This window comes from Carcharodon carcharias, chromosome 16 (assembly GCF_017639515.1).
Source record: "Carcharodon carcharias isolate sCarCar2 chromosome 16, sCarCar2.pri, whole genome shotgun sequence".
NCBI classification, from domain to species: domain Eukaryota; kingdom Metazoa; phylum Chordata; class Chondrichthyes; order Lamniformes; family Lamnidae; genus Carcharodon; species Carcharodon carcharias.
In genome coordinates this window covers 85,602,905-85,747,083 of record NC_054482.1, presented here as the reverse complement: position 1 = coordinate 85,747,083, position 144,179 = coordinate 85,602,905, and the positions used below count along the sequence as shown (strand labels likewise).

The 144,179-nt window shown below is 41.6% G+C and overlaps 1 protein-coding gene across 1 annotated transcript; it reads left to right on the top strand.

The window, feature by feature from the left end:
* Positions 1 to 25,335: 25,335 nt before the first annotated feature.
* On the top strand, positions 25,336 to 142,641 carry ptch2 (patched 2). The gene is made up of 24 exons (XM_041207825.1): positions 25,336 to 25,476; positions 27,547 to 27,739; positions 70,691 to 70,880; positions 71,975 to 72,044; positions 75,767 to 75,858; positions 81,631 to 81,826; positions 82,593 to 82,714; positions 87,814 to 87,961; positions 94,384 to 94,515; positions 95,995 to 96,150; positions 96,353 to 96,451; positions 97,458 to 97,583; positions 100,605 to 100,723; positions 101,554 to 101,956; positions 103,428 to 103,740; positions 113,496 to 113,638; positions 114,896 to 115,076; positions 117,059 to 117,339; positions 124,391 to 124,528; positions 125,642 to 125,784; positions 133,037 to 133,136; positions 137,139 to 137,414; positions 138,419 to 138,973; positions 142,504 to 142,641. The coding sequence occupies exons 1-23, from the start codon at positions 25,336 to 25,338 to the stop codon at positions 138,971 to 138,973; spliced, it is 4,317 nt and encodes a 1,438-aa protein (XP_041063759.1). The 3' UTR covers positions 142,504 to 142,641.
* Positions 142,642 to 144,179: the final 1,538 nt, after the last annotated feature.

The window sequence follows — 144,179 nt, the reverse complement described above, 5'->3', positions numbered from 1 at the left end:
GGAAGAAGGAGGACATGTCAGAGGAATTGTTTTTGAAAGTGACATCATCAGAACAGATGCGACAGAGGCGAAGGAACTGAGAGAATGAGATGGAGTCCTTACAGGAAGTGGGGTGTGAGGAGCTGTAGTCAAGATAGCTGTGGGAGTCGGTAGGCTTGTAATGAATATTGGTGGACAGTCTATCACCAGAAATTGAGACAGAGAGGTCAGGGAAGGGAAGTGTCAGAGATGGACCATGTGAAAATGATGGAGGGGTGGAAATTGGAAGCAAAATTAATAAATTTTCCAGGTCCAGACGAGAGCATGAAGCAGCACCAAAGCAATCATCGATGTACCGAAGAAAGAGTTGTGGGAGGGGGCCGGAGTAGGACTGGAACAAGGAATGTTGCACGTACCTCATAAAGAGACAGGCATGACTGGGACCCATGCGGGTACCCCTAGCCACAGCTTTTATTTGGAGGAAGTGAGAGGAGTTTAAGGAGAAATTGTTCAGTATGAGAACAAGTTCAGCCAGACGGAGGAGAGTAGTGGTGGATGGGGACTGTTCGGGCCTCTGTTCGAGGAAGAAGTGGAGATCCATCAGATCATCCTGGTGGGGGATAGAGGCAGAGAGGGATTGGATGTCCGTGGTGAAGAGGAGGCGGTTGGGGCCAAGGAACTGGAAATTGTTGACATGATGTAGGGTGTCAGAGGAATCGCGGATGTAGGTGGGAAGGGACTGGACAAGGGGAGAGAGAATGGAGTCAAGATAGCAAGAAATGAGTTCTATGAGGCAGGAATAGGCTGACACGATCGGTCTGCCGGGACAGTCCTGTTTGTGGATTTTGGGTAGGAGGTAGAAGCGGGCTGTCCGAGGTTGGGAGACTATGAGGTTGGAAGCTGTGGCAGGAAGATCTCCACAGGAGATGAGTTCAGTAACAGCCCTGGAAACAATGCCTTGATGTTCAGTGGTGGGGACATGGTCCAGGGGGAGGTAGGAGGAAGTATCTGCGAGTTGACGCTCAGCCTCTGCGAGCTGGAAGTCAGTGCACCAGACAACAACAGCACCACCCTTGTCAGCAGGTTTGTTGACAATGTCAGGGTTGGAACTGAGAGAATGGAGTGCAGCAAGTTCAGAGAGAGACAGGTTAGAGTGGGTGAGAGGAGCAGAGAAATTGAGATGACTGATGTCACGCCGACAGTTCTCAATGAAAAAATCAAGAGAAGTTAAGAGTCCAGAGGGAGGGGTCCAGGTGGAGCGAGAATATTGGAGACGGGTAAAAGGATCCATTGAACGGGGAGAGGACTCCTGCCTAAAGAAGTGAGCACGGAGACGAAGGCGGCGGAAGAAGAGCTCAGCATCGTGCCAAGCCCGAAATTCATTGGGACGAGGGTGCAAGGGTATGAAACTAAGTCCTTTGCTGAGCACTGAACATTCAGCATCGGAGACAGGAAAGTCAGGGGGTATGGTGAATACACAACTGGGGCTGGGATTGGAAGACGGGATGGGGATAGGCAGGGGTGGAGGGTCCTGGATGGGTGTTGGTGTCGATGAGTTGTTGGAGCTTGCGCTCCTTTGCACCTGAAAGAAAGAGACAAAGTTTCTTGTTGAGGCGTCGGATGAGACAAAGAATATAATGAAACTAGGGGTACGCGCAGCTTAGAAATAGGGTGCGGCGGTGCTGCTGGAGTGAGCGGTCAAGTATATTCATATGGTGGCTCATGGCACTGAGTGTGGATCTCAGAATGCAATGAGAACAGCAGTCTGAGGAGCGTTGTATGTCCCGGAGATACCTGTAATACTGGGTGGGTTCAAAACATGAGGGATGGAACTTCAGTTGAAATCCACATGGGGTAAGTCGGAGATGGAGACAGTCACTGAGGAAGGAAATATGGCTGTGAAAGCGGGTTTTAGTAAACACCTTGTCAAACACCAGGAGAGAAATGGAAAGCAATGAAGGTGAACAAGGCAAAAGAGAGAGACGGAAATCCTGTCGGAGAGAAGAGCAATACTTCTACAAGGTGGGCATTCCTTGAAGAGAAGTGGCAGTCAATTAAACACTAAGATAAAAGCAAAAAACTGTGGATGCTGGAAATCCAAAACAAAAATAAAAATACCTGGAAAAACTCAGCAGGTCTGGCAGCATCTGCGGAGAGGAACACAGTTAACGTTTTGAGTCTGTATGACTCTTCGACAGAACTAAGTAAAAATGGAAAAGAGGTGAAATATAAGCTGGTTTAAGGGGGGTTGGGACAGGTAGAGCTGAATAGAGGGCCAGTGATAGGTGGAGATAGCCAAAAGATGTCATAAACAAAAGGACAAAGAGATGTTGAAGGAGGTGATATTATCTAAGGAATGTGCCAATTAAGGGTAGAAAGCAGGACAAGCAAGGTACATACCCCTAGTGGGGGTGGGGTGGGGTGAAGGGAAGGGATCGAAATAGGCTAAAAGGTAGAGATAAAACAATGGATGGAAATACATTTAAAAATAATGGAAATAGGTGAAAAAAGAAAAATCTATATAAATTATTGGAAAAAAAGGGGGGAATCGGAAAGGGGGTGGGGATAGAGGAGAGAGTTCATGATCTGAAATTGTTGAACTCAGTATCAGTCCGGAAGGCTGTAAAGTGCCTAGCTGGAAGATGTGGTGCTGTTCCTCCAGTTTGCGTTGAGCTTCACTGGAACATTGCAGCAGGCCAAGGACGGACATGTGGGCATGAGAGCAGGGTGGTGTGTTGGAAGTGACAGGGAGGTCTGAGTCATACTTGCTGACGGACCGAAGGTGTTCTGCAAAGTGGTCACCCAGTCTGTGTTTGGTCTCTCCAATGTAGAGGAAACTGCATTGGGAGCAACGAATGCAGTAGACTAAATTGAGGGAAGTGCAAGTGAAATGCTGCTTCACTTGAAAGGAGTGTTTAGGACCTTGGACGGTGAGGAGAGGGGAAGTAAAGGGGCAGGTGTTGCCCCTTCTGCGGTTGCATGGGAAGGTGCCGTGGGAGGGAGTTGAGGTGTAGGGGGTGATAGAGGAGTGGACCAGGGTGTCACAGAGGGAACAATCCCTGTGGAATGCTGCCAGGGGGTGAAGGGAAGATGTGTTTGGTGGTGGCATCATGCTGGAGTTGGTAGAAATGGCGGAGGATGATTCTTTGAATGCGCAGGTTGACGGGGTGATAAGTGAGGACAAGGGGGACCCTATCATGGTTCTGGGAGGGATAGGACAGTGTGAGGGCGGATGCGCGGGAGATGGGCCGGACACGGTTGAGGGCCCTATCAACCACTGTGAGTGGAAAACCTCAGTTAAGGAAGAAGGAAGACATGTCTTCCTTCATAATATCTTCATGATAGCTGATTCCTGGTACAGCAAGATTGTTGTATGAGGAGAGATTGGGCTGACCTAGGCCCATATTCACTAGAGTTTAGAAGAATGAGAAGGGATCTCATTAAAACCTATAAAATTCTGACAGGGATGGATAGACTGGATGCAGGGATGATGTTTCCTCTGGCTGGGGATATAGAACAAGGGGTCACAGTCTCAGGATACAGGGTAGGTCATTTAGGACTGAGATGAGAAATTTCTTCACACAGAGGCTGGCAACCCTGTGGAATTCTCTACCACAGAAGGCTGTGGAGGCCAAGTCACTGAGTAGATTTAAGAAGGAAATAGATAGATTTCTAGACTCTAAATGCGTCAAGGGGTATGGGGAGAGAGCGGGAGTATGACATTGAGGTAGAGGATCTTCCATGATATTGAATGGCGGAGCAGGCTCAAAGGGCTGAATGACCCACTCCTGCTCCTATTTTCTATGTTCCTATGTTTGTGAATATTTAAAGGACGATAATAAAATAAGAATCACAACTTATTTCAAAATTACCTTTGATGCAAACACTAGAATTAAGGACAATTTGAAATGTTGTAACGTCAATGATCAATTTCACTGATTGATACTTGGCACTGCTACGACTGTATGAATATGTTAAGTTTATATTATTGGGGTTTTTACATAAGATATTTTCCTTGGAATCACCATCAAGGCCTACACCCATAAGTGAACCTCATGTCACCTATGAACCAGAGTGCAGGGTAGATTTTAATTTATCTGCTGCCAAGGTGTCCAAAGATATGGCATTAAATTCCTTTGACTATCTGAGAACAAAGAACATTAAAGTTGCATTTCTGATAACTACCCACTGACACAAAGACATTCACAGCATTTCCCGTCAAACACAGATGCCAGACAAATGTAAAACAGCTCCACAGAATGTTTGTAATTCAGTTGAATGCTGGATGTATGATCAATTCTAACCCCTTTAAATGATCAATGAAATGAGTACACCATCCAAGGGCAGTGACAGCAATGATCAATGCAGATCAGATCATGTGGTGGCATATCATACAGTAATGCAGATTCTCTGTAGCCTCTGGAAACAGATAAGGCGCTAACCATTTCTAACATTGTGTGTGCTATGACCAGCAAAAAAAATGTAAGAATCCATAAGGACCTTTAAAGTTTATTTTCATTGACAATGTTAAAAACCTGAATATTTTGGGGTGTTTTTTAAAAACTGAGAGAAAATTGGAGAAAAGTAAGAATGCAAAAAACCAAGATAATTTTTAAAAAATTTTCACCATCATTAAACCTCAAGAAAACAAGCAGGAGACTAACATGGTGAAGTTAAACTATATTATAACCCACAATAATTTTGCAATTCATGGATACCATTTTTATGGTCTCAGTGGCAGTTCCTAAAGTAATGCAAGCTTTTCATGGTTATAAATTACTGTTGAGCTAACTGAGCAGTTAAGTACATTTATCGATAAAAGCACAATACTGCAGCTGCTGGAAATCTGAAACAAAAAAAATAGCTGGAAAAACTCAGCAGGTCTGATAGCATCTGCGGAGAGAAACACAGTTAACTTTTTGAGTCCAAATGACTGATGAAGAAGAGTCATTCGGACTCTAAACATTAACTGTGTTCCTCTCCGCAGATGCTGTCAGACCTGCTGAAGTACATTTATAGTATTTGTGAATAGTCAATGCAATGCAAAAATGTAATTCTAAAATTAATATTTAAAGTAGTACATTACCACCATAGTATCATGATTCAGAAATAATTTTAAAGATGACTGAAATATTAAATGATTGACCCTGAAGTTTAATTCTGCATGGTGGACAGTGATCATAATGTGTTTTGACATTTTGGATGCGATGTGTCAACTATTGCTTGCTTTTGAATTTCAATGTCTTGGTTTCAAGCCCCACTCCAGAGACTTGAACAGACAATCCAAGCTAACAATTCAACGCAGTGCTGTCAGAGGACCTCTCTTTCAGATGAGATGTTAAATCAAGACCCTGTCTGCCCTCGCAGATGGACATAAAAGTTCCTACGGCACTTTTTGAAGATAGCTGTGGGTGTTCTTTCAGTGTCTTGGCCAATATTTATCAGCACCAGTAAAACAGGTTACTTGATCACAATCTCATTGCTGTTTTGTGGTATCTTTCTGTGCACAAATTGGCTGCCTTATTTCCCATATTACAGCAAGACTGCACTTCAAAATGTACTTATTTGGTTGTAAAGTGCTTTGGGGCAACCCAAGGCAATGCAAGTGCTGTATAAATACTAGCTCTAGTCTTCTTTCTTTGCCAATGCGTTCACATCTCAGTGCCTAGCCATTGTTAAGACACAAATGGGAAGTTTTGTTTATTTTCCCTCCCAATTCAAGGCACCATCAGTTTTTAATGATTTGCCATCCAAACAAACATATCTGGAAATTTATTAAACTGATTCTAAAGGCCCCTAATAATTCATCAAGGGCAAAAATGCTCCATATTTGTCACAGTGGAGAATAATTTATGTAGACTTATTTTATCCTTTTTCAGTCCAATCGCAGAGAGATAGTTATTGGGTCAAATGACTCCTAAATTGTCTAAGTGAAAACTGTGGCCCTAAAAGTTTGCCCAAGTTCTACTGGCTTCCTATCATAAATTCAGTGGGAGACTGGCAGAATCCCCTTGGAAATTGTATAAACTGATGAAAATGGTTATCTACACCACTCCTTGATGATCAAACTGGTCATCCACCAAAATTCTGATGAAAAATTGGCAGGACACACAGAATTTCAGGGCCCATTAGATAATCTAAATGTGATTACCGAGATATTATAGATATAGAACAAACATGTGCAAACAGTGGAAGGTGAAAATCATAGAGAGGTCCAAACAAATAAAAAAGTGAGTAAATAGGCAAGGGAAGAAAGAAAAAACTACAAACAGACTAGATCTAAAAGTAATAGAGAAAATGCAAATGTGGTGGATCCTCCAGTAATAAGAAAGAAAGTGGTGGATATAGCTAAGAACTGAAGTTAACAAAGTCATTATTTAGTTTTAGTCAATTGGAATTTTGAAATGAATGACAATTGATTTAGTCCATTGGATCTTTATCCAATGCAATCTGTATAGTGTAAATGAATGAGTAGTGACTTAGCCCATTTGAATTGAATATATTAAAGGTTTAGTGCTTTGAATTTCAGTTTAATAAGTGGAAAGCAGTTTAGTCTATTTGGATTTCTATATAATGAATGAAATGTGAGTGTTTTGATCTTCCTTGGAAGTTTCTGTTTAGATCAAATCAGCTTTTAGATGACATGCTTCTGACAGACTATTTATTCTCTGTTCACATCCAGTTACAATTTGGACAAATTCACATGTATAATTGATTCCTTTATTTGTTTGAAATGAACAGTAGTACCTAACTTTAACTGTGAAGAATAGTTGTTGTACAGCAACAAGAAGTTATATTTACATAGCGACTTTAATGTAATGAAGCATCCCAAGTTAGTTCACAGGAGCATTATAGAACAAAGTATAACACTAAGCTACATAAGGAAATATTAGGGTCAGATCACCAAAAACTTGGTCAAAGAGATTGGTCAGTTTTAAAGAGTATCTGAAAGGAGGAAAGCAAGGTAGAGAAGCATAGAGGTGTACCGAGAGTATTGTAGAGCTTGGAGCCCAGGCAACTGAAGGCACAGCCACCAAAGGTGGAACAATTATAATTAGGAATGCACAATGTGCCAGAATTAGAGGACCACAGATATCTTGGAGGGTTGTGGGGTTGGAGGAGATTACAGAGATAGGGAGCAGAATGCCATGGAGGGACTTGAAAACAATCAAGATGTTGCCTGATGAGGGGCTAATGATAGTCAGCAAGCACAGCTCAAGGTGATAGGGGAATGAAACTTGCTGCAAGTTCAGACACAGACAAGAGTTTTGGATGATGTCAAGTTTACAGAGAGTAGAATGTGGGAGACAAGCCAGGAGGGTATTGGAATAGTCATGGTCCGACATATCCCCTACTCTACCATTACCATCAAGCCACAAGATCAACCCTGGTTCAATGCAGAGTGGAGGAGGGCATATCAGGAGCAGCACCAGGCATACCTAAAAATGAGGTGTCAATCTGGTGAAGCTATAACACAGGACTACTTGCATGCCAAACAACATAACCAGCAAGTGATAGACAGAGCTAAGTGATCCCGCAACCAATAAATCAGATCTAAACTTTGCAGTCCTGTCACATCTAGTCGTGAAGGGTGGTGGACAATTAAACAACTCACTGGAGGAGGAGGCTCCACAAATATCCCCATTCTCAATGATGGGGGAGCCCAGCACATCAGTGCAAAAGATAAGGCTGAAGCATTTGCTACAATCTTCAGCCAAAAGTGCCGAGTGGATGATCCATCTCGGCCTCCTCTGGAGGTCCCCAGCATCACAGATGCCAGTCTTCAGCCAATTCAATTCACTCCACGTGATATCAGGAAACGGCTGTAGGCATTGGATAGTGCAAAGACCATGGGCCCTGGCAATATAACGGCAATAGTACTGAAGACTTGTGCTCCAGAACTTGTCGTGCCCCTAGCCATGCTATTCCAGTACAGCTACAACACTGGCATCTACCCAGCTATGTAGAAAATTGCCCAGGTATGCTTTGCATTCAAAAAGCAGGACAAATCCAACCTGGTCAAATACTGCCCCATCAGTTTACTCTCCAAAATCAGTAAAGTAATGGAAGTGGTCATCAACAGTGCTATCAAGCAGCACTTGCTGAGCAATAACATGCATACTGATGCCCAGTTTGGGTTCCGCTTGGGCCAATCAGCTCCTGACCGTATTACAGCTTTGGTTCTAACATGCACAAAAGAGCTGAATTCCCGAGGTGAGGAAAGAGTGACTGCCCTTGACATCAAGGCAGCATTTGACCGAGTTTGGCATCAAGGAGTCCTAGCAAAACTGGAATCAATGGCAATCAGAGGAAGAACTCTCCACTGGTTGGATTCATACCTAGCACAAAGGAAGATGGTTGTGGTTGTTGGAGGTCAGTCTTCTCAGTTCCGGGACATCACTGCAGGAATTCCTCAGGGTAGTGTCCTCAGTCCAACCATCTTCAGCTGCTTCATCAATGACTTTCCTTCCATCATAAGGTCAGAAGTGGGGATGTTCGCTGATGATTGCACAATGTTCAGCACCATTCATGACTCCTCAGATACTGAAGCAATCCATGTCCAAATGCAGCCAGACTTGGACAATATCCAGGCTTGGGCTGACAAATGGCAAGTAATATTCGCACTACACAAGTGCCAGGCAATGACCATCTCCAACAAGAGGGAATCTAACCATCGCCCCTTGACATTCAGTACCGTCACTGAATCCCGCACTATGAACAACCTAGGGATTACCATTGACCTGAAACTGAACTGGACTAGCCATATAAATACTGTGGCTACAAGGGTAGGTCAGAGGCTATGAATCCTGCAATGAATTACTCCCCTCCTGGCTCCCTAAAGCCTGTCCATTATCTACAATGCACAAGTCAGGAGTGTGATGGAATATTCCCCACTTGCCTGGATCAGTGCAGCTCCCACAACACTCAATAAACTTGATACCATCCGGGACAAAGCGGCCCACTTGATTGGCACCGCATCCACAAACATTCACTCCCTCCACCACCAACGCACAGTTGCAGCAGTGTGTACCATCTATAAGATGCACTGCAGGAATTCATCAAGGCTCCTTAGACAGCCCCTTCCAAACCCATGACCACTACCATCTAGAAGGACAAGGACAGCAGATAGATGGGAACACCACCACCAAGAAGTTCCCCTCCAAGTCACTCATCATCCTGACTTGGAAATATTTAGCTGTTTCTTCACTGTCGCTGGGTCAAAATCCTGGAATTCCCTTCCTAATAGCATTGTGGGTATACCTACACCACATGGACTGCAGCGGTTCAAGAAGACAGCTCACTATCACCTCCTCGAGGGCAACTAGGGATGGGCAATAAATGCTGGCCCTGCCAGCGAAGCCCACATCCCATGAATGAAAAAAAATATGTCCAGTGGTAACAAAGCCATAAATGACGGTTTTAGCAGCACATGAGCTGAGACTTGGACAAAGTTGAGTAATGTTACAGAAGTGGAAATAAGTGATGGCACAAATATGAGGTCAGAAGCTCATTTTGGTATCAAATGTGATACCAAGGTTGTGAACAGACTGGCTTCATCTTAATGTTGTCATGGAGAGGGATAGAGTCGGTAGCCAGGGAATGAGAGTTGGAGTGGGAACCAAAAACAATGGCTTCCCTATATATAATTGAAGGAGATATCTGCTCATCCAGTGCTGGATGTCAAATAGGCAAGCCTGATAATTTAGCAACAGTGGAGGAGTCAAGAGAGGTGGTACTGAGGTAGAGCTGGGTGCTGTCAGCTTTTATGTGAAAACTAATGTTCTGCTCGAATGATGTTGCCAAGGGACAGTATGTAGATGAGAAATAGGAGGAGGCCAAAGATAGACTCTTAGGGAATACCAGAGATAATGGTGCAGGAGCAGGAAGAGAAGCCATTGTAAGTGATTTTCTGAAAGAAATCAATGAATTGAATTATTTTATCCATAACCCAGGAGACGGCATGGCGAGTGAGCTTAAGATTAGAAGACTGCTGTTGCTATCCCATAACTTGTAATAAAAAAAATACAATGGCAGCTTAAGTGAGCTAAATAAATGAACAAGAGATACTTTGACCACACAACCATAGAGCAGAGAAAATCTATCAGTAACAATAAAGGGATCTTTTAATCGAGAGATTAACTGTAATAGATTTAATTTGCTTTTAGGAGCAGAACGATAACTTTTTTTGTACTTAGCAAGAGGTAGGATATCAATGCTGGGGAATAGAACATATTCATTCAGGGTCAGCATGTAACAGTCCCATGTCAATGGCCCAGATTTTGTGAAAGGAATGACAATGAAGCTGTCAGGGTTCACTGTCATTACTCCTTTGAAACTGACAGCTACTTCTGAAGCCTGCACATGTACAATTTAAATGTGGGAATCCAGAGATTTCTCCTTAGGGTGCAGTGTAGAAGCCCATGCAGACTGCGATTAATTTGAAATCACTGAACTGACTAGGACCTTCCTTTATACTATTAGCCTTTCTGTAAAAAACCTTGACAAAGCTATACCTTGTTGAATGATGAGTAACTGAGTCTTAAATGGCATACAAAGTTCATTATACAGCTGAAAAACCTCTTTAGCCCTGAAAAACTATCTTTATGTTTGTGGAATGTCATAGTTTTCCAAATGATAAAAAATTCCCTATGTTTTTAAAGCAATATATTTTTCAAGGATTGTTTATTATATTTTGGCTTCTACATTAATCCCATGTATATGACCCAATCATTTATTTCACTCTCTGTAAAATAACCTTAAAAAATGAAGGATTGATTATTAGTGCATTTTAGTTCCTGATTTGCTACCTGTGAGAATACTTCAATGGGAGTGGCTGCTTACCCTGCTTGGTAACATCCCTTTGACTTGGTGCCAGATTCAAACTAAATATCAGGAAGAGGACAATGTGAACCACAAAAATCACTAAATCTTTATGGGCAATTTTCTTTCTTTCAGGTTAGCAATGAGCACCATCACTTCGCTGCTGAGCAGAAAATCTGGCTATTGAATTGTTACACAGCCAGATATAAAAAAAAAACTCTTCAATTCCTTCCCAACTGTTTCATCCCAATCTCCTGCTCCAGCACTTGTACTTGAGCACCTCCTTCTCACCCACTGTAACATTGTAGTTTTTAAAGAAATTTTATACACTCTCAATACAACTTTGCTGCTCCTCCCCCACTCCCTTCCCTTTGCCTTCCAAACAAAACTTCTGAATAGGCTTCCCCATGCCATTTCTAGCTCATACTGTCCATGAGACCCCCAGTCTGTTCCCATTCTCACTAAACTCTGACTATCCAGTTTCCCTTCCAGGTTCCCCAGCCAGCTGACATTGCAAATTGTTGCCTCACCTCTGGCATTGTCGTCCTCCCTTTCAAAACCATCACCATTGCCCACTTCTTCAAAGAAAACATCTTCGACCACTATCTCCTTGCAAGCTACCACTCTATTGCCAATCACCCTTTACTTTCCATAGCCCTTGAACATATTGTCACTTTATAGCTACCCTTCCCACAACTCCATGTTGGAATGTCTCCAATTAGGTTTCCACCCCTGCTTTAATCAGAGTCACAAATTACATCCTCTGTGACTGGTGTGCACTCTCCCCCTGCATCCTCCCCAACATCTCTGCAGGCTTTGACACAGTTGATCACACCATTCTCTTCCAATGCCTCTCTTCCACTGTCCAGGACTGGTAAACTTTCTTGCTTGGCTCTAATGCTTTTAGTTAGGTATGGAGAAATGGAGCAATATTAGTTAAATTGAGCTGAGGTACAGATCAGCCATGATTGAATAGAACGGCAGAACAGGTTCAAGGAGCATCTCTGGCAATGGTTTCTCTTTCCACCTCCCGCACCATTATATCTGGAGTTCTCCAATCATCTATCGCCGGCCCCTTCCTGTTCTCCATCTACATGCTCCCCACGGTGATGTCATCTGAAGTCATTGAGGTGAATTTTGAATCTTTCCACCTGGCGGAATCAGGTTGGTAGCACCCTGAAAAATGCCAGCAAAGACACTGCTCACTTCACTTAGCAGCTGTTGGTACCATTTTAAGCTGGTCCTCAGTTTCAGTGGCTTAGGCACTGTTTTAACTCAGCAATAAACTAATAATCTCAAAAGAAATTTCCTTGACGTGCACCAGCATTCCTGGGGGAATTGGGCTGCCTGCCTATGAGTTATCGCAACTATGGAGAAGTTGCAATCCAGCAAGTACTGCATTCTGAGCAGTGGTTGTAATAATTTTTAGTACTTATAATTTATTTTCTTTCAATATTATGTTTCAAGATCCATGGTATAGACAATGCAACTTATTAGTAAAACTGAAGCCCGTGGGATTAAAGGGGCAGCTGAGGGACAGAAAGCAGACAATAGTGATGAACAATTGTTTTTCAGACTGGAAGGAACTGTGCAATGGTCCCATGGATTGGTGTTTAAACTGCTGCTCTTTTTGATGTATTTCAATGACCTTGACTTGAGCATACAGGATCTGATTTCCAAGTTTACAGATGACATGACACTCAGAAATATAATAAACATTTAGGACGATATTAACAGACTTCAGGACGACATACTGGTGAAATTGGCAGACACATGGCGAATGAAATTTAACACAGGGAAGTGCGCAGTGACCCATTTTGGTAGGAAGAATGAGGTGAGGCAATATAGACTAAATGGTACCATTTTAATGTGGTTGCAGGAACAGAAAGACTCTGGGGTGTATATATGCAAGTCTTTGAAGGTAACATGACAAGTTGTTAAAAAGACAGACAATCATTGAATGTATACATTGAGGTACAGTGTTCAAAAAGCAAGGAAGTTATGCTAAAAGTTTATAAGTCACTGGTTAAGCCCCAGCTATTGTGGCCAATTCTGGGCAACACTCTTTCGGAAGGATGTCAATGCCTTAGAGAAGAAGCAAAGGAAATTGACTAAAATGGTACCAGTGATGAAAGATGTCAGTTATGTGAAGAGACCAGAGAAACTTGTTCTAGATAGATCCAAAAAAGGAGACTTAATAAAGGTGTTCAAAATGTTGAACACTTTTGAAGAGTAAATAAAGATAGAGAGGGTTGTGCAACTTTGGAACTCTCTGCCTGAGAAGGCAGTGGAGGCGGGAGTCATTGAATATTTTTAAGGCAGAGGTAGATAGATTCTTGTTAGGCAAGGGAATCAAAGGTGGTAGATGGGAATGTGGCAGTCTGAAACACATGATCATTAGCCATGATCTTATTGAATGGTGAAGCAGGCTCAAGGGGCCAAATGGCCTACCCCTGTTCCCATTTCTCAAGTTCTTATAAACTGTATCCATTGGCAGAAGGGTTGGATTACCAGGAGGACATAGACCTAAGCTGGCAGGCAAAAACAAAGTTAATATGAGGAAATGTTTTGCTACACAACAAGCTGATATAATCTGAAATGCACTGCCTGAGACGGTAGTGAAAGCATGATCAGTAATAATTTTCAAAAGGAAATTGAATAAATGCTTGAAAAGGAAAAACTTGTTGGACTATGAGGAAAGGGCAGGGAAGTAGGACTAATTGAATAGCTCTTCAAAGAGGCAAGATGAACCGAGATAGCCTCTTCCTCTGATTCTACAAATTATTACAGCCTTGGTTCAAACATAGTCAAAAGAGCTGAACTCCCAAGGTGAGGTGAAAGTGTGTGCCCTTGAAATCAAGGCAGCATCTGACCGAGTTTGGCATCAAGGAGCCCTAGCAAAACTGGAGTCAATGGGAATTGAGGAAAACTCTCCACTGGTTGGAGTCATACCTAGCACAAAGGAAGATGACTGTGGTTGTTGGAGGTCAGTCATGTCAGCTACAGGACATCACTACAGGAGTTCCTCAGGGTAGTGTCCTAGACCCAACTATCTTCAGCTGCTTCATCAATGACCTTCCTTCCATCATAAGGTCAGAAGTGGGGATCTTCGCTGATGATTGCACAATGTTCAGCACCATTCGTGACTCCTCAGATACTGAAGTGGCCCATGTCCAAATGCAGCCAGACTTGGACAATATCCAGGTTTGGGCTGACAAGTGGCAAGTAACATTCATGCCGAACAAGTGTCAGGCAATGAACATCTCCAACAAGAGAGAATCTAACCATCGCCCCTTCATGTTCAATGGCATTACCATCACTAAATCCCCCACTATCAACAACCTGGGGGTTACCATTGACCAAAAACTGAACTGGACTAGCCATATAAATACTGTGGCTACAAGAGCATGACAGAGGGTAGGAATCCTGCAGCGAGTAACTCTCCTCCTGGCTCCCCAAAGCCTGTCCACCATGTACAAGGTGCAAGTCAGGAGTGTGATGGAATACTCCCCATTTGCCTGGATGAGTGCAGCTCCCACAACACTCAGGAAGCTTGGCACTGTCCAGGATAAAGCAGCCCGCTTGATTGGCACCACATCCACAAACACTCACTCCCTCTACCACTGACGCACAGTAGCAGCAGTGTGTGCCATCTACAAGATGCACTGCAGGAATTCACCAAGGCTCCTTTGACAGCAACTTCCAAACCCACAACCATCAAGGAGCACAAGGGCAGCAGATAGATGTAAACACCACCACCTGCAAGTTCCCCTCCAAGCCACTCACCACCCTGACTTGGAAATATATCGCCGTTCCTTCACTGTCTCTAGGTCAAAATTCTGGAACTTGCTTCCTAACAGCACTGTGGGTATACCTATGCCACATAGACTGCAGCGGTTCAAGAAGGCAGCTCACCACCGCCTTCTCAAGGACAACTAAGGATGGGCAATAAATGCTGGCCCAGCCAGCGAAGCCCATATCCCATGAATGAATTTTAAAAATTAGAAAGTCAGAGTCATTATGGCACAGAAGCAGGCCATTCAGTCTTTCAAATCAATGTCAGCTCTCTGTAGGCCAATCCAACTAGTCCCATTCCCCTATAGCTCTGCAGACTTATTTCCCTCAAGTGGCCATCCAATTTCCTTTTAACATCATTCATCATCTCTGCTTCCACCACCCTCATAGGCAACATGTTCCAGGTCATTATCACTCACTGCATAAAATTGTTCCTCCTCATATTCCCCCTGTATTTCTTGTTCAAAATCTTAAATCCTTGTCCCCTAGTCCTTATACCATCAGCTATAGGGAACAGCTTTTCTTTGTCCAAACGTCAAACAATCAGATAATATATACTTTGACAAAGATGGCTGTAGTTTCCTTGAACACCAGATGATTAGACCACATTGCTTGCTGAACCTGGCTAAAATACACAGAGGACCTGAAATTCTGCAGGATTCTGCAAAGTCAGGAAATGGTTATTCTCAGTAATGTACACTGTTCCCCTAAGGGTTCAGCTAATCTCTTACTAGAGTTATGGAGGCCATTGGAACCCCTGTCGAATTTCAGGAGCTATGTTTTTAACTAGTAATGAAGAGAATAATATTGTATATTCTATCAACTGTTTCAAAATCTGCTGAAAGATTTATCTTTTTAATTTAATACTTGCAGATTGTTTCATGATATTAGCCAGTTGCAAGCATAGTGTTGTTATGATTTGCTGTTAGGCTACCAGTTTGTCCACAACAATTCCTAAAATGCATTGTAATTCTTAAAATTTGTCAAGACAACCTTTTTTTAGCCAGTACACAGCAACCCCAACAAGAAAAGGCACAGTACTGCACTTGATTTTAGGGAATGAACCTGGGTAAGTGGAAAGGACATCTGTGGGAGAGCATTTTGATGGTAGTGATCATAATTAAGTTAGATTTAATGTTAGTTATGGAAAAGGATAAAGATAGATCAAGAGTAAAAGATTTAATTTGGGGAAAGGCCAAGTTACTAAGCTGAGGTGTGATTTGACAAAAGTGGACTAGAAACCGTTACTTGCATGTAAATCAGTGTCAAAGCAGTGGGAGGTGTTCAAGGAGGAACTAAAGAGGGTTCAGATCACATATGTCCCCAGAAAAAGGTGGGACTCACAAATCTTAACCCCATGCCCCTAATCCCCCAGATGTAGATGTACAGAGTAGAATAAGGCAAAGAAGAAAGCGTATATCAGATGCCAAGAGCTCAATACCGCAGAAAGGAGTGTAGAAGGTGCAGGGGTGAAATTAAAAAAGGAAATTAGGAAAGAAAAGGAAAGGCATGAAAAAAACATTGGCAAGTAAAATCAAGAAAAACACAAAGATGTTTTGTAAATATATAAAGCCAGAGGATAACTAGGGAAAGAGCGGAGCCCATTATAGCGCATAAAGTGTAACTTGTGTGTAAAGGCAGAAGAAGTGGGCTTGGTTCTTGATGAATAAGTTGCATGTTTTCACAAAAACATTGACATTGTACTAAAGGAGGAGGAGGGGGAGTGTGAAATATTGGATGGGATAAACATAGTGATGGATGAAACATTAAATTGTTTAGCATCTTGGCTGGAATTTTGTGCACCCCCCATCCCTTCAGGGCAGGTCGGCAGGTTTGGGGTCATAAAGTTAGGTGCCATGGCAGCCACACAGTGCCTGTTCCCTTCCTGCCTCTGCTGGAATTTTATCCACCGCAAAGGAGCCATCAAGTGGCCCACTCACTGCTGGGCTAATTGAGACCCTGAGGTGGCCAAGGAATGGCTACTTAAGGACGTCCTCCTGCTGCCGCTGGGATTTTAGTAAAACTTGGCTGACTTGGTAATGGGCTGGGAGGTGGGGTGGTGGAAGGGTCTTGCCTCCTGTTTGAATTGAGTCTGTGCATTTAACAGTAGATTAGTCTGCAGGCCCAGATAAACTGCATCTCAGGCTGTCGCGGGAAGAAATAAAGAATACTCTGACCATCATTTTCCAATCTGCACGTGGCTACGGATGTAGTGCTGGAGGACAGGTGGAATGCTAACATTGCACCTTTATTTAAACAGGGAGGAAAGGATTGACTAAATAATTACAGGCCAGTCAGCCTAACCTCAGAGGTGTGCAAATTATTGGAAAATATTGAGAGACAGTATAAATTGTCATTTAGAGAAGCATGCATTAATCAAGGTCAGGCAGTATGGATTTGTTAAGGGAAGATCATGTCCAACTAATGATTGAACTTTCTGACGAGGTTACAAGAAGGGTTAGAGCGCATGGTGCATCTGATGTAGTCTACATGGATTTTAGCAAGGCTTTTGACAATGTCCCACATGGCAGACTGGCCAAAAAATTAAAAGCTCATGGGACCCAAGGGAAAGTGACAAATTAGATCAAAATTGACTCTGTAGCAGGAAGCAAAGGGTTATGGTAGGTGGGTGTTTTTATGACTTTAAGGCTGTTTCCAATGGGATTCCATGGTGCTCAGTACTGGGTCTCTTGTTGTTAATGGTATATATCAATGTAGAGGGCGCAATTAAAATGTTCGCAGATGATATGAAAGTTGGTCATGTTGATAGTGAAGAAGAAAACTGGAGAGTGCAGGAAGATATTATTGGACTGGCAGAAAAGTAGAAAATGGAACTCAATGCAGATAAATGTGCGGTAAAGCATTTGGAGAGGACAACCTACTAAATGGTGGGATATTGAGACTTATAGAGGAAGAAGTATAAAGTAGGTGGTAGAATGATTAGAGGGGAGTTTGAAGAATAACGTTTTCACTTAGAGAAGGTGATGGGGTTCTGGAAATCACTGCCTGAAAGGGTAGCAGAGGCAGAAACCCTCTTTGCATTTTAAGAAAAGTATTTGGATATGCATTTGAGATACTATAAACTACTAGGCTAGGGACCATGAGCTGGAAGGTGGGATTAGACTGAACAGCTCTTTTTCAGCCACATGGACATGATGGGCCAAATGATGACCTCCTCTGCTGTAAATCTTTCTATGCTTCAATATTTTTACGTTTCTAACAATTACTGGTAGCTCTTAGATGATGAAAATCATCAATTTTGTAAATAGGCAACGGTGTCTGCTAATTAGGCAATACTAGTCTGTATTATGAAGAGCCAGGAGCAAAACATGGTTTCAAGATTAGTTACCAATAAAACTGAAGATCCTATGTCTAAAAAGTCAATAACTGGTGATGTAACACATTCACAGAAGTAGAGCTAGCATGATCAGTTTGTATGTATTTGCACTTCTTGCACTCTTCAGAACTCTCAAGAGATAAAAAAAATCATTCTGTTCTTCATTCATACTGACCTTCAGTAGCTCCCAGTTCACCAAAGCGTCCAAATTTTGTTCCCAATTTTTTGATTCCATCCTTTTGAATTGCCTTGATTATATTCATTTAGATTAAATGAACTACATCAAGGGCAGTATATAATTGTAGATTGTTATTACAGAATTCTACAAAAAATAGGGCCTTCCAACACATTGCTCCCCTCCTTTCCTGATGGCACTGATCTTGCTGAGTTATGATTCCATGGTTACTGACAACCTTCTAATACATTATTCAAGTGGCCATGTTTCATGTGTGATTCTTGATAATGATTATTAGTGGACTTTTGAACAATTGAAGGCATCACAGTTGGACTCACTAATTTGTTCTGCTTACTAGCCCAGTGGCTGAGAATAATTGTGTTACCCCAAATGCTGCTTTGCCTGAGCTGCTTTAATCCAAGGGAGAACAGGAGTTGAACTTGATACCCTCTGTTTATATGGCTTAGTACTACATAGATGGAGCTTTTACCCATTACACGCCAGAGGGTGAAGTGACCTTTTGTTTTACATCATGCAGATTAATTTCTACTGTTAGGAATTGATTGTGCAATTGTCTGGTTGGAGGCAAGTTTATAGAGAGCATTTCTGGCTTCATCTTTATAATGGATGACATATTCCAAGATTGAGTGGTGTTCTGAGATTAATTAGCAGTTTATGATTAAGAGTGAGTCAGCCTCAGATTTATGAGAATAAATAGTCTTAAGTAAATTGCTAAAAGACTTCTGCCCAAGCTTGCTGATGTGGAGAACTGATGTATTAATATCCCATTATACTCTAGAATGATGAGGTCCACGTCTTTGCAGGTTCCAATTTAGCCTAAAAACAAAAAACTGCGGATGCTGGAAATCCAAAACAAAAACAGAAACAGAAATACCTGGAAAAACTCAGCAGGTCTGGCAGCATCGGCAGAGAAGAGCACAGTTGACCTTTCGAGTCCTCATGACTGTTCTGTCGAAGGGTCATGAGGACTCAAAACGTCAACTGTGCTCTTCTCCGTGGATGCTACCAGACCTGCTGAGTTTTTCCAGGTATTTCTGTTTCTGTTTTTGTTCCAATTTAGCATGTCGCCAATCTTAATTGAGAGAAAGGGGCAGAGAGTGAAAGTACAACATTTCCTCACAGGCAAGGGTGGAGAAAAATCTGATATAGAGGCACCCTCGGCCAAGAATGACTCAACAGCAGCACTGACAAAAGTTGATCGATCCTTTTTTGATTGAAGGGACTATATCTAAACATAGATGAAAATAACTTTAAAATGATGAAAATTTTAACTTTCAAAAAAATAAGTTGCGCTTGTACTTGATTATTTTCTCAGAAAGAACAAGTAACAGTGTATTATTTATATAATTAATAAAGATGAGAGCTTAGACGAAGGTTTAAGCAGTGATGGATTTATGGTGTTTGTTTAAAACTTAATCTACCATTAAGTTTGGATGCCTCCAACTATCTAAAGTTACATTGCACTTTGCAAAGATTGCTATTCATTTTCTTAATTCTAAAAAAATGTATTTTTTAATCATTCACTTTTCGACTCCATGACTTATTTTGTAATCTATCCCAGATCAATGGGATGATAATCTCTCTTTGCAGCTTGTAAATGATTCTGAACTAAATGAGTCTGTGGCAGCCTCAATCCAAGTGGGCATAGGTCCATAGCACTAACTGCCCATAATTCAGCTCTATTTGGCATTAATTGCTAGTGTTACTCAGAGAAGCCACAAGGATGACTGATGTGGGAAATGGAACTGTCACACTGGCACAGTAGGAGATGCTTCTTTGAGGCTTTGGTTGTACATTATTGAGGGAATTGACCTCCCAGCACTAACCTCCTTCATCTTGATGAGCACAAGCATTTGGAGATTCTGTTTCCTTAAGCTTTCAGCCTTGTAATCACTCCCACATATGCATTATTCTATATTTATTTATCTCTTTTATGTCTCCACTCATGTTTCAAACTATTGCTGATGGAGACAAGATGAGCAGAAAACTTGCCACATGTGCTTGGTGTGGGCAGCTCGAACCGTTCTAAAGTATCCAGCATTAACTGCAAACAGGAAAAAAATGATACATTTGCAAAGTATAGTCAGCACCAGTAGGAAGAAGAATTATAATTAATCGTAATTTGGCATTGCTTTGGAGCTACCTTCACTGAAACAATCGCCAAATATTGCTGAGCTCAGATACCTGACACCTATTATTTACAATAGCCACAGGGCTCATTTGTACTTAGCTTAGCAGAGAAATACAACACTATTTAGACAGCAGTAGCTCAGTGTTAAGGCAAAATTCACATGTAAATTCAAGCCTATAGAACTTTAAGGAAATATAACCTTTCTGACTGAAAAATGGTTTTCATTTACAGCCACATAAACATTGCAAAATGGCCTAAACAAGAACAAAACTATAGCATAGAATATTCCTGTGTATACCAAGAGGACAATAAGTCAATAATCAGAGGTACAAACATGTTTTTGTATGGGGTATTGTGACCAACAATTGGGCACAGAACAGAGGTAAGGATCAAAGAGTTAGTACCATAAATTGTAATTTATGAGTTGTTGAGGTGGAACCCTTAATACTACCCAACTTAAAAAAAATATTGAATTGCAAATGTCAGTAAAGTTCTAATTTACACTACATAGACTTTGAGGGGAGTACATTTACATAGAGAAAGGGAAGATTAATAATTAAGCATATATGATGTAGTTCTGGTGAATATGGTAAAGCAAAGGAGAAACAGAAACTCAAAGTACAGTAAAATGATTTTCCGGTCAAATTAGAAGCATTATTCCTGCCTGGAATCAGTCTTCAGGATTGTGCACAATTCAAATCACTCAATAAAAGTTACGGACACCATCCAGGACAAAGCAGCATGCTTGATTGGCACTCCATCCACCAATTTAAACATTCACTCTCTGCTACTGAGCAGATGCACTGCAGCAACTCACCAAAGGCTCCTTCGACAGCACCTTCTAAACCTGCAATCTCTGCCACCTAGAATGATAAGGGCAGAAGACATGTGGGAACACCACCTGGAAGTTCCCCTCCAAGTCACACACCATCCTGACTTGGAAATATATTGCCTTTCCTTCACTGTCCATGGACCAAAATCCTTGCACACCCTTCCTAATAGCACTGAGAGTGTACCTACACCACATGGATTGCAGCAGTTCAAGAAGCTAGCTCACCACCATCTTCTCAAAGGCAATTAGGGATGGGGAACTGATACGCACATCCCCTGAAAGAATAAAGAAAACACAATCTTCCTTTTATTCAACACCACATACACAATATATTATGAATGTGAAGTATCTCAATGTGTTTAACCAAGTAAAATTATAACATGAGCAGTTTTAAAATCAAATATTAAATGCTTAATTATAAAGGTTTTCTTTAAATTATTATAAATACAATTTTAAGTAACTTCTTCCTCCTCATTTTTTAAATGTGATCATCAACTATCTAGTTCCAAATTTTTTCCTTCCATTTGCTGTTTACATTAGCTGCTCCAGTTGTTTGATGTCAGCCTTTAGCTGTAACTGTCAGGAAAGATTGGTAAGAGTGAACAGATTGCAAACATATTAAAACATATGGAACTGTTTATTTTGCAGAAAGGCATAATTCAAAATAGATTAGATTTTTAAACCAATTTGAGTGATTGTTAATGATAATAAATGAAACTTGACAAGGCTCCAAAACTTCTACTGAAGAGAGAGGGGCTATCTGTACCTTGCTCGTCCTGCTTTCTACCCTTAATGTCACCTATTAGCACATTCCTTAGATAATATCACCACCGTCAACACCTCTTTGTCCTTTTGTCTATGACATCTTTTGTCTATCTCCACCTATCACTGGCCCTCTATCCAGCTCTACTTGTGCCACCCACCCACCCTTAAACCAGCTTATATTTCACCCCTTTTCTATTTTTCCTTAGTTCTGCTGAAGAGTCATAAGGACTCAAAATGTTAACTGTGTTCCTCTCTGCAGATGCTGTCAGACCTGTTGAGTTTGTCCAAGTATTTTTGTTTTTGTTCTGGATTTCCAGCATCCGCAGTTTTTTGCTTTTATCAGAGAATACGCCGTACTGGGTCCCTTGTAAAGAACGTGGGGCACCATCCCATCTAAAAGTCCAACCATGTGCTCCTACCTTGAGAACTCCACCCATTTTCAGCTCGACCCAGTTTGGCCCCTACAGCCCCTTTCAACAGCTGTGCGATCTCACTTTGGCTAACAAAGCCCCCTCCCCACCTGCGCCCCTTTTCCTCACTCTGCTCTGACAATTTTCCACTTACTTTTCCCTGGTGACCCCCCCTCCCCTAACTCTGCCACTTTTATCCTGGCAGCATCTCCGACAATGCCCCGATAAACCCTCTAAACGATTACCGTGTGGTAGTTCTGATCACATTCGCGCCGCAAAGACTTCTCCCAAATGCCTTGTTCTGATAACTTTCCCTTACATGTTCTGTTCCAATAAACCCCAATTACATTCTGACCCCAATAATTTTTCGCACTCCCCTCGTTCCCCTCTTCCGCTCTGCTCCTGGGTTATAACAGCCTGATAGCTTGGCCCAGATAATTCCTCAACCTTATAATCACTCCCAGATAGCTCATTCTAAACTCCCACCACGGGTTTAAAGTTTGATTACCATGTTACCCCCGCAGTGTCGGGAAACGCTTTTTTGACACAAAATATAAATTGAAAAGCGTATGACTGTGAAAATCTTTCGGAACTGCTCCCCCTCCGTCAGTTCACCGGAAAATCCCAAATTCGCGCGCGTAACGCCGGCGGAAAGGGGACAGCTCTGAAAAATTTCCCCGACGATAAATGAATTGGCTAAATTATCTGAAATGTCCCGAAGAGGTCGCTGCGGTAGCTGATACAAGACCTTTTAGCTACATCAGAGGCTCCCTGCGATTGAACTCAATCTAGCTGGGTCTCCAGTAAGGTTAACTGGGGAGCATTTGGAGCGGGTCAACGCGTGTAGTTTGTATATAGTATATATATATGTTTAATTTGTAGCTGGATCATAACTTCGCTTCATGTTAAGCAGCGTGTGAAATCTAAAAGAGAACGACAATTACGAAAAAGAAAAGCAGTTGCTCCAATTTCAGGTTTTATTGAAATAATACAACCGGCTCGAATTTAACGCTTTTTAAAGCCGTGATTTTTGTTTTGCTCCCAAAAATGATAAAGGCTGTTCACGTAAATGAATGCAGGAGTGAAATATCTAGGAATATTGACAGCATTGTAACACATATGTTCCATTACAAAAGACTCCGCTGAATGGTGATGATGCAGGGGTGGGGGGTTGTAACATAATTTAACAGGGTCTGTGAAACAGCCCCACAGAGGACAAGATTTTACAATAATGCTCCTTCTGCTGTTACATTTTAACACGACCGTGGATTGTGCAGAAGCAAGTTAGGAGTAAACCCACGTCCGGCCGAATCTCCCGTCAAGCCCCCAGTGGAGACAAAGGCGGGTTTGGAATAACCACCTGCTATCTGCAATCCTACAATACATCCTTAAAAGACAAACAAAAGACCTTAAAAATCTTAAAGAAGACCATTCATTAGATCGACAAAGGGGAAAAGAAATAAATTATCATAATTAATCCTATCAGTGCTGGTGGGTGGCATGCTGTGTGTCCTTTAAGGTAATGTTGGACACTGGTGATGTTAACATACACACATGCTTTTGTGGAAACAGGCAGTCAGGGGTTCCACAGGATTTTAGCCGCTTGGTAAACAACCTTCAGGGAAGGAAAAACATAGTGCAGCTGCTGGCTGTAACGAAAATAACATTTTCTGAAGTCATAGACAACGCATACATTTATGTAAGATTATATAGCGTCTCCGCGTATAAAAAGTCTCATTATAATGTCTGAAATCAGAAGTCGCAAGTAATTCTGTCTGATTTGAGCTTTTTAACACACATCCTTATTTTAAACTCCCTATCCCAGATTTATATTGTGCACTGCAAAATCCGTCTTGGACAAGGATATTGATATTGCTCTTTTGAGTAATATTAAAGACTTAAAAGAATGTGCTCTACTTTTTTAATGTTTTTAATTGTTTTAATTAAATTGTTGCATTGCAAGATCACCACCACCCCCCAGACCCCCAGCTCCGTCTCTCATTTTCTCTTCATTATTATCCTTTTTATTCCTCGGCCACTAAAATATTCAGATCCCCAGCCTTCTAAATGCCTGGATGCAGTTTCACTACACGTTTCCCTCATTCATTTTCGCTCCACTTTATTAACAACATTAGCAATGGCAGATCTCTGGACAACATTTGTTCAAATCTAGTTGCCCTTGGTTTATTTATGCAGCCTGCAGAATTCGACTGGGACCTCCCCTGCGTTTGTTGGGTTTGGCGGGGGGGGGGGGGGTGGTGTGCTCGGGTACCTCACGAGGCGATTCACGGCGTTTTATATATACATACATACATACCTAATATAAATACACATACACAGACTTGTGTGTGGCTGTGTGTGTGAGAGAGAGCGAGAACGGCTGTTCCCACTACTTTCAGTTTTGTAAAAAATAAAGAAACTCTCTAACTATTGGCAAAGATAAAGACCTTTATGTGCCTCTATACCGAACGTATATATATGACCGTCTTCAGCTGGCAGCTTCAAGTATCAGATGCGAAGCTTGGCATTTATTTTTTTTTAAATGCAAGGGTTTTGGAAAGCTCCGTATGCAGAGGTTCTCGCTACCTCCCATTGATGCTCCTGCAGCCTGGGTGGTCCGTCCACTTTGGTGAGCTGTTGCTTAGCAACTAGTAATAGTAGATGTTTGCTAAGTAATTTGCTTCTTCCTTAGCCAATGGGAATCCGGTCGAGAGGACTTTCCATCAACTCTTTTTGATGGGCTGGAGGCGGGTTTTTCTCTCCAAATGTTGGATGTTTGAGATCAGGGATAGGAGTAAAGATTGAGCTGAAAGAGGGGTTTTCTTTTTTTTTATTCCGTGGTGCTAGAAGGACGCTTAAAAGGGAGCGAGAGAGAGAAAGGAAAAAAAAAGACTACACGTGGATGTAGAGTCGAGATCCTCAAGGATTTCTGCGCGAAATGTTGGAATGGAAATATCAGGCTTTCGCTCAGGAAGAGACTAGGGATTCTCCAGCTGGTTTTCTTGTCACTTTTGGGGGATTATTACTGTTGTTGTTGAGCCGAACGATTTGCGACTGGTTTCCAGCGACATGGCTTCAGTTTCTAACACTCTCCGGAACGATGGAGCTCTACCCCCGAGGTACAGTCACCAAACCCCGGCCGCTTACTCGGATCTGCTGCGGAGACCCAGCTACTGCCACGCTGCTTTTGCATTGAAACAGATCTCCAAGGTGCAGAAAAAAACCGAATATTCTTAATTGTTAAGTTTCTCCCTTGCAATAGAAAACATAATAAATAATACAACAATGACACAAGAGGTCAGCAGGGCTCCTGGTAAAGTTGATAAGAGTAATATCGAGCTGGCATCTCTTCTAATTCAAACGCTTCATGTGAGATTTATTCTCTTATTTTAGAAACAGCACGCCCCCCAGCCAAAGGAAGTGTGGTCGGATGAATGAAATTAACGATAGGAAAAGTTGTCAATATTTTCAGAAACTGCGTTCTCTCTAGAGGCGGGATAGGTTTATTGACTGAGTGTGTCTCCAGTTAACAGGCAGTGCAGATGTTGGTGAAGACGGTGCCTGGGGTTTATGAGTGGGGTGTGTTTATTACATTATGTGTGTGTGTGTGTGTATGTGTGTATGGAGTGTGTACGTGTGAGGAAGTCTACACAGGTGTGCATGTGCCTCTATGTGTGCCTCCAGCCTGTGAATTTCCTTGTGTGTAATTGACCTGGACATTGCGATGTTGCGGGTCCTGAGAGCTGTTTTTTTATATTATTATCTGGCAGTGTGATCGCTGAACTTGAGGAAACCTTGGAACCGTGTCAGCGTTTTTGATTGACCTAAGTGGAGGCTGTTACTCGGGGAAATGGATAACAATCTGTGGTGGGATGAGAGCAAGTTTCTTACTGGGGAAAGGGGGCAGTGAAGGAAGGAGAAGCGAAAAGGCAGATTGTAGAGGAACCTGACAATTCTGAAGAGCGAGACATGGCTCGAGCCAATGAGCATTTGATGAGTTGACGGAAGGAGCAGCAAAGATGTCACAGAAGAGGAAGCATGAGAAAATGTCCTAGAGTCAAAGGCAGAATGGCAATAAAAATGAAAGGATAAACGGGCAGAAGTGAGTGAGGGGCGAAGGGGGGAGGACAGAAGGAAAACAAAAAAAACTAACTAAAAGTTACAAGAAGAGTGGAAACGATGTAACAATTCAAAATAAATAATGAGTAAATAGTGACTAAAACTACTGGAGTGTGAGGTTAGAGTGAGAAAAATGAAGATAGGTAAATGAGGGTATGAAAGGAAGAGAGGGAATGAACGAGAACCATGGAATAAGAGGAAATGGGAGAATTGAAAGGAGATGGTGAATGGAAAATTGGAATGTGAGGGGAAGCATTGAAGGAGAAGGAAACTGAGAACACAAGGAAAAGATCAGCAGTATGAAATAATCAATTATAGAAGGAAGAAATGAAATGAAGAATGCAAGAGGCATAAGGGTGATAGGGTGTGAATTGTACTGAAAGGAGTTATGTTTCTCCCCAGTGTCTACTTTGTATGTGCCACTGACATTTATATCTTATTCCCCTTAACATTGTTTTCTTTCATTATTTACTAAGCAGATCTCCCTATTTCTAATTGCTATTTAAATCAACTCCCTTGCTCCATATTTATGTCAATTATCTTTCCTAATGCTTTCCTTCATTGCTCTTTGCCTTTTTCTGTCTGCTCTTCTTTGCTCAATCATGTTCTGCTTTTTCCCTCATTATCTTTGCCATTTCTCCTCTCGCTTTCTCTGTACCTGACTGCCCCTCCCCTTGCTCACTTTCCAATATCTCTCTACCTTCCTTTCTTTCCTGTATCCTTGTTTACATTATCTTCTCTTTTCCTTCTTTCTGTCACTCTCTCAGTATCCTTGCTTTCCATTTACAAATTCCTTCTCCTTTTTGCCCTTCCTCCTGCCTTTCTTCCCCTGTCTCATTTGCCCTTACATTTCCTAAGCTAATGTTACTTTTTCTCTCCCTTCATTTCACCACCTCCTCATAATTTTTCTCTTTCCCCTCTCCTTCCTTTCCCTCCCCCATTCCTCTCTTTTTGTTTTCCTTTCTCTGTACCCATCTCAGCTCTTTTTGAAGCCCATTCCCTGTCCTTCCCCTCCCAATGTCACTTCATCCTTTGCCATTCCCTCACTCCCTACAGCCATTCTAATCTTCTTTCTTTTTCTGCTTCCTTTCTTCATTTCCTCTTTCCTTCGCCCAGTGAACCCCCATGATCTGACACTGCTCTTGTCTTTTTTTTCCCTAGGGGAAGGCAGAGGGGCGGCGAGCTCCACTATGGCTGCGAGCCCATTTCCAGTCCCTGCTGTTCAGGTTGGGTTGCAGCATCCAGCGGCACTGTGGCAAGTTCCTCTTCATCGGGCTTTTGGTTTTTGGAGCTTTTGCTGTTGGCTTGAGAGTTGCCAGCATTGAGACTGACATTGAGCAGCTTTGGGTGGAAGGTAAGTCAAAGCTAAAACTGGCAAACAAATACAGTAAAAAGAAACAAATACCAGTGCAAATAGACTGACAGCATTCCAATATTTGGAAACCCTCAGCAAGTGGCTCAGCCTGACTCCAGTCAGCCCTTACTTTCACCATTATCTTTTCTGTATTCAATTTTTTCGTGTTCAATTTTCTTTTAATCCAAACGTATCTAAACTTCACAGTATTTACATTGTATTTTATCAGAAATACATTATTTTGTTTGCAGCATTCCTCTGCTTTCCTTCAGCATTTTATGCATTTTCCTCTAGCCTTCTGATTCTTCCATTCTGCTTTTGCCTCCTCTTTTTGCTTAACCTTCTTATTGAATACCTTAAAATGATAGTTTACAATATGTAGTTTTCCTCATCTAATTATCCATCCAGAACATGTTGGCAGCTTCTTTCTCACTATAAATCCCTTGAGATACCTAGCCCAGCTTCACCTATCCTCTTGCCCCATCCTAGTGTCAAACTCAATTACACAAAGATGAAGTTTGCAGAACCAGTTACATCACCAATACACATTCAGACTGGTTCTTCATTTCACTGCTGGTATTGCCATGATCAATGGTAATCTTTACTTGTAGACATATTTCCTTGATTGTTTATGGGAAGGCAGGTAATACTTCAGGCTTTTGCATGGTTCTGGTTGAGTTAAAACAAAGTTTTATGTATTTTGGTTGGAAGTACAGATGAGTTGAGGAGAACCAGCTCATGCAAGATTTACATTCACAAGCAAATTGTTTTTATTGATTTGCACACAGAAGCAGAGAATTCTTGATATCTATGCTACATCGGTGAATGAGCTCAGTTTACTCTTCACGTTTAAACAGCACTGCATAAAAAGCCTGGGCTGTGAACTTGTCCAGGATTTCTTCAGGTTAGAAGAACCACAGGGGGGAGGAAGGGAGTAAATTAGAGGTTATCTAAAAATCTGAGGATGTAAATGTGCAAGGGCCCATAAAATGTTTTTCTAACTGGTTTGCTACTAAAGATTCCATCTGTTGTCACTCCCACCGTTATTCCAGGTTGTGGGAGTACTCCAGATGGTGTCCTTGTTGCAGCTGTGCAAGGAGTTGAATGCAAGGCAACAAGTGACATCAAAATGGCAGAGAATGGTGAACAAATAATCAGAAATATAAAAACTTTTCTCTTGTATTTTGAATATTTTTCTTCCCTGGTCTCATTGAGGGGAAATAGACGTTTTTCACCAGCTACATGACAAGTAATCTCTTCAAATCCTGTTTCTGTCAATCTTGTATCAATGCAGACATTAAACTTGCCTTCAAATCTTAAGCAGAATTTTGCTGCTCCGGGAAAGTAATTCTTGTTAACGGGGCATTCTCATCTGGTACATTGTGTCACTGGGAGGTTTGACAGATCAGTGAACAAGAAGGTGGTATAATAAACCATACAATCCCAATGGTAATGCATTGTATATCACACCGGGTGTTATTAATTTATTATTGTTAATCTTAGTTTTAAAGAAGCCAACTTTAAAAAAAATGTCTACCACAATACCACATAAAAGAGTGGCATGTTAGTTTTCACGGCAGTTTATTGAAATGAGTGGATTAGTCTAAAATTGCTAGTTTGGGAACAATTTTATCATCAATCTACAGGTAACTAACATTTAACACTGAGACACACTGTTTCTCTCGGGTAACCTGAGAAAATGATTTTCGTTAAATTTCAGAAGCTTGAGTGTTTTTTTCAGAAATAGGATTTCAGGCTTTCTAAAGACAATAAACATTTGTTAGTTCATTACATTCTTAAAATGAAAATTAAATTGCAATTCTTAACTCAAAAATTTGGGGAAAATTAGATACAGAAATACAATTTTGCCCCTCAAAGGGTTAAATGTGTTTTGAAACAGCCATGTTCATCTTGTGTAGCATTAAGCTTCCAAACTTCATTTACAATAACATAGTCATCTACTGGTAGAAATGTAGCATAGCTTTAGACAGCAGTAGTGAGTGGTTTATTGCAGGCTCTGCTTGCAGCCGTTTCAAGTTGTAAAATGCATCTAATTTGTCTAGTTTTTAACTGTGAAGCTACTTGTGTGTCCCTTTTCAGTCTCTTAACTCCCTTTCCTATTTTTCCGGTCTCTCCCACACTGTGCTGTTTTTATTTTAACATTTGTATGCTAATTGCTACCTTTGACTGAGTTTTTTTTCTCTCCAGGACTTTCTCTCTTCCCTTCCTGTGTGCTGTGCTTCCTGATACTCCCCCACCTCTCTCTCTTTTTCAGACAGTTCAGGGCCATGTGTTCAATTCAGTTTTCACACTCCAACCCTTTCCAAGCCCTGCTTCCCACTCCCCCCAACCCCCCCAGTGAAAAAAAGTTCTGCTGTTTTGCTCCCAGGAGCAGATGTGGTGTGTGAAATTTACGCCATTTTGAGCTATTGACCCTGCATGGAGTTGTGTATGTATGTATGTGTGTGCGTGTATGCGTGTATGTGTGTGTGTGTGTGTGTGTGTGTGGTCCCAAACTATTCTTGGACTCCATTCAACAATAGAGGGAACCTCTCTTACGAAACCTGAATGCCATTAAAGTTTACCCACCTGTTTGCACACAAGGTTTTCACAGCAGTTGGAAAAAGAAAAAAGAGGAGACTGATGCCTCTCCTAATTCTTTCATCTAGGATTTTTTTTAAAGTTTTTTTTCTAGAAACAACACCACAGGGAAGAGCAGCTGTTCTTACTTTTATGTTCTGAAGCACTGCATCTTTTTTTTTCATTTAATGGGCTGCATTTGCAAGAACTGCACAAACTACAGTAAATACATGTTAACCCTTTGAGGAACATAGTAGATTTTTTTCAGAAATAAAATTAAAGTTTATTTCTTTTGACAATTGAAAAAGTGAAAAAAACTTTTAATTTTTTTTTGCTTTTTATTTCTTGTCACTTCAAAATAGTGAAATGAGTAGATGTGAATAGAAAATGTGGCTATTAGCTTGCCATAACAAATGAACAATTGGGCTTTCTTAATATTAGTGTATTGGATTTTTTAAAATAACAAAGTTCTCTCAAACTCTTCATCAGGAAGGTGTTTAATAAAATTTTAAATTGTGGCTGCTTTTTCAATTGAGATTTATATATTTGTTTATGGTGTTTGGTGATGAATAGCTTTTTTGTTTAAAAAAAAATACTTGGTAGTTGAAAAAATGCAGCAGAGAAATCATAGCTGGCACTGTCAGTGGATGAATTTTGATATATTTGTCTCCCATTCCTGTGTCTCCCATTTTATCAAATACTCCATCAACAACTTGCATTTATGGAACATCAACATAAATGGGTTACTCCTATGTTAAAATAGCAGACAGGAATGTCATGCAGAATTGTTAAGCTTTTGTCTGTTAGTAGCAACATTACTTGGTATGCATGTATGTCAATATCTAGCACTCCTTACTGATTCAAATAGACACAGGTCATGCCAATATTATCAGGGAAATAAAGCTGAATTTTTATTTTTGAGATTGTTATTTTTAAAATGTTTGTCCCATATCATTGGGCTTTTATGACATGGGCCTGATGAATCCTGTAGCTTCTCCCCTGCCCCACCCCTTTCACTTACCTACCCACATCTCCCCAGTGACTCATTCACCTTGCAGTTCTCCTTTTGTGTGGTGTCTGTGTGTAAGCAATGACAATTTCCAAACGAGTAACTTTTTAAAAAAAGATTTTACATTGGATGAAAGGCTTCAGGATACAACAAGATTGATAACTTATCACTCATATTTGATATATTTCATATAATTTTTCAAATTTCTAAATGCTCTACAGAAAATAGAAATAGCTTTGCGGTGGCTTATAATGTTTTGCTGCATTTGAGTTATTTTGGATGTATAGTTGGAAGCAAAATTCTTGTAATGAGAATTATTTGCATTCAGGATGACATTTAGAAAATAGTTAAGTTAAAAGGGAGTGTTTCTATTAAAGTGAACAGATGATCTATTTAGAAAATAAGGAACTATGTTTGCAATGCCATAATCTGTGTCATAACCATGGAGAGCAGTGAACTGCTTCAAAAGGTTAGAGTATAACTTAGCATATATAATATGAGTTAGGAACTATCAATGAAGAAGGATATTAATCAGATTGATTATATAATTGTCATTATGATTTTGTTTGCTCGCTATGTATTAGTTCATGTATTTTAAATTTGAATTGGTGTTTTATCTCATTTTCAGTCTTTGACCTTGTGTAAATTTTCCAGGGTTTTTCCTCAAGTCTTCTCTCTGCATTGTGTCCTGCTAAACTTTTGACTACTTCAGATCATCCTCTGCACGTGCCTCACCATGTAGTCACTATGTAGTGAATACTATAAGAAGCTGAGGATGGCTCTAGAAAGTGGGTCAAACATCTTGGAAGAGTTTGCACACAATGCCAAAGATTGAAGTAAATTGGAATGTCAACTTATGCACAAATTTCAGTAAACCAGTAACTTATTTCAAAAACATATACCTATGTAAATATTTCCAACTGAGCTTTAAAACAACATAGGTAAAGACTTTGATGAGTTGATATTTTGCATTTAAGGAACAGAGGCTTGTTTTGGTGAAGCTAGTTGCCCTTGCAATCCCCCATGGCTTGTTCAAAGAGTTGCTATCTGAATCAGGTTTAAGTGGTTCACCAGCCAGTTTCTCACAAATACTGCACTTTCCTGTTAAGCAGTGTTGAAAGGACTCTGGGCAAATCTTTGAGTTGATTACAATCTGTCTGGAAAGTAACCCGTAGTTTTTGTTGAATACGTGCCCAGGAGACCTCAGTGCATTGTGTATTCCCTTGCAGCATTCACACTGCTGCACAAAGTAAGATTTTTTTTATTGAGGGCAAACATATTAAGAGAATGTTAAGGAGATCTCTTGTCACTTTGGATTCCATGGAGTTTAGTTTTCAATTTTGTTAAATATTTTAAAAATATATGTGGGAACAATGTTTTTTTTGGAAAGACAAGGCCTTATTTTAATTTTAATTACAATTTTACTTTTAGCCATTAGTAATGCCAGAATGATATTATAATGTATGATCCAGTGTGTTCTCAGGTAGAATGGAGGACAAAACATGAAGGGTAAAACATCAGGCAGAGGATTGTTATTACTCAATCATTCATTTTGTAGTTAGAGCTACAAGTTGCATTTTAAAAATAATTAAAGATGTAATCAGGTGATACCATAAACTGCCAGAACAAATTTGGAATGATCGTTTACATACAAACTGAATTGTGCGATGTTTTTTGAACACATTATAATTTTTAAAAATAGAACTATGAGGAGTTTGCAGAAGTATTGTAATTACATCTTTACTGAAACTTCTCCTTTGCTTGAGACTGGTGTCATGGTGGACAGTAAGAGATTGCAATTATGGTAAACTGATGATTTGAATGAGGGTGCTTTTTTAATATCTGATCTGTATTATAACGATATTGGGTTTTATTTCACTATTCTACTGCAAGCAGGATAAAAATTAAAAGCAGAACGTGCCGGAAAGTAACAAGAGGTCCATCAGCATTTCGAAAAAGACACATGATCTTGGAGCATAGCTTGGACGTAGGTTCTTCACTCTGAAAAATGGTCTATACCCAGACGTAAAGCAGTCTTTTTTTTCAGTATTGTCTGTTTTTTATTTCGGGCTTCTTGCATTTGATAATTTTGTTTATAATTTTAAGCTGTAGCTATGATGACAAGTTATAATTGGTAGAGGTCCTATCATGTACACATAATCATAAGAAATGAGGCTATCCAACAGCTCCAAGAAACTGGCAAAGATGTATTGCAAATTTGGATGAGTTACATGTCATAATTCAGCATCAATCTTGGAAACATTCCTAATGCCACTTGACAGATTCTTCCTAATTGGTTTCAACTAAAAGTTCACACACAAATGCATGAGACTTTGTGAAAAGAAAGCTCAATAGTTCAGGCTCTTAATTGCTCAACCTAACCCTTTAGTTTCTTTGCTCGGTTCTAGAGTCGCCATGTTCTGTTCTTATTTTAATCTGAATAAATATTTTCAAAGTATTCAGATGCTCAATGTGCTCTAAAATCCTCGCTAGTTAGCCATTTGAACTGTAATAACAGGCCTCTCTTTATCATCTGTATTTTAATTGACCTTTACCTAATATTTTGCTGTGAATGAGGGAACCAGCAAATAGTTCTCATATAAATATCTTTTCTTAACAGAGTCTCAGGAATTGATTGCAATCTGATTTAGATTCCTGATCATTTTGCAGTCAGTTTTATGCATAAATGCCCTTCAGTTCATTTGATCTCATTCTTGGGGCCTTCTGGGGGTTCCCTGATCTTTGAGCACAGAGAGGAATTTTTGACATAGGTTTCTGAATCACATCTCGCAGTGGGTGTTGAAGGAAGAGAAAGATGGGCTGGAATATGGGTCAAGTCTAGTAACAAGTGACACAAACACTTTTGAGCCTGATGATTGTCATTCCTAGTATGTAACATGACATAATAGAACACAACAGCCCCACCTATCTAATTCTTACGGAATATAGTGCATTACAGTATTTCTTTGATTAGACTAGAATTCTGGCTTCAAACACACTTCTTGGCAACTCATCCAGCTGTTCATTAACCTCTTACTGTGCTAGAAGTTTGATTTCTACAAGATGGAGGTTCACACCATAAAAATCCCCATAGCTCATTATTACCTTGGCAGTCTCACCCAGTGTGGTGCTCTTCTGTCTATGCTTATAGAAGCAACTTAGCATCAAATCTTTGTTGTATGTGATCTGGGAGCGCAAGTACTATTGTACGTGGCCTTGGGGCTACAATTTATTTTAAATCTTGGAACCGGATTTTCGTGGCGTCTTCTGACTCTGTGGACCTTTAAAAATGGCAGGTGGAACCCAGATCTGGAAGCCCTGTATCCATTTCTGACATTCAATTTTTGTTGATTGGGAAAAGGGGTGGGAGTGATTCACACAGACAGGAAACACAAACTCAGCAGGGCCATTTGAACTCAGTGCTGAGTTCGCACAGACATGATTCTGGCTGGTCTAAGGGCCTTAACCCAAAGTGTGGGAGTCACTAATTGATGGAGTAGATGCAAACACTCTTGAAGAGTAGATAAAGTCCATAACTGTCATGATCTGAAGGTTTTTTTTTAAATGCCCTGCTTTTTAGCTTTAAAAAACAGGCTGGAGCTGTCAATGAGACTCTCTGCTGGACTGCTTTGACAGGTATAGGTTAGAAAAAAAAAGCAGCATCTGGTCATGCAGTTTCAATAGTGCGCTTTGTTGACATTTACCCAAGGGTAAATGTCATCATGTCATTATGAATGCTTGGCTTGGTTTCAAAAAATGATAGAATTATCTCAGCTGGAGGTTCTGAGCTTGCAGTTTGATTGTCAGCTTAACAAGGCTGTTGAAGGATTAGCTGCCTTTGTTGTGGCTACTGAATTGAAGTTTGTTTTTACAAGAGATAACCACTTGAGATTTGAAAGCTTTGAATGGATTTCATGAATGGGAGTTTTTATTTCATTTATGAAGTGTGGAGGAGTGGGAATTACATTAGATTGTTAGAAGTCTATTTCTCATTTCCAGGTGGCTCCTGAGGCCTGTCCATGGTGGATACTGGATGAGTGGCTATTGAGGTGGCACAGAGGGCATGAGGGACATGGGAGGTGGGTGGGGAGCATGAATTGGCATGGAGGGTATGAGGGACCATGAGAGTGGATGAGGGAGTGTGAGAGCTAGAGGGCATAACAACTTTTAAAACAACTGCGTGAAGACCCAGAAAATAGAGGTAGGCTGTCTAACCAACCCACCTTGGAACTCACCCGCCCCTGTGCCTGTCTACAATCTGCTCCCAGGGTTGGTGGGTCTGACTGTATCCTGCAGCCATTTCCCACCACCCCCACCACCGGGAGCTACAATCATACGATTCAGGATACTTTTTACTGAGGCAGGTCCAACATTCCTGTCTTGAGCTTCCTGCTCCAGGACCCAAAATCCAGCCCTTAGATTTTAAGCCTCCTCTTCTTCAGTTCTCTGTAAAAAGGCAGGTCTGACTCACAGTGCTATGACCTCCAAGATGGTTAGGGCAAGGAAACAGGTCCCAAGTCTACCCCAGCCAGAATGGGGATCAAAAGCAGTGCTGTTGGCACCATTTTGATCCACACCAAAAGAGCCAACCAGCCCCCACAAGGCGGCCAATTTGCTGTGGCAACATATACTTTCACTTGCATGTTGTAGCCTGGAGCTATAGATAGTAATGGTCAAGGCACCGATTTCTTTCTATCACGTAGCTGACCAGGAATCTCTCTCTTTCTCTTACCACCCGCCATTGGCATAAATTGGAAGGATTTATAAGTTGATAACCGTTAGGCCACATTGTGTACGCACCTTCCTTGGCCATGAAGGCCTGGTGTGGGACTTGAATCCAGAGCTTCTGGCTCAGAGGCAAACGCATCAACAGCGCCACAAGACCTCCTCTATTTCAAACCTATAAGAATGGAATACAATCTATCACCAATGCAAATGTAATGGAATTGACTTCTTAATCAACAGCAAATATACATTTATGTATCAGTTTTAACATAATAAAACATCTCAATGTGCTTCACAGAAGCCTTATAAAATGAAATATGATAGCCACATAAGGAGATATTGGGACAGATGACCAAAGGCTTGGTCAATAAGGTAAGTTTTAAACAGCACCTTGAAGGAGGGAAGAGTAGGGGAGCCATTTAGGAAGGGAATTCAAAACCTTAGGGCCAAGGCAGCTGAAGGCATGGCCAGTGCATTCATAGGGACCACAGTTGGCAGAATTTTGGGATATAACATTTTATTCCATTCTCTGACCTGTGCTTCCTTTGAGCTCAGCTTTCATATTGGAAGTGCAGGATTTCAGCAGAGAAAGAAAGACTGGAGAAGCTGGAATTCTTGGAGCAGGGCAGATTAAATGGAGATTTAATCAAGGTGTTCAAAATGATGAACGATTTTGATAGAGTAACTAATGAGAAACTGGCATCTGATCGGTAACCAGAGGATACAAGTTTAAGATGCTTGGAAAAAAGATCCAGAGGGAAGTTGAGGAGAAATATTTTTACAGAGTTAGTTGTTATGATCTGGGATACACTGTCTGAAAGGATGGTGGAAGCAGATTCAATAGTAACCTTCAAAAGGTAATTGGGTATATACTGTATCAGAAAATAAAATATTTGCAAACCTTTGGGGAAAGAACAGTGGAGGGGGGCAAATTGGATTGCTGTTACAAAAATGATAGGCTGAATATCTCCATTCTGTGCTATATGATATATCCAGAAATCAGGCCTATTTTTGGGCCCAGGCTAGATGTTGCTGAGGTAGCATGCACCAAAACCAAGAGGCCCAAGGACTTCTTAATTAATACATGATAGTATCATCAAGATCTGCTAAATATAAAAATCTATATTAACTGTGAATTACACAGATTTGTGTGTCTAGTTAGTGTAATACAAAGGATGCATCTAGTGTACACAGAAGTCACACTCCACACGTCACTCTGTTTTAATCTTACGTTCTTCTGAATTACAGCTTCAAAATGACAACCACCTGCCAAGCTTCAAAATTCCTTAACTAAACAATTATACGCTGACTGACCTCAGCCTGTGTTTGTTTAAGAATTACACTTTCTGCCCTTAAAGAGACACAGTGCCACCTTAGCACAGTAATACATTGTGCGTTTCATAGCATAACACTCCTTTCCATATGAAGTACTTCATTGAAGTGACTCCGAGCAGCACCCCACACGTGTGTGTATTGACTTCACATTGCTGATTCTCTCTTTTTCCCTTGCTTTTTATTTCTGCCTGTTTCTATCTGTCTCTCTGTCCCTCTTTGTATTTCTTTCACTCTTTGTCTTCTTATCTGGATCTTTCTTTGTCCTGTCTTTTGTTCCTTTTGCTTTCTGTCCCTTTTCTTTTGCCTGCTCTTCCTTTTTGTTTCAATGCCCAAAGGAGCAAACTTTGAAATGAGAAGGCTCAGTAGCCTGAAGGTGCACGGAAGCAGCAGCTAATATCCTAAGCAGCAACCTTGGTGCAGAATGGTTGTATGGCAGTGATAGGTTACCTTAATGTCTATTTTCCTTTTCTGACCAGTGCCAGTGACAGGATTCCTTCTTAGGGTTGAAACTTTCTGAAAAAGGATTCCTTGCTCATTGAATGGAGCTACCAACAAAGAGTGCCTCATATAAACTTAACTATAGATTGTGACTGTCTAAACCATATAGACTGAAACAAGGCCACTTAAAAGGTCAAGAGATAAATTAAGTACCTCAACTCCCAACCAGATAGTTAAAGTTTCAAGTAGTATGGCTACCTAGTACATGGTCATATTTTAAAATTTCTTAATCGTTTTGGTGAATTATTTGTGTATCTCAAGATGAGGGATGTCAATGCTGAGAAACTGAAAATATGATGTTTGTCCTCTTTTCCCCAGAAATGTCAGCAGCATATATTGAGGCAGTCGTAGCATGGGTTAGGTGAAGTGTAAAGAAATATGGTTCCAACAATCATTTAATCCCAACCTCAGAAAAAACTTAGAATGGCATTTAATTTCTCTCTCTTGACACCCATGTGACCTTTGTGACTGAGATTCAGTGATGATTACTGTTCAGTTTAGCTGGAATTCATATTCCAGTTATGCATGCTCTTATCAGGTGAACCTCATTATTACAATATAAAGGTCAATTCAATAATGGTGGACTTGCATTTCAGGAGTACACCTCACTGTAATGGGCAAGTAAGCCCCAATGTCCTATTCAAGGAGCATCAATGATAGCCAGCTGCACATTTAGCAAATCTTTAGAGACATTGCACAGAACATTTAAATGCCTTATTAATTGCCTCATAATTTTAAGAAAACCTACGTAAATTAGTCCTGTGCCGAAACCAGCAATTCATCTTTTTCACCTGTTCACTCTAACCAGCTTTGTGAAATGGAGGTTTCTAGGATTTCCTTCTTTGGTCTTTTGGGGTTTGATTCTAGAGATGTAGATTAGATAAGAATATAGCATTTTGTTTAAAGTTCCTTTTTTTTGCTTCTCGTATAACTTTATCACCTTTCATGCACTACCTGCTGATTATAGTTGCAGCTGCATTATGCCATTTAGGACTCTATTTCCAGGTGCCAAAATTAAGTATGATTGCAGCTGACTACTGCTCAGTGAGGCCTCCTATTGAGGCTGTGGTACTGTTTCCTGTGCTGGATCATCAATGTCCTGCAACTTCTACCAGTCCTTTGCTTTCTCTTTCCCCAACCAGTTGTGGCTGATCCTCTACCTCCCATTTGTTCAATCCTTTGAGGGAACCACTTGGATTGGGAAGACATGGAATCACCCTTTGAGAGAGCTGTTGGAGATTCCATACAGATGACTAGGGAACTGTGTTGAATCAGGCATTTGGCCAACATTTAGGAGTGTAAGCCCATCATCTGGACTATCTCAGCCGATACTCCATTTCAGCAGAGGTTCTAGAACAACGTGGAGAGAATAGTGAAAATAAAAGCATGTCACTTTTAAAATAGTTTTAAGGGCATTTTCATGTCAGGATCAGCATTTGCATAGCAAGAATTTGGCAGATTATGAATATATACTTACAGCCAACCACTTCAGCGTTAGTCCCATTTTCCAGGCAATGTGTGGGTTAGTGGGAGGCACGATTGCATCACATCTGTTGGTCCGGAGGAGGGAGCCAAGAATGCAAAGATTAGAAGATCTTTCTTCAATTATTGAAAATAAAGCTGGGAATGGCCACAAAGCAGTAATTATATCAATTCTTGAATTCTCACCCATGTGTCTGTCATAGTGATCTTTCAAGGTGACATTATTCTATATTAAGTTAGTTTTGTGTCAGTAGCAGGTATCAATGTTGACGTGTGTGTGTGTTGTGTGTGTGTGTGTGAGAAAACACATTAGAACAAAGCATATGTATCCTAATTCCTTATTAGGGCAGGTTTTTAACATATACACTGATTTTTAATAATCACTAAGGAGGGATGAAAAGCTGCTTACAGATGGTCAAGCATTGATAGCATACCACTGTAGTGTTCTGCATTTTAGTATAGGCATACAGAAAGCTTAGGAAAAATGAGGAATGTGCAACTTTAATTTGAATTTGTGGCTTTTTGGCAAAAAAAAAGAGGATATGTAAATGAGTTGTTGGAAAAAAAACACTGAGTAAGCAATGAAAATGCTGGCCATCTGAGCCGAAGCATTGAAAGGTTTGGATGGAGGGAATAATAGAGCCAAGGGACCATTGTTAGAGAGAAGAAAAGGGAAGGCTGGAAGAGGAGATGGCTGCACTGAAGCCCAGTTCGAGGGGGTACTTGTTCAGTGTTAGATTTGCAACTTAAAGGAGCTTAAAAAAAGAGATTTCTCGATAGAGGCTGATGGTAGTCCAATGCCTGATGTTAGAATCATCCATTACTTGGGATGTTTTGAATCAGAAAAATTCCGTGTTTCTGCGGGGTGGGAAGGAATTTAATAACTTTTGAGTTTTTGATAAAGCAATGTGTTATCTACATAAGATTATTTCAATTTAGCTTTACTATCTCTATTTTGAATGTAACTAAACAAAATGAATGTGGAAAATGCTGATAATGCATGGCTGTTCAGGTCAGCATCCGTGATGAGTTTTTGCAATTGAACTGAATATTTTATCATCCTGTCAACACTGGGATGGAGGGAACTAAACTAAGCACTTTTACGTAATGTAAAAGTTGTGTAAGCCTATTAAAAAACTGCACTAAAATGGCATGAACTGAAACATGCATTTTTGACATTGGATATAGAACACATACACAAGTTGTTGAGTAAATCTCAAATACATCAGATTTGTTTAAAATCTCAAGGTAAATGAATCCTTAATAAGAACCCTTTCTTCAAAAAAAGTTAAAAATTTGCCCTTTCAATTTAACTTTTTGCCCAAATGATGTTGCAGCCCTTTAAACTTGCAGTCAAATTTGTCAAAAACGAATGGTCAATGGAAAGAGCTTGGATTCATCTCATGACATCATTGTGCAACAGATACTGCATGTTATACATTACACTAAACATTGTAACATACCATTGAGAATAGACAAACTCAGTGGGTGGTTGTCTACTAATAAAATGTAGTACTAGTCTTTTGACTCATACCTCTATAAAACCCCCTTCAACACAGAAACCAAATATTATCACAAAATTATTGATTACTTGGAAGTTCTGTACCTGCTTTTTATGATATTCCATACAGGTTGGAGACTAGGTGGAGACTTATTGTCTCATTTACCTTTCAACTGATTACTTGTTATTGCGATATAAGATGCTCAGGACTTGAAGTGTTTCTGTTTTTGTAAGTGAGACTAAGGCACAAATGAAAAAGTGAATGGCTTGTGTTCCCTTGAAGATAGAAGATCAGGGGACCATCTGATTGGGGTGTTTAAAATGTGAATAGGGTTTTTTAGGGTTGATGCAGTGAAATTATCTCCTCTGGTCAGGGAATCAAGCACGAAGGGACTTAAACTTCAGATTAGAGCTAGGAGATTCAGCAGTGAAATCAAGAAACGCTTTTCAAAGGATAGAAGACATTTAGAATTCTCTCCTACAAAAGACTGAATTAACTGGAGTTTTCAAGACCGAGACTGATAGATTTTTGTTAGGTATGGATATCACAGGATATGGAGCAAAGGCCGGTGAGTAGATTTGAGGTACAGATGAGCCATGACCTAATTGAATGGCAGAGCATCCTTAAAGGGCTGAATGGCCTAATCCTGTTCCCATCAAGTGTAGAACTGAAAATTATATTTCACAGGGAAGCATTGAGCTTTGTTTTTCACTATATTTAATGTAGTTGAATGCAATTTTCATTAGAATTTTCAAGCAGCATGAAAAACCAATGGAAGTTGCCAGGTGACACCACTTAGTCTTTGTGGTGGAACTACAGGAAGTGTCTATTTAGTTGCCAGCACACACATGCAATACATGCCTGGATTTTCATTCCTGAGTTGGAAGCACAGAATCAGGAAAATTCTCAGCTCTGTAAAATCGACTTGGGAGAAAGTACCCTGGATAGTCGGATTTTCGTTCCTGGAGGTGGGTGTTAACGGGAGTCTGGTCCACTGTCCACGGAAAGAGTTCGGAGGGAGCCACAGTTCAGGGTGCAGAGGCCTGCCTTAGTGCTCCAGGACTTTGTCTTGGCTATTAAAAAAACAACAAAAGAAAAAACAGCCCTCACCCCTTACACCCTATCACCACCCACCCCACATAACCTCCATGCCAACCCATTCTACCTAATACCCCCCACCTGCCCCCATGGCCCCTCCTACCCTCCATGCCAACTTGTGCCTCTGTACCCACATCATGACTCATTATAGCCCTTATGCTACTCTATGTCCCTCTGCTCACCCCCCAACCCTCCCCCCCTCCGCCATGGCCCTTTATAGCCCCTATGCCAAACCATGCCTCTACCCACCACACTTTGCCTTAATCTCCCCATGCCAACTCACCCATATCCACTCTAGGCAGACCTCAAAACCCATGCTGAGATGAAATAAAATAAAGTTCTAAGTGTCAATTACAGACTTTATTTTTATAAAACAAACTCTCATTCATAAAAAAGCCATTCACTACATTTACATTCTTTCAGCAACATAACCCTTTATAAAAACAAACATTTCATTCAAGTGCTTAATCCCATAAAAAAAACAAGCATTTGTATTCATTGCCCCACACCAAAGATTTTATAACCACTTGGGGCTGTTAATCAAACTGTGAACTGAGAGATACCCTACTGTGATGATAGGTTGTGAAATTAGTCATGCAGCACAATCCTTATAGTGATAGCCCTCAGGCTTATGTCAACAGTCAGAGTGAAATAGCAAGCACTGATTTTTCAAAACTGCAGACATGTTTTAAAAAATGTAAAGGCCAGGAGATTTAAATGCCTTGTCAACTTGACAGTTCCAATGAGCTTATCCACTTTTTATGCATATTCATATCTAATTTTAACAATTGCAAAAGGCACTTAACCTCACCCAAAGAGTGTCTTACCTCTCCCTAAGGTGTACCTGGTCCTATCCAAAAGGATACTCTAGCTCTCCAAATAACTCTGGCAGCTTTAGACCTTTTCTTGAAAGCTGTAAATCCCACAAGTCATCCCACTAATGAAAATTGGATCAATTTGAATGCAGCTGCATTTTCACATGTGAAGCAGCCTTTGTGAACCACAAGTGTGCAAACTACAACCTGGCTCATTCTCCTGCCACCATCCCACCCCCAGTGAAAACGTTGGGTTTTGGGAGTAAGACATCTGAAATTGGGGCTCTAGCCCCATTTTGGCTAAACCTTCTCCATCTTTATGAAAATCCAGGCCAAAGAGTGTCAACAGCTTTGAGATACAATTTATTTTTTATTTCTAAGTGGTAAGTGAACCTAAATTTGTACCCAGCAAGCAACAAATTAATTATATATTGAAAAGTTTGGAAATACTCAGCAGATCTGGGACCATCTGAGAATAGACAAACAGAATTAACATTTCAGGTTTGTGATCTGATGAAGAGTCTCAGAACTGAAATATTGGCCCAGATTTTTGTGGTTGAGATGGATATCAAGAGCTGGGAACTTTCCAGACCTCGCGATCCCGTCTCCGTCCTGGAGGAACCTGCATGTTCTATTTTCATGTTGGGGAGGCAAGCATAGGCTTGAGATGGGCCTGTCACTGCTGGAGGCTGGTGGGAAGCAGAAATGGGCCCAGAGGCAAAGGTGAGCCAATACTGATGCAACCCAATTTTGAGGCCTGTCTTCGTGAATGAGAACATTGGCTACTCAAAGCAATAAATAAAGCAATGCAGATCAGTTCTATGGCCCCGCCACCCCCTTCCCCCTTCATACCTACCCTCACCCTTTTCCCTTTCCAATTGGGAGCATGAAAATCTGGTCCATTAACACTTGTTTCTCTCTCCACAGATACTGCCAGATCTACTGAGTATTTCCATCATTTCCCATTTTTCTTTTATGTCAGATTTCCAGCATCCGCAGCATTTTGCTTTTTTTATTATATTAATGATGGTCATAAATAAAAGGAAGTGCTGTAGGTAGAATAGACATGTTTTGTTTATTTTATGCCCTGATTTGTTTGAAGACCATTCTGGAGTGAAAGGGAAACAAAAGCAGAGGATTTTATTTACCACATAGCAGAAAGTTTTAACTGGTGCATTCACATGGGTGCTTAAAAATTGTGGCCTAGATTTCATCCTTTGCCCTTAGTTACATTTCTCTGCATTGTGCTTACCTCACATTTCAGACGGAGGGCAGGAGACTGAGCTCGATACAGAAAGAAAGAGCTTGCATTGATATAGCATCTCTCATGTCCTCAGGAAGTAACAAAGTCCTTTACAGTCAATGCATTGCTTTTGAAGAACAGTCGGTTGTCATTTAGCAATTGTCAGCCAACTTATGCACAGCATGACCAATCAAACAACAGATAAGTTATATGAGCAGTTAATTTGGTTGGTGGCACTGGTTGAGGAATGATTGTTGGCCAAGCCACCAAGAGTATTCCTTGCTTTTATTCAAGACCCAGTGTAGGATCTTATATCCACCTCAAATGTACACAGTGCCACAACATAAACTCTCATCCAAAAGACGGAACCCTCAATCATGCAGTTTTTCCTCTACACTCCACTGCCCTGTCACTCTAATTTATGTGCCCAAGCCTGAACTAGAGTTTGGGACCAAAACCTTCTGCTCAAACTGAAGGAAGCTGACGCTAAGAGGAAGGTTTATGAGAGCAACATGGAGCTAGTGTCAATTTTGATTTTTCACCTCAGTACCTTATGGGGCAACACACTGATATTTACATTGTGATCTCTCCTGATGTGTAAAATGAGGACCTTGAATTCATGTCCTACCACTCTACGCCATTGGCCCCAAAATTCCACAGGTGGGGCCAGCATTTTGCCCTCCAACATTGACCCTGTTGGAGTTTGCAGGGTCAGTGGGAGGGTACCTCATTTGCAAGGTACTGGGGTGAGGTGGTAGAAATGCCACTTTGGTACTACTTTGACTCCTGCTTGCCCCATGCCAGCAGAGACTTGGTTGGCTGTATGCCCTCAGAGGTTGGCAAGGAGAGAGTGCTTTGCTAATCCAGATGCATGCTAACAGAACTCCCATTTCAACAGTATTCCTTTTGACCCTCAAGCAAGAGAGCTAATCAAGAAGCTTTCAAAAAAGTTTCCATCTTTAGGGTTCTAGGGTGCTTGCCAGGCCTGCGGGGCCCATATGCCCCCCAAGTGAAACTAATGCACCTCACTTCCCTCAGAGTATTGATATGCTGGATCCACATCCAGGGTTTGGAGTGGGAGGTTTATGGTGTCCCTGCCCCTGGCCCATCCTCAGCCTGTTAATTCCAGTGTAAGGAGTTCACAAAAGTTCAGTCTCTCACAAGACAATCCAGAAAGCTGCAGAAATCATGAAGAGTCGATGTAACCAGTTCCCTCTCATTTCCTATGGGGTTTTGTCGACTTACTGCCAAAGCTAGAGTAGGATACTGGAAGATCCCCTTGTGGAATTTTCCAGCCATTATGTATCAGAGCACCCCAATATGTTCTGCCAGCTTAGTAGAGCTTATAGCAATTTTCACATTAGGATAAAGATACAGAAAGATGCTGGTCCCTCTAACACAACTAGGAGGCCTAGTTCATGCTAGTGTTATTAACACAGGTTGTAGCCATGGCCCATGAACTGTGGGGCACTAGCTACACAAATAAACTGTTGCTGAGGAACTGCATACCTTAGTAGCAGTAAGTATAAACAAAAAGTGGCAACCGCCTTGGGGGCTCCAGATAAAGATGCAGTGAGGGGTTTCGAGGGAGTGAGTCCTTTGTGTGTTAGGAAAGGGATTGGTGGTGGCGATATGGTTCATTTCTGCTTCTGAGAAACAGCAAGAGATTCCAGCTGGAAGGCAATAAAGTAACAGCATATTACTAAATGATGTGGTACAGTTAATAAACCAAGATTTAGGCCCTAACATTACCAGCACATCGACAGGTGTCAATTTGGCAATAGAGCTGAAGATGTGCATTCCGAATTCTGTAACATTTTATGCTACATGATCTTTATCAGGGTTGCAATGTACATTTGTTCATTTAAAAACAATGCAATCAATAATCAAGGTGGAAATTAAGCCAGATAAAATGTAGAAGCTTTGCATTTTTACCTGTTCAATTGCATTCATTATTGGATAGCAGTGCTGTTTCTAAGGGGTAAGCTGTATTTTCCAGCTTTAAAAAATATATTTTATATTGGCATTTATTACCATCTATTTGTTCTCTGAAATGCAAGTGATGATCATCAAATACAACTGCCTGCCTTGGGATTTCACACCTGATTTTAAAAGGTATGAGTGGAGGTGTCGGTTATGAGAACTTTAACCTATATAAAGATAAAGGTGGAAGTATAGGCTAGTCCAGCAAAGATCTCCTTGAACTGGAATGATCAAGTGCAAGATATGTTTGTGTGTGTGTGTGTTAAATAAGAGACCACAGATGAATTAGTTATAAGCTGAAGGGCAGAATGCTCTGAAATTATTGAATTACCGTGACCCAGTGCATGAGATGATGTCAGTATTTGGAACTACTGGCATATATCGGATTCTTGTCCGCTGATGAAATCCGGGTAGCACTCTATATATTGGGAACATACTGCAAGCTGGTCTGCTTAGGATCAGCTGTTCTCTTCTAACTGAGACTGTTGTCTGCCTGTGCATGTGGGTGGGACGACAACTTTGTTATTGCTTAGATTGTTTGACGTATCATCCTCTTAATCCACCCCCCCCAACACCCATCCCCAATTCCACCCCTCACCATTGACCGTGTCCATCCAGAATCGTGATGATCACATCCCACATCTGTCCCAGATTTTTAGGGTAAGAGCCTTGAGTTGCTGGCTCCTGCCTGATACCTGTTGTAGCTGTCAGATTGTCCATCAGCTTTTATTTTTAACATGAGTTTTTTTAATTCAGGCATATTTTGTTTTAATTCTTCACCCCAGCATATTAACTGTTCTTAGCATGGGCTGAATAACTGTCCATTACATCCTTTTTAATGTTGAATCCCATAACCTTTCACTTGGCAGGGCGGGTTTAGAATGAAGGACGCTATTTAAATGGAGCCTATTAGTCTCCTAATATGAAGTGAGTGAGCTTGCTTGAAACAGAGATTGTTTGGGGATGATAGGGCGGTTGACAGAACTGAGGAGTTTTCCTTCCCATTGCAAAGCTCTGACTGCCAGAAGATCAGGAAAACTGACTGGCATAAAGCAATTTTATTTTTTAATTCATATATTATTCTGTTACGTAGTGGGAGTATCTTGGGATTTAAAAAAAGATAGTGAGAGAGAAAAATCAACTGTAACTTTTTATTTTAGCCAACATTTCACTTGCCTTGGTGTAAGGAACTGATCTGAGTTCAACAAAATCATTTTTTTCCGTGAATGAAGCCAGCAATGTGGAAAAATTTTGCCTTTCAGAGCAGGATGAATGTATATCTCAGCCACACATTAAGCCGCATTAGCAGGCAGTGGAGTGCTTAATGTGGCCATTTTTCACAGGAGCCAACAGAGGAGATGATTAGCATAATTAGTACAGGCAAGTCTATACATATGGAAATGCCAACTGCATAAATGCCAGCACCAGTGGAAATTTATGTCAAGGCTGACAGGAGTCTCAGGGCTCAATAGTTCCCAGCTGTACCTCTTTGGGTCACACTGTCCTCAACCCAGTCAGGGTCTTTGGTTTCTGAATCTAAGTATGGGGCGGCTAAAGCCAGATGGAATTGAGTGCTTAGGCTTGTAAAACAAACTAGACAGCAGCACTTTACTTGCACCCTTAATCACTCAACTTCTCCCTTTCCTTCACAACTTTGCAAGATTTTAACTGCTTTGTATATAATCTACAACTCCCAGGACCCCATTCCACCACTCCCCCACCCCCCTCACCAACATACACCTTTTCCTTCTTTTCTCAACCCACTTTCCCTGTTTTTTTATGTAGAGGCTTTGGTCTCCTGCTTTTGTTGTAGAGAATTCTTTTTCTCCCTCTGTTTGTTACAGAACATCTCTGACGGACATTCATGGTAGTGACAAAGCCTTGCATTCATTCAGTGAAGCTCGGTGAGACCAGCCTATTGGGCCTGAGGTGGAGCACACATCTGCTACTCGATTCAGGGAATGGAAAGATTTATTTTCAACAAAGCTTGTCCTAAAGGCCTCTCTCTCTCTCTCTCTCTATTTCTTTCTGTCTTCTTCCCCTCAAACTGTGCCCCCTTCCCCCACCCCACCTCCTCCCAACATTAGTCCCCTTAAAAATGTAGAAGGTGGTTCTGGGAAAGGCCCTGATTGAACAATAAAGTAAAACAAAAAAAAAAACATTCTGGCCAATACATGTTTTGACAGCACTTGGCTGGAGAGCACTTACAAGCCTCTTGGGTTTATTTCTCTCCGCCCCCCTCCCCCCTACCCCTTCTAACAGAAGGCAGGAGTGGCTTGGACAGGTATAAAAAAAGGTCTCTTTCAACTGGTCCACAGTGAGACTTCCTCCAAAGCAGCATGGGTCTTTTCAGTGAAGCCCTAATCCAGCTAATCCTACCCACAACACTTTGAAGGTGGCCTTAGTCATGTACACCATATGATTGGAAGAAAAGCCCGAGAGCAGGGCATGCAATTTTTTTTCTTTTTCCCGATGCTGCTAGATGACAGAGACACGCTTGTTTTTATTACCAATTAAAATAGATGCATAGCTTTAAAATAAAAGCTCTTGTGTCACTTGAAAATACTTTAACTGAGCAGTGTGGCTTTTCCAGTGACATATTCAGCAGTTCCTTACCACAGTAAAAGAGAAAATTCTATAAATGCACGAGAGAGTTATAATTCAACATGGGGGAGTGCCATTAGTATATGCAGAACTCTGATATAATTCACTTTAGGAAGGACATGAAGCCTTTAGAGAGGGTGCAAAAAAGATTTCTGAGAATGGTTGCAGAGATGCAAGATAATGGAGAAGGAGATTCAACAGAGGTGTTCGAAACCGTGAGGCACCTGGACAGAGTAGGTAAAGATAAACTGTTTCCCATTGATGAAAGTGTTGTGAACCAGAAGACACGCCTTCAAGAAGATTGTTAGAACAAAAAAAATTTTTTTACACAATGAGTGGTTACAAATCTGCAATGCACTGCCAGAAAGGGTGGTGGAGGCAGTTTTAATTATGACTTTCAAAAGGGATTTGTACCTGAAGGCAAAGCATTTGCAGGGATTCATGAACAGGGCAGGGGAGTGGGACTACCAAAATGTTCTTGCAGAGAGCTGGCATGGACTTGAGGGGCTGAATGTCTTCCTTCTGCTCAGTAACCAAAACCATTCTATTACCCACTGATAACTTTAATTATCATAATCTCCAGTTTATCGCTCAACAGACTTGCACTGATCACAATAATAAATCTTTCAACAAGGCCTCCATATCCCTCGGGATTTGTTCATTTTCGGGCTGTCTGTTAGTGTTAGCTGGATTGGTGTGGAGAGGTCTGCCTGCTAATCCCCACCCAGGAGTTCCCAAGAAGTCACGTTGGACACAACATGTTAACTCTGTTTCTCTCTCCGCAGATGCTGTCAGACCTGCTGAGTTTTTCCAGCACTACCAGTTTTCATTTCAGAGAAGTGCCTTGGTGTGTTTTTTCTCCTCTCACATGGGTGATTGAGGTAGCAGTTCTTTGGTTGTGGGCCATTCCCTATTTGATAAGAGGATAGCAAGAGTGAAGACATTCTGTGCTATCATGGAGAATATAATTCAGGTTTGAGGAGGCATCCTTTAGTGGCAGCTAGGTAGCTGCTTAAGCCTCCTCCTTCCGTGAGCTAAAAGTCTGAGCCTTTATTGGTTTATAGATGGTAACACATCAACTAAAGTGCTTTTAAACTTAAAGATTTAGAGTTCTGAAGTCACATCAGCCGCAAACTTTTTGACATTGCGTTGCATAAAATTTACTACAGAGAAACAGGCCATTTGGCCCAACAGGGCCATGCTGGTGTTTATGTTCCACATGAATTTGTGAGCTATTTTGTTACCAACATAAAATGGCTGACTTGGTCTTTTCAGTTATTATAGCAGCAGGTTTTACATAGTTTACATAATTCATTTTTATTCAACCCAGTTGGCGTTCCATGCAAGCCTTCTCCCGCTTTACTTCATCTAATCCTATCAGCATTTCCTTACTGTCTATAGGGGGTGCTAAAAGCACCAGAAATTAATATGTAATGAAGACAAACTGAGGAAAATCAGACTGGTCCTGGAGGGTGTTATATAGGGCTGGATTTTCATTGTCTGGGGGGCAGCTGTGGGCTGCACTTGGGCCAACCGACTTGGGAAATGTTCAGAGACCGCCACAGGCTGCCAGGTGCTGAGTCGGCTGATTGAAAGACCCACCTCGGCGTTGCTGGGACATCATCCCAGTTATAATAAAAATAGGTCCTCACCCCCTGCACATTAACCATGCTCCATCCATGCCACCTCATGCCCCACACCCACCCCAAGGCCCATGCCAACTATGCCTGCCAAACAGCCATTATGGGCCCCATGCCAAGGTATGCCCCTGCTCACAACCTATGGCTCCTCATGCCCCCCTTCCAAGGTATACCCCCCCAAACAACCCCTATAGCCTCTCCATGCCCTCCTTGCCTAGTTATGGCACTTACATGCCCATTCACCCACTATACACTGTATAGAAGCAATTAACCATATAGTGACAGTAGGATGTGTAAAAAAAACTTTAAGAAACCACAATCATTCATTGATAACTTTCCATTGTCTTCAGAAAAATCCTTTTTAACTACAGCCCATTAAAAGTGTCAAGCATTCAGCCCCAATAAAGTATCAATAGCAGAAACTGTAAGCACTTGAAACTTCTTTATTTAGTGTAAATAAACATTGTGAAATTGACAGCATAGATCGGAAAGCTAGAACTGTTAAAACAATATTTTCCCTGATTCTCAATAGGCTAATGGATTTCTGGGCTCTTAGCCTACATAATGAGGCTTGGCATGAGGGGATATGAGGGGCCATAGGTAGGTGGGAAGAATGGCTGGGCATGGAGGGCATGAAGGGCTATTGGGATTGTCTGGTGGTGCATGCCTTGGCATGGGGACGTGAGGGGACATAGGGGCAGGGGGGGTGGTGCATACCTTTGCATGGGGGATGAGGAGAACCTTTTGAACTTTCCTCTTAAAAGGTTCCCTCATGCAGACTATGGTTCATGACACCTCTGATCTGCCATGAACCACAACTCTTTGAGACACTGGTCCAAATCCATGAAAATTATGGAGGACTAAGGTGTGCATATTCCCACAATAGAGTTCGCCAGGTCAGGACCCCAGGGTGCAAGCTTGTGACTCAAACCAGCCTGAACCCTTAGAAGACACTCCCGAAAATCTGAAGGCTTGAGAATGAGGTTGGGAATCCCAGAAATGGGACCAGTCCGCCATTTTTAAATGGCTCCTGGATCATCCTGACTAGGTGAAAACCCTGCCCATAATGATTGGCAGAAGTACAGCTCTGGTACTATTTTGGTGCTAAATTCAACACAGGAGAAAATACACCCTGTTATCTCATATAAACTGCATAGCAAATCCTGGTAGTACTTGACAGTGGAAAATCAAATGTAGCAGAAATAACACCTTCATGTGTGTATTTAAGAACACGAGGCTGGATTTTATGGCCCTTCTGGAGACAGGAATGAGGGAGGACCTGTAAAATGCTAAGGACAATGTCCCCACCTCAGCCCCGCCACAACTTTACCTGCGCCGGGGGAGACATCAGGCAGCTCGCTCACCTGTGGGCCAATTAGGGCATTTTAGTAACCAATTTATGGCCACTTAAAGGCCTTATCTCGCCACCACCGGGAATTAACCAGAGGGCCATGCCAAGTGTCCAGGCTGTCAGTTTTCCCTGCACGAGCTGGTGGTTGGTAAGGGAGGCTCGTAGCAGGCCAGCTGAGTCCATCAGCAATCCACCCCCGCCCCCCCCCCCCCCCCCCCCCCCCCTCACTCCCCTCCTCACTCCCCTGTTATTCTCCAGCCCCTCTCCAAGTTCCCTTCCTCCATGACCTGTCTACCAGGGTACTCAGCCCCCCACCTCACTGGTGCCTTAAGCCTAGCTCCAGCAATGCTACCACACCTCACCCCCCACTTACCTTTCACACCAGCTTCAGCTCCTTGGCATTGGGGACCATTGTAATCCCAGCAGTGCCCACGCTCTTGGTGTTGCTGCTGGGACCAGAGAGCTGCCAGCTATTTGATTGGCTGGTAGCTCTTTGAGGCAGGGCTTGCTGCCCAGATGGGGGCATAAGTCCTACCTTAACCCAATTAGCACCCCTCCAAGCGTTAAATCCCTGTGGGGCAGGCCACTGGGACTTTTTTGCAGGGGTGGTGGGGTGACTGGGCCTGGGGACCCTGGCATTCCATTAAGTTCAGCCCAGGAGTAGATTTTATTTTTTTCATATTTATATCTGGGATTAAATGTGGTTAGAAGCTGTTTGAGTTTTACTTTTGTGGTTTATGAAATCATTTGAACCCCTCAATCAAATCATAGCCTTACAATTGCTGTCTGCTACTAATGTTGCATTTAGGAAATGTTCTAAAGCCATAAAACTGAATGCATTGCTACAATCACTGACTGATTGACCAATTATGCTTTAAAAAAAAGAGAAAGAAAAGGAAAACCTGTGTTACCACCTGAGGAACATTTAAACTCTGACTACCCAGGACATTCGTGCCAGGAGGGCAGGGTTAAGATGAACCATCTAGACAATGGTCTTGAATAGATTAGACTCCACTTTTGCAGAATAATACATTATAAATACTTATAAAACAGTGTATTATTCAATATACCATGAACTCATGTATGGCAGTAAATGTATTTCTGATTTCATGATGCCATCTGAACTTTTTGCTACTAGCTCTTTTCCCTCAAATTCGTTATTTCCAGTAAAATAAACACTGTTCACTCAATCGGTAATAGTGTCATTCATCTCAGAGTGTGGATGGCATTGTGCTTCAATGATACATTGGAGGTAACTTTCATTTTGGACAATAGTATAAAATGGCCAATATTAAATCGATCACCTCTCTCCTACTTTCAATATCCATGACAGTACAAATGAATAGCATAACTTCCCAAGAAATTGGATTCTAGGATCTAAGTCAGCTTGAGCCAGGAACGCTAAAATAAATGTTCAAAATTAACTGATTTATGCAATTTGTATCTTAACACTACACAATTATTGGAAAAAGAAGGTAAACTGTTGAGGAGTAAATTTATATTGTGTAAGATTGCTTGTAAGCAAATGATGAGTGACATGATGGACTGACATTGTGTAATAAAAACATAGGTAGTTGAAGAATAGTTTGTGGTAGCAGTTGGAATTCCTTTTCCGTGTTCTGTTTGGACTGGGAATTTATAAGTAAATTTAGAGGGGAGTGGTTTGGCGCATTGCAGTGTTATGTTTGGATTAGAATGGACAGCAGCCACCTGTGTTTGGTCTAGGATAGCGCAGTAGGACTGTCATTTTTATGTATCATTATGCTGTGCCATGGAGCAAAGGGATACAGGCTCATGTGAATAGCTCCCTGGTCCCCAAATTCTTGATCTTATTTCTCCTCCCAGTGAGGGTGCGCTGGGGAGAAAGATAGCAAACTGCTTGAAACTTCCCTACAGGGCAGGAAAAAAGGTCGAATCACCTCCTTCTCCTTGCAATCCCTGGCATAGAATTTCCAACGAACAGCAGTACAGCATTCCAAGAATCCTAGGAACAGGTTGACTGCCTTTTGCATCTTCCATGGTGAGGAATGTAGTGCATGGTTACATGGTAGGGACAGAGGCTGAGTACCAAATGAAGGAATAAGATTCAGCTTTATGGTCTCCCATGTAATCCTTAACAAATATAACAGACTCTTAGCAGTTTGATTAAACTCTTGTATCCTCTTCACTTACATTGACAGCTGTCTGCTCTAAAGCAGTTACTGACAGGCCTGATTGGTTTGTGGAAAGGATTGGAATAGATTGTGTGTGGTTGTCAACAATTGTCTTAAACACATGAAAATACTAATTTTTTGCAGTAGGTGCTTTGGTATTTTTGTTGTTCATTTCAGAGAAATTTTCAGGTGCTTACCCCTGGAGATATTTGGGATTGAATTGTACTGAGGGACTAAAAAATCTGCCTAGAGATAGGTATGCCCCCGTGCCCACAAGTTCATGGGACCGAACTGTAGATTATATGATGTGATAGAATGACCAGATTTTACATCAGATAGATGCAGTGCTAAAGAGGCTAACTCCAAGAAATTAATGCCTCTACCTGGTTTAGAAATCCCAATACACAAACCATTCATTACTCTTAGTATAGAATTTCCAATTCTTTCAAAATACTAAATCCTGATACAAACCATGAATATATTAATTGTCTGTACTAAGTATGGATTCCACGCTGCCAAATTCGCCACAGCAGCATATTAGAAGTCTAATCAGTGTTGTATGAAGTAACACTTCTGTTAAATGTTTTCTCTTGTTTTTATTTAAATGAATTGCTGAATGAAAGCTTTAAATGAGCTAACATACAAGGATCTGCCAATTGGCTATTTTTATCTGGAGTTTGTAGAAATCCTGATCCAAGTGCAACATTTCTTGGCACAAAACAGTTCTATGATTATTACGATTCAGCAGCAACTGTTTAATTTCTATGGTCACAGTGAAGGAAAGGCGGGGTCGGGGGAAGGGGTTAGACCGAGTTAACAAAAAATTAAAATTTCCATAGATGGTAATGTCATATCAATGCAAAGCAGCAAGCAATGGGGAAAGGTTGCTGTCTAAGGCATAATACACCAAGAGGCTGGAAACTGTGCAGAACCCCTCGGGCTGTATGCCTGACAAGGAATGGACATTGTGAAGCTGATTGCACTGCCACTTATATTAATAGAGCTATGATTATTTATGTATTTTAACAAAGCCATACAGTCAAAGGGTTTAGCATTTTATTTGGTAAAATTAGTGACTACAGTATCAGAAAAAACCATGGAAATACAAATCGGGAGAGATATAAAACAGGCCGTCACTTCACTATCACACAAAGTTAGAATTATCACCGAATAAATAAAATTGGATGAGTCCTGTAGAATTTGCTCATTCATATTGCAGCCAGATAGGTTGATTATCAACGTTCAAATCCTTACAACAAATGCCAATGGGAGACAGCGCGGGAGAGATTCCTGGTCAGCCATGCAATGGAAAGAAAGTTGGAGCCTTGACCAGCATTGTCCATAGCTCTGGACTACAACATGCATGCAAAAGTGTATGCTGCCACAGCAACTTGGACTCCCTGCGTGAACTGTAATGCCCCACCAGCATAGAATTTACTGTAGCTGGCTAGCAGCCTCTAATGGCAGAAAGCAAGCCCTGATCTAATAAACTGGGAATGCGGTTCTTGAGAATTTGCCTCTGAACCTATGTCTTTTGAAACAGTGCAATGCCCATTCAAGTTTGTCAGGAAGTCTGAGCTGATGAAGGTGCATCTAGTGTCCTCAGATTCATAGACGTTTACAGCACAGAAGGAGGCCATTCAGCCCATCATGTATGCATGGGTCAACGAAGATCTGACTATACTAATCCCATTTTCCAGCGCTTGACCCATAGCCCTAGAGGCTATGGCAACACAAGTGAATATCTAAATACTTCTTAAATGTTACGAGCGTTTCTGAATCAACCACCAGGCAGTGAGTTCCAGACCCACCAACCTCTGGGTGAAAAAATTTCGGCTCAGCTCCCCTCTTAACCTTCTTACTCTTACCTTAAATCTATGTCCCCTGGTTATTGACCCCTCTACTAATGGAAAAAGTGCCTTCCTATCCACCCTACCTATGTCCCTCATAATCTTATACACCTCTATTAGGTCACCTCTCAACCTTCGCTGCTCCACAGAAAACAACCCCAGTCTTCCCAATCTTTCCTCATAGCTCAGACCCTCCAGCCCAGGCAGCATCCTGGTAAACCTCCTCTGCACCCTCCCCAATGCAGTCACATCCTTCCTATAATGTGGTGAACAGAACTGCACGCAGCACTGCATTTATGGCCTAATCAGCATTTTGTAGAGTTCCAGCATAACTTCCCCGCTTTTTTATACTATGCCTCGGCTAATAAAGGCCAGTATCCCATAAGCCTTCTTAACCATCTTATCTACCTGTCCTGCCACCTTCAGGCATCAGTGGATATGCACACCAAGGTCCTCTGATCTTCAGTACCTTCCAGGGTCTTACCATTCATAGTGTAATCTTTTGCCTTGTTAGCCCTCCCCAAGTGTATTACCTCACACTTTTCTGGGTTGAATACCATTTGCCACTGTTCTGCCCACCTGACTAGTCCATTGATATCCTCCTGCAGTTTATGGCTGTCCTCCTCACTATTTATCACCCTACCAATTTTTGTGTAATCCATGAACTTCTTGATCATACCCCCTACATTTATGTCTAAATTATTTATGTACACCACAAACAGCAAGAGCCCCAGCACCGAGCCCTGCAGAACCCCACCTGGAAACAGACTTCCAGTCACAGAAACATCCCTCTACCATCACCCTCTGCTTCCTGCCTCTCAGCCAATTTTGGATCCAACATGCCACTTTGCCTTGGATCCCATGGGCTCTTACTTTCTTGACCAGTCTGCTATGAGGGACCTTGTCAAAAGCCTTGCTAAAGTCCTTGTAAACCACATCAAATACATTACCCTCATCAACACTCCGGGTTACCTCCTCAAAAAATTCGATCAAATTTGTCAAACACGACCTTCCCTGAACAAATCCATGCTGACTATCCTTGATTAATCCATGTCTCTCCAAGTGCAGATATATTCTGTCACTTAGAATTCTTTCTAGTAACTTCCCCACCATTAGGTTAGACTGACTGGCCTGTAATTTCCTGGTCTATCCCTTCATCCCCTTTTTGGTGGCCAGAGAGGTTTTGAAAATTACTGCCAGGGCTCCTGATACCGCTTCCCTTGCCTCCCTCAACAGCCTGGGTCCTGTCTCATGGTCTCAAACATCTCAGCTGTAAAGCTTTTTTTAGGTATACTTAGGTTTTTGAGTTTGAATTTTCACTTAAAACTGGAACCCTAGATACTGCTGTCTTTTACTATAAAAATGTGTGCATAAGTTGTAATATAATTTTATATGTTATATAAAGTTTCATTTCTGTAAAATGACTCAAGTGAGAACAGGTTCATGATTTACTTATGCAGCACACAGGAAGTCTTTTCCATTCATTGTATCCTGTAAACCACTATGTTCAGATGCTTGGTGATTGTTGAGGTTTTACACTGACCAGTTTGGGTAATCTTTTAAAGGGATAGAGCCACTGTGTCAGGGAGTTGTTCTGGGAGGCTCAATTAATTGAATACCTTTCTGCATCAGAGTTGGTGACAAGTACACAGCTGACAATATACTTCAGTGCTAACTTTCCCAGCACAGTTTTTGGATTGTTGTCTTTCCTTTAAAGCAAATTTCTTTAAATGAATTAGTTTCTGGCAGTAGAGAGGATAAAGCACAAATTCACTAGGATGTTGCATGGTATGATGAAAGGCTTAAGCATAATTTGCTGCTTTCATTAGACCAAAAGAAATAACAGTGTGACTGGATAAAGTTGTTTAAAATGATGAAGGTATGGGATGGAGTAGATAGACACAGACTGTCTTCAGTAATTCAGGGGTCTAGAATGAAAGGACATATAAATAAGATTAAATGTAAGAGATTTATGACTGAGAGTAGGAGAAACTTTCCTACGTAGTGTTTTGAGGCCATAGAAAATACTACCGGAGTTAATGATTTAACTGGAGACCCTGACATCATATAAGAAAAGGTTGGATAGTTGGCTGAAAGAAAGGAGGATAAAGGAACATGGGAACAGAACAGGTACATGGGCTATGTACTGCTCATGTGAAGCCAAATATTGGGCTAAATAACCTATGTTCATGTTATCATTTCAATATAGTTCTGTGTCTGAAGCAACTGGGAATGTGTTAATGCTGTCAATCAAGTTGCTGTATTCACTACTGTTTTTTAAAAAAAATCTGACAAATCACTATCTGTGAATAATGTGAAGTACAGTCACATGTGCATTTTTGATAAGTTTGTCAGTAACTGTCTGGTTTTTGTGCCATTTGGTACAGGAACCGCAGTTGGGACTTTTCCAGAATTGTAAAATTAAATTTTAAAAGCCATATAACTTGTTGGATGTGCAATAGTTCCACAAAATAAGACACAGAACTGCCTGGTCTTACGTCAATTCTGGGATCAGAGATGAGTTAGGACTTCTGAGGCTGTAGCATAGTCTGATTGACACATTTTACAAGCAGCCTTATCTCTTCCTTCACACATCTGGTTGTAAATTTAAGAGGAATTCAGGTTATTAGAGGTGATGGGATGGGGGCAGGGGCTGGATGGTGGTGTGAGTAATCCTAGACCCACTTTACAGTTAGCTAGTGGAAGTACTGTCCTGCAGACCTCCAGGAGAGACGAGAAGAGATGCACTGAAATTAATCTGTAAAAAAGTTAAGGCAATCCTTAAGAGCTAAATCCACAATTTGACCATATTATAATACAAGAGACTCATGGCATATTAGAACTAGCAAAGAATAGTTGCCCAAATGGCCTGTTTCCCTGCTGTATAATTTGTGAAATTTTGAGCTGAACACTATTATATGACCATAAAGGTATTGAAAAATCTTTTACCTTGCTGTACGGACAGGAGTAGACACTCAGCTCCTCAAGTCTGATCTGCATTCAATTTGATCGTGGCTGTTTTGCACCTCAACTCCATTTAGCTTTCATACATCTAAGTGACAAAAATCTTAATTGATTTTGACAGCTCAAGCTCAATCAGTGTAATTCTATTTTTGCGCTTACCTGGAAAGCACCATATGACAGAATTGAAGAGTAAAATTGCTGTATCACTGCATGGAGCCAATATAAATAAACCAGATGTGTGGCAACTTTGTAAAATAATTACCAGCTATTAAGCAGTCCAATGGCACATCAGATTTCGTGCACCACTGTGTCCTGAACTACTGATTGATAGGGTGCCAGATCACATATGTCAACTTTCTAACTGTTGGGGAAGGTGCAAAGCGGTGGCTAAGTGCTTACCCACAGGAAGGAATGGAAAATTTGGCAGAGCAAAGTTCCCAGGTCTTCTCCTGTGTGCTATCTGACAGCTGCTTACTGAGCTGAAATGATAGTGCTGCTTGCCTATTTAATCAACTTCAATATAATCCATTGGGTTGGGGACTGAAAAGAAAGGGTCGGGGTGGGGGGGGTTGGGGAAGGGGTTTGGAGTGAATGGAAATTACTAAAGTTAATGTGTCAAAGCATAACAAAATTATTATAAACAGTAATAATGAGGGGGTGAATCAACATTCCAACATAAAAGCCAGAGCTTAGTGCTGAGTAGAGAGCAACATCATAAGCAGCTGGTCAAAGCGCTTATTAAAAAAAAAGCTCAGAGTTCATTTTTGATTTCCCCAGTACAAAATATTTTTACAGCTCATTTGTCTATTGGAAAAGTAAAGATGCTGCCTTGTGTATTTGTCTTGGCTCAGTGACCCCAAGGCTCAAGTACAGCTGCAGTTACATTGCCGGCTTCATTAAGTCCCAGTGAAATTGCCAGATGAGGATTTTTGGTACTGTATTTTCAAAATTGACACCATTGACTTAAAAATAAGTAAAAAGGAAACAGCAAGCTGGGGAGTCCAAATCTGTTTAAGGTATCTGACTGGACCATAATGAAAAGGAAAAAGAAAGGAGTAATTTGTAGCCAATTTTTCTTTCTTGTGCACAGAGGAGGTGGAGTGATGTAAAACATTAAGATAAATGGCTGGCAGGAAGACAGAAGGCAGTTATTGCTTTCAGGGGTTTTGCTGGCATCATAAATGTCATCACTGCAGCACTTTTGGTAATATTGTTATTCAGTGCTTAGAGAGTGAGATTGAAACTTAAAATAGGCTTTTATTTTTAAGATAGGTAAGAGTAATCAGTTATTTTAGTAATGGCAGAATTCTTGAGAATTGAATAATACCTAAATCTCGTTCAGCCACTTTCCATTCTTTACAGTTGTGTACCAATTGGAGGTTATGTTTTTATTAACGCCTGCTTGCTTATTCATGTCAGCTGCTGTTTGTTTGACAGCAATGGTGATAAGAATAGGCCTGCATGGTGATACTAAATGTTAAAGTGCCAGCACTTAGTCAGAGAGCTGGATCATTTTTGATTTTTACTCCATTCAGGTCCCAATCTGAGCCTCCTTCAGTGCAAAGCACAAAGCAAAGGTTGCAATGCTTCCTGGTGAGAAGACAGGGGCAGAGATGGGGTGAAGGGAATCATAGGGAACATACACACATGGCACTTTCTGGTGGCTAATGGCAGGTGGAAGGGGGAGACTTGGAAGAGGTCTGGAAGCAGTCTGTCCCTGATAACACTGAGGCTGCAATGCTTGAAGAACTGAAAATGAGAAATTAATGAATTTAAAATAATGAGACAATATTTTGTGAAAACAAGTTACTTTTGATCTAGAGGCATGTAGTGTTGCAATAGCAATAGCAGTGTTTTTACATTGACAGTTGCAGGTGAAGGTGTAGACCAATCCAGCTGTTGGAAATGCAAGGGGTAGCTAAATGGATGGGCACAGCCCCATCCCCCTCCCCACCCACCTTTCCCAACACCAGCTTGCCTAGGAAAAGCTGCCAGGCTTCCCACATGAGCCTCCTCCTGCCCCCGTGAGAAAAATAGCAGAGGGGGTGGGAGAAGAGGCACTTAAGTGGCCATTGATTGGCCCAAGGGCAGGCAGGTTGTCTATGCCCCTGTCCATCATAAACAGGGAGACAGTCTAGAGGTGGGTGGGAAGGTGCTGGGAAGACCACATGCTACATTGTATACATGAACCCAATCACCACCATCCCCCCCCCCCCCCCCCACCCCCCACCACCCCCGACCTTCAAACGCACCATAAAATCCTGCCCAAGGACACAAACTAGAAACCTGCATTGCCTAGAGTAACTTTGAGACTGTAAGCATAACATAACTTTGGGCCCTCAGATAACAAATATAAACCTACTTGAGCTTAGCTGAACCCCTCAATTACACTACCACTTTGAATTGTCCTCAGGTATCCATTATTATATGCGTAAACCATCTCATTCCCTTAAGTAGATTGCAACCTTTTAATCATTCCCAGACACCCGTTATTCTATATATAAATCATCCAAACATCTCAATTAGTCTTAAGCCTTGTAATCACCTCCAAGCATCCATTATTCTCTACATAAATTATGACAATTATATCCTTCAAGCAGTAAAAATATTCCGGTCTCGCTGGTCATTTCTGTTACTTGATGTACCTCTGGATTCTCATCTCAGCATTGTTAAAGCTCCCACTACAGAATATGATAACAGTCACCCTCTTTAGAATCTGTTGAAAGCACAAGAAAATCACTGCCTTTTGTTGATGGTAACATGCCGGTGTCCATTTTCTTACATTTTTGGGAATTTATCAGTTTTTGCTCATTTTCTTGCGTCCTTTCTTGCCTTGCTGTTTGCCATTACTTTCATTTCTTTCCAGATTAGGTTTGGGGGTGGGGAGTTATTTCTATCATATTTAGTTGTTAATTATTGAGCAAGGCCTAGAGTAGGGGGTAAGCGTTGGTATATTTTGTGCCAGGGAGTTAAATTTGATAAAGGATGGGTGAAAGAAAATTGTTTTTGAAGGGTGTTATGGTGATATAACATGTTGGAACTTTGACTCACTACACTGTAAATTGATAGATCAAAAGTTTGTATCCATCAGCTCCTAGCTTTAATCAAAAGTGGCATGGAAAGACACAGTGAAGTCCAGGGACTTCCTCCACAGAAAAGGACGAATGGTCGGTCACCTCTGGGATTATACTCTTGCACCATCTAGTTGGTGGAATGGAGCAGTATTGGTGGAGGCCTGAAGCCAAGGGTTGAATTTTTCCTACAGAGACAGGAAGCTGAAATTAGGACTGTTTCTACATCCTGAACCTGCCCCCAGCCAGGGCATTGGCAAGGCGGTGGCGGGGGGGGGGGGGGGGGGGGGTGCGCGGGGGGGGTGGCCAAGTGGTGACAGTCATTGGCTCAAGTTTCATAGTGGCATCCCCTTAATTAGCATGGAGTTTGGCAGCCAATTAAGGACTGTGAGAACAGGAATGGAGGTTGGAAACCAGCAAGCTGGCCCAGCAGGCACCAATACTTTCATCAGTTCTCCACTCCCTCCTCAGTCTCCCTTCCCATCCCTGACAGGAACTGAAAATTCAGCCCGACTTCTCTAGCATGTTCATTTTATTAGTAGGTGAGCCTTCTGTTTTGTCGTTTGATATTGCCTGTAGACAAAGAGGAGGAACCAGACTTGTCTTAATGGTGTCATAAACCACACATTGGAAAATAGCATGTGACTGCAGGAACTAAGCCATTATAAGAAAGGACCAGCTTCTCGTCACTCGGTTGGTTTTTAAGCTGGATACTGTCTCACACTTGGTATGACAGGATGGGGTGTCAGCAAATTTTTATGTTTGGGTATTCTGGGTGGCCCAACTGGATGAACAGGGGATAGTAAATGACAGTAATTTTGTTCAGCAACCCAGTAATTAAAGGGGCAGCCTCCATTTTGTTTGCCTACACAGACTGCAGTTTTCAAAGTTACTAAAAAAATTCAGTTTATAAAGGCTTTACTGGCACATAATTATTCTACAGTGTGGTTTTGTTAACTGTTCCAACCATGCTTTTGGCGAATTTAAACAAAAAGAAAGTAATTAAAGACAAAGTTTTATTTTACACAATCTTGGCAAAGTCGTATGTAATTTCCTTAAGTATGGAATTCTAAGAAGTGGCATGGCAGTGTAATGTGTATGGGGCCCAAAAGACATTGCCACAGACCTCATGCAGTAACTTCCCAAGTCTTGGCCACATAATCTTTGAAGGTGAGGGGTACATTTTCTGTGGTAGGAGGAATTAAGGTGGCATCAGTTGGAGGTCATGCACTTTAAAGCTCAAAAATGTTTTTCCTTAGGATGGGAACAGGTCACCTCCCAGTTTTGCCAAGCTATGATTGGTGCATGATACCCTGATAATAGCGCAAACTCCTTGGGCTGCATCTTCCGGTCGGCGAGTGGGGGAGCGGGGCCCGCTTTCAGACATGTAAATGATGTGGGGTGACGTCAGGCGGGTGTCCCGATGTCACCCCGCATCATTTATGTTTTCAGGTCAGGGGGCACTTAAAGCCATTGATAAAGTAATTGAATCAATCAGTGGACCTGCCTGTTTAACCTCAAGATTGGTGGGCAGGCCGGGAGCCCTGGAGGGCTTCCGAAAAAACATGAAATCTCATCCACGTGCAGGATGAGGTTTCACGAGGGTATTAAAATTTGTATTAAGTGTCTAACTAAAAGAAATTCACATGTCCCAGCTCATGTGACAGTGGCACATGAGGGGACATGTCAGTAATTTTTTTTCTAATCTTTACTCAATGTTTCAAACCTGAGCCAATCTCCCTGAGGCAGCACTTTGCTCAGGGAATACCACCTCCCCCCACCCCCCCGCCCGCACATGGAGGGCATAGGGCTTCCTGGCAGACATCAGGCTGGGCGGGCCTTAATTGGCCCACCCACATAAAATGGCAGCATGCCCCCAAACTGGGGGCACCGATTGGGAACCCGCCCGCCCGCTCCCGCACATTCCCCCCCGTTGGGGGAAAATGTTGCCCCTCTTTCCAAATTGAATACAGGGTCTTGATGGAAATTCCTTTTGTCAAATAGAAGCTGAGGGTGGGCTCATCCTTTGTTAACAATAACAACTTGCATTTCTATCGTGCCATTAATGTAGAAAAATGTAGCCATGGCAGGAGGCCTCCACACTCCTGAAAATTCAGGTGTTAAGATGACAGAGTGTGCAAGAGTGCAATGGTTTCTGCCCAGACTCCATTTTAACCCCCCTTGCCCATCTGCACTGTCCCTGCAAGATGGTCAGGGTTACAGTCGGGGCTAACCTCCTTAAAAGGAGTCCTGGTAAAGGAATACTGTTAACAGGGTCTGATGGTAACCTGCCAGTTGATATCTTTGTTAATTATGAAGCAACTTGCTCCAAAAACTTTGTTTTACCATTGTTACAGGGGTAATAATAGTTTGAAATTGTCTCGGCCTCATCAAACGAGGCTCTCTCCTTTGATGTGGTGCTTTTCAGATAGTTATTTTCCATCTTGCTTTGTCATGTTTGGTCTAGTTAATCAACGTTTTGAATTTAAGGATTCCTTCCTTTTGTTAAATTTGTAAATGTACATGCGATTAATTTTAGATCATATTGCCAAATTTAAACTGAAAGAGACTTCTCTCTCTCTCTTTGCCATTGTGAGCTACTTTTGATCAAAAGCGATACACAAAGTACCCATTATTTCCAGCATTTCTAATAAAATTAAATTGAGCTTATATTTACATGTAGGTCATTTTAAATAGCACACTTGAGGCTCCAGTAAAATAGTATGTACTTCATTCAGGGTCTGACTTCTTAGTGTGGCCTTGATTCATTTTCTGTACCAGCTGAAAAAAGAAAGTTATATTTGATGTGTATTTCTTTAATTGTAAGATATTTTATATTTCATCGTCCCGTTCCCCCCAATGCATGTCTTCCACAGCTGAAAGGGTTAACAGGGGACCTGTTCTCAGATCAGTGTCACTCGACGTTTGGCTGCTACATGTTGCATGACCACTGTCCCTGAATTTGACTATCCCTCCAATTTTCCCTCGATTCCCCCTCGGTGTCACTCTATGACAGGAGTCAACGGCTCCCCTGTGAGGAAATTGGAAGTGCACACTTGTGTCCTGGCACTGACTCTGAACTTGGCTGACCTTTTTAAAATAAAACTGAAAATAACATGACTTGTCCAAATTTGAAGCTACTTTTTTGCCCGTCTTTAGTGCCTCAGGTATCAATGCAGGTCCAATTGCAGTGACTGGGGACCCAATTAGTTCATAGTGTCTAAGTTATAAGTATTCTAGTTATTTTGACAGTCAAAGCAATTATACACAATGTAGCACATTTCAAACAATAGTAGAAATGCAAAATATATGGTTGTAGAATTTACCTGGTCATTATTTTAATACATCAAGCTGATGTGCAAGATTTCATATCATCCAGTTTGAGGGATATGGAAAACTTGTAAAAACTTTACACTTTTAGGGCTGGATTGTACTTCTGGGGATGAGCTAGGAGGTTGGGGGTGGGGGGGCGCAGTGCAGTTAAATTGGTGGGGGGGGGGGGGGCGTGGTGGAAGATAGGGAGTGACATGTAGGTCATCCTCCTGCTGCCATGCCACCTTGCCAGGAGCAGGGAAAGTGTCAGACAGCCCTCCCACACAGAATCCAACTGAGCCACTTAAGCAGCAAATTAAGGGCCTCTTCCCAATGCCACTGGTATTTAGCCAGTGGCAGGGGTTCCTCTGCCACAAAGAGAGACTACCAGGTAAACCCTGGCAGCTACCCAGTGGCTCAGGCGTGGGGGGTGCGAACCTTCCTACTCTGGCACTCTTTGGCTCATGGAGGGGCCCCCAGTGTCAGTGGCTGCCTCCTGTAGTAATGCACCGTCTGCCCTTACCCCACCCCCTCGCCAGGGCCTGCCTGACTGGCCCCTGCATCCTTGGGCACCACTTACCTAGCTGTCCATCGACACACACTCCTCCCCACATGCAGTCCCAGCAGTGGCCCTCGATCCTGATAATCTTTTAAATGAAAACCATATCAACAAAATTGGGAAAAAAATCAGGCACAGCCCCTAATTCAGGTCAGCTGTAAAACCAAGAACAAAGTTTTAAAGGAAACTTACAAACTTTAAATCAAAATGTGATTAAAGGGGTCAACAAAACACCCCAGTCCCCGCGGTGCCCACCGAGCACGGAAGGCCTTGAGAGTGCCAGCAGACACCGCGTGCTCCTTCTCCAGGGACATCCGGCAGCGAACGTAGCCGCGGCTCGATCCTGATGGTGCTGCTGAGCTGCGGGCCCTCTGATTGGCCGGCAGCTCTTGGGAGCAGGTGGCTGTCCTTAATAGGAATGCAGCCCCAGGTCTTGCTGACTGCCAAAATCAGGTTGCTGCTTGCATTCGAGCCTGCCACCACCACTAAATTCTGGCCCTCTTTTTTGTAAAAAGTTCACAAAATATTCCTTCATGCGATGCAGGCTTTGCTGGCTAGGCCAACATTTATTACCCACCCCTAATTGCCCTTGAGAAGGTGGTGCTGAGCCACTGCCTTGAACTGCTGCAATCCATGTGATGTAGGTACACCCACAGTGCTGTTAGGGAGGGACAATGAAGAAATGGTGATATCATTCTAAATCAGGATGGCATGTGGCTTGGAGGTGAACTTGCAGATGGAGGAGTCCTCATGCATCTGCTGCTCTTGCCCTTCTAGATGGTAGAGGTCGTAGATTTGGAAAGTCCTGTCAAAGGAGCTTTGGTGAGTTACTGCAGTGTTGTAGATGGTACACGCTGCTGCCACTGTTTCGTCGGTGATGAAGGGAATGAATGTTTGTGGGTGGGGTGCCAATCAAGTGGGCTATTTTGTCCTGGATGGTGTCAAGCTTCTTGAGTGTTGTTGGAGCTGCACTCATCCAGGCAAATGGAGAGTATTCCAATCATATTCTTGACCTGTGCCTTGTAGATGGTGGACAGGCTTTGGGGAGTCAGGGGGTGAGTTACTTGCCACAGAATTCCCAGCCTCTGACCTGCTCTTGTAGCCACAGTATTTCTATGGCTGGCCCAGCTCAGTTTCTGGTCAATAGTAACCCCCCAATGGTAATGAATGTCATTGAACCAATGTTGATCCCCCCAGCTTGATGGTAATGGTAGAGCGAGGGATATGCTGAGCCATCAGGTAGTGATCGAATACAATTCTGCTGCTGCTGATGGCCCACAGAGCCTCATGGAAGCCCAGTTTTGAGCTACAAGTTCAAAATCTGTCCCATCTAGCATGGTGGTTATCCTCAATGTGAAGATGGGACTTCTCTGCACAAGGACTGTGCAATGGTCACTCCTATCAATACGGTTATGGACAGATGCACCTGGGACAGGAAGACTGGTGAGGATGAGGTCAAGTAGGTTTTCCTTCTTGTTGGTTCCCTCACCACCTGCTGCACACCCAGTCTAGCAGCTATGTCGTTAGGACTCAGCCGCTAGGTCAGTAGTGGTGCTACTGAGCCACTCTTGGTGATGGACATTGAGGTCCCCACCCAGAGTGCATTCTGTGCCCTTGCTTCTTCCAAGTGGTGTTCAACATGGAGGAGCACTGATTCATCAACTGAGGGGGGAATGTAGGTGGTAACTAGCAGGAGGTTTCCTTGTCCACGTTTGACTTCATGGGGTTCGGAGTCGATGCCGAGTGCTCCCAGGGCAACTCCTTCCTGACTGTATACCACTGTGCTGCCACCTCTGCTGGGTCTGTCCTGCTGGTGGGACAGGAAATACCCAAGGATGGTGGTCATGGTGCCTGGGACATTATAAGGTATGATTTGGTGGGTATAACTGTTGCTTGACAAGGGGACAGTTCTCCAAATTTTAACACAGAGCCCCGGATGGGGGAGGACTTTGCAGGGTCAGCAGGGCTGGGTGTGCCATTGTTGTTCCTGGTCAATTCCAGGTGAACCTTCCAGTTTCATTCTTTTTAAACTTCATGGCAGTTTGATACAACTGAGTGGCTTACTCAGCAATTTTAAAATTCTTTCATGAAATTTGGGTGTCACCGGCAAGGCTAGCATTTGTTGCACCTCCCTAGTTGCCCTTGAACTGAGTGGCTGCCAATTTCAAAGGGCAGTTAAGAGTCAACCACATTGATATGGGCCTGGAGTCACATGTAGGCCAGACCAGGTAAGGGTGGCAGACTTCCTTCCCTAAAGGGCATTAGTGAACCAGATAGGTTTTTACAACAGTCGACAATGGTTTCATGGTCACTGTTATTGAGACTAGCTTTTAATTCCAAATTTATGAATTGAATTTAAATTCCACCAGCTGCCTTGGTGGGATTTGAACCCGTCTCACCAGAGCATTAGCCTGGGCCTCTGGATTACTAGTCCAGTGACATTACCACCTCCCCCTTGGGGAATGTCATAAACTCAGAAGCTAGAATTAGTGGGTGGGTGAGTAGAATTCCGTAGGTGGCCTTTCCACCTCCTGCCCTTGACCTGCCCACAATGTTACATTGGGCAGGTGAGACCTAGGACCTGCCCTCTCTATTCTTGAGACGCCTAAGTAGCCAACTGTTGGCCACTTAAGGGCTGCTTCCTGCCTTACCAAAATTTTGAGGCCAGTGGGAGGAGTTCATGGGCAGAGGAAAGCCCAGCAGGTTACAGAGCTCAGGCCTCAGGCCGGGAGGTTGTGGGGGCACCTCCCTCAAGGGCCCCCTTTGCAATTCAGATACACCTGTTCCAAAGTCTGCCCCCTGCAGGCGTTCTCCACCACCCCCTCCTCCCCACCCCCCAGACCTCACCTCCCTTCCATGCCATAAGAACCCCCACAATTACCTGGTCCTGGATTCCAGGACTTAGAATCTAGAGACTGCTTGTAGTCTCAGTCATGGCTACTGCTGCCACTCGTGCTGTTGTGGTCACAGAGCTGCCAGCACTTCTTCTATGGATGCACCTCTAATACCTTCAAACAGATACTTTATAAAAATGAGAAGACTGTGATACTTATATTTCTCCAGAATAACCGAGTGCTGCTTTACAAGTGAAAGGTTTTGTTTAGGCTGTGATATAGATATTCATTGAGTAGGCCCTGCCATCCCTCCAGGAGCCCTAGCATTAATCTGCCAATCAACAGCTCTAAGCAGACAGAGGTGTTTGGCTAGCCACAGCAAGGGGAGGGGAGCTCAGCATCTGTCAGGATATTAAAAATAATGCTTTATAATACTCGCTGTTTGTGGTCTTGCTCTATGATGCTGGTTTACCTCACACTGGACCTCTGCCAGCCCTTCAATTTGGACTGCATAGCAGACGAAAGCATGTAGGAAATGGAGCCGTACTGCGGGGAAGTGGGAGCCGGGGTAGTTATCGGGGAATGAAAGTGAGAGACATGCACCACGCAAGCCAGGAAATGTTTTACGCACTCCAGGCCAAGAGAGGCTGTACTATCTCAGTGTAGATTTTTATGAGTGAAAAGACTTGGACTGTTCCTCTTTTAAAGACACAGTGCTTTGTTTTCTTTGATACTTCTTTTACCATCTCGAGTTCAAGGATCCAGTACAAAGTGTGAACAGTCAATAATATCACCACAGGGCTGAAAGAGAATTTGCAGTTCCTGATGAAGGACCAAGCACTGTGGGAAAATTACCAGTCTACATTTCTAATTCAAGGTCATTACAGGAAAAATAATTTATCTCTTGTGGGTAATAAACTTACGTGTTTGGAATATCTTTTCTCATTTTATGATCTTTTCTTTACTCCAGTTGATCTAGAGGGAGGGAGAACCAATTGGCCTGGAACTGCATTTCAGCATAAATTATTATTATGCATATTTTTAGAATACCCTCTAGAGGGATGATGGACAATATGCCATTGTTCAAATATAAATTATAAAATAGTCAAACACTGTTCAGGTCAATATGGCAGTCTACTTGAGAGAGCTTCTTTACTATCACTAACTACAGTGTCATTTAACAGTTCAATTCTTCTTTAAGTGTTTTAACCATTCTGAGGGTACAAGTATGAAAAAAAAGAGAAGCTAATTTTTTTATGAGTGGATTAAAAAGCTATGTAAGTTGCTGTAGTCCCAGAGGACCATAAGAGAGAGACGACTGGTGGTGAGTTTAACCTGAGGGTCACCACACCTCAGGCGAGTTGAGAAGGTGGGGCCTTCATGGATGACCTCAGCCAGTACTGGAATTGAATCCACACTGTTGGCATCACTCTGCATCACAAACCAGCCATCCAAGCTAACTGACCTCCTGCTCATACGTAGGATGTCACTTTCCTCTCTGGATCAGTGGGGGGGTGCTCAGGAGTCATTCCAGTCTCTAGATGTCCATGTTTTGCTGCTTTGGGCTGAGCTGTTGACCATGGATGAGAACAAGTAGGACTCGAAACGTCAACTCTTTTCTTCTCCGCCGATGCTGCCAGACCTGCTGAGTTTTTCCAGGTAATTCTGTTTTTGTTTTGGATTTCCAGCATCCGCAGTTTTTTTGTTTTTAGTTCTATAAGCTTAGCCTGTGGACAGCCCAAATGGTAGCTGTGTAATCTGAAGCAAACATGATTTAAAGAAGATGAAGAAGGGTGAATTTCGTACTTAAAAAGATGAGGAATGTTAGCAACGGGTGTGGAATATTTTTCTCCCAATGTCACCGTCAAATGTTCCAGGTCTTGAGTTAAATGCAGGGTATAATTCTTTAAATTCCATTCCACTAAATGTGTCTTAACCCCAAGATGAGGAGAGCTTCCCCATTAAATCATGCAGAATTTCTGTTTCCCACGCCATCCATCCATACCAATCACTTCCATGGATTCTTGCCCACTAGGAACTGGATCAAGATTGCCTTAGACACATTTTGTTTAAGACTCTTACAAAGGAGACTTTCATTCTGTCAACCTAAACTAAATTTGATCCTTGTTCCCAAAGGTGAAAGTATAATTTTTAATCATGTGCACTCCCCTGACCCTAGCAAGCATTTCTTAAGCGAGAACTGATAATTGTTGACATGATTGATGCTGGAGTGAATGAATATCTTGTTGAAGAAGTTTCTGAGATTTATTGTTACAGTAATTATATGTCAGTCATATTATCAATAATATTGTCTTAAATGTTTCTTTGTGTTTTTTTGTGCAGTGGGAAGCAGAGTGAGTCAAGAGTTAATGTACACACGGGACAAACTGGGCGAGGAGACGATCTTCACGACACAGATGTTAATTCAAACCTCAAAGAAAGAAGGGGAAAATATCCTAACTCAGGAGGCATTGCTTCAGCACCTGGTTGCTGCGCTGGCAGCCAGCAAAGTACAGGTCTCACTATATGGAAAGTAAGAAAGTTGTTCCCATCACTTATTGACATGAAGGGCGGGATTCAGATGGTCAGAGAAGGCAGGACAAGTGCGAACACACTTCTAATGAAAGGTCATTGACCTGAAACGCTAACTGTTTCTCCCTCTACAGATGCTGCCAGACCTACTATGTATTTCCAACATTTTCCATTTTTATTGAGGAATGCACTAGGTAACCTGGGTTTTAGGTATGGGATATTTGAGCTCATTTCAAATGTCGCCAATGCACTTCCCGTCCACTCTGCCCTAGAAAGGAAGAAGGTGCACAGCAACTTGTGGCAGGTGACGGTCAGGTGCTCAAGGGCCTCCTGCCATCTTCCAGATATATGGCAGGTGTCTTGGAGGGCACGGCTCTTCTTGGCCCTACAAAGAAAATGTTTTTGCTAGTTAGATAGCCTCTTCATCCTTCCCACCAGTTGCTGACCAGTTTCAATTGGACATCCTAGGACCCCAATTAGGATTTTAGCATGAGGCTCGAGCCTGAGTCCAATGGCCGGCTAATCCACTGTCTACCCCAGCAGTGTTGAAATCGAAGAATGGCGGGGCTTGAACAGGAAATGGAGCCAATCAATTTTAACTCTCATCTGTCCAATCCTGCCCACCTGGCAGGGAGACTTAAAATGAGCCCCTCCATCTCCTTTTCCTATTTCTTTTTGGGTGGGGTTGCCAATCTGATATCATCCATTTACATGGCCACTGAAGTTGAAAATTCCACACATCAGTCTGGGGACAAGAGGATGGCAGGTGGCCTAGTCTCAGGCTTTTGCTCTTCACTCAGTTGATTTCATAGGATAGGGATGATGTTCTTCCCTCTCAGTCATTCTATTCTTGCCTTGACTCAGTAGCTGATGGCACAAGTGTAAACTTGTTCTGCTTATCTATATTTTTGGGGGGAGGCAGTGATCATTAAACAATGTCATCTACAGAATATTTAATTTCAATTCCTAGCAGTACAATGTTCAAACACCCACAATTGTAAATAAATGTATATGTGCTTGCACTCAGTAATTAGCATTGCTGACTCCGTCAGTGTACTGTTTAACCAGGTCATTGCCCTTTAACCTTTCTTTCAGGTCCTGGGATTTAAACAAAATCTGTTACAAATCTGGAGTGCCTATCATTGAGAATGGGATGATTGAACGAGTGAGTATGACGGAAATTATAATTTACTATCTCAAGGGTGTCCCTTTGCTCTCTGCAGCTTTTTGTTCTTATTCACAATACCCAGAACTTTCTGGTGATTATCAGAGTGAGTAAAATCAGTGCTGGGGAACTATTCTTTATCCACTGAATTTCAGCATTACAGTCCTGAAGTACAATGGACTTTCCTCTGCTCTATCCCAAAAGTGTGCCTTGAGCCTTTGTTATGCCCTGAACGATGACCACATTGAAGTAAAGTTGATATGGTTCACTGTAGTCAAGTCATTTCAAACAAGAGGCAACTCAGAGTGACATTTAACAGTAGAGTACCATTTGTTAGGTCCATATAACATAAGGCGATAAAATCTTCCAGAATCCAATGTGCTGGAACTGTCTTTAGACTGTGCAACTATTAGAGCTAAAATAGAGAAAATTCTCTACCTTCCTGTACCTTGTCCAAATGGCTGGTATTCATATGTCAGCTTGCAAATTGAGTATTGACAGGCAGCATGATCACAGGGCGCATTGCAAGTGAACTCAATCATTTCTCCATCCAAACATCTGCACATATGTCTACTTCCAGCACAGTTCACTGGATAAGAGTCAAGAGTGGAAGCCATGGCTCATTTTTGCTGCCCTAACTCAAGGGTGTGGAGGTGAATTGTAGCAGTCTTCTTACTATCCCATAAGATCAGCTAATTTAGCAGTTACTGGAGATGACCACAGCCTACCTTGTTTGTATAGTTGAGCTACTCACTAAACTAGCTTGCTGAACCCATTGGAAAGCCATTTACCCTCTAAACAATATTAGCAAAGCCCATAACTCTCAACTATATACCCAAAATACTTTGTTAAAGATCCTGTGCCCTTTCTCCCATACCTTATGATGAGCAATATCTTTATCTTGAAATACAAATTTGCATGTTTATTATTTATTATGCTGTAGGGCAAAAGGGTTAATTTAATATGGTGAAGTGGGTGGAGTGGAATGCAGACTTTTTTAAAAAAAATGCTCCCATGTGGAGATGCTGACATAATATGACACTATGCTCTGCGTACAATGGAACTTGCATGTTGCTGTCAGGGTTTCAAAGCCAGCTAGTATGATCGAGACGTAGAGGCAGAAGGCTGATGACAGGCTGCCCTGATTTATGGCTAGCTAATGGTTTTGGAGTTCAACGTGGTCTCTGCCAACATAGCCTGTATATGCTCCAGCGGAAGAGGATGTTTGGCACAGATGGTCATTAATTATCTCCTCTGTTTTCTGTTCTTCCTCCTCCCAAACCCCCTCCATACACACACACACCACAGACACACACACACACACACACACACACACACATTATTAAACATCATTCCAGCACTAATGGGTATTGTAGTTTATGAGGATCAGAAATCCTCTCGTTAGAATCACAAAACTAATACTTCACCATGTCTTCTCATATGCAAGGTCACTAGAGATCATTGTGGCCAGTTATACCCAGATTTGACACTCAGCCAGACAGCTTTTGGCCAAATTCAAGACATATATAAAAGTGCTGTTAAGTAGAGATATCTCTTTTTTTAGTACTCCCTCTCTTCCATGTCTAATCCCATACCACATGTGGAAGAAATCTTTTCAAATTTCACCACCATTGGAAACAAATGAAGAGCTGAGTCTGTGTGAGAACAAGTTGCAGTGTGTGAAGATCCAGGTCTTGTCACCTAGCTAAAAAGGGCAGCTCCTTCAGACTAGAATAAGGTCTAGAAGTTGTAAAGCAGAAATTGCTGGTTATGAGATCATGCATCAAACTCAACAGTGGACTGTATTAAGGTAAAAACAAAAAAACTGCGGATGCTGGAAATCCAAAAACAAAAACAGAATTACCTGGAAAAACTCAGCAGGTCTGGCAGCATCGGCGGAGAAGAAAAGAGTTGACGTTTCGAGTCCTCATGACCCTTCGACAGAACTTGAGTTCGAGTCCAAGAAAGAGTTGAAATATAAGCTGGTTTAAGGTGTGTGTGTGGGGGGCGGCCACACCCCCACTCCACCTCTCTCTCTCTCTGTCTCTCTCTCTCCGCCCCCCACACACACACCTTAAACCGGCTTATATTTCAACTCTTTCTTGGACTCGAACTCAAGTTCTGTCGAAGGGTCATGAGGACTCGAAACGTCAACTCTTTTCTTCTCCGCCGATGCTGCCAAACCTGCTGAGTTTTTCCAGGTAATTCTGTTTTTGTTTTTGTGACTGTATTAAGGACTGTTCGAGAGTCTTCTGAGAATTTGAAAGGATTTCCCTTGTGGCCCTTGGGGTGCATCATGATATTACTGGAATGTCAGGAGGCAGTCCCCCACACTCGCACTGATACAGTAACAGTGGAAAATCAGGCAGCATGTATAATGGATGGTTGAATCGCTACCTTTCATTTTTACACCCCCACTGATGGTGAATTCTGCCCCGTGACTCCTGCATTCTTCAAACGAGTGCAGAGTGATTGCCTCCTGGTTTCAAAGTAAAAGAGAATAGTGACAATAGAAGAAATCATTTAAAAAGTAAAGACAGGCATTCTGCCATTTTCTGTCAGTAAAGGAATTTCACCCAGCGCACTGATAAATTTGTTATTTGCCAGTTCACTTGTTATGATGCTGGAGAGTGTAGTTGACGTTATTCACATCCTTCTGGCTAGCTGTGAGCCCAAAGTGGGTGTAAAGAGGCATAATGTAGTTGCCAATGGACAATGATTTCACACGGTTGTCCGGGGGAGGTTGGGGGGGGTGGGTGGGGGGTGTTGTTGTTGGTTTTGGGTTTGAGATGGTCTCACGGGTGAGAACTGGGGAGTCCAGGGCAACAGAGGCTCGGGCTTTCCTTGTGGGGCTTGGAGGAGCTCCCCAGCTCATTTCTGGCCCTACAGAGATCAGTTTAAAACTTAACCTTTTAGGGCTTTTGCTTCCTCTGTCGCAAATAATTCTGTTAAAAAGGCCATGGGTAAATGCGCTACTTGCTGTGTTAACTGATCCATAATCTAACCACGACAGTCACATGTTCAGTCCCAAGCTGATGGTGAGTCAGTTGATCTCAGCCGTAATTGATATGACAATTGGCTTTGGCGCCCCTGGTGGAAGAAAGGGAAAATCAGCCAATGATGATCATTAGACATTGATCCCCTGCTGAATTACATGTAATTGGGTGAGAATTGGATCAGATTCACCCATGATGGATCTTCTGATTAAACAACTTATTGACATTTCATAGTTCAGGACACACAGGAACAATGATTATTTGGGGTGAGACGCTGGAGGATTACCATTGCATTGGAAGGGTATTAATAATCTCTTTGTATTAATAATCTTGGACAAACTTGAGTCTGCCAGGATGTATTTTCCATCAAACCTCAGTCTTCAACTACTGAGATTGGTTTAGCACTTTGGTAGTGTTATGACACTTTATCAAGTTTTCCCAGTCTTTACTGGCAATTTACTGAAATACTTGAGGTCAGTAAAGGCATTACATCACCTTAAACCAAACGTGCCAATGTATCACCAATATTTTTGGATGCTATAATGTAATTTTCCTCTCCCAGTCACTAAAAATACTTTTCTTCAACAGTAGACCCCAAATTAATGGAAATCAGCAATCAAAATAAGTCTAAATGAATTGTTTTCTCCTAATTTTTCTTTTTCTATTGCTTTGTTTATGGTAATAATGTAGTAATGTTTGCTCACTTGCTTTTCCTCCACCCTCTAGATGATTGAGAAACTTTTTCCCTGTGTTATTCTAACTCCCCTGGACTGTTTCTGGGATGGTGCCAGGCTTCAAGGAGGTTCTGCTTACCTACCGTAAGTACAACTGCGTTAATTATTATGTTCTGGGGGTTTTAGGGATTGGTACTCTAAAAATGACACGCTGGACATTTCTCCCAAGTTTTTGGTCTGAATTAAAGTGGTGAGAGACTGAACAATGGCTTGCATTCTTCCCCTGCGATGTGGTTACTTGTCAGGCAGAGCAGAGAGACCCATGGGAATTCTTTGTCAACAGACGGTAACTGAAGTTATTCTCATGCTAATCTGAGCCTTATTGCTGCAAGTTGCCCAACAAATAAAATGTACACATTATTCATGCCACGGGCCCTATTTAAAAAATGCCCCTGAGAAGAAAAAGGCGCTCTTTCGATTAAAATCAGCTCACTTGACAGCATTCCATTCTTGAAAGATTTTTCACAGCTTTTTTTTGTGTTTACTCTTTGGTGTTAAACCGACACTGACTCTTACTCTCCCAAATGCATATTTTAAATAAAACACTGTGGACATGTGACATTTTCAATATTAGCATCTTTTTCGTTTGTTTCCTCTCTCCTTCAGAACCACAGAACTTTCCCCAATTCACTACTCTCCCCCCCCCCCAACCCACCCTACCCCCTCCCCTTCATTGCCGAAGGATAGTCTGTGTCTGCCGTCAGCTTCCGCTTCAGTTCAGCCAGTTCGAGAACGCGAAAGAGAAAGAGAGAGAGAGAGAGAGAGAAAGAAGGAGAACAAAGAATGGCAATCTATTCTCAAAAGTAGAAAAACAAAAGGGCTTGAGAAGACTCACTCAAGCAAAAAATAGGAGATAAAGGAGCCTCTCTTTGGTTGCAGTAGAAGGGGTCGCTGGTATGTGGGAATCAGAAAGAGCTTGCTTCATGCGATGCCTCGCTCATGAATTATTGGAGTGTCATTCTGCCAGAGTTGGACTTTTTATCCCCCCTTGTCTTCTATTTGAGATGTCCTATACACTCAAGTCTCTCTTTCTGACAGATTTTTTTTAAGATCCCTTCACTTGGGGGAAAAAAAACAAAATCATGGGCAGGCTTTAATTATGAGAGACCAATTGAAAAGCAGCAAAAAGAAAAGTGATAAAACAAGGGAGTGCCAATATCCAAAGCACATTATAATCATTTCATTTCAGATAGTTGGAATTCTGGTTTCAGCTTGGGTGGTGCTTTAACGCTCAGGACATCCATTAAAGTGACAGCAAAATTTTATTTTGTGTTAAGGGAGTGTCCGAAAAAACACTTTACAAATTTCCTTTACAGACATATGGCCAATATTGAAACATCGAATTGCTTATAATCAGTAGCATTTCATTGCCATAGCGTCATAGATTCTTTGCAAGACCACTGGCTTACAGTTCTCATGGAAAAAGAAATGGTATTTCAGAATTCAATCCCCAAAACGCCCATAAACCCACAGAATTCCATGCAGTAAAACAGAGTTTGACTTACTCAGTTGTCTAGTTTATTTGCTGCTAAACCTTAAACCTGTGGTGATGATGTCAGAGATTGTCAATTCTCTTGTGCAGACATCACCAGGCATTATTAAAGCACAGAGGTCTCCCACCAGTCAGCATCTACTGACAGCCAGTAGTGGCAAGGAAATGCAGTAAAACACCTCTCCCCCTAAGTATCTCCGTGCCTTCATTTCTTTTAGTATATAGCATATATTTAAGATATTAAATAAAAGCAGATGGTAAGGAACAAGTTTAAGATTGTTACCGGATCTCAGTTGTTAGATGACAGTTTGAAAGCTTTTGGGTGTCACTCTTTGACTTTGCACACTTTATGCTTAAAATACTAGCATAAATCACACTGCAGTGCCTGGTATTCTATAGCTCATCAAAGTAACACTTTATATTATTTACTTGAGTCACCAAGCATTTAGGTTTATTTAAAGATTACAGAAAAAACCGAAATAAAAAGAACAATTGATTGACTTAATTCTCCCCACCCCCTCCCACCCCACTTCCAGTAAAGTAACCAAGAGAGACCTGACAGTTCTGAAGAACTTTATTAGGTCTTGTCGAAATGGAGCGAGGCAGTCTGGGGAGGAGGGTGCAAGCTCCATATAGGAACCTCTTCTATCCTGCCTCCCTGAGTCCAGTTTTCCGCTCAGCTCCCAAATGGTGATGAGCTGGCAGCAGTGGGTATTGAAATGCACTGAAATGAGAAGAAAGAAAGAGAGAGAGAGAAAAAAAAGACACTCTTTGTGGTGGCGGGAGAAAACCGTACAAAAGGATATTTTACAGATGAAGAGATTAATGATTTAATGTGGCTGAGAAGAGAGCTGTTACATGGTGAGTGGGAGGAGGAACGAGCACAATGGGGGAGGGGGAGAGACACAATCAAGAGTGGCAGCTAGCGTTGGAGACCGCAAGGCTCTGTTTGTGGGGCGTAATCTGATTATTTAGAGGAAAGACCTTTAATGAAAAATTAATTTGATCGGGCCTGACACATAGCCTGGATATGTGCAGGTGGAGAGTGCCCACTGAAGGAAAATTGGTTTATTAAAATGTCACCTAATAGCAGCAGAGTTTGAGATCTTAAACAGGAGGACACTAATCCCATCTTTAAAAAACTCTAACGGTGGAAAAAGGATCCTAATGTTTTGCCACATCAGATAACAAAATACCTTACCAAAAAATTTTTTTCTGCTCTTCTGCTAATTGCCGTGCATCTTTTACCTTCTATAGAGTGATATTGTGCTGTGTAAAATGTTAGCATGTCTGTATGAAATTCCTCTGTTCACTATTTTAACAGAAACTTTAAAATACTAGATAGGGCAATTTCATACAAGCACATTAGTACATGTGCTTGCTAATTTTGAATGGTGAGATATGGCTCTGTTGATGTTTTATTTGAGTATATATTAAGATTAATTTTTGCTTTTGATATTTCATTTTTTGATTTTTAATTAGTTTAGTTTTCCAGTATTTTTATAGCTTAACACTCCAGTGAGCCTATTCCCTTAAATATAAAGCCTGCAGACAGTAAAGCTTACAAATGTAAGGCAGCCTTTTAAAGCCTCCATGAAGGGTCTGTTCCTCTCACTGGCAGGTTGCTTCTTATTGCAGTTTAGTCAGTTCTTCAACTAACAAGTTTACCTCATTAACTAGCCCAATATCATCAAGTCAGAAGAGGAGGAGACTGTCTCTTCCTCTCGTTCACTGCTTGAATTTAAAATGACGCAGGACAAACCACACGCCAGTAATATCAAGACATTTGAGAGTTCTCCAGTAATTGTCATGTCTCACTGCACAAAGTTAAGAAATACGAGTGGGCACCGCGGCCTGATCAGGCTTTCCCTCACTTTGTTCCTCCATAATAGGATAATACATGGTCTTTTACTCTGCATCTGGCAATGATATAAGCTTAAAGGAGAAGGTACCACCATGGGTAAGTATTGTCAATAGGAAGCACTTACCCAAAGATCACCTGTATGTATTTTGTAATATTTTGGGGGGAAATTAGAAGTGAGAAAACAACATTTTAATTTTTAAGAATATTTGTATTTGTGGAGTTCCCTAATTTATTTACCCATTTTCTGTAAAGGCTGGGGCAGGTGTGATTGGATGCTTCTGTAAAGTATCCATAACAGCAGTGTGCAAAGTGTCTTTAGAAAGTGATTGTGGGCTGGTTCTTTTCAGGGTAAACAGTCCCCATTGACAGAAGTTACCTGTCAAGTAACTTTCTCCGTTAAGACGAGCCTTAGAAAAGCGAAGTAACTGAAGCGAACAGAAAAACTTGGTTGGGGGTGGGGGTGGCGGTGGGGGGAGAGCAGGGGAAGTGGGAGAGAGATTTCTGTTGGTTACCATTTGTAACCAACTTATATGAGGGGCATAGATAGGGTAGACAGGAAGGAACTTTTCCCCTTGGTGGAGGGATCAATAACCAGAGGGCAGATTTAAGGTAAGGGGCAGGAGGTTTAGAGGGGATGTGAGGAAGAATTTTTTCAGTCAGAGGGTGGTGGGAATCTGGAACTCACTGCCTGAAAGAGTGGTAGAGGCAGAAACCCTCATAACATTTAAGAAGTATTTGGATATGCACTTTCGATGCCATGGCATAACAAAGCTATGGGCCTGGTGCTGGAAAAAGGGACTAAAATGGTTAGGTACTTGTTTGACCTGCGCAGACTCGATGGGCCGAAGGGCCTTTTTCTGTGCTGTAGACCTCTATGACTCTATATAAATGCATTCTTCATCCATGTGTTTTTGATTTCACTATAAGTAGTGGACAAAGGAAATCTTCCTGCACAGTAACTTAAACAGATAGTATCACTTCCCTAAAGAGGGAGTCCTGTCATTAGTATAAATTGAATACTTAAAAAAATTTATGATTGGCAGTAACATTTCTTTCTGCAATGTCTGTTTTGTTGGTATTTTTGGCAGTAGGTATTTTTATTCACACATTAATTGGAATAACATCATCAGCGGAATTGACTTGGAGTAGCTGCTGAATTTTCAGTGGGGAGGTAATGAATTAATGCTCAGTTAAAATGACAACAGATAAAACAAAAAGAAACAGAGGATTTCCTGGGTTAATGATAATTCATTTCTCGCTTTGTAATTCCTCCAGCGCGCCACACACACACTCACACACTCACACACACACACCCTTTCACTGATTCACAGTTTAAATAGCATTATCCCACAAAAATCAACAGCTCGACAGAAAAACAATTTTTAAAAGGTTTTGATGGTGAGACATGCATTAAAAGAGATGCTTTTTATTGAGACTCTCTGTGTAAATAACATCTGCTTGGTTATATTGGAAAATGTCAAAAAGCAACATTAGCAGAATCTTTGAACAAACTTGGCACAGAATTTGTAGCCTCTGGCCACATATTCTGAAACTATCAATATAGTTCACATGAGGATGGGAGCTAGGTACAGAATCCAAATGGATTATTTAATAGGATGTGGACAAAGGGCTAGTCAAAGGCTTCACCACTTGCCTACCTGTGAGGTGGGTGGTCATCAAGCAACCCAGAGCCCTTAACCCAATCGACATTCAGCTATAAAAAAGTATTTTTAAAATCATGGTTTTCAGTGTTCCATACACCTTGTGGATACTAGTACACGTCAACGCATGAAGCACGCCAGCCTTCGCTGATACACCAGGTCCCACTGGAGCTTGAGCAGTGCAGCTCCTTGGGCATTCACATTTCCTTTTCCATTTGACTATTATTCTGCAGGAGTCTCCCGCACTAGACAGAGGCCTCGTAGAACCAGGTTTAAAATGTATTCCTGGAGATCTGCTGGTCTCCTGTCAGGACTGTGGTGGGAGACCACCAGAACCCCCCAGGCCTTTTAGATCCATTGTCAGTAGTGAGGGTAGAGGTTGATTCTATGATGTTTGTTCTCAACTGAAAAACATAAGGGTTATAATGATTAAAATTTTTTGCAATGTTGATAACTGTGTTTTCAGAAGAGTAATTATTTTTCTCTCTTTTTGAGTTGTCCTTCATGAAACTCAGTGCAGCACTCCATCTGCTGGCTTTTATAAGAACCATCAAAGTTGACTTTGGCAGTCAAGACTGCATTTTGAACTTTTAGCCCATTGGTTGAGCATGCAACAAATTGCCTATGACCTGTCCCATTCAACTTGAGTGAAGACTTAAAGGGAGTTCAACCTGTGTGGTAATTAATACAACCATTGCGGGGTTGCTTCCTCAGCCTGTTTCCAGTCTACCTGTTACAGATTACCTCAGATTTGTGCATCACTGATATCAAATGGATTTGGGGAGCATGTATTGGTTTAGTGAAAATTAACAATTTATGGATTGATTTTCTTTCAACAGAGGAAAACCAGATATTCAATGGATGAACCTTGACCCTGTGCAGCTCCTGGATGAACTGGGGCAATTTACGTCTTTGGAGGGATTCAGGGAGATGCTAGATAAAGCTCAAGTAGGACATGCTTACATGGATAGACCTTGCTTACAACCAGTTGACACTGAGTGCCCTACAACTGCCCGAAACAAAAAATCACTGGAGGTAAGCTCTTTGATAATATATTTCTGTACTTTTGGCCTCAAGGAAAGTTTTGGCCTTTAGCAATTCCAGCGCTGAGCTTCACTGGCAGGGAGTAATGCAGAAATTTGGGCACAGCCCCCGTACACAAGGCAATGCGGAAGAGCAGAATTTATCCTATAGTTTCTGACAGTTGGACCAATGAATCTTTAAGTTGCGGAGGATCCCAATATTCAACATGACTTCCTTAGTCATTTGAAGAGACCAGATGAAGTTTGTTGAATATTGGTTTCATTTCACTTCTTGGTCCTTGGGTTTTGAATCTAGGGAAGACTGATAGAGTGGAAACCTCTATCTGACAATGCTATAGGCCTATGTTTGAAACAGTCTAAACCTAGTTTCTTGAGGCTATGAGTCCACAGAGAAATCTGCACAAATTGGCAGTTGTGGGTAAAGGCGTCCATTCTGCATTGTTCATCCACTCCATTGAATGCTTGGTGAAGGCTCTCAGAACAAGAATTGGAACAGGAAATTGTGACTCTCCAAAGACAGGGACCACTCAAATCATCGGCCAGTGCAGACACTTTGGGCTGAATGGCCTCTTTCTGTGCTGTAATGTTTCTATGGTTCTATGCTGACTCTCTAGGTGTCTGCTTACATTTTTAAGAGAAGCTGTGGTACCTCTGTTCTCATTGTATGCCACTTGAAATTACAGCCTGCTACTTGAGTTGAACAATAAAAGGTCACAAGTTACCGATGTTAATTAAGCATGTTTTTTATATTGTTACAGGCTCCTAATATTCCCACAGAATTAACTGGAGGCTGCCATGGATTCTCAAAGAAATTTATGCATTGGCAAGAGGAGTTGATTTTGGGCGGTGTGAAGAAAGATTCTCAGAATGTACTGCTGAGGTAAGGTAAAAGGGAGAAGGAAAATTAAAGGAGTTAGAATTAGCCCTAAGTGGTACAATTAAGTGGAACTCTGAAACTGCGATTTGAATCCTTACCAGGTGATTACGTGAAAGTCTCTTTTCTTTCTTAAGAGGATAGTAAGTACAACGGGAATGAATTTCCTTGGGCATCCTCCAATTGTTCACTGTAACTTCAGCAGCACCCCCCCGCCCTCTGAAAAATGGCCTAAAGGCTGTGTAAGCCATTTTTTCAGGGTATCTGTGGTTCTCCTGCTAAAGTTACAGTGAGTGAACGGAAACCACACCCCCATTCCCACCTCCAAATTTACCTCCCGGTCATTTTAAGAAGTTTTTGACCATTTCCGAATGGTCCTGCACCTGCAATGGAAAACTATTTCTAATTGGTTGGCAATTACTTGGAACTGGTCAGGAAGGCTGAAAGAGTGGCTGGAGTGAGGAAAGCATGTGTCACAGTGAAGAAGTAGATGATATTCTTTTGAAATTGCAGGGTAATGTACAGTATTTCTAGAATGCTTGAAAGTGTTCTGCTTTGTAGCTAACCTGTGAAACAAGGTGTTAAGGCATGGACAAGGTAGATGCGCTTTTGGAATGTGAGCATTCTGATCCACTGAAATATGGCCCTCTGCAGAATGAAGCCCCATGCTTCTGTCACAGGCCAGTTACATAATCATTCCAGAATGACTGCCAGCCTTATCATCCAAGAAAGGATGTGTCCTTTATAAACGAAAATGTGCCCTCCCCATTTTGGGGGTGTTTCAAGAAGGCACAGTTACAGTTGCCAAGTTATTAGTTGATCAGAGTTGACCCTGAGGCATTGCACCCACTTTGATAACATTCTGAGGAACATGCTGCTTGAATACTAGCCAAATACAAATAACCAGTTGGTTGTCTCATTACACAAACACTGAATTATTATTTTCATTAATGTGGGCTTGCTTTGTTTTGGTCCCAAGTGGTTTTGAAAGGGTTAAAGTCTAAATCAGGCTGATTTGCCTTCCAATAACCACATTGCAAAGGAATTCCTTGCAAAGGCAATCAGTGCTGCCCTTTGACCTGATCTCTGGAGTAGCCAGCTGCAGTAAGTGGATGGTCATATAATCCTGCCTCTTACATCACTCTTTCATTCTTAAAGAGCGAGTCTCACCATCAGGTCCCTTTTAAAGAAGGGAGGGTCTCGTCACTAGAACCCCCATTTAAAAAAAGGAGCCTCAGCATTAGGAATCAGTTTAAAGAAAAGAATATCATCACTGGAATTCCCAGGCAGTCTCACCACTATAATTTCTTTTAAGAAAATCAAACCATTTCAAAGAATTATTTTTAACTTTAACATCCTCTGCCACTTTATTTCTGAGTGCCAATAATGTCATTTAGAAGAGATATGGTAAATCCAACACAAAGGAGCTACGACATAAGTAGAGATGCATGGACTGAAATTCTAGGATTCCAACATTAGACGATTTGCAGGCGGTAATCCAGGCTGCCTGCTCCCAAAGACAAAAAGTTCATATGAAATTGTGGGAATGGAGTCATCTTATAATCAGAACACTGGGACCTGTAAAGGAGCTTCAGCAGCACCTGTCCCAATTTGCCTTGAAAATTCCTCTAAGATCTCACCAGGATCCCAGACTGAAGAAAAGGAGCTTCTTATAAAATTCTTCAGCTCCAATGGGAACCTTTTGCCCACAGAAGAGAAGTTACTGATCCCTCTGCAACTGAGAAATATTATTGATCCTCACGGATTGAGAAAGGTTAATGATCCCCTCTGGGATCGGGAAAGACTGTCAATCCTCTCTGGAATTGGGCAAGGTTATTGATCCCCTCTGGAATTGAAGAAGGTTGTTAACCCTTCTGGGATTAACTCAGATGAACTCTGAATCTTGCAACAGTGGTCATTTCAATTCAGCTGCTTCATATTGTAGTGTTCAGGAATTCTTCTGAATGAGGCTCTGCTTAAATGTCAAAGCAAAATGCTGCAAATGCTGTAAATCTAACAGGAAATTCTGGAAAAGCTCAGCAGGTTAGGCAGCATCTGTGGAGAAGAAATGATTAAAGTTTCAGTTCATTAGATACCTGATTATTTCCAGCATTTTCTGTTTTATTTCACTTAAATATCACCTATGCTCAGTATTATAACTGTTTTATTTATCATACAGGAATACAGTGGAGTATGGCAAAGATGTTAACTTAATATGAAAAGTAATATTATAACATCCTTTAATTTAAATTATTATAGTACTTGTGAAACGCTAACTTTAAGAACAACTGTCACCTTTGAGGCAACGCTAATTATAATTATGCAAAATATTGCTTTGTTTCCATTGTTAATTAATGGAAATAAATATTTTTAATGGAGTAATGGGGAATTTAGTTTTGCAGTGGCATAGAAAGTCACTTCTGTAAAACACTGTGTCAATCGTGGTCATTTACCAGTTTGCAGCTGCTGGCAGAATCCCGTGAGTTTCTCTCTTCCCAGACTAATTAAATCCTTTCCAGGGTTACCGTTTTACACCTTCCTGCAACCTTTTCAAAAGGACACTGGTAGAAATTGGCAGCCAATCTCCCTGTCTAACTCCACACTGCCTGGAAATAGAGAAACCTAAGGACAGGAGAAAATCACAGATCATTTCAAATTATAAAGAGGAAATACTTTAAATCATAAAAAAAATGAATGGAATGTTATACAATCCCAGTATTTTTCATCCTGTTTATTTTTCTATTTAAAATCAGTCTGAAATGAATGGGATTACAACAAAGTTGGTCCTTTGCCCAGAAATATGACCTGGGAAATCTCCATGGATGTGGCACAATCCCTTTAAACAGGCCGTGAACAACTTGGAAACATTACTTTGTGATATGATTTATGATATCCTAGTTTTGCTCTTTTGAGTTATGATTGTCAATGTGCCAACCAACAGGCTGCCCAGTAGCTGAAAGCACAAACTGAATTTGCACCTGCGACTCCACTCCTGTGAAGTTTCCATGGTGGAGCTGCCAGCAAATCATGATGTTATTCAGGTGATGGGAGGAATCCTACTTTCCTGACCCGCCATTGCCCAAGCCTATTATAGGTTACCTGACCTAAGTCTAAAGTTTCGGGCTCAGTATATGAGAATGTGCCTAAACAACATGTAAAAGAAGCCACAGTGGACCATTGCGAATAGGGACTTCTCAAAACTGTGAACTTGTTGAGAAGAAATTCCGAGTTTTCAGTCTGAAGGAGGAATCTTTTAACTTTCCAAGGCAGTTACATCAATGCTCCTTAAAATACTTTTCTACCCACAGACAAGTAAACAAAACAGCAACTTGTATTTATATAATGCCTTTAAAGTAATAAAATGTCCCAAGTTGACAGAGACTATAATGAGTCTCCTCCTCTTGATTTGTTTTTCTTGCCCATTTTTTAGTGCTCCAGTTCCCTCCTTGCTGGAGCACAGCTTTGGGGCCAAGAGATGTCCTCCTATATCTCCTCCAAGTTGCCATTACTCATATGCGTTGGCCCTGATAATGAATGTCAGTCACTTAGTGAACTGTGGTTTTACTGGATAGCAATTAGGAACTAGCTGAATATGGCCTATCATTGCTGAGGCTAACTGTAATATGCCTATTACTATCCATGCTGAGATTAACTAACCCACAGGTTTCCCTAGTATGCATAACTCTCCTACTCACTGCAAAAAACCTCAATGAGCCATGTGCAGTGTTTCACAATGAACCTTGAGCAACACCATTTATTTTTAACTTATTTGGAATTATCCTTTAATTTTGCTTAATTGTCCTGATTGATATTGGTATACAGTTCCACAGAGATTAGCAGCGCCCCCGTACATTGATCAAGAAACAAATCTTCATATATGAGCGCCAATGGGCTTTTGGCTGTGGATGCCATCACATTCTGCCCTCACCTGACACGAGGGCAGGAGGTCATAAAATCCTGAGGTAAATTAACAGGTAGATGCTGAGAGGATGTTTCCCCTAGTGAGAGAGACTAGAACTAGGGGAAACAGTTTAAAAATAAGGGATGTCCCATTTAAGATGGAGATGAGAAGATTTTTTTTCTATGAGGATCCTTGATCTGTGGAATTCTCTTCCCCAGAGAGCAGTAGAGACAAATATTTTTAAGGTTGAGTTAGATAGATTCTTGACTGACAAGAGAGTCAAAGGTTATAAGGGGTAGACAGGAAAGTGGAGTTGAGGCAACAATCAGATCAACCATGATTTTATCAAATGACAGAGCAGGCTTGAGGGGCCGAATGGCCTACTCCTCCTCCTAATTCACATGTTGATATGTATCACTGGATAGGGATGAGGAGTGGGAACCCTAGCTGACCTCTCCCTTTCATTGCCCAAGAGCTACAGGACTTTTCTATTCCTGTCCCAGTTGATGTAGGCTAGCTCAGCACATTAAGTGTAGGACATCTGCTTTAGTACCATAATGTGTAGTGCATTTGCTCTCAAATCCACCAGGGAATGTGTTTTTTTTAACATATTTTCTTCTTGATTTCCCACACCATATAGCAGAGAATGCTGGACAGGCAATCCATACTCAGATCTTTACCCCTCTATAACTGAGTGAGTGAAAGCATTCATACGAGTGACTTTGCCCAGTTTCTTTCCCACCCTGTATGGAAGCATGGTGACCACTCTTTCCCACCCTGCATGCCACAGAACACAATGAGTGGCATATGCTGTCATGTCGGTGCTCCAGTGTACTGCACCACTGCTGCTGAACTGTTCCTACAAAATGCAATACAATCGCTTAACCTTAAGGCCACCCTGACTCTGAAATAAAAATATTGTTTATATCCCCATTATTAATAGAGAAATACTACAATGTTACTCTTTCCCCAATAATACGGTCTTCATTTTAAACATTCTGTGACGTATTGTGACCTAGCATAGTCTACACATTGTGGCTTTCCTCCTTATTACATCAGTGACTGCACTTCAGAAATACTTCATTCATTGTGAACATGCTTTGCAACATTCTGAGGCCATGAAAAGCACTATAGAAATATAAGTCTTCCTTTTTATATATTTGTTAAATACACATTTGTTTGTCCTTCCCCTCCCTTACTGAAGTGCTGAAGCTCTCCAGACCATGTATCTACTGATGAGCCCAAAGCAACTTTATGAACATTTCAAGGATGATTATGAAATCCATGATATCAACTGGAACCAGGAAAAGGCAACGGCTATTCTGGAAAGCTGGCAGCGGAAATTTGTAGAGGTATTTCTCAAAGTGTTCCTCCCTTTTCTTTGTTTGGTGTGATGCTATGTAGTGGTGGAAATGAAATATGAAATTGCTTCCACAAGTAAGGATCTTATCTCTCTTAGAGGTAGCTCAATGGGTCATCTCAATCTCAATGATAAAGAAACCACAACCCAATTTGTCATAATATTCTAATTGTTTACAGCGATCAGCCCAGTTTGGTTGATTGTTTCCAATGGCAGTTTTTAATTTGTTGAGAGATGGTGGCCTCAGAGGACAGTGGCCCTCTAAAGGGGTTGGAGGGACAGAGGGACCAGGATGTACATGTCAGGACAGGTTGAGAGAGCAGTTAATAAAGCATACAGAATCCTAGGTCTTATTAATAGGGGGAGAGAGTACAAGAGCAAGGAGGTTATGTTGAACTTGTAAAAGACACTGGTTCGACCTCAACTGGAGTATTGCATCCAGTTCTGGGCACCGCATTTTAGGAAGGTTGTGAAGGCATGGGAGAAAATTCAGAAAAGATTCACAAAAATGGTCCCTTCATAACTGAGGGACTTCAGTTATGAAGATAGATTGGAGACATTAGGACTGTTTTCCCTGGAGAAGAGAAGGCTGAAAGGAGACTTGATAAAGGTATTGAAAATCATGAGGGTCTCAACAGAATAGATAGGGAGAAACTGTTTCCACTTGTGAAATGATCAAGAACGAGAGGGCACAGATTTAAAGTAATTTGCAAAAGAAACAAAAGTGACATGAGAAAAAGCTTTTACACACAGCAAGTGGTTAAGGTCTGGAATGCACTGCCTGGGCGTATGGTACAGGCAGGTTCAATCAAAGCATTCAAAAGGGAATTAGACTGTTATCTGAAAAGGAAGAATGTGCAGAGTTACCGGGAAAAGGCGTGAGAATGGCACTAAGGGAATTGCTCACTTGGAGAGCTGGTGCAGGCACAATGGGCTGAATGGCCACCTCCTGCGCTGCAATAATTCTGTAATTCAGTTGTAATTGATTGACCATTGATCTGCACTGTCGAGTATATGAATAGGTAATAATATTACAAACGGACCGGTTATTGCCCATAACTGGCTTTAATTGGTTAATTGTAAAGATGCTAAGGATGAGCCCAAGCAAACTGTGTGTTGTTCACCAGCACTTTGAATTAGCTCTACTCAGAATGTCAACTTTACATTGAGAGCAATGAATGGAATGACGGTGGCAACAACAAGTTATATTTATATAGCTCTTTTGATGCAATAAAACATCCCAAGGTGCTTCACAGGAGCATTATAAATCAAAGCCTGACATTGAGCTACATAGGAGATATTAGGTCAGATCAATAAAAGCTTGGTCAAAGAGGTCAGTTTTAAGGAATATCTTCAAGAAGGAAAGCGAGCTACAGAGTAGAGATGTATAGGGAGGGTATTCCAGACCTTAGGGCCTGGGCAGCTGAAAACATGGCCACCAATAGTGGAGCAATTAAAATTGGGGATGTACAAGAGGCCGGAATTAGAGGAGCGCAGATATCTCAGAGGGTAATGAGGCTGGAGGAGATTACAGAGATAAGGAGGGGAAAGGTCATGGAGGGATTTGAAAACAAGGATGAGATTTTTAAAATCAAGATGTTGCTTGACCAGGAGCCAATGTAAGTCAGCAAGCACAGGAGTGATCAGGGAATGGGAAATGGCGCGAGTTAGTGCATGGGCAGCAGAGTTTTGGATGACTTCAAGTTTACAGAGGATAGCATTTGGGAGACCAACCAGGATGGCACTGGAATTGTCAAGCCTAGAGGTAATAAATGCATGAATGAGGGTATCACCAGCAGATGAGCTGAGACAGCATGAAGTCAGGCAATATTATGGAGGTGTAAGTAGTGCAAAATAGAACAACAGAAGAGCATTGTACCATTCCGTTAAAGTAAATGCTGAGCAGTTTATCAGAAGGCGGTTCTGAACAGTAATTTAATAAGCTGTTTAAAATGCCAATGACTACTAAGAAATGCTGCTCAGCAGTGGAGCATATCATGGATCATCGATCAGCAGTACACATCAGGAATTGCTGTCTCAATATATTGCTCAGTCAGTTAGAGTGATCATTTTGGCTACCAGCCAAACCAACGGTGCAACAGGATTTCACTGCTGTGGCAGACAGTGTGTATGTGGCTGTAATTTAATCTTGGGATTTATATGATATCCATAAAGTACTGAAACATTGCTTTTAAAGGCCCTCTAGACTAAATTATAGGCAGCTATTACTCATTGCCACCCACCCAGTGCTCTATATGTAATTATATCAGAACAGTTAAACGCTTAACAGAAATATTACAGATATTCAAAGTATGAAATTTACTTTATGAGGAAGTCAAGTGTGTAGGTTGAAGGAATGTGTTTGCAGGCATGAGGCTGTGAGATAAGGTGCGATGATGTCAGGTCGGCCATATGACATCATCACGCCAGCCTTCCAAATTACGGAAGGCAAGCAGGTGCTGAAATTGGCAGCCCAACCGCTATTTTGAAATCACCACTAGTTAATAAGCAGTTAAGCTTGCTAACAACCCAGTCGTCCACAATTTTTCCATGCCCGCTGCAGTTTTAGAGTGTCAGACGTGAAATAGTGTTTTACGACAGCTGTAACGAGGCGGCACAAAAGCAGAAGAAAAGGCCTGCCACTGGCACCATGATTGAATGTACCAATGGATTCTGCTGGAGAAGGTGTTAGCGTCTGTCTGGTTTTTTTTATGACATTTGAAAATTTTTTTTATTGAAGGCAGAAAGACGACTGATACAAGAAGCAGGGGGCTGTTACAATTCTAGCTGTCCCTGACTCCCTGTTTGCAGCTTTAGCTCCCTGCCACATGATGTCCCAGCCTGCATTACCAATTGGAGTAGAGCTCCCCTTTGTTCCTATTAATTGGCCTCCTTCTCGCTGGACAGCCTCTAATTGACCATCTGACGTTTGATTAGACACACTGAGATGACGGGGGCGGGGACAGGCAAACCCCTCAGTTTCCGTTCTGCTTCCCTTGCCCCACTGTGTGATGGACAAAATGGCCTCCACCTGTACTGTAGGCTTGTAGACTGTAGCTCAGCTACTTGTTGATTTCAGTAGGAGGATGCTGCAGCACCGGGGAGGTTATTGTGGTGCCATAAAGAGTGGGGTTGAATACAACAAAAGGCTTCTTTAATGCCTTTACTAGAACTAGTTTGGATTTAAGTGTCATTGAGAAATCTAGCTGAGAAGCTGTAGCTCACAGGACTCAACATGACCACAGCTGAAAATGCCCAAGTGCCCCAGTGGCCTAATGGGCAAACGTGTGGTGTGCCGCTGAACCTTTACAGGTCAGAAGATTTGAGTATTAATTCCCAATCTGCACTAAGTTACTTGGCTTGAGCCAGAACACAACAAACAGAACTTGCACTTTTGTAATAACTTTCACACAATGAAACATTGCAAGATGCAACTAGGAGTTCTGGAGATATGAGCAGGGAGATGGAGAGAAGTTATGGGCAGTGACCCAGGGGCATGGTCAAAAAAGGCAGATTCTGCAGAAGCCTTTGAAGGCTTAGAGAGAGGTAGCAAAGCAGGAGAATTTGGGAAGAGAATTCCAAAATGCAATGACATGGTGCCTTAAGAGTCTGTCACCAATGATTGTGAGGCGGAGGGTTTTGCATTGTGAACCAGGGTCACAGGAGTGGAAAAGGTATTCTTGGACATTAACCTCTGTGCCCTTCAGTTAGAAGTGGTAAAGGCAGCCAAGATTCTCCATTGCTGACTCCTATTGAGTGACCCCTGCTGAAAAGCGTACAAGTATGTATGGTGGGTGAGGACAGAATTGTAATTGGTTGTGATGTCCTCCACAATGAAATAGTTTCTTGGCATTCGCTGCCTGGACTCACGTTTGACCAATTGGGCAAGGTATCATTTCAGTGCCTTCAAGAGAAGGTTCCAAAAAAAAGCAAAGGAAAGATGAAAGAAATTGATAAGCAGCGGTTAGTTGGATAGATGCCCAATGTAGGTTTAAAATGCATAGAGCAAACCGGTCCTTAAGCAGAAATTGGCTCCTAGTGGAATGATTCTTAATGTGTGGGCTTTTATCAATATAAAGTGTGACACACTGGAAGCCATGTCAGTGTATATCAGAAACACTTCAAATCACCAGGAGTTGACCCTTATTATTAGTTGTATGGTGCGTAATGTTTATATTGAGCACAATAAAAGTAAGTAATAGCACTGAGAGTACAAAATTGAGCTAACAGGTTGGCTCAGTTTAATAAACGCCTCCAAGTGAGCTTCAGGGTTTCATTTCTATGGGAAAGTATTTTAAGGATTTTTTTAATAATAAGTAAAACAAACATGCTTTTCTCCTTTTTTTTTCTTCCATTGGATTCATTCCAGTGTGTGCAGGAGAATTGTTTCTGTAAATGCTGGAATTACTTATCAGGCTGATTTCCATCAGTCTGCAGCTGCATTGTACATGGAGTCAGATTCTGGGCTTCTGACAGATGGAGAGTTATGGGAACAAGCTGTTTGGTGATAACTGACACCCAGATGCTGACTGCAAGAAGACCTGAGGCCTATGAAGCGCCTGCTTGGAAAGGGAATTGGGTTGTGATGGGGTGAATAACAAACGTGGAAGATGTTTCATTGAATCCCAAGGTTGTAGTCCTTTTGGCTCTGTGCAGCTTAGGTGGTGAATGACAGGAACTTTGCTGTTCTCTAGAGACCATGTGATCTCACCTGACCTTTGACCATAATGATCTTTGGCATCTGCAACCATTATTCTAAGCTGTCAAGAGTCAAAAATAATGTATAAAATATATGTTTAAAAGGAGCACCCCAAGAAAAAGAAAGATCACCGAGATAGATTGTCAAATTTGGATTTGGATAAATCCTGTCAAATAAATTGGATCACTCCATGACATACCTCAAGTTTATGTTTCCTCTTTTGACAAGACATGATAATCGGTTAAAATCAGAGGAAGCTCCACAGGAATGCGGTATTCTCTGATTTCCTTTTAAAATTCTAGATTCAAATTCAAATTTTCTCGAACTGTTTATTTGCTCAAATTGCAAGCATTTACTAACCTAAATAGCATTCTGTCCTCTATATGCTGTCTGCAGTTTCCATTTAAGCACACTACAGCTGTAGGTTTTTTATTGAGTTATTCACCCTCCTGGGTACTTGATGCTCTTTTTTTTTTCCCCTTAGCTTACTTTTCTTATTCAAGAACAGGCTCTAAGCCATTGCAAGTGGATCTCTTGAGCAATCAGCAAAAGCCAACAACACTGGCCCAGAGAAGACACTGCCAGCAGCACATTTGATTCTGGGAACTCAGTGGAGTGGAGTAAATAACCCTGCACTGGTATTCCAAAGTGCTGATCCACAATGGAAAAGGACTTAAATACAGCCCATTTAATTGAAGGAATCTAAGAATATTTGCTCTGAACATTTTTCCGTAATTGGTTCTATTTTTTCAAACGTTTTACAAATGAGGTTCTTTAAAAAAAGGCACAGGTAACTGTTGTCACAAATGCATCAGGAGAGTACAATTGAGTCTTGATTCCAAAATGATACTCCCAACAGTATTAGTGAGAGACCAGGTCAGGAAGATTGATTCTTTGAAAGAATTGTTGTAGGATTAATTTGGATGTTTGTTTTGGAACATGACACTTCTTCGTCGTTTTATTGATGTTGAAAACTAGAGCCGGAATTTTATGTCGCAACAGGGTCATAAAATGTGGCGAGCCATTCTAAACTCCATTGACTTCAGCAGGGCCATAAAATCCCACTGTCATAAAATTCCACCCTAGGAGTTATCATTCGCACCATTGAAAAGCAATTGTATTTCCATGATGGTTTTGTGGGTGGGTTCAATGTGCAGAGTGTTTCTGAGCCATGCAGAGCAGGAAGTTACCCAAGTTGATTCATGGCCTGTCTTGAGCTAGCAGTGTCAACCAAGGCAGCAGTGAATATGGCACAAAGAGCCCCAGTGCCCTCTTCTGAGAGAATGTTGGCAGCTGTTCCTTCATCGTTACCAATTAGGTGTCCACACATGGACATCTTTCAGCTCAAGTCTTTGCATACAATCAGTGGTGAGAATGCTGGCTGACATTTGTCCTCCTTCCGAACCCAGAACATTGAGGTCAATTGTAACATATCAGTTCTTACCCTGGTTTAGATCAACCAACTCACCAGAGGCCAGAAATCAAATTTGGAACCTTCTGTTGCACATGGCTCAGTTATGCACTTCTTTTACCAACTAACCTTCTGAGAAGCCCTTGCTCCTCGGGGAACAATTGTGAGTCTTTGAATTTTAAAGGGAATCTCTTCACTACCAAGTGAAGGTCTTAAAATATTTGTTTCAAACTTTTTCATGTACATGTTTCAAAGATGCAGTAATACTGCTATATTTAGCTCTCATTTTAACTTTTACTTGCAGGTAGTGCACCAGACTGTGCCTCAGAATTCCTCCCAAAATATCCATGCCTTTTCCACCACCACCCTCAATGACATCATGAAGTCTTTCTCCGATGTCAGTGGTATTCGAGTTGCTGGGGGTTACTTGCTAATGGTGAGCATGTTTTTACTTCTAGATATCTGTTTAAAGTTAACATCAATTCTGACTGTAATGGTATCAAAAAGTTAAAGAAATCCACAGGCATAGAGTGTACAGTTTTGTGGTAACTTGACTTTTGCGCCTGTAACCTATGTGTAAATTCAGCTCAGATTGATACTGTTAGTGTTGCAAGTTCAAAAGACATTCATCATTTATCAACATCATCTGAACCATTAGATTTGTAACATTCTTAAAAGGCAGTCTAGTCTGTGTATTTATCTTGAGCAATATATTCACCTTTCATATCAGTACCCTCTTCCTGTCTCAGCTTTCCCATTATAAATTCCAATATCAATTTTTATGATGCAATTACATGCTTCTGCTGGTGGTAGTGTTGCGGTACCTCATTTTTTTGCATCACCAACTCCTGAACCTGTACTTCAGAGTTTGATGCTTACATTTGGCTATTTAACTGAATAATAGAAAATGGAAACATTTCTCTAAAAACAAGGACAGATTATATGACTAAACTGGGGATTGAATTACATGTGTGTGCCCTGATCCAATTATCCTCTACTTGATGACCTGTTTCTCTTTGGTCTTGACTTTTCATGTGCCACATATGGGAAATTGACTAGTTTTATGTAGTTCAGGGTCGTGGGTAACATTTTAAAGAAAATAAGAGCTTGCATTTACAGAACACCTTTCATGTCCCCAATACATCCCAAGGCACTTTGTCATTGGCTTCCTTCCATCTGCACTTCAATGATGTGCATGCAGCAAATCAAATTGGTTGGGGTGGGGTAGCTTCATATGGTGCATTTTTATCTCAAAAGTGCTTCACAGCCAATGAATTACTTTGAGGTGTAGCCACTGTTGTTATGTATGCAAAGGTGGCACCAATCTCCAGACAGCAAGGCACCATAAACAGCAAATGAATAAAATTATCTGTGTGGTGTTGGTTATGAGATAAATATTGTTTGCCATCATAATCAAATAATATCTTCAACAATGTGGCACTCGCTCTGTACTCTGTTAAAGTGCCAGCATAGATTACATGCTCAAGTCCTTGAGTGATGCTCAAACCCCCAACTGCTGACCTGGAGGTAAGGTTGCTGCCATTGAGCCAAGCTGATGTTTTTTTTCCTATGTTAAGTAAGATATTTGTTTCAACTAGTAATGGAAACCAATTACCAAGACTCTTACCTATAATCACCTGATTTGAAATGAAGCACTATTGTATCCTTCGATTTAAATTCCAGAACTTGCATTAATAAAGCACCTTTCACAATCTCAGAACATCCCAAAATGCATCACAGCCAATGAAGTACTTTTGCAGTGTGTTCACCTGTAATGCCGATCCTTACTTGAAACATTAACATGTCTCGTCTCTCCACAGTTCTCCGCTGACTGACTTACACTTATTTCCAGTTTATGTTATGCTCTATTCTTTGTTCATTGTACATGCTGATTTTTTTTTTCTAATTCCATTAGTTGGCCTATGCCTGTGTGACCATGCTGAGGTGGGACTGCTCGAAATCCCAAGGGGCTGTGGGTCTAGCTGGAGTCCTATTGGTGGCATTATCAGTAGCTTCAGGACTTGGGCTGTGTTCACTCCTGGGCATTTCCTTCAATGCTGCAACTACCCAGGTACAATAATTCTCTCTCTCACTCTAGCTCTCCCCCTCCCACAGGACCACAGCTCAGTGTTCTTAAAATAGCTTAATTGTCACTGTTGGAGGGGAGGGTGAGATAAGTCATCTGCTTTTGTCATTGAAAGAATTAAGTGAATTTTTTGCAGAACAGGTTTTATGTGTAATATTATTCATTTCTTTCCATCTCCTGGATCTAGGTATTACCATTTCTGGCTCTGGGTATTGGTGTCGATGATATGTTTCTCCTGGCTCATGCATTCACTGAAACTGGACAAAATAAGAACATTCCTTTCAAGGTAAAGACAAAACTCCCCCTAAAACTGAAAGACAATATTATCTTACTTCTTCCCTTTGATTGCACTGGGGCAATCAGAAAACATTACAAAAGAACATTTATAAATCAGATAAACACGATGGGCAAGTTTTTCCGGTCAGCGAGCAGGTGCGGGGCCCGCTCGCTGACGCGTAAAATGTCATGGGGATACGTCGGGCGTGTGTCCTGACATCACCCCGCGTCATTTGGATTTTCAGTTTGGCTGTGTGCCCGCCAAACTGTCAACGGCCTATAAAGGCCATCAAAAATCTAATTAACCTGATTGATGGACCTGCCTATCCAACCTTAAGGTTGGTGGACAGGCCGGGAGCCCAGGCGGGCCTCAGAAAAAGGATGAAACCTCATCCACGGGTGGGGCGAGGTTTCATGAGAGTTTTTAAAATTTTAACAAATGTTTCAATAAAAGTTCTGCACATGTCCCAACTCATGCACAAAAGAGTACCCACGCCCGCTCCTACACTCCGACCCCCCCCGCCCCATGTTGGCCTATAAATTGTTGGAGTATGTTTCTTTGTCAACAAGTTTGAATGGGTTAGTAAATTAGAAGAAATGGAGAATCCAACTTATTTACTGATAGTCAGGAGTACCTTTTATGTTAGCTTTGTAGAAGTGCTTACGCCATGGTTCTGACACATATCTTGCACTTTTGGAGATGGCCCTAATGTAAATGTGCTGAATTCACATGACTGGGCATTCCTATCAAAAGCTCCAATTTAATGAATTAAGCAAATTCACATTGAGAATGTGACTGGATTCCACAGCCAAAATAAAAGCAGCAAAAACTTTAAACTTGGAATTTATTAAAGAGAAGGATTTCTACATGTGAGTCTAAATACAGATATGAATGTTTATGGTTTTGTGTGTGTGTGTGTGTGTACACTTGCTTAGTCTTGCCCGAAGTATGATGGAACTTTGCAGTTTGAAACTCTTATGCTGCTTTTCACTGATTATTTTATTTTGTGCTACAGGACAGGACAGGGGAATGTTTAAGGCGGACAGGAACCAGTGTTGCCCTCACATCCATTAATAACATAATTGCTTTCTTTATGGCTGCTCTGATTCCCATTCCTGCACTCCGTGCTTTTTCCTTACAGGTAGGTTAATCCTATAAAGTGCTTTGATTGCATATAAAGTGCCTTTTTATAGAAATCTGCAATATGTTTGTGTATTTGTGCTGTGGGGGAGGGGTCTGGGTGGGGTGGGGGGGGTGGGTAGTGCAGGGGTGATAAGGGTGGATTAGAGCCTCTAAATTCTTTTGCTCCAGGTGTTGCATGCTTCTTTGAATTTATCTTCACCGCCCCTGTTGCTTACCTGCAGATGCCTGTTGCAGAAGGGGCTTCTCTGTCTGCTAAACAACGAGGCAGTTTGTCATTAGCTGTGGGGGAGGGGTGGGGTTTGGCTTCTCAAAAGTAGAAGAGAAGAAAGTGGTGAATTGATTGAAACCCCTTGTGATGAAAAGAAGAAAAGTAGCAGTTTTGAAAGATTGGCACAGCAGCAGCATAAGTACTTGTTTTCCTTGGCACTACACAGGATTTGGAAGTTCACACATCTTTATACAAATGAGAGGCTATCAAGGGAACCAAAATCAGGCACAACTTTTCCCATTTTGACTCCTTCCTCCTACAAAACTAGTCAATTTCCACCTGAGCAGGTCAAATAGTTGGACAGCTTCCCAGGGGATGCCTTTGGATCAACTGCCGGTTAGTTGCAACTTCTTGTTGCAGCAGTCTTCATAAAAAATATTGCCAATGTTAATTCTCAAAACATTTAACTTCATGGCAGCAAGTAGTAATCCCCTTTTGGAAACTGGCTACTGCAGTTAAACTGTTGGCTTAATTGGAGTCACATTGGAGGCCAATATAAAGTGCCCCAGAGTTAACATAGTTCACTAGATTAATAATGTAATATTTAAAAAGGCATCTATCTACAGACATGTTCAAAGATGGCACTAAAAAAAAAAGCAAAATATTGCGCTTGCTGGAAATCTGAAATAAAACCAAAAATGCTGGAATCTCTCAGCAGGCCAGGCAGCATCTGTGAGAAACAAGGGTTGTTTCAGGTTGATGCCCTTTCAGCAGAACTGGAAAAAGTTACTTGATGTAACTATTTTTAAATATATGGGAAAAAGGGTGGGGGGGAAAGAGCAAAAGAGAACGTCTATGATAGAGTGGGAGACAGGAGTGATTAAATGCAAAAGGGACGATGGTGCAAGGCAAAAGGTGGTGGTAATGGGGCAAGTAAAGAAGCAGAAGATAGGTCCAGAGGAGGTATAAATGGTTACAGCAGAAACATCACCATCACCTGCTGTCCAAGGAAATGTGAGCAGTGGTTATGACCTAAAAGTTGTTGAACTCAGTGTTAAGGCTGGAAGAATATAAAATGCCTAATCAAAAGATGGGATGATTGCTTTGCTGGACTCTTCGTTAAATCCACAGGCATTGCCCTGAACCTCTGGTTGCTTACCACTTTTATCATCCATTCTACTCCCACTCTGACCTCTCTGTCCTCGACTTCTTATGCTGTTCCAATGATGTTCAGCACAAGCTTGAAGAGCAACACCTCATCTGGCATGATGTGTGACAGTGAACTTTGTAGCCTGCAATTCTGCGTGTGTAGCGATGTCATCCGGTCGCAGGCTACAAGCACAGAAGGAAAAAAGCAGTTGATGTTTATCTTGAGTTTTATTTGAAGGGGCAGTCAATGTGTGAATGATGTGAAACAATTCAACAGGACTTAATTGTTTTTAAGTTAGATACAGATTTGTTCTTTTGAAAAAGGGAGAATTCATTTTTTCAAGGGTATGACCAAATAAATAGTCTTATAAGCTATCAGATCCTTTTGGCATTGATATTAAAATTGAATTACTACTTATTTCTTTGGAGAGATTAAATAATGCTTTATTTTCCTTTGTAAAATTGTCTTTGAGAGGAGAACTTGGAAGCATTACTGTCAAATGGTGTGAGTCATCTGTAGATGAAGAGTACATTCCATTTTCTTTTATAAAATTGTTTTTTTTTGGAAGGAAAGGCTAAGGAAAATGTCTTTGAATGCTCATATGAAATTAAATTAAATTTCAATTAAGTAATTGTTTCTTTCTTCAATGTCACTACTGAAAACAATGTATTTATTTACATGCTAAATGTTGTTGTATTGAAAACACAGTCCTACTGGCCAACTAACTGGTGGCTTAGCAAAAGCCTGGGAGTCACTGATTGAAAATAATACAATGGGAATTAAGTAGCAAGAACCTGACAGGCTCGAACACTGGGCCAGCCTTTAAACAGGCCTCCAAGTTGCACAGCCTAGGTAGTTGGCATAAATGATGGGATATATCATCTACAAGTCAGCTCCAGCTATGTGATCTGCCTGAGCTTTCTGGGTGGTCCAGGAGATAATAACGTATTATAATGTCTGCCTCGGGCAACCCCACCCCCTCCTTTTTCACTTACATCAGGCTGCTGTGACCTTAGGAGTCTCCTTCAGATTAATGTTTATGTAGAGGAGGGGTGTGGAGAAGGAGGCATTTTTGAGGAGGGGGTGATTTCTTGCTTCGAATCCTTTTAGTGATTTAATATTTTCTTTGGCTTAGTACATGGATTTAGTGAGGTCTGGAAGTGGGTTGTAGTACAACTTTCTTAAAACTAGAAATATCTTGGTTAGAAATCAGAAACTGCTGTTCTCGGAACACTTTGCCTGAGGCCTAGGGTCTACAATGAAGCTATAGGTTTACAACTGTGCTTCTTTCAAATCTTAAAGGGACACTCGTAGCTAGTAAGCGGTCTTACAAGACAGCATAGCAATTAGTAAGTAAAACAAGAGTGCTCTGAGCAAACAACACCAATTCCATTTGATACTATAGAAATATATTTTACGTAGTAACAAAAATAATGCCAGGTACAGTGTGGAAATATCTCTCTTCCCAATATAGGGGCACAGAAGGCGAGTTTTCATGTGGGCTGCTGATTTGCATTAAGAATGAAAGCCTCTCTCCTCACATCCCCCACCTCATTAATGTCTAAAGCTTTTCAAGGTTCTAATTTTACAGATTTTGAAATCTAACCAGCAGCCTGCACTTGTACTAGAATATTAATATCTCCCATTCCTGCCCCTCACAGGCTGCGATAGTTGTGGTGTTTAATTTTGCTATGGTGCTCCTCATCTTTCCTGCCATTTTAAGCCTGGACCTTCATCGGCGGGAAGATAAAAGGCTGGATATTTTCTGCTGCTTTTCCAGGTGAGGATCCCTCTTAGCATAAAGTTCTCGGGTACGACTGTCGTCCACTGTGAGGGCTGAGTGGTGGTGGGCTAAGGGACTGAATCACAAAAAGGAAAGATAAGAAAGATGTAGGAGTTTTTGCCTATGCTTACCAAGACATGGCGGGGATGAAATATGTCAACGTTAGTAGTGCAAAATGGACTAAGAGTGAAGCAGCCACCCATTGCACAGTGCTCCTAATTGCATTGGCACCGTGTATGGTATACCATTGATTCACTAACAAACCTTCTGCGCTACCAGTGTTCACTTGTTTCACCTATGCTAAGTTCCTAATGTTGATGAGGTGATCAAGGGAGGGAAAAAGAAAAAGCTAAGAGGGGCGGAAAGTTCTCTTAACAGCTGATCACTGAATTTCCTGGAACACATTGTATACTTAACCCTTTAAAACAGAGAATGGTATGCAGCAGGATGTGAAGACTGCATCATTTTCTTCTGATAATCAATATTCTTTTAGTCCAGACACCATTGTGAAACATTCTGAACTTTAGCATCCACCATAGCATATGTTATATACTCATGAAGGGATAAAAATGGTACAAAGCTGCTTTCAGCAACCATAAAATAAATATGCGGAAGTGATTTCCAGGGCAATTAATTAATTCAGGGGATGGTTAGAAACCATTTGAGTTTAGTTCCCATGGCTTATGATGTCTGAGTTTGTTAATAATATTACTAACTCATAATTGTTCCTAGGCATGCATTGGTGCTATTCAATGTATTGCTATATATGATGTATAATAATATAGGTATAGGATGAGCTACATGTGAAAAAGTATCTTGTTTTTCAGTCTCTGCTCTACAAGAGTGATTCAAGTCCAGCCACAAGAGTTTGCAGATGCAAATGATAACCATAATTTCCATCCTTCTCCATATGGTGGGCCAACATTTACCCACAGTACGCAGATCACTACCACAGTCCAGGCCTTCACACAGTGTGATCCCTCCGGGCAGCACATTGTCACCATCATTTCTCCAACTTCGCGGATCTCTTCAACTCCTTCCGTTATCGTGCCCCCAGATCACATTGTCTCCCAGGGTATGGACCCCACTAGTTCAACTAGGGACTTGCTGGCCCAGATGGATGAGGCAAAAGCCAGCAGGGACTGTGTTCAGATGCCCTTCGTAAAATGGAACCTGGCAGATTTTGCACGGGACAAGTATGCTCCACTTCTTCTCAAGACAGAATCTAAAGTAAGCAATTTTCAGCTATGTTTTTATTTGTATTATTTTGAAGATCATATCTCCCCATACCACTGCCCCCACCCTCCAGTGTAGCGTTTACTGATCCATACAGATGAGAAATGGTTGATCACTGGTTTGTACTGGTTTGTTATCTAATTTCAGCCAGAATGGCAGTGGGGAACCATATTTAACCTGAGGGTCACTGGTAGAAGATTCTCATTCTTACACAGTGTCTAGTGAATGCCTTTTGGAAAGCAAGCACGCAGGAGCTTTGCATGTAGACAGCATTCGGCTCAGCTGGAAGGGTTCCTACGTGAAGACTGGCCATTGAGACAAGGCACAGGAAGCATGTAGAATGATATCTTAGTGTTAGCCACTGCCTTCAGAGCAGCAAAGATTGGGAAGAAAATCAGGGTAAGAGGGAAAGTGCCTGAAATGGACCAGTTTTTAACAGTTTTGCACCAAGTGTTAGGATCAGGCAATGCTTGGGTCAGGTACAAGTTTAAGCTTTCTTCATCTCTGACTCAACAACATATCTTAACCCAAAATCCAGAAGAGCATTCTTTATTGCTCCAACATGGCCCCTCTTGAATGAGACTGAGACTGTCCATTTAGTACTAATCTACAGCCAGGTGGTTTTAAGCAGTGACCAGTAGCATGGATTTGAGGCTGTCAGTTACTGCACTAAGGACTAGCTCACAGCCAACAAAGAAAGATACCTTTTATGACCTGTATTAAAACACGGATCCCAATGATAAAAGGATTGTACTGCCATGTGGCCACTATATGTTTTTCATTTTCTAAAGAAAATGTATATGTAATAATTATTATTTCTCTTTTTCACATCTCCAACTTGTCACATTACAATTTTAACTGATTTAGGTACAGACTCCCTGTAATGCAAATGTACAGCTTGCAATATGCGAGCTTAACTCATGCCTCACCTTTACTTCCTTTTCTGTCATAGACACTGATATCAGGCACCTGGCATTTGGGGAAATCACTAAAAGTAACTCTTTCTATTATCACTTGATCCCACTTTGTGATTTCATCACTCATTTGTAAATGCCTTTCTCTTCCTTCCTGCCTCTGCAGTGTCTTCCTTTGACTGATAGGGAGAGTGGCTGTAGGCTTCTATAACATACTTGCCATTTCACGCGAGGGATGTGTTCCAAGCACAAATAATTCTAGTGTGGCACGACTGGACATTCAATACAATACTCTACAAAAAGCAAAAGACCTAGCTAGTCACACTAACTTCACTCTGTAAGCTGCTCCAATTGGTTTACAGCAGCTCCCAGCAAAAACAACACTTCATGCACACAGCAGGCTCCACTATTTTTTCCGCTCTCCTAAAAGTTCAGCGACAAAGTAAAGTAATTTTTTAAAAACGTGAAGCTTTATTACTCAGGATAATGCCATCTGTTGAACATTGATTTGATACTTATTTATTAATTTATGATTTTATTTAACAATCCAGGTTGTCGTGCTAGTCCTCTTCATGGCCTTGCTTGGGCTGAGCCTTTATGGAACTACAATGGTTCATGATGGGCTGTACCTTACAGACATTGTTCCTCGTGAAACCAAGGAGTATGATTTCATTGCAGCCCAGTTCAAGTATTTCTCCTTCTATAACATGTACATCGTCTCCATGGGAGGGTTTGATTATCCCACATCCCAGAAGTTGCTGTACGACCTCCACAAGAGTTTTAACAGTATTAAATACATTGTTCGTGAAGAGAACAAGGAGTTGCCCAAAATGTGGTTGCATTACATTCAAGACTGGCTGAGAGGTAAGATTTCAAAGATTCTCATACAGATTTAACAGTGAGCTGTAAAGTATATGAAAATTTGTATATATTGTGTCAATGTCCACACAGAAAACAAAAATAGCTTGTGTATGTGAAATGCAGACAAGCCTCTACCAGTAGCTTAGGGTTAACAGGCACAGCCCCAGTCTATAATAGTCTGTTCCTAATCTTCTCATTCCTATATTCTTTGTCATAATTCTTATGACATGAGCTTGTGTATAACATCTGTTAAGTACCACACTGCATGGGGTACTGGAAGCATGGGTGGGGGGAGGGCTGTGCTTGCAAAAGAGTATAAGAATGGATGCAATGGGGCTTTGTGTCGACATAATGACAGTCACTGCACTTCAAAGTAATTCATTGTATACAAAGCATTTTGGGTTTTTTTTTCCCCTGAAAGACACATGTGCAAGTTTTTCTTTGTGGCATACCACAGCAGTGGGGTATGTATAATGCTGAACTGTTAGAATCCTGTGATGTTTTGTAGCTCTGGATAATTTTGACTGCTGAAGCCTAGTGATGCTCCCTATGCTGCCATTGGAGTACTTTGGCCCGAGTAGCATGTTGTGTATTATGCAAATGGTAACTGGGTGGCATGAAGTGGCACTGGTCCTAGTGACACATCATAGTAATAACACGTGTGGTTGGTCTTTACTTCTTATGTGAGGGTGTATCAAGTAATGCTTTCATAGCAAGAGGCTTTCCTCAAACAAGTAGCCAACAAAAATTATAAATCATAAATGAATAGAAAGCAGCAAAATCTATTTGCAACACACTCACAACATGAGTCCTGCTAACTTACTTGCCAACAAACATGTCCATTTTTTCAACCCACTCATGATTTCAGCAGCAATGTTCCATATTCAGAACTACACATTCAATTTCATTTTAAGTACCTTTGCGTCCCGTAAGAAGCATCGCTGCAACTCACTGACACCACAATATTTCACTCCAGTCCCAATCATTTCGCCCATCCTTATGCCTCCCTTATTCCTGGCCAGGTTTTGAGCTGATAAAATATTAGCAGATTTGCTGCTTGTGACATTGACTCATTCATTGCAAGAAGACTTTCGAAGTCAAGCTGTTAAAAGCCTTTTTTTTAAAGTTGGAGGAGGGGATTTGAAATGACCGTTTTCTTAAACTGCAACACATGCTTGTGATTTCCCCCTTTTTTTTCATTCATGGGATGTAGGCTTTGTTGGCTGGGCCAGCATTTATTACCTATCCCCAGTTGACAAGGTGGTGGTGAGCTGCCTTCTGAAACCGCTGTAGTCCATGTGGTGTAGGTACACCCACAGTGCTGTTAGGAAGGGAGTTCCAGGATTTTGACCCATCTTCGGTGAAGGAACGATGATATATTTCCAAGACAGGATGGTGAGTGACTTGGAGGAGAACTTCCAGGTGGTGGTGTTCCCATCTATCTGCTGCCTTGTCCTTCTAGATGGTAGTGGTCATGGGTTTGGAAGGTGCTATCTAAGGAGCCTTGGTGAATTCCTGCAATGCATCTTGTAGATGGTACACACTACTGCCACTGTGAGTCGGTGGGGGAGGAAGTGAATGTTTGTGGATGTGGTGCCAATCAAGTGGGCTGCTTTGTCCTGGATGGTGTCAAGTTTCTTGAGCGTCGTAGGAGCTGCAGTCATGCAGGCAAGTGGTGTTGGAGTTTCACAAAGTCTGGCATCTTGTCCAGGTTTCTGTCTGTTGCTGAGTTAAAGCTGTCAACGTTGCTCCAATAGAATAACTTGAAGAAGAAATACTGACCATGACTGAACTGACTAGCACAAAACAATACCTGGAGCTTGCAGACTATGAGAGCTCATACTTTGATTTACTGAATTACAACACAGCTTAGCCTATTCTAATTGACAAAGGCTGTGGGACTGGTTTAAATCTTTAAGCCAAAATTTCTAAAGAAAGCCCCCTTTCCAAAAATTATGGCTTTGTAGGCAAGTCTAGCACTAAGGACAGCCTGGTCCTTAAACCTGTTATGAAAAGCGCCAGGCAAGTTGGTGCCAAGTGCCACTTTATTCTTTAACCCAGTATTGTAGTGGTTTTTGCTTCCTTGGGCACCTTCTCTTCTTTCGTCTCCCCCACCTCTCATTTAAAATCCTTGTGTACTGTACTCTCCTCATTAATTCCATCAATTTCCCCTGTCCTGTAAAACATTTGTGATGTGTTTTACTTAAAAGCGGCTCTTATTCTGCAGAGGCTTACACTTGACCTGCTACATTTCAAACTTTGGAGATGTGGCTTTTGCATATAGATTTTATTTTAATTTTTATAGAGGCTTAAAAGAAAAAAGATCAAGTGGACGCAAATATTGAAGAAATTGCATCATACCACCCATGATTTGCGCCCTTGTATGAGAATGTGGTGTTGCAAGACACTTTCCTATGCTAACGATTACTGACTTGTTCTGAATGAATAACTTGATGAGTTTCAGTGCTAGTCAGTTGCCAAGTCTAGATATTTCTGCGTCTAATAATATTGAATAACTTTTCCATCACAAAAGGAATTGGCTTGAAAACCTGAGTGTAGATGATAGAAAACAAAAGGCACTTATCTTGACAAGTAATTATTTTTTTCTTTTTCTCATGTAAAATCAAGTGCCATTTTAATTCTACATTAAATGGTAATGTAGTTGCATATGCTAACAATGCAAATAGTGATTGTGCTAATGTACAGGCAACTATGTGGGTGGTCTAAGTGAGATTGATGGGTCATTATTGGCCGATATAAGTGAGAAAGATGCATATGATGAAAGAATAGGCCTTTTACATTTTTCCTCCAGGTACCATGCCCTAAGAGGGCATTAATGACCATTGACACCCATTGAATTGGTCCATGTTTATGCTTGGCAAAGTACTACAGTGGTTTACCTTCTGCAGTATGGCTGACCAGGAAACTCTCCTGCTATCTTACCACCTGTCATCAGGCATATTGGAAGGATTTCCAGGCTGCTGATCAACAACCTTTTTGGCCACACTATGAACACACCTTCCATGGCCATCAAGTCCCAGGGTGGGTTTTGAACTCGGAGCTTCTGGCCCAGAGGTAGGGGCGCTACCACTGTGCCACAAGACCTCCTTTGCCTTTTACATTATAAAACCTAGACTGACAATGGATTTACTTGTATAAATCATTGGCTTATCTTGTTCAGGTGACAGCAAAAACTCATTTTTCATGGTTCTCATGAACTGAAGAAATATTTACCAGCTCTACTTTCCCCAGTGTCTACAGAGAACATAGCTAGTTGGAAATATAAATTGGAGTGGGAGGCCCACTCCCCTGAAACCAGCACTGTAAATGCAGAAGCTAATAAGAAAGTGATAAACACCCTTTACACACATGAGATTTTGAAAAGCTGGAGAAACATATGGGATGAAAGTAAATCCCTGCGAAGCACAGGCACATGGAATGAAAGCAAGGCCAAGGGACACAGACCCAGTATCATAACCCTGCTCTACTACCACCAACCTTTGTTCTAGATGCACTGGAATGAAATGGAGTGGCACTAATCTTTCCTGTGGTCTGGTGGTTTTCTCGATGTAGCCAGAGTCAGCAACAACTTGCATTTATATAGTGCTTTCAAAATAGTAAAACATCCCAAGACACTTTACGGGAGTGTTTTTAAACATTTAATAAGATACTAGGGCAAGTGACCTTAAGCTTGATCAAAGGTGTTAAATAATATCTTAAAAGGGGAGAGAGGAATGACGAGGTTTAGGAAAGGAATTACAAAACTTTGGGCTTTGAGCCCAATGATGGGCTGAAGGAAGTAGGGATGCACCAGAGGCCAAAATTGAAGGAACACAGAGTTCTCAGAGGGCTGTGCAAAGATAGGAAGGAGCACAGCCATGGAAGGGTTTGAACATGCAGATGAGAATTACAGAATTGGGGCATTCTTGGATTGAGACCCAGTATAGGTCGGCGAGCAATTGGGTCTGGTGTAAGTTATGATACAGGTGGAAGAATTTTGTCTGAGCCCATGTTTATAGGGGGCAGAAGTGGGGGAGGCTGGCCAAGAAAGCATTTGAATATTTGAGTTTGGAGGTCACAAAAGCATGCAAGAGGGTTTCAACAGTAGGTGGCCTGAGGCATGGGTAGAGAAAGGTGATTTTATGGAGGTAGAAGTACGTGATCTTTGTAATGGGTTCAGCGGTTACCATATATGTGACAACGGGCCTATTGGATTTCATGTAGCTAAAGGGAAGTTGCAGTGGCCAGAAATGAAAACAGTAGTTGCAGCCTTCAAGGAACTGAATGAATACAAGCTTGAAAAAAAAACAAGAGGGAGCTTGAGACCTACAAAAGCACATAAGTGTGAAGAAGAAAGCAAGAAATACTTCCAGTGAGACTAAAAGGTAGACACACCTACCAGCACAGAGTGAATTTGGGAAAAGAATACACACAGCATGAGAGAAATGGGCAGTGTAAATGAACATTGCAGGGACAGCCTTTACTTTCAATTGGCACTGATCCAGCTTGCTTTTAGACTTATACAGAATGCCCTTATCTGCATGCATGTGGTGTTTCAATTCACAGTTTTAATTGTAATGATATACAGCTGTGACTCAACTATCTGAACAAATTTGTGGGTGGCATGTTTTATTGGATTATGAAGGCTTGTAGATAAAGAAGTCCAATTTCTATAGAGTGAGATTCAGATGAGTTGTATAAAATTGCACTGGATCCTGAAAGCTCCTGGATTAATGAGATGCGGTGGAGGAGTTAAGGCCAAAATTTTTCAGTCAATGTGTGGAAGAGGTTTGAAGTTGGAGCAAGAATCAAGATATTATTAAAGCACTGCATACACAACAAACAGTAAGGAATCACTAGATTTAAATTTTTATTTTTCCTATAAATAAACTGTGTTTTTAAAAACCTCAACAACAGCCAGTTATCATTCCAATTGGAAAATACGATGCCACAACATTTTCCAGATACATTGGGCAGTCAGCTGATTTAGTAATCTTTTTCTTTTAATAAAGTGTATGCCTTTAAAAAGCCTTTGGCTTCAACAAATTATTTCTATAAAGTAAAAGTAGATCCAGTGATGTCTGATGACCTGAGATATCAATGCAATTTGCACATGGTTCTGGGTCCTTCACCAACAGAAATCAGAAAATGTGCCCTCTCTGATGTTCCCTTTCCATTTTTCCCATAATAGCACATGTTTTGTTTGCGTCGTAAAAGTATTCATAGTGAATGTCAAATTAAGAGTTATATAAACAGGACCTACCCTTCTCATTAAAAAGCAGCCCATCTTGGGTGTGACTTTATCAAAATTGACTAGTACTTTAAGGGTTAAGTTCCAAAAAAAGGGAATGAACATTCTAACCCATTGATGACTGAACCACGTTTGCATCTAAGAGGGTAAAACAAAATAGGGTCACAACATGACTGATCAGCAAATCTCCAAACCAAAAACATAGCTTGTGTTTTGAACATTTTATTTGCTCATGCAGAGACATACTCGGAAATGAGTATTCCTTGAGCTGATGCTTGGTAGAGATTCTATTTTTAAAAACACAAACATCACAGAGAAAATGTAGACTTTAAAAGGCTGTTCTCCTGTGTAATTTGCTGATGTTTTCTTTGTTTTCCTGCTGCTATAAAATAGATAAATTTGCTGTCCTTTATCCAAAGTTCCATTTGCTTGCAGATCAGATGCATGATTCTTGACATCTGAGATCCCTTATTTAGAAACCTGAATCTTGTCAGCTTTGAAGGAGAGTTATCCAATCCCTTGCAACTGATAGTTCTGTAATATTGTTTGCTGATAGTTGTTGGGAGTTTTTTTTTTAAGTGCTATGTATGTAATACCGATCCACACCACCACTTTCTATTCCTCTCCAACATCTTTTGAAGTGTTGTTCATTTTTTTCATGTGTCTTATTGCCCAAAACATGGCATCTCCTCTTTTTTCCTAGCCTATCCATGGGTGAGCTCATTGGTGCCCTCTGGCACCAGTAAACATCATTGTTCTGAGGTGCTCACCAGTATAAACACAGTTGCCTCCGAGCTCTCTTGAGTATAGAGCACAGAAATTTACTCTGAAGAGCTGAATTCCCTTCAGGGCTGATTGGGGCAGGGGAGGAGAAGGGAGGGCAGGAAACACAGTGACGCCTTTCTCTTTCCCCAGTAAACCTACTCATATTACATCCTGATGCCTTGAGGGTTTGAGTTGATTGCAGTTGTGAGATTGAATGACAAGGTGTGTTTACATTTCAGCAGAATCTCTGACAAGCACCCAACACTTTGCCAAGGACACACATGAGGTGGGATCATTATCCTACCTCAGCCCTCTAATCAAAGATGCTCATCAGAATCTCTGTACAAAGCAGATTAGCAACTTTTAAAATAAATTTGTTTCAAAACTTCCTTCAACTATTTTGGTATTTGTGTGAGGTTTTTTTTTAGCAATACTGTTACCTCAATACAATTATTTTTCCATTCTTCCTCCCTTTCCTCTCACATGCACTTACACAAACTTTATTCCCTTGATGAGAAATGCTTCTCCATTGTACCTAGCCACAATTCAGACCTCACTTTGTTTGGTGTAATGTTTAGATGGAGGAGCATACAGAGTCCACATCCGGAATGTTGAAGCTGAAAGCACAAACTCCTTCCTCCACCCTCCCTTTCAGTCAGCCTTCAGTTGTCTTTTGCATTCACTGAACTCACCATCATGTGTGCCCTACTCTCACCAGGGAAATGCTTAAACTGAATATAAAGATAACTCATGATACAACTGCTGCCTCTTCGTATACATAACATCTTGCTTGATTTAAAAAAAGATAACTTAGCTTGTTCTCTATACTCTTGACCAATTATTCACAGGTGTGCTAACACCGTGGCAAATGCACCTGACAGCTGGGTGGCTTTTTACTTTTTCCTTGACAGGCACTTCGGCCTAATATTAGGCAGGTACAGTACAGTAACTCCCCCATGCTTCTCTTAGTTCAGACACTTACTGAGTGCAGCTGCAATCCTCTCTGAAGCTTCTGGTAGCCAGAAATGCTCAAGTTTTGAAACCCTTGACCCACATCTCCCAAGAGTCTCACCAACATTTTTTTTGTACCTACGTTGTTGACAGACAATGCACGGAGATTCAACTGAGTTTTTTTTTAAGAGGCAAGTCTTTGAGAGTCTCTGGCATTCTCCCATCACTCTCTCCAATTCTTTCCATTAAAATCTTAGAGTTCAAGCTTAAAAGTGAAGGCTCTGTCTGCCAGTTTAGCAGGCACATGCTGTTATGGGACAAAAAGGTACTTGGCCATTTACTTTCATTTTAGGAATCATAGCAAAACTGTTTATGTGAATGCAGATATCAGATTTTTTAAAAATATACTCCATTCTTTTCCACCAATGCAAATGTTTCCACAGTGGACTCTTCCATTCTTGGCAGGTGTCTCGCACGCTGCCTAAAGAGTGCTGCGACACCTGCACTGACTCTAGGAGGAAGGCCCGCCATATCTTCTGCCCATCAGGCAGTTTATTGGACAATGGCAGGTCTTCCTTCAGACAGAGGACCCCAGAAGACAAAATCCTGTGCACCAAGAACTGGTGGCAAATCAGAGTCTTGCACTCGGCAGCACCATGGAGGAGGCTGTGGCTGTTGCCGGAGCAACACCTGCCCCCTGCCCCCCACAGGGTCCCAGTCCCAGGATCATGGAGCAACCCAGGGATAAGATGTGTATTGAGGCGGGGGTGGGAGGGGGGGGGGGGCCCACAGGGTGGAGAAGGGGACCATGGGGCTCAGCGGCAAGGGCAATAGGGTGGCTGTCAACAATTACCCCCCCCTCCCCACCCCGCCCCATGTCCATGTCCTTGATCATTCACAGGTTGGTGCAGATTGAGGGATCCTCCACTGACTTCAGCCGATCATACAGTCCGCACAGCTTTACCAGTTGTGCAGGCCACATGTCGGCAGGCCCAACTGAAGCTGGGAAGATTGCAGCAGAGGTGGGAAGGGGCCCTTAAGTTGGTCTTAATTGTCCCTTTAAGGGACTCATGTGGAAGAAGGGTGGGAAGGTCAGCCTGGGGCTTGCTTCTGGTGGAGGCAGGCAGGAAGGCAACGGGTATCAGTCCTGATGTTAACTCACCAAATTTACAGGCGCCTGCCTCCTCTCTCATCACCTGTGAGGGACAAGATTCCAGCCCATATCTTAGCTTATTTCATGGTATCAGATAATTAACTCATGCTGTGGTTATAGATGGTATGACATTTTAATATGCCTTGAACACCTAATAGGTCCAGGCCTAGCAAATTTATCACTCATGTATAATAAGGATATTCCCTTGGCTATTAACATCAAATTATGCTCGCAGCTATGAGGGTCTCCTTTTATCATTACAGTATTTGGGGGAATAATTCTCTGCCACTGAGATCGGGATCTGAACAAATAGTAAAAACATTGACCCATTTGAGCTTTTTACCATACTTAGAGAGTGTCAGAGGCACAGACAGAAAGAACTAGAGTGAGAAACGGACACACAGATGCAAAATAAAAGCAAAGTAAAGATTCTTGAATGTTCAAAGGGTTCGCCAGATGGAGTTTACTGGTTTAAAAAAATGCTTTTGTCACAACCGTAACAGATTGAGCAGACTTGCTTTTTGAAAGACAGTATATCCTTTTCTGTTGGACCACACAGGGTATCATTCAACATACTAAAAATAAAAATTAAACTTGCACACAGTGCCTTTTAATACACCCCAGGCATTCCTAGATCTTAATTGTGGGTTTTTTCCAGTGATGTTAAATTACTGCTTTGAAGCGTTTTTTTTAAGCCACTAGATTAAATGGTGGCAGCAACTGAATTGTTCCAAAAAATTTTGTTTAAATCATTTTGTCATATTTATTTTTACATTTCAGAGAAAATCTTGGTACTTGCCAGAGTAAGGGATGTCAATATTGGAGAATGGAACTTGTCCATTTTTATCACTCCATTTCAGTGCCAAGGATCTGCAGGGTGGCGGCAGTGCAGGCTAGGCACAGGATAAAGTTCTTCCTACACTATCCCAATAGTGTTTTACAGACAATTAACTGTAGTGCAGTGTGGTGTGCCTTTCTATCAATCTGTAGTATATTGAATGTCTTGTGTAGAATGCACACTTTTTGTAAGTGTTGGAGTTAATTTCCTTTAAGACTTCTCTCCCACTCATTTTTCCCACCATAGTTTGATGCTACCCCTCCTATTGTTCTAAAATAGCATCTCCTATGACTCATGATGAGATTTGCTAGCATGAGTTTACATATATGTTTATTTTCATTTAGCTGGTGCAAGATTGCAGCACATCCATTGTAATTAAGTAGCTGGTTCTCTAGTGGGTGAACAATCCGCTCTGCCTGATAACTGCCTAGGCAGTGAAGAAGAAAACCTACCCCTCTGAGATCTATTGGTGCTTTCTGAGCTCCCAAGATGTGTGTAACGCCCTGAGCAACACTGTTATATGTTAGTTTACATAAACCTATACTGGGTTTGGCAGTCAATTCACTCTGGAGGTCCCATTATGGAGATAAGCTTTGATAAATATAAATCCAACAACAATGGCTATAGAGCATTAATCAGAGGATGGGTCAGTTAGACTGCAGTTAGACATCATTCTATCCCCAACCATGTGCATAGAGGAACTCTTTGGAAGTTAAGATTAAAAACATTTCTCAATGGCATTATAGTAGCTAAACACCATTCCTTCTGACTTCTCATGTGCTGTTGACTTCATCACCCAGGTTTACAGGCTGCATTTGACGAAGACTGGCGGACAGGCAAAATCACCAGGGAGAGTTACCGTAATGGCTCAGAAGATGGAGTCCTTGCCTATAAATTACTCATACAAACTGGAAACAAGAAAGAGCCCTTCAACTATAACCAGGTGAGCCAGATAAGCAAACTTGTTTTGGAGATTGTCAGAACAAGCTCCATTGTCATTTTGTAGGTCTCTGTGGGCTAGCTTAAATGGAGTGAAAATTATCTCCACTGTTAGAATGTCCGAATGAAGGCTAGTGTCTTACTTTATGATTTGAATGGCGCAGTTAAGTAGTGCAGGACCTGGGTTTGAATTCAGTCCTAATTTTTATTTAGTTCATTCACAGGATGTGGGCTTCACTGGCTGGGCCAGCATTTATTGCCCATCTCTAGTTGCCCTTGAGAAGGTGGTGGTGAGCTGTCTTCTTGAACCACTGCAGTCCATGTGGTGCAGGTACACCCACAATGCTGTTAGGAGGGGAGTTCCAGGATTTTGACCCAGCGACAGTGAAGGAACAGCGATATATTTCCAAGTCAGGATGGTGAGTGACTTGGAGGGGAACTTCCAGGTGATGGTGTTCCCATGTGTCTGCTGCCCTTGTCCTTCTAGATGGTAGTGACAGGAGTATGGAAAATTTAAGGAATGAAAATCCCTTTTCTCTGACATCTTTAATTTGGCACTCAGTTAAGGTCCCGGTATAGATTACAAGGATATCCAATGTAGGAAACATCACACTGGTGCCTTGATAGCCTTCTAAGACTGAGGTCAGGGCATATGCTTGAAGCAAAGTAGAGGGAGCTTTATTCCCAATCCAGCTTGTATTGTACCTGGCTTGAGGATGATAGTGAGTGATGTGTTTCACAGTCACTGTGAGCTTCTGGAACTTGCTTTAATCACCCTCAGGGGTTGGAGAGGAATTTTCCAGATTCCTTCCCCCTGAATTAGAGTTTTCCCTCTGGTTTTTCAGGAGATTACGTGGTTCCTGCTGAGAGTAGGGGCCATGGGGATTATGATCATCATGACTGCAGTGGACAGACTCAATGCATAATCTGTTCTTTTATTGTCCATCGTGTTTATACGATGCAAAAAGTGGAAGAATGTTCCATTCCCCATCACGAATATTCCTCACTCTGCTGGGTACAAAAGTAGGCTACTCACAAATCACATGTCTCTGTGAACAGAAATAGAAACAGAATTAAACCCTGTCTAGTTCCAGACTTTAAAAGTTGAAAGCACCACTATTTGTGAATACAGGTTCAGTGTTCCATTATATCATGATTTCTGTGGCTGACTGGTGCTCAAGAATGCTGATGCACCATTTGACCCATGTATCACATTAGGGAAAAAGAGGCAATAACAATTTCCTCATCTTCTTTATTATAGTTGACTTCAAGGAAGTTGGTGGATGAGGATGGAATCATCAATCCTGACACCTTTTACATCTATCTCACAGTGTGGGTCAGCAATGATCCACTGGGTTATGCTGCATCTCAGGCTAACTTCAACCCTCACCCACCTGAATGGATTCATGACAGATATGACACAACTGGAGAGAATTTGAGGAGTAGGTATTACGAAGTGTACCAAAGTCTGTGTGTAACTGAGCAAAATGCCTTGTCTTGCAGAGATCTCTAGAATATAACCCAGAGGGTGTGCTGCTAAAGCTTACCTGTAAACCTCTACCACTGGGAGTGTGAAAGGAAAGTTCATGAACAGAGTGAACAGGAGCTCAGCCTGGTTTTCCATCCCCACCTGTGTTTCTCTCGATGGCTGTAGCCTATGATTTATTTAATAATGACACCAGCAAAGGAATTTCTTGCTTCCTGCACGCACACTGCAGCTTATTCTCATTATTACTTTGCCTGCTCAACATGCTGAATTTATTTTATATAAGTGTTATATTGCCGTCAGTGTCACTATGGGGTGGAGTGACTCAACCCTTGTAAAAACAGTCAAACTGGCCAACTCTTCACAACCGAACCACTGGAATAATGGTGGTGGCACAGAATATGAATGAATCATTGAACCGCATTCTTGGGGTGATAAGGCACAAATGCTTGCCTGCACTTTCCTTTACAAGAAAACTTAGCCTAGAGGAGGATGAGGTGACTGAAGTAGGGCTAGGAGAGTATGAGTTCTCTGAGGCTGTTCTGAATAATTTATTTTTAAAGAGCAGGGACTCCAGGGTGACTCTGGTATAGAGATTTAAAATTAGGCTGACTGCAAGGCATCATAGTCAGGAGACAGTGCTGGGTGGCACAAGGAGACCTGAGTGCATCTTGGAGTCTGGCAATTTTAATGAGATTCTATGTAAACTGGTTTCCTGTCTGTCTCAACAGACATCTGCTCCTATCAGTCATGCCCTCTAGGTGCTGATGGGTTTCTCTATTGTTGCAATGCTGCTGACCTTCCTTATCTAATTAGCAGCTAACACCTGTTCTGAGCAGTCACAGCCAGCAGCGAACAACCACATGACCCATTTCCAGAGGTCATTTGGACATGCACTGACCGTACCAAATGGTCATGTCCTGTCTACAGCGTTCAGATGTTCCATATGGCATTCATACCAGATCTAATCCTTGTCAGCAAATCTATTTTGCAGCAGCCTTGTTCCACCTGCTGCAATCAATGCATAAGAACATCAGGAGCAGGAGAAGCCCATTCGGTCTTTCAAGCCTGCTCTGCCATTCATTAAGATTATAGCTGATCTGATCGTGGCCTCCACCCCATTTTTCTACCTGCCCCCCAATAAGCCTTGACTCCCTTGTAGATCAAAAATCAGTCTAACTCAGTCTTGAATATATTCAAGGACCCAGCCTCCACTGCATTCTGGGTGAGAGAATTCCAATGATTAATGACCCTGTAAGAGAAGAAATTCCTCCTTATCTTTGTCTTAAATAGGAGGCACCTTACTTTGAAACTGTTCCCCCTCATTCTTGTTTACTCCACAAGGGGAAGCGTCTTCTCAGCATCTACTCTGTCAAGCACCGGTTGCTGTATGTTTCAATAAGATCACCTCTCATTTTTCTAAACTCCAGTGAATATAGGCCCAACCTGCACAATCTTTTCTCATAAGACAGCCCCTTCATCACAAGAATCAACCTGGTGAATCTTTTTTGAACTGCCCCCAATGCAAGTAAATCCCTCCTTTAACAAGGAGCCCTAAACTGTATGCCATATTCTAGGTGTGGTCTCACCAATGCCCTAGCTGTAGCAAAACTTCCCTACTTTTAGACTCCAACTCCCTAATATAAAGGCCAACATTCCAGCCACTGATTTACAAATTAATGAAGGATGAGAATGGACCCTGTCTGTGGCTATCTGAAACTGGGATATGTAGAATCCAGGTGATGTTGCTACAACAACTACATTTCCTGTCCTGTATTATAATAAATAAAGGACATGCCATTAACCTGTAACAGTCTTTGGGAAAAAAACCCCACTGAAGGATGGGTCATGTTGTACAGCTTCACTATGTTTCATGGATGTTCCCATCTATTGTGTTTAATTTTTTCACCTCATTTTAACTTTTTTCTGCCTCCCTAGTTCCTGCTGCTGAGCTTATCGAGTTTGCCCAGTTCCCTTTCTACCTGAGCGGCCTGCAGCAAACTTCAGATTTCATTGAAGCCATCGAGAGCATCAGAGCAATATGTGAGGAGTTCACAAAGAAGGGGGTGCTCAACTATCCTAATGGTTACCCTTTCCTATTCTGGGAGCAGTACATCGGCCTAAGGCACTGGTTTCTACTCTCCATCAGCATTGTGTTGGCCTGCACATTCCTGGTGTGCGCTCTTCTCCTGCTCAATCCTTGGACAGCTGGCATCATTGTAAGTGTGTCTCATAATTAACTATGATGGCCATCATGAGGGGGCAAAGGTGTTATACATTCTTCCAATATTATTTATTTCAAGATGTATCAATGTTGTTCTGAGATTATTCATTTTGTTCAAACACTTGACCTCTTTAAGAGTTACATCAAAAATACTCTGACCACAAATGCGTTTAGGTGGTTCAAGGTCATACATTGTTCCTTTTCATTCTTGCACATTTTTCAGGTGTTTTTTCTTCCCTCTTCTCCACACTAAGCATTACCCCAGAAGAGAGGTTAGCCAAACAATCAGTTTCTAGGTGTCTCCCAGTGTTTCTTTATTACCCGTCACTGTTGGTTGTTTGTTCAGCAATTTCGCTTAGGAACTGAGAGTCACAAAGTAAAGAGAAAAACCCAAGAGGGGAGTTATTTAAAAAAGAAAGTTACACAACTATATGTCCAGCAAAAAGCACAATCATAGGGCAGAATCATCCGCTCCAGTTTGCAGTGGGCGTCAGCAGGCAGGAGTGGAAAATATCAGTGCACAAATTGGTTTCATGTTGTCGCAAAACCAGTTTGCGATCATCTGCTTCACCTGTCAATGGCGGGCTGCGTTTCCCACTGTTGCATGTCAGGAACCTAATTTCAATACCTTAGCATCTCATTATGAGCCCTGCTCACTGGAATCATCCCCCCACGCTGATCATCCGGGCACACGGACGTATTTCACAACTATATATAAACGACGTGCACATAGCAATCTGCACTTCACTCGGGACTTTGAGGCTTGTTTGCCTATATTACTTCGGACAGCACTCATGGTCATTAGCACCAGGCTTTGCAGGCAGCACCACATCACTTTTAGGGGGGATCATGGTCAGGTCTCTACCTACCAGATCAGCCATAAGGCAGGGGTAGCTTTTCAGTGGCTGCAGAGCTAGGGCTTACTTGGGGAAGAGGGAGAAGTGGCCTCAGGCAAGGGAAAAGGCTGCAAGGCGAGGGCTGTACTGGGGAAGGGGGATATCCCAGGGTGTGTGTGGGGCACATGTTGATATGTGCAACTGGCCTCAAGATGGTGAAGGCTGAGGAGGCAGCCTCCAGAGGGGATGAGGCCAGGTGGAGATGTGAGGGTATGTGTGTGAGAGAGTGAGTGGTGATGTCCCTTGAACTGGCAGTGAGTGAGATACCAGTGAATGTGTGATGGTCTTTTGAGTGTGTGAGTTTAGAGTGATGAGATGGTCGCCTCACCCTGGCAGCACGGACAAGATCATTCACCCTCTTTCTTCAATGGGTGACCAACCTCAGCTCTGCAGAGTTGGCACTGACCACCACAGTCACCAGCCCCCAAGGCGGATCGATGAGCTTGCTGGACCTCCTGCAGCCAGAGCTGGGAGCGGAGGACATCACTGCAGGCCTCCAAAAAATGGGTCACTGAACTCTCCCTGGCTTTCAGGGCCATGTCTTCGCTGGAGCAGTTCTCGGCTGCAAGCATTGAGAACTGTGTGCATGGCTGCAGTTTAGATATGGCATCTGGAGTGAGGAAACAGTCAGGTAAGGGTGTGGCAGGTGATTCGGAGGCTGTCCGCCAATATTTCCTGTGACTGTATAATTAATGAGGTGGAAAGCGGACAATATGGCGCGAAAACCCGCCATTGCGGCTGGCAGATAAAACATCGTTCTTCACGCCTGCAACCGCACTCAGTACAACTCAGAGACATTTCCGCTCTTAGAGTCCTGGAATAGTGCAGCACAAAAGCATTCAATTTATAATAAAATAAAATCAATATTGCCAGTGCTACGTAGCTCACAAGCACAACCAGCAAAAATGAGTTGTGGTTGGTTCATAATCAAGACTACAACCTGATAAACTTGCAGGGCTACAGGGATAAAGTGGGGAAATGGCACTGACTAGATTGCTGTTCAGAAAGCTGACATGGTTTCGGTGTGCCGAATGGCCTCCTGTGCCATAATGACTCTATATGCGTTATGACTATGACAACCTTAATGTAAAAAAAAAGGTTCTCTTTTCATAGGCAGACAGAGAAACACAACTTGGATGGAGCCTTTCCAATAGTTCCTGGAAGGGACAATGGCCATCGTATCCTTTGAAAAGACATATAGAAGCTAAATTATCAATATTTGAGCAGCTCGGGTTGCCAGTCAAGATGTTGTAATACTTGTTCATCAAGCACGTTGTTTATTGTTAAAAGATGAACGAAGGCTTGAACAATGAGTAGAAGTTTACAACACAATTGCCAGAGAAAGTACAGCACAATACCTACATTTTTATAATTTTACTAGTCTCTGAAGAATTGCTGACAATTGCCAATAAATTAAATTGTAAGGGATATTGTTTGAGGTTGATGAAGTACAGTGGGAAGTAATCTTTTAAGAAAACAGTGATAAAATAGTCAGTGCTTAAGGGACCCCCACATCCCCGTCTGTTTGAATTTGGGGAAAGGATTGTCCTTGGCTTGACCTTCACGTGCTAAATCAATCCATCAGCAGCTGACAGGCTATGGCAGCAGAGTGGCTGAGAAGGATTTCATAGTAAGGAGGGGGAGGCCTATTGGCCAGGAGGGGTCACCGCAAGGCATTTTTCCAAACCCCAGTTAATAATACCATGAAAAGCAAACCTAGCTTCAAGAGGAAACTGCCGAAAACTGATTCTTTTGGAAAGGAATCTGTGTATGTACTTTATATTGACAAATGTAGAATGAATAATATTTTGCAAAGCCAAATGTATCTCTGTTCTGGCTCACTGGAAGAACTCTTGCCTCTGAGTCAGATGTTATGGGCTCAAGTCCCACACCAGAGACTCGAACACAAAATCCAGGCTGACGCTCCAGTATAGTACTGAGGAAGGAGCTGTCTTTTCAAATTGACGTTTAACAGATGCCAATCTGCCCTCTCAGGTGGATATAAAACATCCCATGGCACTATTCAAAGAAGAAAATGGGGTTATCCCTGGTGTCTTGGTCAATATTTATCCTGCAACCAACGTCAATGAAGAAGAACAGATTATCAGATCATTATCTCATTGCTGTTTGTGGGATCTTGCCGTGAGCAAGTTGGCTAGTTTCCAACATTACTATAGTTTAAATACATGTCAAAATTACTTCATTGGCTGTAAAGCCCATTGTGAAGTCCCAAGGCTGTGAAAGGTGCTATATAAATTCACGTCTTTCTTTAGCATGTAACAATGACAGCAATTGCTCTAACATAAGGAAATCTGCCAAGGTGCTTCACAGAGGCATAATCAGACGTACACAAGAGATCTATACAGCTGTGACTCCACCTTGGATTATATATTTTATGCATTATCCTGTAAGAGAGAATATTATTTCTCAGCAAAATCTTTTAGTCTTTTCAGTCAGTTCCTTTGTAACACTGATATAGAATCATATTGTTGCAAAAGAGCTCCTAATACATGAGTTGGAACATCATGGCGAATTGACAGTGATTACTGAAGAACATGAGAATTTTTAGGAATAGAAACCAGCCATTAGGTACAACAAGCCTATTCCTTTTTGTCACATCAGCCTGATCTATCCATTATCTCACCATAACCCTCAAACACTCCTTTCTCTAATAACATACTTTGTTGTATCCTTTGTTGAATTCCTTTTAACTTTCTGCTTTAACAGCCCTTCTCATTCTACACATCTGTTACCTTGCTGCCCAATGGCTCAACGAGTTTACCCAGTGAGTAAATGAGCCACAAATCACAGCCCAGTTTCCTTGTCACACCACCACAACTTTACCATCACCTGCTCCCTGTGCTTGCTAAAATACAGAAATTGCAACAAGAGTTTTTTTTAAGTGCATATGGTTCATACTGAGTCCAAAAATGGAAAAGAACAAATATCTGAGGTTAAGTAACAAGGATGTAAATGAATTGCGGACCTTTAAATGGTGTTCAAAAACTACTCAACCTTTACATTTGAAATTTGTGATTTCATGTCAAACCATGACCAACACCCCTGCACCGCCCCCCTCCCCCCACCGACATCCTTCATTCAGTTACTGCCTTGTATTTTACTCCCAGGGATCTGTTAGATTGCCCCTTTCCTTAGCTGATGGGCTTCAATACAGGTGGAATTGTAATGTTGAAAGCCTCAGTTTGTTCAGTTGACCACGAAACATGCACCAGCACCAAGGTTGATGGATGAGCTGTCCTTCAATGTTCCTCCTCCCCTTGAGGAGCAGATCGAGGCCAGCTTTTAGTTTGACACAGCTGAGATTAGAATACAATAGCGGGGAAAGGGAAGGCAAATTTGTCTTGGATGTGAATTTTTTTTTCCAAATTTAAAGTACAGACACATTGCCATAATAATATTTTTCTTTAAAAATCTGTTTTTAAAAAACATTTCGTTGGAATTTTAAAACATATTTTGCTTGTCAGCCTTGATTCAGCTGGTAGCATCCTCACCCCTGAGTCACAGGTAGTGGGTTCAAGTCCAGCTCCAAAGATTTGAACATAAAAGTTTAGGCTGACAGTCCAATGCAGTTCTGAGGGAGTGCTGTACTGTCAGATCATCATTTTCAGATGTGATGTTAAACCAAATCTCGTCTGCTTTCTGAGGCAGACATAAAAGATCCCATAACATTGGCTTTCAAAGAACAGCAGGAAAATTAGTCCATTAGTGTCTTGACCAATCTATATCCCTCAATCAGCATCAGACATAAAGAAGCGATTATCTGGCCATTAAAACATTACTTGTCATGGGAGCTTGCTGTGAACAAATTGACTGCTGTGTTCCCTATATTACAATGGTGACTACACTTTGTTGGCTGTAAAGTGCTTTGGAACATTGTGCAATTGTGAAAGATGCTATATAAATGCAAGTCTTTTTTCCTTTTTGTTATTTGATGTTTAGTTACAGTCGTGATAATGTCCTTTATAACAGTGAAATGCTGGAAACTCATCCATGTATGGTAATCCTATTCAATTTCATTATGAAGGAATTTAGTTATCTATGCTTCCTTTTGCACCAGTCAAACAACAGGGTGTGCGTGACAAAACCTGCCTTGTGCTGACTTCAAAGCAAGAATCTTATCATAACCTAGGTACAGGGAAGCTAAAAAAGTAAAGGCAGAACCAATTTTCATACAGGCACACAAAACCTTGGCTGCTCACTGCAGTCATATAGTCAAATGTGCAAGACTTGAATGTGTGGAATAAAAAATAGAAACAAAAGGTTTACTTGTCCCCATATTAAAGGTGGTAGACATTCCCTGTAAACATTGAATCACGGGAGGCCTCTGTAACTTGATACCTAACAGATGATAATGGCAGCAAGGTTCAGAGAGAATGCTTGCTTGCTGCTAACCTCATCTTCTCCAGGTCTGGGCTAGAGGGGACTGGAGGAATTTACATTTAAATAGCTTGCAGCGGAAGATAAAAGCACACAATATAAACAAACCCCTTGCTCCAGCATTTTCTTACAAAAGGGCAACACCTTTCTCCTCTCCCCTTTTGAAGTTAACCCTTAAAATAAATCCTCAAACTTAGACAGAGCTTTTTCTGATTCTGTCAATGAATGAGTGCCTTAGCTGTTTCAAACATTCAAAGTCTTGAAATGTTAAAACCAACATTATGACTTTCCTCTTGCCATGAACTTTCCACTGGATGATGTAATTAATTAAAGCGATAATGTGAGAATTACTGCAGTAATTCAATCCTTGGCGTCATCAGTAGAATAACCCATTGAAAGCAAAGGGAGCAACATGTTTCTGTCAAATTATTTTGCCACCCGCATATGTGAGAAAATGTGAATAATTGAAAATAAAGTACTCCCTTTACGTCTTGATTTACATATTTGTCATAACACACAACCTATGGATAACCATTAATGAACATTGTTCTCAGATCCTGTATTCTTTTTCAACTTATCTTCTATAGTTCCAAAGGACTGCATTATATGCAGGGATAGTGGAAGGATGGTTACATAGTTTGACAAACTTAATATCAGACAGCCAAGGCAAGATATTTGCCCAACCTGATATGATTTTTAAGAAACAGCTCACCACTTTCTTCACCAATTCTATTCTTATGTAGCGGTATACAATCCTTTGTATTTTGTGAAGGTTGTTCCACTGATTAGTTCCTCAACTGAAACAACTTCAATTTTTATTCTTGTGTCTAGCAAAAACTATTAGCATTTCTTCTCCATTTTCTTTATTTTTGTAATTTGAATCCTTGCTCTTCATGGAAATTGTGATTAAATGTAATAAATTAGCATTGTCATTTCACTCACCCATCATACATCTATATGGTAAAATGTCTTGTAAGGCACTTTACCCCAGTGACACTCACCATTGCAGATGGATATCTTGCGTTCCGAGGGCGGGTGCATGCCCGACCCCAATGCACGTAAAATGACGCAAAATGATGTTGCGTTTGCGTCCTGACGTCATCACACTCGCACACAACATTACGATCATCAGGCACGCACGGGAGTCGGAAGCGTGCCTACTGACAATTAAGTGGGCAATTAAGCCCATTAAAGAGCTCATTGTCAGTGATTTTATGCAGCCAGTCCACTTTTATGTATGCTGGATGGGCCAAATGGCCAGGCAGCCTTCACATTTTCACCAGAAACTATATCCAGGGCGGGATGAAATGTCTGGGGTTAAATAAAATAAAAAAAAGACATTTGAGCTTTGATATGTTATGTAATCTCTTGCCAGCTGCTTGCATGTACAGTATTGTCACGGTTTGCTGCAGTTTATTGAGCTCATTTCATTTTTAAATTATTGCAGCTCCCTGAGGCAGCTCCATAGCAGCTGTCAGCCTTCAGGGGATGCGAGCCCACACTCTCCTTTCTCTCGGTGCCCGCCCTCTTCCCGCACCCCCCCGGCAGCGCTGAGCCTTTCTCAGCGCGCGTTTCATGCTGGCTGCACGTTAATTGACCAGCCAGCTTGAAATTGCATTCGAGGGCCAATTGCCAGCAGAAGGGCATTTCGCATCCGCATCTAGGTCTGCCAATCATGTGCACCCGACGAATGCAAGATTCAGGGCTTGGTTTCTGTGCAAGTCTAAGATCTTCACCTCTGTTTATCTGTAGGTATTTATTCTCGCAATGATGACAGTGGAACTCTTTGGAATTATGGGACTCATGGGCATCAAACTGAGTGCAATTCCTGTAGTGATCCTGATCGCATCTGTTGGAATTGGAGTGGAATTCACTGTCCATGTAGCTTTGGTAAGTAGCTCACTACAGCCCTGTGTATGCCTACTAACAAGAACAACTGCAGCTCTCCCAATGCAACAACTTTTGCCTATAGTCAGGTCTTGATCTGAAGCTTTGACTCTCTCTCTCTCTCTCTAGTTTATCCTACTCCAAACTCTTGTGCATTCCCCAATCCCTTTGCCCTATCATTGGTGACCAAGCCTTCTGCTATCATAGTCATAAATTCCTGGAGCTTCTTCCCTAAACCCCTTGGCATATCCATTTCCCTCTCCTCCTTAAAACTTCTCACTGACAAAGCTTTTAACCATCCATCTTAATATTTTCTTCTTTGGCTCAATGTTAATTTTTGTCTGGCATTTCATGCTGTGAAGCTTTTTCGAAGAATTTTCTGCTTTTAAAGCACTAATTAAATGTGAGTTAGTGCTGATGAATATGTAAATTTAGACTGGAATAATTTAGCTGCAGAATAGTACTGTGGGTGTTCCTACAACACACGGACTGCAGCAGTTCAAGAATGCAGCACACCCCCCTTCTCAAGGGCAATTAGGGATGAGCAATAAATGCTGGCATAGCCAGTGACATCCATATTCCATGAACAAATAAAAAGAAGAAGTAATAATCTGGGGTATTTAGCAGATTTATTTAAGCTCATGATAAATCCTGTTAAATTTTAAACAATGTTACATTATTTTTTCTTTATTCTTTCATGGGATGTGGGCATTGCTAGCAAGGCCAGCATTTGTTGCCTGTCCCTCATTGCTCATAAGGCCATTGCAGAGGATAGTATTGAGTCAACCACATTGCTGTGAGTCTGGCATCACAAGTACGCCAGACTAGGTAAGGGTGGCAGATCTTCTTCCATGAAGGACGTGAGTGAATGAGGTGGGTAGTTGTCATGGTTACTATTATTGAGAGTAGTTTTGTATTCCAGATTTATCAATTGAATTTAAATTCCACCAGCTACTGTGATTTGAACCCATGCCCCCAGAGCATTAGCTGGGCCTCTGTGACAGTCCACTGACATTACGACTATGCCATCATCTCCCCCTAAGTGTATAAGTGCATTTCTTCATGTTTGTATAATGTGACCATTAATATAAATATGTATTATTTATTACACTATAGGGTTTCCTGACTGCCATTGGGAATAGGAATTTGCGTTCAGCTGTGGCACTGGAACACATGTTTACACCAGTAATAGACGGGGCAATTTCTACACTACTCGGTGTCCTGATGTTGGCTGGTTCTGAATTTGACTTCATCGTTAGGTACGTTTTGAACAGGGTCCCAGTAGGGACAAACTTTTCTCTAAGATTTCTCTTTTCCATTATCCACCACGAATAAGAGAGATGGAAGAAATATTTTGATTTTTTTTCAATTTCATTTTTTATTGTGTTTTCCCTGAACCTTACATTGTTAAATACTATTCCCCAAGCAAGAAAGTGCACAAAGAGAGGCAATTTTAACCAACTCACCAACCGAGAGGGCATGCAATGGTGGAAATTTTAAACCAGCTCACCTGGTGGAAAGCCAACAGGGTTGGGTGGAGTGCCACATTTACACTCACCCCCCATTGACTTTACTGAAGTGTAAAATTGGGAAGAATGTAAAACCAGTGACATCCCCAATCCCATCGATTTCCTGACTAATGAGTTGGGTTAAAATAGCCCATTATGACTTTTATTGGGCATCTATCAATGCAGCTTTCAACCATCCATTAGAAAGTAGATTGTTATGGGTTATGTCAATTTTCTTTTTGAGGTTCAGCTTCAATGGGCAGAATTTAATGCACCTCCTGGTGGTGAGTTTGGAGGTGGGGCGTAGCATTTAATCAGGTGGGAGGGTGCAGTAGGGACCCCACTGCCTTCCTGCCTCTGTTTGACTAAGTCTGTGCAAAATACAGAGGCTCCATTCAGTCTCTCACTTCTACTAATGAATTTCAGTGTGGATACTGAGCATGTAGGAGATTGGAGCTAAATCTTTTACTCATTTATCAGTGTAATAGTTCAACTGTGCAGATTGGCTGGCTCGGCAGGAAAGTAGTAACATGTTCAAACATTCAGTGAAAGTCAGGTTGACACTGGGGGTTGTTAATGACGTTGTGTTCTTGTAGCACTGGAAAAAAAACATTAGAAGTGTTGTACTCTTTTAGCTCTGGGGAAATGTTAATGCCATTGCATTCTCGTAACACTGAAATAATGTTCGAAGTGCTGTGCTCCTGTAACTGGGGGGGAATGTTAGCAGTATCATGCCTCAGTAACTCCAATACATCAGAAAGTGAGAACATAATCCAATCTAATGATTGCGGGAGCCAAATACAGAATTGTTGGCCACTTGCCACCCTGGGGTCAGTGCAGCTCGTTCCTGCACAAGGGATCCTGCCTCTTATACTGTTTCAGTTTGTGTTAGGCAATATTGGCTTGTGCTTTTACTGAATGCAATTGTGTCTCCAGATCGGGGACTGATCAAGAAGATGGATAATTACACCATGCTTGTGATGTTAGAACAGGAATATTCAGGGGGGAAAATCAAAACATTGTATGTATTAGTTCTCTCTCCTCATCTCAAAATTGCTGTTTCCCCCACCCTTCCCCTGTCGGAAAGGGCTTAGCCTTCATCTGCCACTTTCTCTTGCCCTGTGCCCTTTCTTCCTTGGCCTGTTTGTGCACTTGAAAATGGCAACCCACCATTTGGGAGAGTAATAAGATTGATCAGTGAGATTTACTGTTGACTTTGAAAGAACCAGATTCGCCTACTGAGCTGAAAACATAATGTTGTGGATCAGCGATTCATATTCTTCCAATCCCACCCCCACCTCCCCACCAAATCAAAAGGGAGATAAAGATAGGGTGAGGCAAGTGCTTCCCTACAGTGAAGGAAAGTGAACAACCCTGCTGTATGGTTGGTGTTTCCCCTACATTGCCTATAATAGAGAAATACAGTGAGATTTACACTGGTTTGGGAATAGACTGCCTACAAGCAATCTTATCTGTAGAATGGTTGCATTATTGGAACTGGAGCTAAATAAAGGAGAATAAGAGAGTTTTTAAAAGGACATATTTTAAAGGAATGATGCAATCCCTGAAATATGCCTTATCCTCGAAGTGATACAGGATCAAACCAATAGAGCACCTCAAACTAATGCAGCAGTGCAATCTAACGTAGTACTGCGATGATCATTTCAGGGTTAAATATTCTTTTGAATGTCAACATTAATAAACTGTACTCTTTTTAATCATTCTAAAGATATAATGAATGTCTGCAATAGAGTTGCTGAGGTGCTGAAGCTGCCTCTAGTGTCTATAGCAGATTTGATGTCCATATGTGATAGTGATTTAAGTCTTTTCATCACTCCCTGTAAGGGTGATACTCAGCTGTCATTCCTGTTCATTTGATTGATGTAACCTATGACACTGAGTAGATATCCAGTCCATAAGTGCTCCCAGAGCAGAAGTTAGACTGGAACATGCTGTCTTCCGGAGGGGGCTGGGATTAATGTTCTGAGTCTCAAATCCACTGCTTTGAGTAAGATGGAACTGGCGAGGTTTTGAATGTTTTAGAAATTTTAAAAGCTAATTATGAAATAAATTTTAAGCTCATTTATGTTTTCTCCCTATCCCTCCTGTATGTGCTTCCCTTCTTCCTAGAACCATGCACCCAGGTAGACTTGACAATGCTATTTTACTACAGCCTTTCGTCAGATGAGCCTCAGTGGCTACACGACTCACAGGACCCAAAATTCCTTGAGACATGACTGTGACTCTGGCAGAACTCACTAGGAAACAATGTACATCCAGAGTTTCTGACTTGTTTTGTCAGGAGCAGAACTTCCACCATCCCCTAAAGGGCAGATGTTATCTGGGTTCAGTGACTGGGTAGGGACTCCCTTTACTGGGAATTTCGGCTCCATTGGTGCAAATGGGACCCAGCATATGTCTATATCTCTGAAGACCAGTACCCAGGGAAGGGAGAGGTCTGAAACCAGATGAAATTTGTCACTCTTAAAATCCAGTCCCAAGCTTTAACGCCATCTGGCTGTCACAGATATCTATTTTAAAGGTTGAAACTATTCCATTTGCCTTGCCAAAGAGAAATGTCAATTAAGATTTTAGGATATAAGGCAATAGCAAAAACAAAATAAAGATAATTTGATTGTCATCTCTTCCTGCATCCACTTTTTAGTATGCAGCATGAGTCATTCACAGCATGTTTAGCGAAAGAAAGATTTGGATTTATACACTGCCCTTCATGACCTCAGGGCATCCCCAAAGCCTTCACGGTCAATGAAATACTTCTGAAATGTTATAATGTAGAAAACGCAGCAACCAATTTGCAGACAGCAAGCTCCCGCAAACAGCGATGAAATAATCTGTTTTTAATGTCGCCTGAGGCACACTGGGGAGAACTCCCCTGCTCCTCCATGAAGTCGTGCCACAGCATCTTTGATGTCTACCTAAAAGGGCAGTCGGTGCATAGGTTCAGCATCTCATTCAACTGACAGCTCTTCCAACAGCGCTGCAAATCCTCAGTGGAGCCGGGGAGTCCCAGCCTGTGCTATGCACAAAGTCTCTGAACATTGTTGACGTGTGCATGAACGCACACCTTCTGAGCGGTACCACCGACTGACACACACACACACACCATGGATCCGTATATTACCACCAAAATAAAACACGAGAACTGCAGGTTCTGCAATGTAATGAAACCTGTTAATTCAGTAAAAGCACATTTTATTCATAAACAGTACAAGTAAATCAGTTGGCTGGTCACAAAATAAATATTAAAATCAAGTAAAATCCTGTGCCTATTTTGTGGAGGGGAAGAAAGAGGTTGAATTCCTGATGAGGTTCAGAAGGCAGAATAAAAACCAGAATGTGAGTTAATGCAGAGTGGCATTGCCAGAAGATAGCTAGGCAACCTCGTCCCTATCGCCCGTTGATCAGCTAGATCGGCAGAGAGGGGAAGGATCTTAAAAGTGAAAATTTCACGCAAAATAGGAAAAAAATATTTTGCACCATGTATCATTCAGAAATGATGAGAAACAGGGAATCTATTTTGGAAGTCCAAACTGTCATATTTCATTTAAACATTGAACTAAATGAACCACAAGGTAGACTTTCAGTCAGGGAGGTCTTGTTTAGAGAGCCAGTCAGATAGCGTGGGTTAGTGTAAAGAAGTTGTTGTAAATATTTCTTCTTTGGTGCATGCACCATAAACAGCTGAACAAACTCTGCATTTTTCAGCAAGCCTTCCTCAGAATGGAAAAGATTACAGAAAGCATAAACAACGAGATTCTGACATGCTGCCTACATGGAGGTCCTGCACAACAGACCAACCGATTGATTTTCAGACTTAAGTAAAATAAATAGAAGATGGTTACTTGTCTGATTGCAGTAACAGGAGGGCCTCTCTTGTTATAAAGGGCAAAAGAGGGTGGCAGTCAAGGCTTCAGTGCTTTTCTTCGTGTGGGGGTGAGGGATATCAGCCAATATGGTCATTTGCCACTGTTAAACACCAAAGTCGAATTTTGTTAACCCCACAGCCCCCAAGAAGGGGTAACACACTGGATTGAATATTGTGGCAATGACCACTCTGGGTGCTGCAACTAATTAAACTAACTGAGCCTTAGAGTCCTAGGGAGAGATTTGCACCTTATGATTCTCCAGTGATTTGATCTAAATCATCGGGAGTGCACAGGGGTAAGGGAACAGGCTGAGGCAAAGCATTTACTTCCCTCTGTTATCAGTGTCAGCAGAGGGCAAACACTGAAGCAACAATCAATACAAAATAAATAACAATGTGGAAAATTCAGTCCAGTGAATTTTCTGGCAGTAAGTGAGGGAGGCAGTAAAATGAGAGGGAGTTGTGTTTGGATCATAAAATAGAGTGACTGAATTTGGCTTTTCAGCAATATCACCAAGAATCCTCTGCTAAATGATTCACCAGCAGTTTTGGAAGCCAGGACCACAACTATTTTTTTTAAACAGGGTGAGAAAGGCGATTGGCACACAGGAGGGACACGTGGATTGGGTTCATTCTGCTTTGACCAATGCTTTCCCTGAAATTAACTGTAGAAATTTGTCAACCCTTGTTAGCAAGATTATAGTTGATGTACTAATGGTTTGAGAAGGGTATTATCTGCCGCTACCACTGGCCTTTACCCACAAACTTCCTCATGAGATGCCAAGGGGCTTTAACAAATAAACAAGTCGTACAAGAGGTTTCATCACCAACCCCTCCTGCTCCCCCAAACATATGTAAACATAACCAAGCCACAGTGGAAACTCGTAAGCCAAAAAAAATTGTTTTCAATGAGGCGGGGAGACAGATCCTGAGGCTCCATCGGAGTTGCGTGCCATTCCTGTGAATTCCAAGCAATGCATATTGTTGCTTATCTTACTGTGCTGTTAAATAAACACTTGGCCTTCCTCTGCACACATGGGGCTCAAAGGCTTTAAAGCAGAAAAGACTAGTAGAAAGGTTACTGCTGTTCTGCAGCTGTGCTTGAGTTTCTAGTGTGCAGCAATTCCTGTGCTTCAAAAATGGGTTAGGCTCCTGTGCATTTTAAATGATCAAACACTTGAAATAAAGGTTTATTGAGGATAGGTCAATATTAAACCAAACAACAAAAAGAGAGGATATAAAATCCACCATTGGCTTCACCTGTCTTTCAGATGAGATATTAAGTCAAAGCCCTGGGTGGCCTCATTTCACAGGTTCACAGGTAGATGGAAAAGATCTGTTGGTAATTTCGAAGAAAAGCAAGAAGGCTCTCTTGGGCAATATTTATCCCTCAACCAGCACACAAACAATAGGTTATTTGGTCATTAATTCATTGATGTTTTTGGGAGCTTAATGAACCCAAATTAGATGCTATGTTCCAGCACATTACAATGCATGACCTGAGGTTTTGTAAGGCGCTATATAATTGCAATTTCATTCTCTTAAAAAACAGGCAATCTTGGTCTTGGAAAGAGAGGTGGAAAGGTTTAGGAATGGAATTGCAGAGTTTAGGGCCTAGGCAACAAAGGCACAGCTGCCATTGGTGGGCCAGTTAAAATCGGGGATGCTTAATTGACCAGAATTGGAGGAACGCAAATATCTCAGAGAGTTGTAAGGCTAGAGGAGATTAGAGATTGGGAGGAGTGGGAAGCCATGGAGGTATTTGAAAACAAGGATGCAGATTTTAAAAATCAAGGAATTGCTCAACTAGGAGCTAAGGTATGTCAGTGAGAAAAAGAGTGATGAATGAACAGAACTTGGTATGTGTTAGGACACGGGCAAAGTTTCAAATGACCTCAAGTTTACAGAGGGTTGAATGTGGGAGGCTGGCCAGGAATCTGTTGGAATAGTCAAACCTAGAGGTAACAAAGATATGGGTAAGGGTTTTAGCAGCAGATGAGTAGAGACAAAGGTGAAGCCGTGGAGTGTTATGGAACAAGAAACAGGCCACGATTGTGATGGTGTGAATACATGGTCAAAGGCTTATCTCAGGGTCAAGTATTATACCAAGCTCCTCCTTGCAACATTTAGAAGGGTCTAAAATGAGGATCCTCGAAAGAAATAGTAGTGAATCTTGGGTTCTGTGTATGAGGAGAGATGTGAAAATGAAGGGATGGAAATTTTCTTGAATATGGAACTGAGTCTCTCTCCTTCTTTCACACACACGCATGTACTCAAACAGTGCAGGAAGTACCAAGACTGTAATGATAGATGAGCCTGCCACTGGGAATAGGGCTAAGCCTTTTGCTGAGGAATTTCACTTGAAATCAAGCCAAATGTCTTAATCCTTCTAAGTACAGTGAGGAGTTTCTGTGGAGGCCCTTTGCTCTGTAATTAATGAATGCCTCCAGACTAACAGGCCTGAAACGGGAAATTGGCCATAATTATTCACAACTTTTACCAATTTACTTACACAGCAGGAGATGTAGTTCAAAGCTGACCTTGGGATATGCCACCTAGTTTCACAATGCACAGATAAAAGATGTACAATTGCAGAACATTCTAAAGTGGGGGGCGGGGGGGGAGTGGAATGAATGTTTGTGGTACATTGGGGAAGGAGACTTAGAGAATGATAACAGCTTCATGTAGCAATAATCATACTTTCACATCCCAAGGAGCTGATCATCAGTTTAGTCAGGATGGACGGAGTTGAGCAGTTTCATTTCTCTCCTATTTTCCCACGAACCACCCAAGATGTGATGGCAGCTTAGTTTTCCGTTTAATCACCGAGCAGATTCTCATCAGACGTTTCACTGCTTCTGATGTTTCCATGCTTCCCCTTACCCACTAAGCTGGAGATAACCCCATTCCATCTTCCATTCATGCTTTGAACTTCCATCTCTTTCGTTTTCCCTTGATTCTGTGCCTACTAAGTTCCTCGTCACCCAACTTCCCTTATTGATTTGGAATTACCAAGTTTATGCTGGACCTTGATGAGCGTAAAATATAATTAAAATAAGAAACTTAAAGCAAAATGGGGGTGTTCTAACAGTATAAATTCTTGTTCTCCATTTGCAGGTATTTCTTTGCTGTTTTAACCATATTAACAGTTTTGGGTATCCTTAATGGCTTGGTTCTACTTCCTGTTTTACTATCAGTCATTGGACCCCCAGCTGAGGTAAGCATAGCAAAGTCTTGATTTACTGAACCTCCTTAGATCTATTAACAGAATGAGCCACCCTTGAAACAAGTGCATGAACATGGTCAGAAATTTACATTCCCCCATTGGAGGGTTTGCAGGAAGTGGGGCCCGTAAAATTCATCAGATGGCCTTTCCACTGGGCTCCCACCTGCCCCAACCTCTCCCCAAGTTTATAGTGGGACAGGTGAGGCCCAAACCAGTCCGCGTGCCCTTGCCCCAATTGAGACACTTAAGGAGTGAATTAATGACCACTGAAGGACTGTTTCCTGCTCAGCTTCAATTTTCATGCTGACAGGAGGAGTTCAGAGGCGGGGGAAAGCTGGAAAGTAACCATGCTCAGGCCTCAGGTGGGAAGTGAGGTGATGGGGTGCTGCCATCAACAACCTGCTTTCAACACTTTCAACATTGGGCATGTACCCGCACCCCCCCCCCCCCCCCCCCCCAAAATTTCTGGCCCCTGCGGCTGCTCCAACCTCCCCAGCCTGTCCACCAACACTCCCAAACCCTCTCTGCCCTGAGACCCACCGCCCACACCTACCTGGTCCTGAACTCCTGGGACTTAGACTCTGGGGAGTTGTAGTCCCGCTCCTGTCCACTACAACTAAAGGCGCTGCTGGGACTAGAGAGCTGCCGGCCAATCAGATTAACTGGCAGCTCTCTTTGGCGGGATTTCCTCCCAATCGAAGTACCATTTCCAGTCAATTGACGCTTGTTGGAGTGTTAAATGTATTGGCGGGGGTTGCATTCAGCACTGACTCTTCAGACGGCAGGAAGCAAAACCCTGCCATCCTAAAATTCCAGGCCCATAATTCTGGGCATCATTAATTGAGCATGTGTTTTGTTGCGGCAAGCACTATCTTGGGGTAGAGTTTAACCCTCGTAGCTAAAACCCACTGACTGACTTACGGCCAATGTCCTATGCAGATCCCACCATTTCTGATTTTCATCAGCGTTCCTGGTCAGGCAGCTAAGGTACCGGCCTAAGCATGGCAGGGTCCATATTTATGTATGTAGATCAGAGTCTGACGATGGCATTGGCTGACTACAAGTTTAAACTTCAGTCAGAGCAGGGAGGTTGCTATGGCTTTCCTGCGAGGTGAAGGCTGAAAAACTGGCCCCAAATCGCCGACGGGAAAATGATGTCGGGAGGAACCCCCGACGTCATCTCGGTCCCTTTAAATGTTTAGGAAGGCGGGCGGACAATGAAATCAGCTGTCCACCCACCGACCTGTCAATGGCCAATTAAGGCCATTGACAGGCTAATTAAGATCATTAAAGACCCTGCCCGTCCAACCTTAAGGCTGGTGGGCAGACCAGGAGCCCCAGCGGGCTCCTGATAATACATGAAACCTCATCCACCGGCAGAATGAGGCTTAATGTCCAGTTTTAAACAGTGTAATAAAGTTTATGTTGTTTTTATTAACATGTCCCATCTCGTGTGACATTGTCACATGAGGGGCACATGTTAATAATATTTTTATTTTTCTATTTTTTAACTTTTGTGCACTGTCAATAATCTCCCTGAAAGAGCACTTAGTCTCTGGGTGCATAGCATGTCCTGTCGGGAAGGCTGCTGGACGGGCTTTAATTGGCCCGCCCACTCAAAATGGCGGCAGGCCCCGTTTCGGCAGTGGGGGTCGGCTGTCTACCCGCCGCTGAGCCGATGGGGCCCGCATGCCCACCAAGGACAAAATCCTGCCCAATAGGATTGGTAGCAGAGAGGCCATTCGAGAAAAGTTTTATATCTTTCTTTATGGGGCAAAGAGGCGCAAGAGTGCTTCTCCACACAAGGCTTCAAAAGGAAAATTTAGACTGCTCCTAGCTTGGATGTTACTCCCCCATCCACTTAAAGTTCCCAGAAACCCTGTACCCACATTTACTCGAGTGCCAGAGGGGGCAGCTTGGCTGCCTGATTTTTCAACAGCAACATATATTGGCAAGACTCTTAATATCAATACTGCAAAGTCTGGATAAATTTTTGACAGTCAGTATTTGTCTTTCTCTGTCATGCCCCACTTAGGTTGCTCATGCAGCTTTCAGCACTGTACAGTAGCAACTCCTCACTTTGCAGTGGTAGCAGGAGGAGCAAAGGTAGAAGATGTGTTTTCGGATCTGACTAGTGCTCCAAATAAAACATGCAAGGCTCGTTTTTCTTGGAGGCTTGGATATTTCCATCTGCTCTGCATCGGCTCCGGACTTCCCTAATCAGTAATAGCAGGTTTCATTTGGCTGGGTGCATAGAGTTAAATGCAGGAAGCTTGTTTTCCTAATGATTGAAGCCCTGGATTAGGGCATGTGCCTGAAAAGCTATCTCTCAATTAGAAATTGCTTGAAACCTCTTTTTGACAATTCATTTGCCCCCTTACAAATGACACTATCTGATATAACACACAGCTCTCCTTTAATACTGTCTGATAGATACCAACCCTGACTTCACATACATTCCTTATAGCTCCTTCTCCAATTTTCTGATGCTTCATTAGCAGCTGCAGGGTACTCTACTTGTATAATACACCCAGTACAACATTCTGATAAATCGCATGTTCTAAAACCACATGTTCTAATGTAAGAAACAACTCTCTGTGCAACACTATGAGGCATAGCTCACAGCATTCACCATAATATTTTTATAATACTGTGATATATACAAGACTGTGATACAATGTGCATATATTAGTACTTCAATAATCGAGAAAATATATAAAATACTTGCTTCTTCACTCACTGTGAAAACCTCAATATAGCACTTTCCACAGTTTGATATACTTCAACCAATCTGTCAACAGTTTCATTGTAAGAACAAATCCAGATGAAACATACTTTCAATAGCACACAATTTGTACCTTTGCAGAGGTTCTAAATTGGCTCCTCTGTGCCACCTTATCCCAGAGTACCATGCTATTGACTCTATTCAAAATTTGCCTGAATATTTCCCAAACAGCAAATACAAGTTGTTTTTTAGAAACAAGTTTGCATTTGATTAACAAGATTTAGGCTCTTTTGCATTGAAAACTGAGTTTTGTGTAATAAGAGCTTCACCCAGTAAAGGTAATTAATATAATTGGAAGCAGGCCCTTTTTATACAAGTTACAAATTCATGTTTGTTGCAAATCTGCTCCATAAGTGCAGTAGTTGAGTAACCCTAGACTGGAATTTTAGTCTTGGGGTTCAGCAGACTCTCCCAGTTGTGACCTTATCTGAACCCCATAATTAGATTAAAACCTTGTAACCCATTCCCGGGTATCCATTATTTTGTATGCAAACCACGTGAAATCTTTGTTGACATTAATACCCTAATCATTTCAGAGTATCTATTATTCTGCAAGTGGCATAATATCAGAGTGATTATTTTGAATGTGCAATGACTATTCGTTTGACTTTATCACTAGGTAGTGGGCTCTCCTTCCTTGAGTAATGTGTGAACAAGGTTGCTACAATCTTACCAACACACAACTTGATAAAGAACAGGGACAGAATGCCAGAGTTCTGATGCAATGTACCACCGCATTGGTGGGATATAGATGCAATCCCCAATGCTGCCCATTTCTCAATCTCAGCATGGTCACTGTGGAGCCTTGTGCCCAAAGCTCTGACATATAAATCGGAGCCTATGCACTCTCTTGGCTGCAATTGGTTTGTGGCGTTGGGGCTGAATTTCCTCAAACTTCTCTTATTCCGTAACTGTAAGGCAAAAATTCAGCTGAAACCCAATATGTATGCATGAATGGAGGTTTCCACTGAAGGAGCTTGCAGTACCTCATCACCTCCCTGCCAGCCCTTCTCCCTTCACCACCTCTCAGGAGTCAGAGAAAAGCAAAGACAAAAATAGGAGATGTGTATCTAAAAATCAAAATTATTGAACGATCAGACATGGAAAATAATTAGAGGTCCAGGGACATCTGTACCAATAATCTCTCTTAAAGCTGTCAAGAATGCTTATTTTTATTCATCAATCTTGTTTGACTCCCTTCTCTCTAGGTTACTCCAGCAGATAGAGGCAGTCGATTGCCAACCCCTTCACTTGAGCCCATTCCACCACCCATGAACCATCATGGCTTCTATGTCCGTTCATTTCCACGTCAGCAGAGTACGTTTTCTGAGTCCTCTGATTCAGAATATTACTCAGAGACTACAGTGTCTGGGGTCAGCGAAGAGGACCTGCCGCACTTTGACCAGAGTGCATACATCATCCCACCAACCCACTCACAGATCCTGGTGGAGTCTGGAAACAACCCTAACTTCCCACGAGTCACAGTAAGTACCCTTCTTTGGATTTTCAGTTTCCTATTGGCATTTTGATAGGAGTCAGAAAATGGCAGCCTTTGGAAGTGATTGCATTGGTGAGTGTTATAACTGACTAATCATATTGACCACAGCTTTTGGTAAAAGGCCACAAATAGAATTTAGCTCCTTTTCCACAGGGAGTGATGAAAATTTGTTACTCTCCAGGTTATACACATGTATTCTTGTGTCCCATATTTATTGGTCTACATCTGCTGTCAGTAAATGTGCAAGTACTGGATTCAAAACACCTTATTTCTATTCTAGCTGCTTGTCAAATGAGAGATCCATTAATCAAATTTTTTGGGGGTAAGGAAAAGTGACTAGGGTATTTCTCCACCCCACCCTCTGACCTCCCGTGTCACTCATGGCACCTTCTGGAGCAACAACTCATGCGAGCGTTTCTGGTATCCAAAGATATATCTACGTGCTTGACTATCTTACTCTGCTGTCCTAAAAAGTTTGAATAAGAGGTTACATTTCAAGTCTGTTCTTGTCAATCATGCGGATATATACGTATGTAAGATTGATTAGAATTGCCTATTAATAGCTAGTAGAGCTAACTCAAGATAACTCATCATGCATTTTACTTTGAATAATTATTATCCAATAATAAAAAATGTCAGTCTATAAGTTCTGCCTTCATAAGGCTGCTATGGAAAGGGTCTCAGAGTACCACCCTCCTTCAGCAGGACAGGTTACAACTGCAGAGCCAATACAGAGCTTAAAAATCCAAATGACTGATAAGGTCATGGTTTCAGAGGCATGTATGATTTTTTAAGACAACTGCATGCAGTACTAGGCTGGCAGCTCACCACCACCACCACCCTCTCAAGACCAATAAACACTGGCCTTGCCAGCCATGTCCACGTCCCATGAAAGGGTTTTAAAAAACTGTTGGAGTCATTTTTTAAATGTTAAAACTTTGTTTAAAAAAATATATGCAGACAATATGGTTTTTTAATGTTTCCCAACAGATCGTGAAACCATACAAAGAGCTTAAGGATTCTTCATACCGGAAGAATCACATAAACTCAAAAGGACAACCTCAGCCTACTGTGGATTCTGTTAGTTCTCAACTAGCCTGGCAAGAACCTAAAGACTTAGAACAGGCAGCAGGAGAAGGGAGGCAACAGGTCTCTAACAATGGACTGCACAACAGGGGCACTGCTCATCCCATCCAGCCTGTCAACTCCTCTAGGAGTCAACAAAGGTCTCGGAACAACAGGACTCACCATCCTAGGACTACACTTCCAGCATACTCTACCAGTGTGCCTGGACCAAGTAACCCTTTCACTATGGTGACTGCCACAGCATCAGTGACACTAGCGGTGCACCCAAATGTACCACAGACATTTAAAGGGTACACACATGAAGGGTTCGAGGACAGTGAGTCAGACTGCTTCGAGGAACCACACATACCCTCCTCGTATGTGAATCATGAAACAACGACAGACTCCAAAGTGGAGATTTTTGAACTTCAGGATGCTGAATGTGAAGTAAAAAGCAGGGAAGCCCCAAGAAGGCATTAGGTGAGTTGTTCTACTTTTACTGGAAAAGCAGCGAAATAAAAAACCATGACAAAGTCAAAATTTCTCATTTTGACCTTAAATACAGTGTTGAATATAGGTGCTGACTATACCCTTTTTCTCCCCTAAAATTAAATTGTGATGTTTGGAAAACCAATACAAAGTTAGAATGGCAAACTTCTTTTTTATTATGTTCCCATTTCACACCAGCTTGCCCGGCATTCACATGAGTAATCTATTTTCTCCCACCTTCATATTGCCTCCATATGCTTTAGGGAGAGGAGCTAGAGTCAAGCTATGGGAGAGAAGATGCACCAGTGTTCCTTCTGTCTGATGATGCTGATGTCATTGCAGGATCTGCCTTTGATGTCAGGTTATATGTACATCCGGTGTCTACTGGGTTCAAGCCACAAGCTCCCTCTTGTGCTGCTATTCAAAGAGGGAGGGCTCATTTAATGCAGCCATATTTTTTTCTCATGCTAGTGACAACATCAACGACCATTCCTTTCAAGCCACTGGAACAGGACTCAGGGCTTAATTAGGCTAATGGTCAGCATGTGAACAGGCAATTAAATTTCTGAAATCCCAAGCTGGGGTGCTGTTGAGAGCATCTAATTAAACCGTCTTTGCTGTTATTTGGAAAGGCAACAATTCCCTTTGGAACCTCTTCCCGATGGGAAGTCTGCTGTTCGGCCACAAACCACAATGTTTTTCATGCCATACTGTACCACCTCCTTCACTGAGTTGCAAATGTGTTTTGACACCTCAAATATCCACTATCTGAAACCCATAAGATGAAATTGTCTTCACTGCCTGTACATGCTCCCCAAATCACAGATCCAAGAACCTGGTGCACACATACAGACATCCAAGAGTGGGGGCTGCAATGTAGCCAGGAGCAGGAACTCTAGCTGATTCATTTCTCTCTAACCCAGTGGGACATACAAACTAGGAGCAGGAGTAGGCTGCTTGGGCCTTCAAGCTAACTCCACCATTCTATCAGACCATAACGGATCTGATTGTAACCTCTCGCCTAGCCCTGATAATCTTTCACCTCCTTGTTAATCAAGAATCTATCTACTTCTGCCTTAAAAATATTCAAAGGCCCTGCTTCCACTGCGTTTTGAGCAAGAGAGTTCCAAACACTCATGACCCTTGGAGAGAGAAAATTTCTCCTCATCTCTGTATTAAATGAGTGAACCCCTATTTTTAAACCATGACCCTTAGTTCTAGATTCTTCCACAAGAGGAAACATCCTCTGCATAGCCACTTTGTCCAAGCCCCCTCAAGATCTTAAAGGTTTTGATCAAGTCAACCTCCTACTCTTCTAAACTCCAGTGGATATAAGCCTAACCTGTCTAACCTTTCTTCATAAGATAACCTACCCATTCCTGGTACTAGCTAAGTAAACCTTCTCTGAGCTGCTTCTAATGCATTTACATCTTTCCTTAAATAAGGAGATCAAGACTATACACAGTAGCCCAGGTGTATTCTCACCAGTGCCCCATACAACTTGAGCATAACCTCCTTACTTTTGTATTGAATTCCTCTCACAATATTTCCTAATTATTTGCTGTACCTACACACTAGCCTTTTGTGATTCATGCATTAGGGCACCCAGATCCCTCCACATCTCAGAGCTCTGCAATCTCTCACTATTTGGATTATATGCTTCTGTATTATTCTTACTGCCAAAATGGATGATTTCACATTTGCCCACGTTATACTCCATTTGCCAGGACTTTGCCCACTCACTTAGCCTATCTATGTCACTCTGTAGCCTCCTTATGTCCTCCTCACAACTTACTTTCCTAACTATCTTTGTGTCATCAGCAAATTTAGCAACAATATCATCTGTCCCTTCAACCAAGTCACTTATATAAGTGGTAAAAAGTTGAGGCCCCAGCACTGATCCCTGCGTCACACCACCCAATACATCCCACCAACCAGAAAAAGATCCATTTATGGCTACTCTCTGTTTCCTGTTAGCCAGCCAATCTTCTATCCATGCCAATATATTACCCCTACACCATGAGCTTTTATTTTCTGCAATAATCTTTGAAATGGCACCTTATCAAAGCCTTCTGGAAATCCAAGCACAGTACATCCACAGCACATGCAACTCCTTCAATGACCTCCAATAAATTGGTTAAACATGATTTCCCTTTAACAAAACCACATTGACCCTGCCTGATTGCCTTAAACTTTTCTAAGTGCCCTGCTAGAATATATTTAATAGTAGCTTCTAACATTTTGCCTATGACAGATGTTAAGCTAACTGGCCTGTAGTTTCCTGCTTTCTGTCTCCCTCCCTTTTTGAATAAAGGAGTTACATTTGCTTTATACCAGCCTAATGGAACCTTCCCCACATCTAGGAAACTTTGGAAAATTAAGACCAACGCATCAACTATTTCACTAGCCACTTCTTTCAAGACCCTAAGATGAAGTCCATCAGGATCCAAGGATTTGTCAGCCCGCAGCTCCAACAATTTGCCCAATACCACTTTCCTGGAATACCACTTCCCTGGTGATTGTAATTTTCCCGAGTTCCTCCCTACCTTCCATTTCCTTATTTGCAGCTATTCCTGGGATGCTATTCATATCCTCTACAGTGAAAACCAATGCAAAATACCTGTTCAATTCATCTGCCATCTCCTTATTTTCCATTATTAATTCCCCAGATGCACTTTCTACAGGACCAATGCTCACTTTGTTAACTCTTTTCTTACTTAAATATCTATAGAAACTTTTACTATCTGTCTTTATATTTCCAGCTAGTTTTTTCTTGGACTCTAATTTTTCCCTCCTTATTAATCTTATTGTCATTCTTTGCTGATCTTTACACTGACGTTTGTTGTAACTCAGCATTTTTGACTTTTTATCAAATCAGACACCTTCCTGGTCGATATTGCTTAATAACTCATTGGATAAATTTGCTCAATCAAATGAGGCAGCTTACAAAAAAGAAGGAAAGCGTCTCTTGATGTATCCTTACTAATTTTGTATACTGATTCAGATTTTATGTCTGGAAGTTCCATTCTGTTTTTGGTCTGCTTTTTCTTTACTGACGGCAGCTGTGAATGCGCTGTGTGCTGTCAGTGCACAACATTAAAGGCATTGTGCAGCAGAACCTAACAAAAAACTTTCTTTGCTGAGGAAAATTTTTTAAAAATCATCAAAAAGCTTACCTGTCATAATTTTCAGCAACATTACAGAAGTTAACACTTTTAAGATAATCCTTTTAAAAATAATAAGTACACCTTAGCAATTTAGAAATATCCTGGCTATTGATTCTAAAATGGAGATTCCATCAAAATCCAAGAGAAATAAAAGTAATATTTTTTTTTCTCTTTGTAAGTCTGTGGTTAGTTTTTAAAAAAAAAAAATTTGGACATTATAGTTTTAGTGATTTTAGACATTGGTGAAGCTCTGATTAATATTGTTAGAGATGGTGCTGATTGCAACATCAATTGTAACATATGTGCTTGGCTTTATGTTACTGATATTCTTAACATTCACCTTATGACCTGCAGGTCGCCTCAAATGAATGTGGCAGCCAAAGAATGCTTACATTCCCTCCACATCCCGATGTCCTCCGGCTCAAGAAACGTGTAAAACTGCCTATGTACATAAACTTCAAGACAGAGACGGGAAATTTATATTAAAATATTAAGTTGCAGTTTAAATATATTTTAATACTAAAAAAAAACAAAACAAACCTATTTAATGATGTACTGTATACTTCTGTATTATATACTGTGTAAAGCACCAGAAAATTCAGAGGCAGAGTTCTAATGAATGGTAAGATGTGTAGTCTGTGTACAATGACGAGAGTTTTTGTAACGTTTGGTTCAGATAAATGATAATTGCTTGATTATTTTGCTGCTACTCTTTTAAAACTTAAAAGTTTATATAGATTAAATTTGCCCCCCCAGCCCCGCCTACCCCCTCCATCAAGACTTTCTTTCTATGCAAGTACCTAGTCACCATGAAAGATGTTTTACCAGTTCCAACAAATTGCCATGGTTACAGAAGCAACATGCCTTTCTCACAGGCCTGTGTATAGGAATGCTTGGATTGTACTATAATGTTATTAAAAATTCATTTAACGGTCTTAAATCCTGATATAGTTTTTAAAAATCTGACCATATTTTTCAAACACAAGCTTAAGATTTTTTATGACAGCTAATGACAATACTATAAAATGATTTTCCACCCTTTCCCCTCCCAATGGATGATGTCAAGAGCGATCAAGCCAAGTGTGGCTGTAATTAAAATGTGACCTAACCAGTGTACTAGACTATTAAGAACATGGGGAGCAACATAAAATTAAAGTCAGTCATTGTGATGAGGATTATAGAATGCAATTTCAAAAAGGTGAGCTGCTACCAATTATTGGTCATTTAGGTTGATTATAACAAACCTTCTTAAAGTTGAATACTGGCACGACTCAGTGAGTAACTGAGCCCTACAGACCAGAAAGGTCCCAGCTTCAACCTTGGCCTGCTGGTCAGGGCCATGGTAGGAGTGGTAGAATTAATCTCAGCACTATTGAATTAAGGAGGGGACCATATTAAGCTTTTTTTCTTCGTCTCTCTCAGGATGTTGATTCCTTGCAATGGCATGGTTCTGTGGGTGCTCTTTAATACCTTCTACATTCTTCCATGTGTGAACAATGACAGTTGAGTTTCAGTAAGCTATTAGACATGGTGATCACAGCTAAGTTTGATCCTCCCCTCATCCAGTGGTCACACATGTAGAGCTTGCTGAAAAGTGATCCGAATTGGAACCCTTGAGGTTTTTCTGACTTAACTGACTTTCCCCTAGAAAAATACTGAGCAATGACCTGATCGAGGTCTTTAAAATCATGAAGAAGTTCTGTAGAATAGATATAGTAAAGATATTTCCACTTGTGGGGGAGTCCAGAACTAAGGGCTATAAATATGAGATAGTCATTAATAAATACAATAAGTAAATTAGGAGACACCTCATTACCCAGAGAATGATGCGAATATGGAGCCTGCTAACACATGGAATGGTTGAAGTGAATAGCGTAGATGTATTTAAGGGGAATCTAGATTCGTACATGTGGGAGAAAGGAATAGAAGGGTATGTTGGTAGGGTGACATGAAGGAAGATGGGATGAGGGTCAGATGAAACATAAACTGTGGTAGAACCCACTTAGGCCAAAGGACATGTTTGTATGATG

Coding starts and splice junctions, on each gene's coding strand:
- ptch2 (XM_041207825.1), top strand. CDS start 25,336: ATGGCTTCAGTTTCTAACACTCTCCGGAACGATGGAGCTCTACCCCCG. Junction 133,137..137,138: donor TCATTGGACCCCCAGCTGAG/GTAAGCATAGCA, acceptor CCTTCTCTCTAG/GTTACTCCAGCAGATAGAGG. Junction 137,415..138,418: donor CTAACTTCCCACGAGTCACA/GTAAGTACCCTT, acceptor GTTTCCCAACAG/ATCGTGAAACCATACAAAGA.